Here is a 144,179-nt window from a genome sequence, read left to right as displayed (position 1 = left end):
GGGCACAGGTTGAATAGTGAAGGAGTTGCCTGGTTGTGTAGTGGAATAATCTGCTGGAGATGGGAAGTGTATGTTTGAGCTGGATGGGCAGTCTTTGAGTAGCTTTTGGATGGTAGCGATGAAGTGGGTATTAAAATCTTGGGAGATTTCTTGCGGGCTCTTTCCTGGTGCAGGGGATGGGTTTTGGATGGTGCCTGGGTTAAACAGAGAGGAGACAGACTTCCAAATGTTTTGGGAATTGTTATATGAGGTGGATAGTTTGGCAGAGAAATTATCTTTTTTATCTTGTATTTTACTAGTTTTTTTATTTTACTTTTTGATTTACTTTTTTGGAGAATGTCTACATCATGTATGGTGAGAGTAACTATTATTGTCTGTAGTGATTTAACTGTATAGAATTTTCTAGATGTGTAGTAATATATTTCAACATCTTGTAGCCGTTTGTTGTTTCAACTTTTTTTGTATAGTATTTCTAATGTAATTTGTATTGTACTGGATTATACTGTATTTGTATTGTACTGTATGCAGAGCTTTTCTCCCCGGGCCTCTGCTGAAAATGGGTTCTGCAGACCCAGTCAGGCCACCCCGGTAAATAAATAAATAAATAAATAAATAAACAAAGTTTGCTACATAGCTATACATTACTTCAAAGTTTCCTGCTGATACTAAAGCCAGTCTCATGGATATCCTTAGCATTGGTGGTTACTCTGAGTTTATAGCTAGCCTTGCCATCTCTGGTAGTATGCTTAAGGGTTGTACTTGCCATTTTAGATCTGTTCTAAATTAGAGACGAGATGATTTGTTGTTGAAGGCTAACAGCTTCTTTTTGTTGCAAAGCTGATGTGGGAATGTCAGCATACAAGTTTATTCTTGAATTTACTCACTGTTTATGGTGGGTGGGTATGGCTTCTTCAATACATCTTTCTGTAAGGAAATAGAATTATGTGGACTATGCTAGAACATATTTATTTATTTATTTATTGGCATTTGATTACTGGGAAAGTCTACTGGGCCAAGAGTGGAGGCCCAGTGAGAAAAGCTCTAAGAACATGTTACAAACTAGAACAATTGAATAAAATATAACACTATACATACTAGCAAAGTTAAAGAAAAACATAAATTAAAACATAGCGATAGCATAAGCAAAATAACATATACCATAACAACAAAGACAAAAGATGTACAGTTGAAAACATAACTGTACATATTAGAGCACTTTCAATAGAATAGCATATAACATATCTACAAGCAGATTGGGCAGTTGCCATGAACACTTTTACATTATATCTAAGATATAGAAGAGGAAAGAGAGTGGGTGTGGTTTGAGAGAGGAGGCTGAGTGTAGTTTGAGAGGGGAGGTCAGGTTTTGTGAGAGGAGGATATGGAACAGTTACAGTTCCAACTGGAGGATGGGTAGTTATGTAAGGAGGATTTAAAGGTGATGAAGTTTTGATATGATCTGAGAGTTATAGAACGAGAGTCCCATTTTTTCACCATAATGTGGAAATATAGAAGTTGGCCAGCTGGGCATTTCGGTTATGAAAATGCAGCACATGTTGATTTTCAGATCTCAGGGGTCTGTTGGGTATGTAGTTAGTGAAAATGTAGGAGAGGGCAGGACATAATGAAATATATACATATACAATTTTGTGTACTGTCATTAGCTGAATATAGGAAAGGTGGTGTGGTAGTTCTAACCAATTTAGAGACCATAATGCTGTACAATGGTGTGTAGAACAGGAGGCATTTGTTGCAAATTGAGCAATTTTGTTGTAGCAGGTTTCTAGTACAGACTTTAGATTGGAGGCTAGGTTTGTAAGTAGTGGAGCACCATACATTAAAGAGGGTAATAGAGAGGTGATGGCTAGGGGAATTTTGGAGGGGGGATAAGGAATTGCTTATGCCTGTAAAGCAGGCCCGGTTTTTGGTGTTTATTTATTTATTTTGAGGTTATGATGGACATGAAGATCGAATTTGAGGTGTTCATCAATTATAACACCTAGTAGTTTGGTATGGGAGACTATTTATATTGCTGTTTTATTGTGGGAGAGTATGGAGAGTTGTTTTTTTGTCTACTGGAGTGTGAGAGTGAGATTTTGGAGTAAAAACAAGTAACTTGATTTGTTAGGATTGAGCAGCAGGTGATGTTTGGTAAGCCGGTTTTCAATGGAAGGGAATGCTAGTTGAGTGATGAGCTGGAGCTTGGGAATAGATTCGGCAGTGCAAACGATTGTAGAATCATTCACCTATTGAATAAGGGAGCCATGACTATAGAGCTAAGTAAAGCTTATTAATGAAGATACTAAAGAGTAAGGACCCTAAAATGGAGCCTTGTGGGACCCTGTGGGATTTGGGAGAGAGGAGGAGAGGGAAGATTTCCAATTAGCAGCTTGTTGTCTATTATATAGATAGCTTGTGAACCAGTTAAGAGAAGGGGTAGATAGACCTGCTTGTGAGAGCTGGTTAAGAAGAAGGGGATGGGAAACAGTATCAAAAGTTTTAAAAAGGTTGAGGAAGGTGGATGAGACATACTTACAAGAGTCCCTAGCTTTATTGATTGTGTCTGTGAAGGAGATGATGGCTGTCATAGTGCTGAGACCTGGCCTGAATCCATGTTGCGCAGGAGACATGCTTTGATTGATAGTTAAGAATTCAAGGAGTTGAGTCTGAACACATTTTCAAGAATCTTGGAAAGAGGAGAGAAAATAACGATTGTACGGTAGTTGGAGAGATCTGTGGGGTCACCGGCTTTGTGAAGGGGGTATAATATCTGCCAGTTTCCAAGTAGTAGGGACAACTGATTTAAGAATGGATCTATTTATAAGAATACTAATAGGGTAGGCAATATCATCTTCAGCAAGTCTTAGGAAGTTTGAGGGTAGGTTGTCTGCTGCACTGGAACATATAAATACGTTTAATAATTGAAAGACCTCTTACCGAAAGATGACTTTACTGAGACGGCAACACCAAAATGTTACTTTACCGAACGATCACAGTACCGAATGTTTTAACAGGGTAAGTATGCACTTGGCTAACATGGGGAAATTTGTCCTTTTCCCCACTCTAGTGAGATCCCAGAATTGGTATATTTATTTAGGGGGGGTGGGGGCTGTTGGGGGCTAAGTCCTCCACCTGGGTGGGTTTGACATACTATGCTGTGTTTTTTAATTGTTTGTTGGCCAAGTGCATACAAGTTAAAACATCCGGTAGTATGATCATTCAGTAAAGTAACAGTTCGGTGTTATCATCTCATAAAATCATCTTCAAGAAAGTGGTCTTTTGATTATTAGAAGTAGACCCTTCAGGTAATACTAGAAGTAGACCCAATGTGTATGTGTATTATATATATATTTATATATTTATATATATATATATATATATATATATATATATATATATATATATATGGGTTCCCTTCAAAACATCTAAAACTCATAACATCTAATTTCATAACATTGAGACTAGAACAGATGTTATGGGTTTTAGATGTTTCAAAGTAAACCTGTATATTTTCCTGACCCCATTTGACTGAAATTTCATTTGCCTGACTCTTCATTTGCCCGACACTTCATTTGCCCGACAAGTATTATTAGCAAGAAAATGGAATATGCCCCCTTCCCCACTGTAGTGCGACCCTGGAGTTAGACTGTATAGTTGGGGGGGGCACAGCCCCCCACAACAGGGGGTGTGGGGGGCAAAGCCCCCCATTTCATTTCATATGATATTGCTAACTTTTGATGTAATATTACTTAGTAAAAGAAAAGTAAGTGGGGGGCTGTGCCCCCCACCCCCCCTAACTATATATTCTAACTCCAGGGTCACACTACAGTGGGGAAGGGGGCATATTCCATTTTCTTGCTAATAATACTTGTCGGGCAAATGAAGTGTCGGGCAAATGAAGTGTCGGGCAAATGAAGTGTCGGGCAAATGAAATTTCAGTCATTTGGTCTCGGGCAAATGGGTGTCGTGCAAATGGGAGTTAGGTCAAAAGAAGTAGACCTATATATATATATATATATATATATATATATATATATATATATATATGTGTGTGTGTGTGTACGGGTCTACTTCATTTGATCGAAAGACCATTTGACCTAAACCCATTTGATCAAATTTTCATTTGATCAAAAACCAGTATTCAAGACATAAAACTGGCATTTGTCCCCCTCCCCAATGTTGTGTGACCCTGGAGTTGGAGTTGGTATATATAGTTAGGGGGTGTGGGGGATGCAGCCCCCTACATTGGGGGGTGTAGGGGCGAAGCACCCCATCTACTTTACTTTAAAAGAAGAAAATAAAATAAAAAGTACAGATTTTAAATGAAAATAGGTAGGGGGCCCCCCACACCCCCCCAATATGGGGGGCTGCACCCCCTCACACACCCCTAACTATATATACCAACTCCAGGGTCGCTTGACATTGGGGAGGGTGACAAATCCCTTATATTTGCCTTGAATACTGGTTTTCGATCAAATGAAATTTTGATCAAATGGGTTTAGGTCAAATGGTCTTTCGATCAAATGAAGTAGACCCATATATCCACACACACACACACACACACACACACATATATATATATATATATATATATATATATATATATATATATATATATATATATATATATATATATATATGTATATCTATATGTATTTTTTTTTTTTTTTATCAAGAATGTCAGTCAGTAGTAAGTAACTGGTTTTGGAGAAGTCTGAAAATACAGTAGGATGTTTTGCCAGGTATGTCTTGCTTGTTTGATAAATTTAACTAAGGTAGCAGCATTGGGGAAGTGTACACCAAGTAGAACAATTGGAAAAGACAAGATCGAGAAGTTTGGTGTCTGTAGTACGTAGAAGGATAATTTGATTAAGGAAATCTGTTGATGTATTTGTTGGTACCTATATAGTTGTCCAGTTAATGGATGGATAGTTGAAGTCTCCCAATTAAATTAACTAAATTTAGTGGACAGCTGTTTGAACTGGCTAAGATAATTTGTGTGATCTGATGGACATAGGAAGGACCTGCTGTTAGCAACTGTGTGGAAAGTGACCTCACTAAAAGGCACTAAGATCTCAACAAGTTCCAGCTTTTAATATTATGAGATTTGGTAGAAAATTATGACATGAGTAACCAATACATACATACATACCCCTTTAGTGCCTGAAGGATACAAATATATGGTAGACACTGCAACCAAGCATAGAGGCAGTTGCATAGCTGCTTTGGAACCAAGTTCTGTGGATATCTTCATGGGTGAGGAAGGCCTCAAGCTTAACCATTTTGTTATTTACACTAGAAGTATTGAGCAGTACTATGTTTGTGCAATTTAAATAAAAAAATGCTAATCAGGTACGTCAGTGAGTTGAACTTTGCCAAAGACCAGAACTATGAAGGCAGCAAATGTTTTAGTCATCACCCAAAAGCCTTGAAATGAGAGTTGGAGTCCATCTCTAAGAAAGGAGAATGGCCTGTTGACCATCTGATTCCAGGAGGACACATGCTGAATGACACTAGTTAGCTAGTTAAGTGTTGTATCCAGTTATTTTGTTTTTGAAATTAGACATCATTTTTGGTGAATATATTGTTCAGTACAAGTGCTTGGTAGAGTACCTGAGGTCATGCACCCCTACATGGGCAACTATATGCAGTCAGGCTTGGAGACAAGCATATGGGTCTGGTAGCCTGGGGGAGACCCAGACAGACCACACAATTGCAGCCAGAACTGGTGAGGTGGTTACTTCAGGGAGGGAGCTACAATGTAGCAGTGAGAATGAAGGTGAGCCACAACTGCTTGTGGGTACTGATGTTACCTTGGACAGGGTGACTGCGAGTGCAAAGGTGAAAGTAGTAGTACCCAGGCTGACAGTGAGGCACTGCTGTCAGAGGATGCTAGACTTCCTGTGGAAGGTGAGCTGGGAAGGGTTACTAAGAGAGGATTGAGACAGGCTCAACTCTCAGACCCTACATTACAAGACTTGAGGGAGATAGCTAGTGAGGCACCTGATTCTCAAGGGAAGGGGGAATCTGTGTACTGGGACAAAGGGTTACTGTATAGACAGTGGACCCCTCAGGCAGGGGTAGGGGGTGATGGAGTACAGCAGTTTGTAGTGCCCAGAGTTTACTGTCTGGCACTTCTAGCCATAGTCCATGATAATCCCTTTGCAGGTCATATGGGGATAAAACGTACTAAGAGACATATTATGCAGAACTTTTATTGGCCTGGGATTTCCAGAGATTTAACAGGGTACTACAGGACCTGTGGGCAGTGCCAAAAGGTAGGCAAGACAGGAGACAAGGTAAAAGCTCCTTTGATGCCTTTGCCTGTGATTTAGTAGCCATTTTAGAGGGTAGCTATGGATATTGTGGGGTCTCTGAGTACCCCAAGTTCCACAGGGAAAAAGTGATCCTAGTGGTAGTAGATTATGCTGCTAGATACCCTAAGGCTGTGGATCTGTCCTCCATTAAGACAGAAAAGGTGGCAAATGGTTTGTTAGAGATTTTCAGCAGGGTAGGTTTTCCAAAAGAAATACTGACTGACAGAGATACCATTTTCACATCAGACCTGCTATCTTGTATGTTGAAGCACTGTGGGGTGAAGCACCTTAAGACCACCCCTACCATCCCCAGACAAATGGTCTTGTTGAGAGGTTAAACTCTACACTCAAGTCCATGCTACTGGTGTTTGCAGACCAGTTTAAGAGGGAGTGGGACAAATATTTTCCCCATCTGCTGTTTGCTTACAGAGAGATGCCCCAGGAATCCACAGGTTTTTCACCCTTTCAGTTATTGTATGGGCATAGGTGAGGGGACCTCTAGATTTGACTTGAGGTGAGTGGGAAGGTCAGTGTGAATCCCACAAGGAGTTTTTTGTGGTATATGCCGTAAACCTCAGGACAAGGCTTGGAAACTCATAGGTTCATAGGTTTATACTAGGCTATCTGCCCTAAGGCATTTATAAGCCTAGCCCAAAGTTTTGTGGCTTACGCCACCCCTTATGTTAAAAAATATTGTGCCCATTAGTTTGTTGTGCCTCTGTCCAGCAGTGACACAGAGATGATTCCCGGGGTAAACCTACGATCTCCCATCCACCGGTCAAGATTTCTCTTGAACAGAGCCAGCGAGGTGCTCTGCCTCACATGGACCGGGATTTTATTCCACAGCATAGGGAGTCTCTGAGTGACAAATCTATCCCTCCAGCATGTCTTATTTATATCCGTGCTAAGGTTTAAGTCACTTGCTCTAGTGGATCTGGTAGATTTGGATTTTTTGAGGTGGAGCATGTCCATTAATTCAGGGTTGGACATGGCCTTGTATGTCAGGCACAGGTCACCTCTGAGCAGGCGGTATGTGACTGAATAGAGCTGGAGTTTCTTCAGTCTGGCAGCATATGACAGATTTTGGAATCCCTTTATCCTTTTGGTGAGGAACTTTTGGGGTCTCTCCAATTGCTGCAGGTGTCGGGTGAGATACATCCCGAATGGGGCATTGTACTCGATCATTGGTCTGATAAGTGAAGAGTACAGGGAACAATGACCTCACTTGATCTGGATGTGAATCCCTTCATGATCAGGTGGGCAATGTAGAAGGTCTTTCTAACCACTTTAGCAATGTGAGTGTCAAAAGAAAGGCCACTGTCAACCTGGGTCCCCAGGTCCCTGATAACCTCTTCTGTGCTTAGTGGATTGCCACCTATATGGTAGCTTGGGGTTACCTTGTTTTTCCCGAAGGGTATGACTATACTTTTTTGGCATTTAACTTCAGGCCATGGCTCTGGCACCAGCTATCAGTTTCCGTGAGACCCCTCTGAAGGATATCTGTGTCCGATGTACTTTCCACTATGGCACCCAGTTTGCAGTCATCTGCAAACTTTGTCAGCCATAGTCCTCCTATGTTTGCCTGTACTTCTGAGAAGTAGATGCCGAACAACAGGGGCCAAGGACTGAGCCCTGTGGGACACCACTTGTGACCGGCTTGGAGTCTGACATGGTGCCAGCAACTCTGACCCTGTGGGTTCTGTCCTTTAGCCAGTTTGCAACCCATCTTGTGACATATGGGTTTACATTTAAGCTGGTAAGTTTCTCTATAATACCTGAGTGGGGTATTGTGTCGAAAGCTTTGCAAGGTCAAGGTAGGCTGTATGGACTGCCTTTCCCTCATCAATGGCCTTGGTGACTGTTTCAAAGAAGTCGACCAAGTTCAAAAGGCATGATCTGCCCTTGACAAAGCCAAACTGGGTCGAGTCCAATGTCTGCAAGTCCCCTATGTCTTTGTTTATGAGTTCCATTATGATCCTCTCCATAGCTTTGCAGACCAGGCTTGTTAAGCTTATGGGGCGGTAATTACCAGGGTCCGTAGAGGCACCGCCTTTGTGGAGTGGGACCACAGTTGCCGTACGCCACTCCTTGGGCACGTATCCTGTGGTAAGGCTAAGATTAAACAGCTGCCTTATGTGCGGGTTTAGTTCCTCATTGAGTTCGTGTAGCACACAGCCGGGGACACCATCTGGTCCCATTGATGCTGTGTTTTTAGCTTTAGAGGGAGCAGCTTTTACCTGCGCATTTGAGATGTCTGGGAGGCTACACACCGCTGGGATAGTTATCTCTCCTTTTGGGGGGGAGAGGGGGGTGAAGTTTGCACTGAACCTGTCCGCCAGTATGTTGGCAATGTCTGTGGGTTCAGTGATTTTTGTATCATTTTGGACTAATTCTGAGCATATCAGGGAGATTCCACCCAGGTTTCTTACATAGCTGAAGAAGGCCTTATGATTGTCTTTTGAATCTATGGCAATTTTTCTCTCAAAGTTGGCCTTGGATGATTTTATGAGTGCTCGTATTTTTTAACTAATAATGATCAAGGGTGTCTTCTCTTTTATGGATTTTGCTCTATCATGTAACAGCTTTCTCCTCTTATTGTAAAGTTTTTTATGGCTGGGGTCCACCAGACTGGACGTTTGCCCTTGGTAGAAAGAGTCTTGGTTTTATTAGGGATTGCCTGATCCATGCAGTCCTGGAGGTGTTCGTAGAAGGCATTTGTAAGGGCTTCCGCAGCTTGGGTTGTGGTTTCCACTGGCTCGGGGCCTTGAAGGATACCACACCAGTCTTGAGTAGTGTGAAGTTTGCTTTAGAGAAGTTCTTCACTGTGGTCTTTTTTGTTTGGGGTGGGGGCGGGATGTGAATTTCCAGTGAGATTAGTTTATGATCTGATCTCACCAATGAGGGATATACTTTCGGTGTGGAGCATTTTGTCCCCATGTTTATGATGATGAGATCTAGTATATTTTCTCCTCTTGTGGGAACGGTGACTAGTTGTTCCATGGCATTTGAATTTATGAACTCCAGGAACCTTTGGGCTAAAAAGTTGGGGCTTGAGTAATGTTCCCAGTCTATATTCGGGTAGTTGAAGTCACCCAATATAATCGTGTTTGGAGATACATTTATACCCTCCAGTGTCTTCAGGAAGGCTGTGTGGGGTTCCTGAGTTTGAGAGGGTGGTCTGTAGCATGCTACAAATTGTAGAGCAGTTTTGCCTATGGTTAATTGCACCTGGATGGTTTCCGATGCTTTGTGCGTTGCCACCAACCTGGAGGTGTGGGTATCCTTGATGAATATGGATACACCCCCTCCTTTTGTGGTGTGGTCCGGGTTTTGGGGCCGGAACACATGACATGAGGTAAAACCTGATAGTGCCGGGGTGCTCTCAGGAGCCTTGAACCAGGTTTCAGTTACAGCACAGACATCGATGTTCTCCATACTGAGAAGGGCCTTTTGAGATTTAGACTTCTGGCGTTGAGCAGCATTACCCTTAGTTTCTTTCCATTTTTGTTTTCTAGGGTGGTAGGTTTAGAATTTGAGCCTTGCCTAAAAAAGGCACTATGGGGGGGGGGCAAGACCCTTAGCCAATATCCGGAATCCCAGGGGTGACAGGTGCAAGACGTCCCTTGCGAAGCAGAGTGGCTTGTCAAGCATGTCATCCCAGGCAGACAGACACTGGATCCCCTTTGAATGACACCAGAAATTAAGCCAATTGTTAAAGCTGATCATCTTGTCTCTATGTTGTGGCATCATTCTTGGTGAAGGAAGGATACTGCTCAGGGTCAGGGTCATACCTGCCTGGGCTACATAATCAGAGAGCTCCTCTATGTCTCTTTTCATGTAGTCCAGGGAGGTACGTCTCAGGTCGTTCACACCAGCATGGACAATGACTGTGTCATATTTGTACTTGCTGTGGAGTGACCCGAGTGCTTGTGTTATGTGGTGGATTCTAGCACCCGATAGGGAGCTTACTGTGACCCTCTCCTTATTCAACCTGGTGAGTGGGACGTCAGTGTGTCTGACTATGGAATCACCTATGACAAGTATGTTTGGTGTTGTATTTGGCCTTAAGGGCTGTGACTGCTTTACACACTGATTTTGTGGTTTATGTGTTGCCTGTGGTGTGTCATGAGGTGGCAGTTGCTTGGGTGTCTGCTTTGGAGGCCTCTGCTGTTTAGGTAAATTTTTGCTCAGAGCCTCCTTGTATGTCTTTGTGTGTTTATGTGTTTGATTCATTGTTGTGATAGCTTTATGTGAGACTGGTTTTGTGGTGTTTGTAGTTGCCTTCTCCTCCTGTCTGGTCTTGCCAGTCCTGAGTTGAGAGAGCTCAGCCTCCAGTTTGGCCAAATAGCTGCATCTCTCGCAAGTATTTGTGTTATGTGGGAGGAGGAGAGGGTTGTCTGTGTACATGAGGCAATTGTAACATTGCCTCAATATTCCCAGATTCACCAACTGGACAGGGGAGGACGCCAGCATCTGGCCCTTCGACATGCTAGAGAAATTAAGAAGTTAGGGGTGTAACTGAATAAGAGAGGACTTAGTAAGGAAGTGGGTACTCCTGGGGGGGGGGGGTTCGCTAGTGAGGGACTTTGTATAATACAGAAATGCTAAACCTGAAAAGAAGATGCTTTTAAGACAAGTGCTGAGCTTTTTTTTTTTTTTTTTTTTTTTTTTTTTGGTGAAAAAAAAAAAAAGCTTTTAGGAACAAGTGCTGCACATTTTAGTTAAGGGATATACTGTTAGATTACTAGTAGAGCAGTTCTAAGGGAAAAAATGAAGAACAGACTTTATGGAGCCAGAAAAAGTTTAACCTTGTTAAACCAGCGCTGCCCGATGCTGCTCTAGTGGCAACTCCACGCTAAAGCGTGCTTGATAGCAGGGGCTGGAAAGAGCCAGGAATTGACCCAAAACGGCCAATAAAACTACAGTTTCAAGTCAGTAACCACTCCCAAGGGGGGCAGGGAAGCTGCTCAATGTTTTTCACTGCCACTGATCAACAGAGAGACGTTCCTTTAGCCCAAGCAAAAATGGCCTCACAGAAACTTACAAACAGTTCAAGAACAGCAAGCCTGTAACTGAACTTTTTTAAATCTCAGAAAAGTGGGAAAAAAACAAGATTTTTTTTTGTTTTTGTTTTTTCAGAGATAGCAAAGGTACACAAGTAATATCAAGTTATAACAGTACAGTAAATGACCCCACATAAGAGTGCTAGGCCAAAGACAGAAAATATGCAAGTTTTGAGAAAAAAACGATTTTAAAATTAAGTGCAAACAGGAAATTCAGTAAACAGCTTTTGGTTGTGCTCTAAATACAGCTACTAATGCAGAAATCAAGTTGCTTGGCCCAGAAGAACCTGGCAGAAGTCCAACAGCAGAAAAATGTCTGGTATGACAGAAATGCTCAGGACAGAGAGTATGCCGTGGGACGGCAGGTAATGGTTCTCATTCCTGTCAGACACAACAAGCTGCAGGCAGCTTGGGAGGGAACCTATCAGGTGCTAAGGAAAGTCAGTGATGTTAACTACATGGTAGAACTGCTAGGCAGGAGGCAGGGGCATAAATTGTAGCGTGTTAACATGATGAAACCTTACCATGATTGGGAGGCCCTTGTACTGAGTATGTGCAGTGGATGATAGGAGGAGTCTGAGGAGGATCTGGTGACTGATCTCTTCAGTGAGGCTTGGACTGACACCTCAGTGGAAGAGATAGCAATGTCCCAGCAGCTATCTCCTACCCAGGTTTGAGAAATCTGAGCAGTGCTACAGGAGTTTGGCGACATGGTCAATGGGAAACCAGGATACACCCACCTGGTGCAGCACCATGTGGATACAGGAACCCAAAGGCCTATTAAGCAGGCCCCATATAGGATGCCTGAGAGAGTCAAACAGACTCTGATAGAGGAGATACAGGAAATGTTTCAACTAGGGGTAATTCAGGAGTCCATCATCCCTCGGCCTCCCCAGTGGAGCTGGTACCAAAGAAGGATGGCAGCACCAAGTTCTGTGTGGACTACAGGAAATTAAATAGTCTCACCGAGTCAGATGCTTACCCCATGCCTAGGAGAGGTGAGGCCCTAGAGCAGCTGGGTGCGGCTAAGTATCTTACCACTGTTGATCTTACCAAGGGTTACTGGCAGGTGTCATTGACTCCCAGTGCTAGAGAGAGAGAGGTCAGCCTTTGTGACTCCTTTCAACTTGTATGAGTTCACAAAAATGCCCTTTAGGATGTAAAATGCCTCAGTGACTTTCCATAGGCTGGTAGATCATATCCTAGCAAGAGCAGGAGTGTTTGCCCTTGCTTACCTTGATGATACTGCCATCTGCAGCCATTCCTGGCAAGAGCAAATTCAGCATGTCAGTGAGGTGCTGGGCAGACTACAGAGGGTAGGGTTGACCATTAAGCCCAGCAAATGGGTGGGTATGGCAGAGGTCTCCTACCTGGGACATAGAGAAGGGAGTGGTAAGATCAGACCATAACCTGCCAAAGTGGAAGCCATTCAGGCATGGCCTGCCCCTGTTGCCAAAAAAAAACAGGTGAAAGCATTCTTAGGGACAGCAGGGTACTACAGAAAGTTTGTCCCCAGTTATAGTACCATAGTTGCTTCCCTCACTTATCTGACAAGGAAAAACAGGCCAAATAAGGTAGTGTGGACCCCAGCATGTCAGCAAGCATTCCAGAAGCTTAAAAGAGCTTTGGGAGGACCCCCTGTGTTAGCCAGTCCAGATTACAGCAAATAACTTGTCGTGCAGGTAGATGCTTCAAACCATGTGTTGGGGGCTGTACTTAGCCAGGTTGCCTCAGAAGGAGAAGAGTTCCCACTGGTTTATCTCAGTTGTATGCTCCAACCCAGGGAGGAATGCCATACAGCTGTAGAAAAGGAATCCCTGGCCATAGTATGGACACTGCAGAAACTTCAACCTTATTTGTATGGAAGGAAATTCACTATAGTTACAGACTACAAACCCTTAACATGGCTACATTGAGCGAGCCAGCCAGCAAAAGGCCAAGTTACTAAGGTTGAGCCTAGGGTTGCAAGCATATGATATGACAGTGCAGCCCCGAAGTGGGGTTAGTAATGCCAATGCAGATGGGCTCTCAAGACAGGGAGTGGGGTAAGGTATTCCCAGATAGGTCCAACCCTCTCAAGCAATGTTTCTCAAGGGTCACTGGAAAAACTAGCTTGAGTTTTCAGGGAAGGGAGAAATGTGACACTGCCAGCCGAGCTATCTGGAATTTTGTAAATAATTCTATGTCATTTGTCAGTATTGATATGATTTATACAGAACTGTATATTATGTACTGAGCTTCAAGAATATAACCACAGCATACCCTGCTGGAACACAGAAGTTTAATTTAGAAAACTTCAAGAAAATAACTTGAAATTAAGTGCTTTATGATGTGCTATAAAAGTTAGTTTCAATGCAGCAATAAGACAGGATGTCTAGAGCTAGAAGTTTTTTCGATTGTCCTGGAGAGAAATAATTACTAGGTTTCAAATGTAAAAGCATTTTATTGCTTTACGACTTCCAAGTTCTGCAAACCTCTGAGATATATGTGCTTTTCACATAGCGATATTAAAATTATGTTCATTTTTGTTAGCCTGGGAACTGAAGGCAGCTGACAAAGAGTGATGTCATCTGTCAGAAAAATATGTATTAATGTATTAGTAATATGCTTAGTGCATTTAGAGCTTGAAAAGGGTTAACACATTTATTCTATTTCATACTGCATAAATCTGTACAAACTGCAGATGCTTTCTGACCTTGTATTGTTAGCTAAAATCCTGCTTGTGCCTTGGAAATTTGCTGAGAAGCAGATGATTTCTGCTTATGTTAGGAAAATAACGAATAGAACAATACTACTTTTATGAAGCTTAGACAAGAAGTTCCGTTTGTGCTGTGAGAAAATACACAGCTGTAGAAGCTATAGATAATTAGGACAAAGCCTGTTTGAAAATATGAACTGCAATCAGCATTTGCTTGTATCTGAGTTAGAAGAGTACCTTGAAATGTAACACTGTACAATGGAAGCTTGTAAACGAATTAGTGCCCACCAAGGCCAGGTTGTTTTTCTCAAAAGTTTCTCACAAATCTAGTCATGTCAGCAGAAAATCTGAGTAACATCTGCTGCAGAACAATACTGAAAGTTGTGTTTGATTATGTCAGCCATAAAAGGCCATGTCTTGTAAAATAGTATAAGAATAAGCATACTTCCTGTCAGTAGTTAGACAAATCCTTGTATTTGCATGTTTTTGTCTCCTTGCGGCAAGTAAATAAATATGGCTTAACTGAACCTTACGTGTATTGGTCTTTGAAGTTTTTTCCTTTGACAGATTGGTCCTACGGACCGGAAACCCTCACTTCGCCTCGGATCAGACAGGCCAGGTGGCTTGAAACCGTACGAGGAAGAAACCACATCAGTTCTTCTTAGTTGAAAAGCCCTCCGACTGAATTGTCATACAAAAGAGGCCAGCCACTTTCTGATCTGCGACTGAAGGACGGGTTTACTCGAACCAGATGATCAATCACGAAGGCTCAGGTAAGGTGAATCTACCTTTTTTTTCTGTTTTAGATCAGGGACTAGATTTGTATTTATTTTGTTAAGACTTTGTTTATACAAATCAGGGACGAAAAGATTACTGTCTTGTCATAGATCAGGGAAACAGAGCAGGTAGGCAGTTATTCTGAAGAGACTATAACAAAATCTGTGATACCACGTTAAAAAATAAGGAGTTACGTAATGATTAAAAGGGTAGAACAAAATGGGTAATAATTGTACAAAAAGATCCCTAAGTCTGCCATTAACTGAAGACGCGAAATACACGCAGTCACAGTGTGCTGATAATATTAAATAAAACTCAAAATGGGTTAATAAGTATGAATTTGATGGTAAACTAGAAAAATCCTCACTTGTCAAACAGCTTAAAACTGATTCTAAAGGTCGGGTAAAAAAGCAACGTCAATTAGGAATTCCTCAGGCACACAGGTGGATTGAGGAAGTAAACCGAAGGGAACAAAAGAATAATAATTCAAAAGCAATGTTTTTAGATAAGGAGGACAATAACTTAGTAATAGCATCAGCCCCTCCACCTCCCTTACCAGAATATGAGGCAAGTGAACAAGTTAGTCCACCCCCATGATATCCTGCTGTCAGTGTATGTAGAGACACTACAAAAGCGAAACTGTTTATTAGAGATCCCGTCGAGACCAGGTCTCGAACACGGGCAGGTAACTCAAAAGGGGACATTGAGTTATATCAAATGGGTAGAAATTCACGATTTATGAGTGAAGAAGACATATGCCCACTTATAGAAGTGCCTAATCCTCAGGCAGGGAAAGAAGGTCAGGACCCAGCTATTCTAGTGTATAGACCCTGGAATCCGGAAGACATCCGGAAAGCCACTGAGGGAATTCCCCATCCAAAAGTTAATTTTAGAAAGTTCTTAGAAGATTTGCAAGGAATGAGGCTAAGTTATAATTTAAACGGAGAAGAGGTAGAAAAAGTAGTCAGACAAATTGTGGGACCAGATTGGCACATGATTAGTGCCGACTGGAATCCCTGTGACGCTGCACTCAGGCCCCTCCCACATAGCAGCACAGAATTAGACAACAGAGTGAAAGGTCTTACAGACTGCATTTCTGAGAAATTGAAGCCTAGGGCAGACTAGGCTTGCATTAATCAATGCATCCAACAGGAAGGTGAAACTATTGACAGATATTATGCCAGACTATTAGAATGTTTTAATAACCATTGTGGAATGCAGGTTCCTGAAGATCAGACACATTATTCCCCATATGAGCAGCAGTTAAAGAATGCATTTTTGAAAGGCAGTATTGCACCCATAAGCAGCTTTATTACAAAGCACATGGTAGATCATTGTACAAGCAGGTTACAGTCATTGCTTGAATATGCTAGGCATGCCGAAAGGCATTTTAATAGCAAAAAGAAAAAGAAAGCCCAAGTATTTTCTGTAGAAGACAGAGCAGAAGTTTATGTAGTACAGTCCAGGAAAAAGGGCAAGAGAAATGCCCAGGCAAACAAACAATCTGATCAGCGATCGCAGGACTTTGAAGGGCGAAAGAAAAGGGGTGAATGTTTTAAATGCGGTAAGAAAGGACACTTGCCAAGGGATTGCAAGAAAAACAAGAAAGTAATCACAGAAGATAAGGAGGGTGAGGACTGACTATATGGTAGTCAGGAATCACTAGAAGGGGATAGCAGAGAAAGGACAAATGAGTATGTGATAGAGGGAGTAGAGAATGTGACAGAGGAAATAGAGGAAGTGCAAGAAGTCACGGATAGTGAAGAAAATGAAATATTACATTTGGCTTTATTGAGCTTAGAGCTCTATTTAGCAGACACAAAACCAGAAGTTACACCCCTGGGAGAGGGGAGGGAAGTCAGATTCTTGTGTGACTCAGGGGCATCACGGACCCTGATACATCCCTCCAAACTGACAGAGAACTCAGAGTCACCTGATTACATATTAGTGAAAGCAGCTAATGGACAGCTGTACTGGGAGCCCCTCTCCCATAATATTGTGATAACTGATCCTGTTTCGGGATTGACCCAGAAAAGCAAAATTGTTGTTTCTGCAAAATGCCCAGTAAACCTTTTGGGCAGAGACCTTATGCAGCTATTTGGTATAGCAGTAGTTCCGACTATGCAGGGTATGGAAGCACAGTGACAAATTGATACCTTTGCAGTGCAAACTGAGGGTAAAATGTTTTATTGGTACAGCCAGGACTTGGTTACGACTGGTCCTGGGGCAGTGACCGAAGAGTTGATGAATGTAGCCATCAGCAAATTCCCCTCCCTTGACATTTATAAATAGCATTTGTTGCACTGTACTCTGTATTATTGTAACACACCAGGGCCTGATAAAGAATATGAGCAAGAATTGTTTAGAAATCGTACAAACAGATTGATATTACGTAATCTGTACTGGGACACAGAAGGGAACAGTGTAGCCAGCTGTTCATTGCCCCAGGAGTTCTTTGCACTCTATAAATCTAATCGATTATCACACGTTAGCTTAACTAAGGATAAGAATGTAAAATGGGTAGACTTAGGAGAAAAAGTCACGAGATGGGAAAAACAGACAGAGTTAGAACTGTCAGAACAGGGAATACAAATGCAGAAGTTGAATTGGATAACTCAGACCCACCCAGCTGTACACTTGCAATCTAACAAGGACAGCTGATTAGCACTCCTATTGAAGGAGGAAGAGAATGCCTTACAGAATATACCAGAAACTCTCTGGTCAACAGGAAAATCAGATGTAGGACTTATTCGTACAGCAGGACCAGTTACTATAACACCAGAGTCAGCATTTAGACCACAGAAAAGACAGTATCCCTTAAGAAAAGATGCAGAGGTAGGAATCAAACCTATTATAGCAGCTTTACTTAAGGAAGGGGTGCTGGTGGAATCTCCTGATTCACCATGTAACACACCCTTATTTCCTGTTAAGAAAGCGAATGGAGAGTGGCGTATGGTCCAAGATTTACAAGCTGTGAATGACACAGTAATATCAAGGGCACCTACAGTGCCAGACCCACATACCCTGTTGAAGGATTTAAAACCTCAACAGAAATATTTTTCTGTGGTAGATATCAGCAATGCGTTCTTTTCAATACCGATACACCCGGACAGCCAGTATTGGTTTGCATTCACATTTCAGGGGAAAAGGTACACATATACGCAACTACCACAGGGGTATTGTGAATGTCCAACAATATTCTCACAAGAAATAGACAAAGAAATCCAAAATTAGGATCAAAACTCAAACAAAATCCAATAGCCACGACCACTGTGTGAGGCAGGAAGGCACAGGCACCAAAACAATGAAGGTATAAAAATTTAATACACCAAACAGTTTGACTGAGCGCTTTCACCAGTAACCTGGTTTCATCAGAGTCATAAATGACATTGCAACACAACACATATATATACCCACTACCCCTAAAGAATAAGTTAATAATTAAGCCCAATTAGCAAATATTACCTAATTTATAATATAATAATTAATAAATACCAATGAGCACTAGCAAAAAAAAAAAAAAAAAAAAAAAAAAAGTAACAAATATATCAAATATATGACCAATAATTATTGAACATCTATAACATCATGTAGAAAAATTTTCAAATAGTAATACATATTACAGTTGTAGTTCTATGAATTTGTTAAAAAACAAAATAACATAAAGTAAATTAAAATAAAAATAATATCAAACCCACTATTAAAATACCCTAAGCGATGAACACTCAATTAAACTCACTACCAAGGCATGTAAAGTAATTACATTAATTCATACTAGCCAAATGTTTCAGCTGAGGCTTTAAAGAAATGTATTCATTGAGCCCTGGATGCCTCATGGCATTTAATCTTAACTGCCACTCCATTTCAAGCATCGCTACTCTATTACTAATATCACATCTTGTATTAGGTTTAACCCTGTCAATAACAAAAAATAAAAATTTGTTAAAACCAACACAATTTCTAGCATGTAAGTAAAGTGCATTATGCTCATCCTTCCTCTTGATGGAACTAATGTGTTCCCTAATCCTATCCTTCAAACTTCGTGTAGTCATGCCAACATAAAAAGATTCACAAGACATACACGAAGCGAGGTAGACACAATTCCTCATGTTACAATTACATAGCCCTGGACTTGGAATTGTACGCCTATAACCTACCACACATACATAAGTCCCTACTGCAATGTACCTACATCCCGAACATGCACCCCATTTACTCATATATGACCTGACGTACCCTTTACTATCCTTTTCCAGAATGTTTTTAAGATTTTGACCCCTGCCAAAAACAATAACTGGGGCATTACCCAAAATCATTTTAGTTTCCCTACACAGACAATGTTCCCATAAATTCCTTAAACTTGTACAAAGCTCATTTGCCTTACCATTATATTTAAGTACAAACTTCGGTCCATCAAACCTAGCATCAGAACTACTATCCGAGCTTGACACAGTTACCTTCCTGTCACTCTCCTTTAATATCGGGATATACATGTTCCTTCTTTTTTTGTAAACTTCTTTCTTAATTTTAACTAGCAATGTTATTGGATAACCCCTTTCAAGAAACATCCCAATCAACTTATACATTTCTTTTTTAAAAAGCTCATCACTACTGATAAGTCTGGACATACGAACCATCTGACCTTTAACCACCCCTTTCCTCTGATGGAAAGGGTGGCAACTCATGTAATGTAGCATGGAATTTGAATAACTTGGTTTTCTATATATTGTACTGACTAAGCCCTCCTCCGTTTTGAATATAGAAATATCCAAATAGTTAGCAACTGTCCTATTCCAGGTAAAGGTGAATTTGAGAAACTCTGTGGTACCATTAATATATGACATGAAGTCAACCACACTCTCCTCATCCCCTTTCCATAAAATAAGCACATCATCTAAAAATCTATTGTACATCACAATGTTGTCCTTAAACCTTGATTCAAAAATGTACAGTCTTTCCCATGCCAAAAGTACTAAATTGGCATAGACTGGGGCACAACGTGCACCCATAGCCACACCAGTCAATTGTTGAAACGTTTCACCTTCAAATAGAATATAATTATTATTCAAGGTGAGTTCCATCAAATCATGACAAATATCTAACCTTTCTCTATCAAAACTAGGGCTAGCCAACAAACTACTATAAAACAAATCCAATCCCTCCTTATGCGGAATCACTGAAAACAAGTTTATCACATCGATGGTTAAAAAACCAAACGTGTCCATATCCACATTTTGAATAACTCTAAGCCTCTCCAGGCAATGCCAAGAATCTTTAAGAATATGTGCAGCATCATTAAGAGCTTTTTTACAAAAATGATCTACAAAGGCCACTAGAGATTCTGTTTTTGACCCTTGAGCTGACACTATGGGTCTAAATTGCAAGTGATCAATTCCTTTGTGCACCTTGGGTATCCCAAACATCCGAGGGATTTTGGGAAATTTGACAGAAAGATAATCAAATTCACTCTCATTGATTGTCCCCTGATACAGTGCATCCAATAGGAATATATCAATCTTAGCATACGCTCTGTTGACCTCATTCAAAGAAACTCTAATATATATATTTTCATCACCTAGCAACTCCATAATATGACCACTGTAGTCAATTCTGCTCATAATAACCATGCCCACTCCCTTATCCGGTCTCATACATCTATACTGATTCGATGTTACTAACTCATGTAACACCCTTCTCTCACCCTCAGTTAGATTATCCTCCAGTTGAGACCTTTGTGAGCAAATTCTCCTAAAATCGTATTCAACCAACTGCTCAAATACATTTATTTCGGGGGGGGGGGCATGAACGTACTCTTTCTTTTTAAAACAGCTGCACCTGTGTTTTCACTAGTAACGTCTACCCCAGGCCTAATAGCTGAAAAATACAATTGGAGATTAAGTTTCCTCATATAAAATTTTAAGTTGATTAAGACCTGAGCAATGTCCAAACTAAAATTAGGTAAAAAACTGATACCTTTAGTGAACAACTCAAAATGTGTCTTACTCATGACCAATTCAGTATAATTGTAAATAATAAAACCTCTGCTTCTTGAAATTTGATACCTCGCAGCAGGCATCATAACATCAAACTCATTTATAGACACTTCAACATCAATTTCATTGGTAGTTACTTCTCTATCACACATCATGATAGATTCATGATTACTCCTATCACATCCTAATGTACAATCACCATTAAAAATGTCTACTGTCTCATTAGAAAAACAATCTGACTTATCGACACCTAATGCATTACATCCTAGATGTTCCTCAAATTCAGACAAAACATTGTCATTACTGTCGAACTCACTACATGACATATCATAACGAACTAGATGCTTATTGGTTAAAATTCTATTATTCCCTTTACCTTCATTTGAAATAAATGTATTAACATTACAATCAATCGTCTCGTCATTCCCATTACATAACAACTCAATTCCAATATTGAAACATACATTTAAGTCCACATCAAAGTCACTATTTGTTTTCGTCAATGACGATTCATTCCCCTCCTCGCTGGATATTGGTTTGGGGAATACCTTGTTTGTGGTCTTTTGTTCATAAGTCTTTCCGACCTGCGCGGATAGACTTGTGGGTCTAAAAAAACATCCTCCTCCTCAGGAAATGGCTCCAAGCAAACCTCCGGAACACTATCAGAGGCCCTGCTAACAACTGTATGCACCGCTGAGTTATTACTCTTCCTACCCGGAGGGTAGGCTAATTTATTCGCATAATCAGCTGTCTCTGGCTAATTTTTAATGGTTTTTTAGACCCACAAGTCTATCCGCGCAGATCGGAAAGACTTATGAACAAAAGACCACAAACAAGGTATTCCCCACACCAATATCCAGCGAGGAGGGGAATGAATCGTCATTGACGAAAACAAATAGTGTTTGATTGAGGCTCCTTGATTACTGGGCCAGTGCAGGGGCATCACATGTATAACAAAAAGTAATAGCCTTAGACAACTATTTTGAAATAGCCAGTACTGTCACAGGTTATCCCTTTTTCTTACTTTCAAAAGAAATGAACAACTGATCTAAAGATCTAAAAGATTTAGTTCTGTCAAGAAAGTACCTGACTTGGCAGTGGGCATCCAAGCTACAGAGTATCTTTTCTCGCTCATTTTTTTTTTTTTGAGAAAATTAGTTCTCAGACAAACTCTGTGTCTTTGAAAACTGAAATAGGATTAACTCACCATAAGAACTTGTATCTGAGATACCCCTCTTGCAGGGGTCAGAGCAATCACTAAAACTGTTTTCCATGTTAAGTACCTCAGGTCAGCCAGATTAGCTGGTTATTTTCTCTAACACAAAATTAATAACCCAAATAAGGGCCAAGTGTTTACTTGGAGGCTTGTTAAGCAAAAACATTTTGACATGAGACTGCATTAATAGATTGTGATCCATGGGTAGCCATGCTGAAATGGCCAGTAAATTAACCTTAATGGAGGAATAAGAAAAGCCATAGGGAAGTAACTCACACAAATATTGTAAAACCAGAGAACAACTAGTCCTGAATGGGTTCTGGTTATGTTTTTGGCACTAACAAGAAAACCTTTTCCATTTGCTATTATATGATTTCCTAGTAGCGGGGGTTCATGCTCCATTAGTACCTGCTACTCATTCTCAATAAACAGGTGCCTAAAGGGAATCAAGACCCTATAATCCAGGCAGTCAGGTGAAGTTGAGTGGAGCTGGGAAGCAGCAAACACCCCTGATCTTGTGTGACTAGATCCAGTCTATGAGTAGGCTTGTGGTAATTGTCCATAGCCATTTCCAAAAGAAGGGAGAACCACTGTTGCCTGGTCCAGAAGGGAGTCACCACAATGATCTTGGAGGATTCTTTCTGAATCTTACTAACTACTATGAATGTTAATGGAAAGGGTGGAAAAGCATACAGGAATATTCCTTTCTAAGGAAAAGAAAAAGGCATCAGTCTTACAGACTTGTTGATGGGTCCTAGAGCAGAGTCTTGCCAGCTGATTATTTAGAGAGGAGGTGACTGGATCTTTTAGAGGAACTCCCCAGAGATGGATCAAATCTTGGAAGACACTCTGATGTAGTTTGCATACATAAGGATCTGCCCTGTCTTGTTCAGCTTGTCTGCCACACAATATTTCTCTGACAGAATGAAGAATTCCTGTAGAGTTTATCTGTACTGTAAAACTATATCCCAAGCTAACATGGCTGGTCAGCAAAGAGGGTACAATCTGGTTCCCCTGTGCTTGTTGATGTACCACATGACTGTGGTATTGTCTGAAAAAAGTTATAGAGGGCCTGGGAACAAAAGATGATTCAGAGAGTGGAATGCCTTCTCCAGGGCAAGCGTCTTTTATATTTATGAGCTTGTGGCTGTCCTTGGTGTCCTCATTCTGTGCATTTTTATCCCTCTTGAAAATGCTCTCCAAGCAAAGTCCAAGGTGCCTGTGATGACTGTTTAATTTGAAACACAGAAGGAGAAGGGAAGACACAAATTTAGAGATATTTGCCATCGCCACCAAGTAATTTGTCATCTGACAAACTCCAGCACTAGAATTTGAAAAGACAAAGGATGTTGGCACTGTAATCAAACACACTTCAAATACCCTTGTATGTTTTTCACTTGGAGTGTTGCCAGGGTTATCATAGAAGCCACAAGACCCAAAATCCTAAAGTATTTCCTCTCAGTGACCAAAGTCTGAGTGGAAAACCTTAGAAATAGATCTAGATAAGGATATACCTTTTCCTGTAGGAGAGAGGCTCTTTGAACTGAGGTGTGTAGCTGACATCTTAGGAACACAATCCTGTGTGAAGCAGTCAAAAAAGACTTTTGAATGTTCTTCTGGAATCCAAACTTGTACAAGAGATCTCTCACACAAGTGATAGATTCCTGACACTGAAAAAAAAAAACTTCAAAGATAAGCAAATTATCTAAATATGGAAAATAATTGGATACCCTGTAGCCTGCAATTAACTATCCTGCAGTGAGCTATAACTGGAGCTAGACACTTTGTGAACACTCTTGGTGCAATGGATAGTCCAAAGGTTAAGGCAGAGAACTCATAATGTGATCCAGACACAGAAAATCATATTAAACAACCAAGTCCAGATAAACTGGAATGTGGTGATAAGCATCTTTTAAATCTAGTGATATCAAGAAAACTGAATAAGGAAGAACAGGTAACAGATTGTAAAGCAACATAATTTTGAACCTAGGCACTATCGCACATAAATCTAAAAAAGAAAGATCAAGAATTATTCTCCGAGCATCTTCTTTTGTTTGCACTAAAAAACATCCTTGAATAAAAACCTTTCCCAACTTGGGAAATAAGAACTGGTTTTATCACTCACTGGAATATCATGTGATGGTGGACAGGTGGAATGACACTGTGGAAATGAGGAATTTCTCCCATGGCCATCTGTAACCTTGATGAGTGATCTTCAGATCTCATTTGTCTGAAACTCTTTTTTACCGAAGAGAAAAGCTGAGATTCATATTTTATGGAAGGGAAAAGGGAATGCCAGGGTTGGAGGGGGAACAAAGTCCCTTAAATAGTCAACTGACTTAATGGACTGTCCTTGGTTTTGAAAGTTGCTAAATTCTTTGGAATTGATGCTTCACACCTATGGTCAGACCCTCGTTGGACAGGTTTAACGATAAGTTAATCACCCTTGACATCCACATCCCTCCACCACCCCCAGTAAGGAAACCTCCATAAAAAACTTGTCCAAAGCCAACCTCATGCTACTCAAGTCAGAAGTAACAAACTTCATGATACCCATGCAGACGGGAACTGAAAGTTCAACTGCTGTGCACCACTCATTGGGCATGAAGCCTGAGGTGAGGCTATGATTAAACATGACACTTAGGTGAGGTGCCATTTCATTTTATAGTTCATGTAGTACACTGCCCAGGATGTCGTCTGGTCCCAAGGATGCTGTATTCCTAGCTTTGGAGAGTGTGGCTTTGACCTGTGTGGCTGTTATTACCAGAATTTGGCAATATTTTGGTATTGAGATGGGCTCTTTAGGGTGCAAGAGGGGGGTGAAGTTGGCACTGAATCGATCTGCCAGGATATTGGCAATATCCTTGGGATCAGTATATTTAACGCCATTCTGTTGTAGCTCAGAGGAGATCTGAACATTGCCATTTAGACTCTTGACATAGCTATAGAATGCCTTGAGGTTGTCTTTGGAATCTTTGGCAATTTTATTTTCTTAACTAGCTTTGGAAGATTTTAAGAAGGATCCCAGTTTCTTACTGAGGCTGGTAAGGGAGTTTTTTGCATCATGGGATTTTCCTCTTTTCTGCAACAGTTTCTTCCTTTTGTTGTAAAGTTTGTTTATGGCAGGGGACCACCAGATTGGCTTCCTTTTTTTGGAGGAGACCATCTTGGTTCTATTCGGGATTGCATGATTCATGCATGAGTGGATGTGCTCGTACAGTGCTTTAGTAGGGATTCATATATAGTTGAACGGTAATATGTTTCTGTATGTACTTGTGTGGGAATATAGTGAGTGTTGGTATCCTGTGTGTTTTCAGGATTTTGAGTTTTCAGTATTTTGAACTTTCAGGATTTTGGTCTCAGGATTCTGATCTTCAGGATTTTGGGCTTTCAGGATTCTGTAGCGCTCCCATATATATATATATATATATATATATATATATATATATATATATATATATAAAACTTAAAGAGATTATAAGGACACAAACTATGCAGGATGGATGGAATGAGTTTCTGTTGACTGGATATGAAGGCATTACAGTAGAGAGAAAGGACAGGAGTACAGCCTAAATGGAGTACAAAAGTAGAAGAGAGAAACTTAGGTTCTAGGAAAACGTATTAAATCAGCAAAGAATTCTAACATGAAAAAAAAATACAAGAGCATTTCAAACTACAGCAAGTGGAGTGGATACTGGTGCAAGGATTGAGGGGTGAATAATTAATTAGTATAGACTTATTTGTGGAAACTGGATATGAAAACACTTCAAACCATGGGATATGTTGAAGGGCATATAAAGCACTACTGAAAAGTATACCACAGGGGGAGAACTTAAAGGAACAATGGAACAGGCAGTTAGGTTTGAATATATCTGAGTAGCAATGGGGAGAGATTTGTTTGCTACCAATATTAGCAACTAAAGAGAAAAAAAAGTGCAAATTTGGATGGGAGTGCTTGTACAAATATTTTTCACTACATCCCACCTAAGTAAAATAAAGGTCAGCTACAGCCTAACATGTTGGAGATGCTTGAAGGAACAATGGGGCATCTGGGACCACTTTTTCTAGGATTGTGATGTACTTTCAGAATTCAGGGAGGACTTTATATACATACTTCAAAAAGTAGGAAATTAAGAAGAGTGGGAGATTAGGGCAGCTGTATTTCTTAACTGAGACCCTGACCTTAAATTAAGGGAGACTCAACACATTTACTGACCCTACTAATCACTGTGGCTATGAAAGATGGTACAAAGAAGTGAAAGAGGAAATAAACACCACATTTACAATAAGTGAAAGAAGAAACGTATTTGGTTGTACCTCCATATCAACAAACTGTACAATAAGAGGAAGAAACTCTTAACCCATGAAAGCAAACTTAATACCCCCTCAGCTACAGAAGAGCTCAAAATAATAAACAAAGAGCTTAGAATGAAAATCAGATCTTGAAAGAGCAAGTATTAATTGCAAATTACCACCCATGATAAGGATAGCATAGATCCTTCTTCAGATATGTCAGGAACCTAAGAAATAATAACCATTAATGCTCAGAGTTAATACAAAATAACATCACATACTCAACCCATGAGGACATTGTCGACATACTAGCAGATAAATTCAGCTCAAGCTTTACCTCCTATCCCCCAAATTATTCACAGCATACTTATGCTATTGCCATAATTCACCTCTCAGCAAGTCCTAATTGCTCTCTCCAAGGCAAAATCACTAGCTCCATGGACTCTGACAATGTATTAGGCTGTCTTCTTGTCAGCACTACACACTGCTTGGTTGTCTCTATATTACACCTTTTCAGTCTTAGCATCTCTAATGGATTTGTACCAAAAATTTGGAAAACTGCTGTAGTCACACCACTCCATAAAAGCACACCCATGACTGACCTGGGCAACTCTAGACCTATTAGCCTCACCAGCCTTACCTGTAAGGCAATGGAATGCATCATCATGGACCTCATAAATAAGGACATAAGCAGCTTCAAACTGGATCCCAATCAGTTTGGGCTTCTTGTATGTAGATCCTGCCTCTTTAAAATGGTGGACTTTTTTAAACAAGTGGGTCTCAAGAAGTACCTTTCACTTTAGACGTAATTAAGGTATGCGACTATATTAAAAAAGAAAAGAAAACTTGATGTTTTTAATCACCACCAGGTTTTGAGTTTTAGGTTATCTTCAGCGCATCCTCCCTAGATGTCTGTTGCCTTTATCAATCTCATGAGGACTGTGTTCCGATTCCTGCGTTTCTAACCCTTTAAACAACTTAGCTTCAGCACTGGTTTGTGGTTTACCAACTCGTTATACTGTAGTGTATCTGTTTATATTTTTTCGTTATGGTACTGATTGCAGAGCTAATGAACAAAGATAGAAAATGGCTTTATAGTTTTTGTATAAAGTAGCCTCAGCTAGCATTCAAATGTGCAGCACTCCTCAGCATGGCTAAAAAATCTGTAAAGATTTGTATATTTCAGTGATACTTTATTTGCTCGGTTACTTTTGAATGCTGTCCCTGGCCACTTTTTCACAAGCAGACAGGGAAAACATAGCAGGATGCTGCTTCAAAAGGATTCTTGACATCCGTTGCTGCAGACCGCCCCAGAAAAGCAATTAGGAAGAACTGAGCCAGTAATTACGATGGAACCAGTACTACCAAGGTGCAAGAGTATGGCTGTTGTTATTAGCTTAATGCATGCATATTTTTATTTATTTATGGTGGTGGAAAAACTTTTTAACGCTTGGTGGCGGGGGGGGGGGCTGTAATGAATTCTCTGTGGTGTAGCTTGGAGATTACCGGTTATGTGCAGGTGGCTATATTTGCACTGTATGAAATATAAACATTGGACTATGTAATGCCATTATACGTTGCTTGTCTTCGCCATATATTTTAGCTTTATTGTCTTCTTATCCATATTTTGCTTAACTAGGTCGGAAACAGACAAACTGTTTTTTTTTTTTTAATGTGACCGGGACTTGGGCTCATTGTCCCTGATTTATGAAAATACGCTGAGTGATGCAGTAGTCCACAGCTGTAAGGAAGAGTGCATCTACAGCCTTTCTTCCATCCAGGAAGTGAAATGTGTTTATAGTATTGTGTAATGCTTGTTTTCCTCTACTTGTTAGTATGATGGGAAATAATTTCAGCCCTATTGTCATATGAAGTATAAAAGTGTGGAAACGTTTTATTATTGTGCACTGTGAGGTTACCAGATTTCCTGCTTAGTCCGAACAGTCATGAACTGAAGCAACAAGCTTTTGCAGAGACCTTCTGCCAGTGGATAATGACAATGAAAAACTAGCTGCATGGAAAATGACCACACCATCTTGTAAACACCTAAATGTTGCAGTAAAATATGTGGTGTGTTTGTGTTTTGTTTGTTGCTGGTACGAATCATTATCAAGAACAGCCTCTTGTTCGGCATTTATTTTTCTGAAGTGCAGGCAAACATAGGGGGATTGTGGCTGACAAAATTTGCAGATGACTGCAAACTGGGCACCATAATTGACACTCCATCAGACACAGACATCCTCCAGAAAGGTCTCCTAGAAATGGATAACTGGTGCCAGAGCCATGGCCTTAAGCTAAATGCCAAAAAATGTATAGTCATACCCTTTGGGAAAAACAAGGTAACCCCTAATTACCACATAGGTGGTAATCCATTAAACACAGAAGAAGTTATCAGGGACCTGGGGACCCAAGTTGACAGTAACCTCTCTTTTGACACTCACATTGCCAAAGTGGTTAGGAAGACCTTCTACATTGCCCACCTGATCATGAAGGATTAACATCCAGATCAGGAGAGGTCATTGTACCCTGTACTCTTCACTTATCAGACCAATGATTGAGTACAACGCCCCATTCGAATGTACCTTACCCGACACCTGCAGCAGTTGGAAAGACCCCAAAAGTTCCTCACCAAAAGGATAAAGGGGCTCAAACATATGTCATACGATGCCCGACTGAAGAAACTCCAGCTCTATTCAGTCGCATACCGTCTGCTCAGAGGTGATCTGTGCCTGACATACAAGGCCATGTCCAACCCGGAATTAATGGACATGCTCCACCTCAAAAAATCCAAATCCACCAGAGCCACGAGAGCAAGAGACTTAAACCTCAACACGGATATAAATAGGACGTGCTGGAGGGACAGATTCATCACCCAGAGACTCCCTACACTATGGAACAGAATCCCAGTCCATGTGAGGCAGAGCCCCTCACTGACTCTGTTCAAGAGAAATCTTGACGAGTGGATGGGTGATCGTAGGTTTACCCCGGGAATCATATCTGTATCACTGCTGGACAGAGGCACAGCAAACTAATGGGTATAGTATTCTCATCCTAAGGGGTGGTGAAAGCCACACACACTCTGGCTAGGCTTATAAATGCCCTAGGGCAGATAGCCTAGTATGAACCTATGAACCTATGAACCTATGAACCTATGTATTAGACTCAGGTAAATTGGTTTATACAGCATACCTGGACTTGGCCAAAGCCTTCAATAACATTCCACAGACAGGCAACATTAATAAATTAACCTGCTGAATAGTAAACTGTCTCAGTGACAGAACCCATTCTGTTAGTGTTGTAAGCACTAGGTACCAGTGGTGCTCCTCAAAGTTGGGTCTTGGGAACACTCCTCTTTGGTATTTGTTCACTGACATTAAAGCAGACACTAAAGGCCTTGTTTCTGACAAAAATGCCAATGACTACAAACTTAGAGCTGTCATAAATACCCAAGATGACGTACATGCTCTTCAGGAGGGTCTAATGCATACTAACAAATTCTGCTTGGACCACTGCCTCAAACTAAATGCCAAAACGTATGGCATTGCATCTTTTGGCAAACCTGGACTCTCCTATTTCTATCACATAGATGACCTCCCCTCCCCCAAAAGTCAGCTTGGTCATTAGGAGCTTGGGCACCTTCATTGTCAATGAGCTTTTGTTTGGTAAGCATGTGACCAATGTGGTAAGAAAATCCATTGATAATGGCTGTACTTATCATCAGGGGCATATGTTCTAGATCCAAGGAAATGTATTGCCCCTCTCTATTCTTCCTTTTTAGACCAAACACCCATGTCAGAATATAACTTCCTCTTTGGTATATACTTCACTAGGTATAGGATCCAACGAGAGGATCTGCAACATTTTCTTACCAAAAAACCAAGAGCTTGTCCTCCATGAATGACCCTGACCATCTTAATGTTCGCTCACTTCCTCTTTTTTGTGCTTCCTACTGACTGTTCATAGGAGATCTCTGCCTTGCTGAAGGTGCTGACTGTTCATAGGAGATCTCTGACTTGCTGCAGATGCTGACTGTTCATAGGAGATCTCTGCCTTGCTGAAGGTGCTGACTGTTCATGGGAGATCTCTGACTTGCTGCAGATGCTGACTGTTCATAGGAGATCTCTGCCTTGCTGCAGATGCTGACTGTTCATAGGAGATCTCTGCCTTGCTGCAGATGCTGACTGTTCATAGGAGATCTCTGCCTTGCTGCAGATGCTGACTGTTCATAGGAGATCTCTGCCTTGCTGCAGATGCTGACTGTTCATAGGAGATCTCTGCCTTGCTGCAGATGCTGACTGTTCATAGGAGATCTCTGCCTTGCTGCAGATGCTGACTGTTCATAGGAGATCTCTGCATTGCTGCAGATGCTGACTGTTCATAGGAGATCTCTGCCTTGCTGCAGATGCTGACTGTTCATAGGAGATCTCTGCCTTGCTGCAGATGCTGACTGTTCATAGGAGATCTCTGCCTTGCTGCAGATGCTGACTGTTCATAGGAGATCTCTGCCTTGCTGCAGATGCTGACTGTTCATAGGAGATCTCTGCCTTGCTGCAGATGCTGACTGTTCATAGGAGATCTCTGCCTTGCTGCAGATGCTGACTGTTCATAGGAGATCTCTGACTTGCTGCAGATGCTGACTGTGCATAGGAGATCTCTGCCTTGCTGCAGATGCTGACTGTTCATAGGAGATCTCTGCCTTGCTGCAGATGCTGACTGTTCATAGGAGATCTCTGCCTTGCTGCAGATGCTGACTGTTCATAGGAGATCTCTGCCTTGCTGCAGATGCTGACTGTTCATAGGAGATCTCTGCCTTGCTGCAGATGCTGACTGTTCATAGGAGATCTCTGCCTTGCTGCAGATGCTGACTGTTCATAGGAGATCTCTGCCTTGCTGCAGATGCTGACTGTTCATAGGAGATCTCTGCCTTGCTGCAGATGCTGACTGTTCATAGGAGATCTCTGCCTTGCTGCAGATGCTGACTGTTCATAGGAGATCTCTGCCTTGCTGCAGATGCTGACTGTTCATAGGAGATCTCTGCCTTGCTGCAGATGCTGACTGTTCATAGGAGATCTCTGCCTTGCTGCAGATGCTGACTGTTCATAGGAGATCTCTGCCTTGCTGCAGATGCTGACTGTTCATAGGAGATCTCTGCCTTGCTGCAGATGCTGACTGTTCATAGGAGATCTCTGCCTTGCTGCAGATGCTGACTGTTCATAGGAGATCTCTGCCTTGCTGCAGATGCTGACTGTTCATAGGAGATCTCTGCCTTGCTGCAGATGCTGACTGTTCATAGGAGATCTCTGCCTTGCTGCAGATGCTGACTGTTCATAGGAGATCTCTGCCTTGCTGCAGATGCTGACTGTTCATAGGAGATCTCTGCCTTGCTGCAGATGCTGACTGTTCATAGGAGATCTCTGCCTTGCTGCAGATGCTGACTGTTCATAGGAGATCTCTGCCTTGCTGCAGATGCTGACTGTTCATAGGAGATCTCTGCCTTGCTGCAGATGCTGACTGTTCATAGGAGATCTCTGCCTTGCTGCAGATGCTGACTGTTCATAGGAGATCTCTGCCTTGCTGCAGATGCTGACTGTTCATAGGAGATCTCTGCCTTGCTGCAGATGCTGACTGTTCATAGGAGATCTCTGCCTTGCTGCAGAGCCTTAAAAAACATGGTTCTATGTCACCACCTACACAGCCACAAAACTAATACCACCTTAAACATCTCCTTTAGACCTACGCTACCTCCAAAGCATAAATAGGAGCTCTTGGTAGGAAAGATATCTCTCACAGAGAATACCACTTTTATGGAATTGACTCTCCTGGGAGGTTCACCAAAGTAACTCCAAGACCCTTTTTAATTTGGACAGTCATAAGTACACCCCTAGATTGACACCTGTAGCCCTTAGTGAAAGGGTCTGAAACTAAGTTATGTCTGCTATTGAGTCATGTTTTGGTAAATTGGTGGGATCAATGGTTAAGCAGCAAATGGTCCACTCAATCAATACCCCTAGTATGAACCTATAAACAGGGCCGAAAAAATGAACATTCAAACTGTGTGTGTGTGTGTGTGTGTGTGTGTGTGTGTGTGTGTGTGTGTGTGTGTGTGTGTGTGTGTGTGTGTGTGTGTGTGTGTGTGCTGGAATAGGTGAGTGTAAGTGTTTACTTGTGTGTGTGTGTGTGTGTGTGTGTGTGTGTGTGTGTGTGTGTGTGTGTACACGAATCCAAGCAAATGAGTGCATGTTTGTTTATTTGTTTGGGGAGGGGTAATTTATAAAGGTAACACCGAGAGAGTGAATGCATTCAGAGCTTCATTGCCTCTAAGAGTACACAGGATGGTATATGGGTAAAATGTAAAATTGTTTATTAATACTTTTTTATTCAGGAAAGTAATTTTAAAGCTAGGAGTTTGTGTTTTATTGGACTGTCATGAGATTGTGTTGTTCTTTTAAAAGAGAGCACACTTTTTTATCAGTTCATAATTGTTTATTGCTGCTTGTTTTTCCCAAGAAAGAAGCATCATTTTTGGCTTGACTGTGGCACATTCTGAGAGTTAGTCCTTCTCCAGCCACAAAGCAGAAGTTAACAGCTTTTGCTACCTCAGCAGGCTAGTAATTTCCTTCAGCCACAGGTGGGTGACTCCGATGTTGCCATTTGTATCTCAGGCCACTCATCTTTTACCCAGGATCCCTATGGTGAAACACCTAGAACCACTATGGGCCAGGGGTTAGTCATGTCATCTGTGGCTGTTGGTGTCCCCTTAGTGGGCAAGGAAGAGCCACTCTTGTTGGTCCTGGGATAGGGAACAAGGAAGGCTTCCCTGTTTTATCAGAATGTTGTGTCCGTCCCTGGGGAAAACTGTCAAAAAGAAACAAAAAATGAAACATATATCTAATCCTCCTCGAATGTCCGTAGCCAGGAGTAACCTACTCTGTCTGGCTCAGGCTTTTATTCAGGTTATTGATCATTCTTAGTAATTGTTTCTAGTACAATTAAAAAGATTGCCTTTTTCCCTGAAGAGATTCAAGATTCTGAATATGAACAGGAAGATGAAGGAACAGATACAATGTTTTCTTCTCAGTTTTCTGGTTCAGACTCAGATAGAGCACAGTTTCTGATTCTCCCTTTAGGGGCTCTCTGAGGACATGTCCCAGGCAGGTATGCCCCTAGCCTTGAGCAGCATACTACTTTCACCTAGAATGATGCCACAGTATAAACAAAAAATGATTTATTTCAATAATTGAATTAGTTTTTGGTGTTATTCAAAGGGGATCCAGTTCCTGTCAGCTTGGGAAGCCATGGTCAACAAACCTTGCTGCTTCGTCAGAGATGGTTTGCTCCTGGCACCTCTAGGCTTTCAGCTGCTGGAAAAGGCTCTTGCCTCCTCCATAGTGCATATTTAGGTAAAATCTCAAAAACAAACTTACTGATGTGAAATTTGCCAATCATAGAAAAAATAAGGGTCATACTGCTAAATGCTAGGAGCTTAAACCAAAAACTACACACCCTGGAAACACTTCTATCACTGGAAGATGTAGATGTCTGTGCACTCACAAAAACCTGGTTCAAGTCCTCAGAGAGTGCTCCAACCTTGCAAGGCTATAATGCCTTTCACACCTTCAGACCACAAAATGAACATGTGAGAACCAAAGGAGACAGTGTTTCTATCTATATTACAGATACATTTACCTCCCTTCTAGTTAGACTGGACAACTCCATGGAGTTACTCCAAATTCAGGTTATGGTGGGTAAGACCCCCATTCAAGTCATAGCCAGTTATAGATCCCCCTCCATGGGTCATGACGCGCATGAAGCCTACTTGACTAAACTGGAGACAATCCAGATATTACTCAACACCCTGTTTACAGGGGATTTCCATTATCGCACCATCAATTGGGAAACCTATGCCAGCCCTAACTCACTAGCTCAAAAGTTCCTTGACTTTGTTAACTCAAATACCCTGGAACAAATTGTTCATAATCCAACAAGAGGAACAAACATACTAGATCTGATTCTCACTAGCATGTCAAACGGTTGCACTACAGAAACTGCTGGATCCTTAATAGTTAAATCTGACCACAAATCAGTCACCTTTAAGTTGATACTAACACCAGAACTCACAAAGGGTGAAATCAGACAAAAATATTTCACCAAGGCAAATTATACCTTCCTAGGTGAAAGTATAAATGCATTCTGAGCTCCACCCCCAGCTGGAAGTGATAACTACACATGAAGTTTACACTAAAGCCCTGTACACTCACTTGCATAAGTGTATAGACTCAACTGTACAAGAAAGAAACAAAGCCAAAGCCCCAGGTAAAAACAAACTGCCATGGTGGACATCCAGTATTAACAAACTTTACAATAAATGCAAAACATTGCTGTCCATGAAAACAAAGGCAAGATCCCAACAATGGAAAATCACCCTTCTCAGTCTCAATGGGCAAATAAGACAACTTGTGAAATCCTTTAAGGGTAACTTTGAGAAAAACTTAGCTAGCACAGCCAAGGATAACCATAAGGCCTTTTACAGCTACATATATAGCCTAAAAGGTAGGAGCCAAGCATATGCAAAACTAGTGAACAATGGTAACACATACACTGACTCCACAGAGATAGCAACCCTGCTAGTGCATAGGTTTGACAAAAATTTCACCCCATCCCTCCAAAGCTATCACAAACCTTGACTCAAGCTTTCTCCCCACCCTACGTATCTGAAGAACAGGTCAAAATAGCCTTGTTCAAGGCAAACAACACAGCCTTTATGGGATCAGACATCATACCAGGTTGTGTTTTAAACAGGCTAAAACATGAACTAACATCACCATTATGTACCCTTTTCAATCATGGTATAACCACAGGCTTTGTCCCTGTGAAATAGAGAACATCAACAGTTATTCGCCTCCACAAAGGTGGCCAAGCAGCAGACCAAGAGAATTACAGATCCATAAGCCTGACCAGCCTCATCTATAAGGCCAGGAAATGTATCACTCTGGACCTCTTAAATAAAGACATAGGCAACCTCCAAACCCTGGATCCTACTCAATTTGGCTTCATCAAGGGCAGATCCTGCCTGTAAAATCTTGTGGATTTTTATGAAAATGTGACCAGGGCCATTCATCATCATCATCATCATCAGCCCCCTTTTTCCCATTTTTTTCTACATGGGGTCGGGGCATTGTGTTAACTGGTGCCATCTCTCTCAATTCAGTGCCGCACTCCTGCCTTCTTCAACACTCATGCCTGACTGTTGCAGATCTTCTTTCACACAATCCATCCACTTCTTTGCCGGATGTCCTCACTTCCCCTTACCTTCTTCCTGTCTGTCCCAAATCTTCCTCGCCAGATTGTCTTCTGCTTTTCTACACATGCCCAAACCACTGTGATCTGTTCTCTTTGATCTTTTCTGCAATTGAAGGTACTTTGGCTTCTGCTCTTATGTCCTCATTTCTCCGTCTGTCCCACAGTGTGCATCCTACCACCTCTCTCAAGCACTTCATTTCCATGTTTGACCTTGCTGATTTTTGCATCATTTAAATTCACTTATCTATTGTCTTTTGTTTCATTTTATTCCTAAATCTTGTTGTGTTGCAAGTTGTATCTTTTTATTGCCAATGTCTATAATGTAGCGATTCTTGTAAACAGTGTAGCTATCTTGTTGCCACCTCTGTACTGTGATTACCTTCTTGTATCTGTGCATTGGTGCTTTTCTGCCTGGACATCCACTGAAAATGTGTTCTGTTTAGCCCAGTGGTCTTTCCCGGTAAACACATCTCAAGAAATAAATAAAAATGTTCATACAATCCCACACTCAGGCATTACCAACAAACTTAACAAACTGAATGTAAACCCCTTTATTGTATGATTGGTTGCTAACTGGCTTACAGACCAGACAGACACTATCAAAGTGGGCAACTCCACGTCAACCAGCAGACCTGTTACCAGCAGGGTGCCACAGGGGTTGGTGCTGGGCCTACTGTTTGGTATATACTTCTCAAAAGTTCAGGTCAAAACTAAGAGGTAGTGGCTGACCAAGTTTGCAGACAAATACAAAATGGATGCAATTACTGAATCCCCAAATGATGTCAGTATACTTCAGGACAGTCTTATGCAGACCAACAACTGATGTCTTAGCCATGGTCTCAAAGTGAATGCAACAAAATGCATCATCATTCCCTTCAGCTCAAACAATATCCCTTTATACTATCAAATAAACAACAATACCCTAAGTACCCATGAAGTTGTAATGGGCTTGTGTTCACAAGTTCACAGTGACCTTAACTTCGACCACCATGTGTCTACTGTAGTAAGGACTTGATTAGTAAATGCATCACCTCCACAGCAAAAAAGGTTATAACCCCTTTATACTAGGCACTAATATGGCCCACAGTTGAGTATAACACCATGTTTGGCATGTACTGTACAAAGCACCTGCAGCAATTGGAGAGACCTCAGAGGTTTCTAACAAAGAAGATAAAGGGACTCCAGCTAATGCCATACACAGACCGACTTAAGTCCCTTTCACTTTATCCTGTATCATATAGACTTCTTAGGGCAGACTTATGTCTGGCTTACAGACCAATCTCAGACCCAAACCTAATGAACTTGCTGCACATCCATAAATCAAACATGACTATTTCCACCAATTCCAGGGACCTAAATATGGCCTGTGACTTAAATACAGCATGCTTGAGAGACAGATTTATCTCCCGGTGACTGCTGCAGCTTTGGAAAATGCTACCTATTTATGTGAAGCAGTGCATCTCTGTGACACTGTTCAAAATGAACCTGGATGTGTGGATAGAGCACCATAAATTCTTACCAGGAATAGCACCTACAACCCTCCTGGATATGGGCAATTTTTTCTAAATGCAATTTTGGATATTAACTAACATTTCTATGGCATTACATTGGGATGAAATGGCTAGGAGTGAAATGACCTCCAGGTCAATAGCCTAGTAATCTCCTATGATCCTATGATCCTATAATGTGGTACCATGATAAAAACACTGTATCCAGTATGTTTGAGAGGGCTCAGATTAGTGCAAAAATGGTTGCAGTAATAGCTGCCATAAAAAAAAAAAAAATGAAAATTACTTTCAAGTTTATTTCGTTACACCTAGTTAAATTCTCTGACAGTTCAGCATATTATAGCTATAGGACTGAAAATGGAATATAGATGACGGCTAGGAAAAAACAGACATACATGGACATATGAACATGAGCACAGATGAACAGACACATGCATATGCTCTCACAGACAAATACACACACACATCCACACACCTACACCCACATACAGGCGCACCCACCCCACATACACATACACACACCCACACTCACGCGTGCGTGCACACACACACACACACACACACACACACACACACACACACACACACACACACACACATACACACACGGACACACTTCCCCCAACACACACACACACACGCGCGCGCACACACGCACACACACATGCACACACACGTGCACACACACCCACACACACACGCACACACACGCACACACACGTGCACACACATACGCACACACATACACACGGACATGCACACAGACGGACACACAGACGGACACACTCCCCCAACACACACACACACATACACATACCCCCCCACACACACACACACACACACACACACACACACACACACACACACACACACACACACTCTCTCACACACACACACCCAAACTAATGCCTAAGACATGGATACATTGCATTCTTAAAATCAGACTAATTCAACAACTTCTTGTTTATGGTTGTAGGGTATAACAGCTGAAAATGATGCACACTTTCATTGTAAAAATGTAGAGCGATAACATTTGCAAAGGTGTACATTTTTGACAAAGTTGGATGTGATATAAGGCTATGAATGGAGGATGGAAAGTCTGACTGGAAGCCTGGTGGAAATTTTGCATTAGGAAGAACATCTGGAGGCAGGATCAAGCTGGATTATCCATACTACTTCCTGACCAACTGCAAACAAGCCTGTTGTTGAAAGATCTGGAAAACATACCAGTGGTGCTAAAGCGACAGCTGTTCTAAAGGGGAATTATTTTAAATTCATTGTATTATTTGGCATTGGTAAAACCTTTTGATGCAATCCAAGTACAGTAGAAACCTTTCCTTTTAAGCTGTTTCTCACGTTAATGAAAATACATTTAAGTTCAGTTTTATTAACATGGTAAACTCAAAGTATAATGCAATAAAGTATAATAAATTAATAAACACATACAAACATAAAACAGCACTAATGTAAGTTTATAAATCAGGAATAAATATCAAATCATAGAAACTACATACACTATTACAAAGATGAGTTGAAAGGAGAATTTTAAAGCTGACCATAGCGACTGAGGCAGGAAACTCCTAAGGTGTGACACCTGGAATGAAAAAGAGCAAAGGTCAAAGAAATAGAGTTACATTCAAAGATGGTGCCAGAGTAAATGGGTGCAGAGTTCTGACCTGTCTATAAGAAATCAGGATTTATTTCAAATATTAAGAACTCATGTCACCCAGGGTTAAATATACTAACAGTAAAATGCTAAAAGTATTCCATGACTAACTGTCAGCCAGATCAGACTTTGCTGAACTAGCATAATACATTGGCAATATGAAGTGACATTAAACAGTAGAATTATATGCCAGCTGCATATAGTCTATTTGAAATTTGGAGGGGATAAGTCAATAAGTACAGCTCCAAAAAATATCGGCTAATCTTCTGGGTACAGGAACAGAAAGTTTAACATGGAATTTAGGTTCACTTGTTCTACCGTTTAAATGTTTTATTTACTGGGTAAAGGTAACCACCATGTTTGTGACTGATAATAGATAATAACTTCTGTGGTTGGAGTGATAGTTTGAAATTAGAAAAGTGTGGCAACTGTCAGTGACTCTCATTTTTTTACTAGGCTCTTAGGTTCATACATAAGTACTGGGCAATCAGTCTGCAGACCATTACAAGCCTAGCTACAAACTCATATTCAGGAGATCTCCCAGCCTCATGCAGGGCAAAACAAGATAGACCAGGGTAGAATTAGTGGCTGCCCATCTAATTATCTAGGCTTATCCTGAAGGTAACAAGGATGCTACTTTGCTTGGCATAAAGCGTAATTTAATTCCGGAGAACAGGGATATGTTAGGATATCACTCTCTCATGCTAATGTATCTTATTAATCTGTTAATGAAGGTTTAATTCCTTTACCCGGGTATTTGAGGTCTGAAAGGCTAGACACAGATCTTCATGAAGGAGTCTATAAGTGACTGAGTACAGAGATGGCTGCCAGTCTGCCCTGATAACCAAGATTTTTGAGATCATTGATATTTTTAATTTTTAATTTTTGAGGTCTAAAAAATTGGCTGATCTGTTTAGACAAATAGACGGCAAAAGGTACATTATATTCACTACTGAGTCTGATGAGATATGAGTAAAGGGGAATTAAGACTTTTTACATCTAGTGGAGATGACTTTAGAAATTAGATGAGCCAGATAAAAGGCTGTCAAAACTACTATGATAATCAAGCAATAAATAATTATCAAATGTAATGCTGATATCTCTTACCATGGTGTCTAAATGGAGAGGCATGTCACTTATATGGTATGTGAAAAGTGTTTTACTTACCAAAATGAACTATACAACATTTTTTTACATTTAGTTTGAGACTATTGTCCTTGAATCAGTTCTCAAAATGTTCTAACCTAAGCTGGAGTAATTGTGAATCAGAGGAAGTCAGAACCATTTACAGACATCTCCAAACTTTAATAACCACAGACAAAAAATTGTTGGCCTGAAGGTCTGAGAAAGAGATGCCAAATAAGTTTGTGCCTATCACTGACCCTGTGGTACACCGCTGGTAACTTATTTGTGTCAGAACAGGGACCTGAGACTATAACCACATTGGTTCTGTCAGACAACCAGTTAGCTGTCCACCACACAACATAAGGATTTCTGGAGCATTTCTCCCTGGGCCTCCGCTGAAAACAGGATCTGTGGAACCTAGTCAGACTTTCCCAGTCAACAAATGTTAAATAAATAAAAAATAAAAATAAATATTCAGATGTACAAGTCTATCAATAATGCCTACATGGGGAATAATGTCAAAGGCCTTGGCCAGGTCCTGATATACTATATATCCCGCCATTATCTTTGGCTTTGTCCAGATTGTTTGTGCCAAGAGGTTGAGAGCTATTATTTCATTTGCCTTGCAGAATATGGTATTGATAAAATTAGGCTAACTAAATTGATTAGAATATCTCGTGTGCATGGTAACAGGTCAGTTATTTAAGAACTCTTTCCTTGTGTAAGAGGGGACATGAATCATGCTTACATTCACCTTCTCAACCAAAGTTAACTTCTGCTAGAGTCTTCCTGTGATCGGCTGCCTTCTGTTTCATTGGGTATTGCCTAGATTTCTGTGTACCAATTCATAGCAGGGCACATTTTCTTTGTGGTGAAAAACACACCCCAGTACAGTATAAGAAATACCCTTCTGTTTTTGTCTAGTATGGCTTGTCCTTGAAATCAGGTAATCCCTTTATTTAGATGACATCTACCACCCTTCAGCTGTGCAAGTGTCTTGAGGTAAGGCTACTTTTACTCCTCTTACACTTGTTTTTTCTCCTGTAATACTTTCATGTGGTATTGAGACAAGGCTGCTTTTGTTCCCACTATACCTTCATGAAGTACAGAGGTAAGGGTATTTTTGTTCTAGTTACACTTTTGTGTAATAAATGCTACTTCATGTTTTTTAACCTACAAAGTAGTTGTTGCTCCGGTACTCAAAACTGCTTGTTATGCGCTGTTCCACTGCGATTACTTTCTTTGTTTATTGACATTTGATTACAGGGAAAGTACAACTGGATAGAAATGCATTTTCAGTGGAGGCCCGAGGAGAAAAGTTCCAAATTATTAAAAAATATTTTAAAAACAAAAATTTTACAATCTTCAAAAATAAAACAAAAAATATATATACAGTTTAAATAATTATAACACATTAGTGATAATATATAAGCATTGGTTAAGAATCAATACAAGTTATTTCATAGGTTCATAGGTTTGTACTAGGCTATCGGCCCTAGGGCCTGTACAAGCCTAATCATAGCCATGATGTGACAATCATTTAATATTTATAGGAATTTTAGGCAGTTTCTAGAGAAATTAAAGGTAAGTTAGTCTAATACAAACAGGAATTGTAATATGAAGTGAGGGAAAAACAGGATTATGGTATATTTAGAGAGAAAGTCATGGAAAAGAATTTGAGAGAAGTAAGGAAGTACTTATTCACATTAAGGGAAATAGGTTATCTTGGCTTTGAGCAAGAACAGAGCTGGATTTTAATTTACAGTCTTTTAGAGAGGTTTTGAATGATGGGATTGTGGGTATTGACCTGAGGGATACAGGTAAGGAGTTCCAGGCCTTAGCAATCTTGTATGAGTACAGACAATGCCCAGCAAATTTGATAGGTTTGTAGATAGACAGGAGTTTTTGGTCCCTGCATCTCAATGACCAACTGGGAACATACATGTGTAGAATGATTGTTTAGTGCTGGACAGGAAGACGGATACTGGATATTTTTGTAGGTGGCAAAAAGCTGTGTATATGTTAGTTGATGAGACAGTTCTAACCAATTTAGGCTTTTTAGTGCTACACAGTGATGGGTCCTGAAAGGGGCATTTAATCTAAATTTAGTGACTTTGTTAAAGCATTGTTCAAGTTTTGATTTTTGTGATACCTGGAGGTTATTAAAGGTGGGAGCATCATAAAGAAGTGTGGAGAGGAGATAAGTAGTGACAAGTGTAGTTTTAGTTGTGTCTGTCAGAAAGCATCCTTAGTTTTTGACAATTTTTTCTTATGCAATTCTGTATATGCAAGTCAAATGTAAGATTATTATCCACTATCAAACCTAATAATTTGCAAGTGAGTTTAATGATTGTATTATCAAGAAAGAGGACTATAAATTTTGTTTTTATCATGAAAGACAGATTTGGGGACCAAAGTAGTAGTTTGGTCCTTTTTGGTTTGAGCATGAGCTATGAGTTATGAAGCCATGTTTCAGTGGCTGTTAAAGTTTCCTGAGTAATTTTTTGGAGGTATACCATGTTGTCAGATGGGAAAATGAGAGCAGAATCATCTACGTATTGTATTAGGGTTGTCTGTTGTGTAGATGTATAGAGGGTGTTGGTGAAAGTTTTAAGGAGGAGGGGACCAAGGATAGAGTTTTGTGGTACACCGGTGATGAGTGGGAGCTAAGGAGAGAGCATGGAGTGCCATTTTACTGACTGATACCTATTGGACAGGTAGCTTTTGAACCACAGAAGGGCAGGCTGACAGAGACCTAGTGAGAACATTTGAAGTAGAAGTTTACTGTTACAAACCATACTGAAGGCTTTAGACAAGTCTAGAAATAAGAAAGTGACTAGTTTGTCATTATCTCTAGATTTATTAACAGTATTCATATAAATTAGAATGGCACTGCTAGTACTATGGGAAGGCCGGAAGCCATGTTGTGTAGGGGATAGAAGCTCTTCCTTCAGGAGGTAGTCTAGCAATTGTTTATGAATACATTTTTCAAGTATTTTGGCAAGAAGAGATGAGATTGCTATGGGTCTGAAGTTATTAATGTCTGTTGAATTTCCTCCTTTGTGCAGAGGGATAATGTGCGATTTTTTCAGAGAGAAGGAACTTGGGATTCCTGTATTGACCTATTTATAAGGATTGAGACAGTTTAAGGAAATGCTATTGGCTAATATTTTTAGGTACTCAATTGGAAGGTCATCAGCTGAAGAAGAGCATGATTTCAGTTTGTTTAAGAATAGTCTTACATAGGATGTGGGCACAGGTTTGAAGGTGAAAGTGGATGTGGTGATATGTAGATACTGGGCAAGGATGGGATTAGATGTTGTGGAATCCTTGGTTAGGGATGCGATACTATATTTAAAATAAGAGTTGAACTTTATTGCAGTTTTGGGTGGGGAATTATTGGGAAAGGGGTCTTTGGTGAATTTTTGGCCAGGATGTAAGATTTCTGTAATGGATACCCAAATTTTTTAGGGTTGTGTTTAGTATTATTCTGGAAGTTATTATAGCATGTTTTTTTTTTTGTTTATTTGCTTTTTAGTAAGATTGCAAAATATTCTAAAGTTTTCAAGATATTGTAGTTTTTTATATTGTTGCCGTTCTTTACATGCTTTTTCTCTATCCTGCATTAGCATTTTACTCTTTTGGATAGCCAAATTGCATCATTTCTTTTTAGTGTCTTCCTTTTAGCAGGTGCAATGCTATTTAGGATATTTAGAAAAGTTGTACTGAATTCATTTACAGTATCATCTAAGGGGAGGATTTTTAGTAAGTTCCAGTTAATAGATGATAGTGCAGTAATGAACATTTCTATGTTAAACTTGGAAGGGTTGTGTGTTGTTTTATAAATATGCTGTTTAACTGGATGTGTGAGATGTCTGGTTGTATAGATTGAGAGATGATCAGTGACAGAGTCTGACATTGTACCGATGGTGGTATATTTTCTAGGGTCTGGTACTCGGATCCAGTCTAATAGTGAATTTGATGTCTTGTTACAATGTGTGGGGCTATTAATTTGTTGTGTGAAACCATATAAATTCATGCTAAATGTAGGGGAATTGTGTCCAGCCAATTAATATTCACATCACCAAATAGTATTTTTTCTTGTGGAAATGCTATGGGCGTCCAATGTAGGATGTCTTCCAGTATAGCTGTATTGTTACCAGTAGGGATATAAAGGACAGTAATACATATGTGTTTATAATTGCTTATTTTGAAGAAAGCAGTAAGAACCTGTGCTGAACTGAATTTCGGTATTGGTTTGCTGCAAAGGGAAATGTGGCAGGTGTTGGGAAATATTAAAGCAATTCCACCACCTTTCCTCTTTATACAGTCATAATGGATAATATTTTAGTCAGGAGGTATAACCACGGTGTTGTCTATGCTGGGTTTAACCCAAGTTTCAGTTACAGCGAGAATGTCAGGCTTACGTTGGGTAATCCAGGCATGTTGTTCAGCAGTTTTAATTCTTATGCTTCTAACATTTATTGCAAAAAAAATTAGATCACCGGGGCTGGGGATTGGTGGTTGTTGGGTTACAGAAGTGTGTGGGAGAGAATTATTTTTGTGTTCATTGTGATAGGTGGGGTCAGGGTTAGGCTGTATACCTCCTCCTAGAAGGATTTTAATATATTAGGGAATTATGCGTACTTGTTTTTTTGATGAGGATTCTTGCACTTAAATTTGTTTTGGTTTGAGTTGAACCACAATTAATCAGACTATATTTGGAATAAAAGTGAGGGGCGATATTAAATAAGTTTGGTGCAATGTGTGGGGAGAGTGTAAAGAGGAAGTATTGAGAAGTGGATGGGAGAGAGATGGGGACACTGTGAGATATTTCTGAGTCATGGTAGGATGAACGTTGGCACAATAGGAAGAGAAGAATATAGACTAAGCTGAAGAGTCGCATGATTAAGTGCAGGAATCGGTATTTTATGGATGTCAGGTTGTGGGGACGTAGCACTGAAGAAGGAAACAAGAAGGTGCAGGGCAGTTGGAGAGTCACTGATGGTGGGGTCTGAAAGCTGGTAGACGACAGGTGAGGAGGGAAGTATTTTATATAAAAGAAGAGAGTTAGATTGTCCTGGTATCTCATCTGGAATGTAAGGAATAGGGGTATGAAAGGCTAGGGTATAATGATGCAGTTAAAATAAGAAGAAATGAGGGTTTATTTGGAAAAGAAAAAGATACAGTGTAGAACAGACAGGTACTATTAGGGAGGGTTGTGATTATGAATGAATAGTGTGCAAAGCAGTATGGGAGGGAGAAAGCTGAGAATGTGACTAAAAATTAAATAGAGATAGGGAAGCATGGAAGTAGTAAGGTCATTTGGGGAGGGTTTCCATTGATTACATCATAATTCTGAAGCACTGCTCTATAAGTGTGTTTCTGTTACACTGAATATGTCACCATTCTTATTTACTGGTATAAGGCTGTTGGACTGCTTGTATCTGGCTGTGCTGCTTGCATGCTTGTGACAACTCCTTGCACTAGTTGTAGCTACTATTAGTACTCTACTGCTGTCCTGTGTGCTGCTTTTAGTTGTTTTCACTTTCCTGCTATACTTACTGCTGCATTGAATACATTGTCATGGCCAAGCACTGTTTTAAGACTGCTGTACTATTCATATATTACTCATGTTCGCTCATGTTACTTGTTTGTGAAGTTCATTTTACTGATACTAGACCTAGTGGTTCTAGTTATGAAGTTACTTTTAGTGGTACTTACTATGTAGTGGTTCTACTTACTACTCGTTAATAAGGGTGGCTATTTACTGTACTGGTTTCTGTTAACGTAGGGGACCATTCTGCTGGAGGGGAATGTCAGTCATGGTTAAAGCTTTGTAAGCTCCTCGCCCAGATTTGAAACAGGTTGCAAAGATCATTTACTATGTGGCATAGAGGGTAGGCTTCACTGTTATTTAAACTACTCTCCTGGATAGTGGTGATTCTGTAGTCAGGTACACAGACTGTCCTTTCACCAGGCTGGACAAGGATCGGTGACAGCTGCCTCTCTGTCCTTGACGTGACAAATGCCCTTGGATCTTTCCATTCCTCAAAATATTATTACATTGTAAGCTTGTCAGATTCATTTAGTGTGAGGTATTGACTGCATGCTTAAGCGTGTTTTGCACATCTACGTTCATTGTCAGTCATGTCTGAAGTTCTAAACTGAATTTTTAGTTTTCACTTCAACATGAGATTAGTCCCTTTAACCAACAAAAAAAAAAACAACCTCTCCACAGAGCACAGAAAGATTAAGCATCATAAGCATAACTTTTTTTCTGCCAACATATAAGCGATTCAAAAGTTCAAAAAACTCTTAGATGCTGTTTGTATAAATGTATGAACATCTTCAAGCACAAAACCAAAAGTTACAACAATTTTGTGTCACACAAAGAACCTGTCAATTGGCTCACTAGTGCGTTTTATTCATTACTAACTACTGGCCTCTGTTTATTAGATAATGCTCTCCTAACATTTTTTAAGTAGTGCTGATATTTGCAAAGCAGCAGCATATTTTTAGTTACCGTCTGCACATTGTCTCGTTTTTCTGTACTGCTCATACTCCTCTTATGGCTTCAGTTGTAGAATCGTCGTCCTGCTGTGCCTTCTCTGCTATTAAAATATCTTCCTCCTCTGTACTGCCAATGTCGATCACAGGAAAATACCCTTGAACAATATTTGACCACAAAATCACACTGTCATCTGAAGGTTCCTCTTCACCAGTCATTTTACATAACGTAGAAGTATCCAGACCGCCTTCCCGTAAATGGGTCACAAGCATATGTGGTACACCACCATCCACACAATTTATAACCACATTTTCTGATTCTTTTCCTGAAACATCTACCGTACATTTTGCTTCTCAGTCACTTTTTACAACATCTACTCTTGCCTCCTTCTCTTCCTCATCCATGATTGCCTCTTCTGGCAGCCCTATAAAATGAGTAACTGCAAAAGAGTAGGAGGATTAACCTGGTGCCCTGGTCAAATTTGTCCTAGTCAGTATAAATACAACCTTGGGTCTTCCCTGAAAAAAGGCTATTGGCTTAGAGGCACTAAATTGGTCAACAAATTGTAAACGAAATAAAATAAAATAAAATTATGCAACCCTCAAACCATACAGGAAAAATTCTTAAAAATAATCCATATTGAAACCTGAACCACAATAGAGCAGGCATTCACATTAAAGAAGGGGTGCTTCTGGTGAGTAGACATCTCAGACAGATGCTGCAATATAGTCTGGACATATTCAGCAAGATATTTCTTACACATGCCATGCTCCAGGTCATGCTATTGCATAAATAAATAGAGCAGCATAAGAACATTATGGTAGGACCCATCACAAAGTTGCATCAGCAGTAGAAAGGTGGGCAGAGAGTCAGGTGAGGAGCATATGATAACAGCAGAGCTACAGCCAATGCAGATACAGGCACTGAATATTGTATTACCGGCAAAGAGGTGGAGTCTGGTCCACAACTCTGGGCCGTGACATAAACAACACAGAATAAAATTATGTAAGCATCATCACATCTGTACTATGCTGGGCAGTGTGTGGACTGATTACAGTGTGCATTAGATTTACCTTCATGGGTTAGGTGGTGAGAGGATCTTCATCACTTATGCAAGTGGGGGACACAGTGACAAATGACCGCAACATAATATGAGGTTGGGTCACCCACAGTGAACTTTATCTGAATTCCCAAAGGGGTATAGGGAGTGAGGGGATCACTTTCCACTAGTAGTGGGGTTGGGGTGCCATGACATGACATGACTGCTGATGCTGTCCACTGTGTTGGCTTATGGTGTTCAGTCTTGATCCAGTCCATTTCAAGGAAGTGGTTAAACTATGGGAACATGTAGGTGCATACTAAGGAGGCATTGCATATGTTGACCCTGATAAGCTTTTCTCCCCAGGCCTCTGCTGAAAATGGACCTATGTCCAGTTGGACACTCCAGGTCAACAAATGTAAATAAATAAATAAGACACACCATCCATAACATGTGATATGCCCATGACTAGGGATGGCATTCCACACACCCACAACTGACACTGATGTTCTGTCTAGTCTGATATCAGATAGGCTATTGCCAACCACCTCACTGGACAGCATGGCCTGCAAAGGCAGGCCATATGGCAGTTGCAGTGTGCTTTGTGAATACACATATGGAGGTTACATTTGCACTAGTGACCTCAGCAGCACTCTTGTCAATGTATAGCTACACTTCAGATCGATGTGTAGCTGGTTTATGCCTTTCTGCAAACCACAAATTACATTCACCATCTCTACAATGGTGTGTGTAGTAGCCATGTCCGGATCACTGACCTGTAGATCCCCTGGTTTATTCCAAGTGGCACACTCACACCTCACACATATAAAGGACAGCAGTGATGTTATGTTGGTGTTACACCCCTCCTGTGTCACTCCACTCTGGTGAATATGCCCATCTCAGAGGCAGTGCGCATGTCAGATGGTGAGTGGGCTAGGGACAAATGTAGAAGCTGTGTAGTCAGACATTATCTCTACCAGGACCTCTCTAATGTAGAATGTGGGGGATCCATCACCCTCTAGTGTTACTACAAGTGCCACTGTGCCATCAGACAATGCCACTTGTATACCTCCACCATCATCAGTCACAGGTGCCCTGTTTGTATCATGCCTGTATTGTACTGTTGTGTGGATGGACCTCCACTGATAGAACTTGTGAAAACATGAAAACACATAACACCATTGTCAGCCCAGACAAATATGCCTCTATATCCATCTCTGGAATGTATTCTGATCCACATGGAAATGGTGTCATACAATATGTTGGATGATATACCTTGTTCAGCATGTGCTTGCAGACCTATGGTGTCGGGAAGGATAGATAGGCCGATGGACTTTGGTCAATCTCTCTCTAGTCATGCAGTAGTATAAGTTCTGGCCTATTATAATAGACATTACTAACTTGGTGCTTCCCTTACTGACACATGGATGGTTAGCACCAGTCTTGTCACCAGAATAAGGGGTCCATGCTGCTGCCAGGTGAGTAAGAACAACAACTTCTCCAATTCTACTTGTCTGTAACACCTTTGTCCAGGAGGCACATACTATGTCTATGGTAGAGCACTTCATTCTCCTGGCTACTTTCTAGGAGTTGCCCCCTTCCGATGACCATGCTGTACCTGTAATTCTAAGCATGACACATGTCATAGTTTCATAGTATAGCACTAGGCTATCTGCCCTGGGGCATTTGTAAGCCTAGCCATAGTGATGTGGCTTTTGCCACCCCATGAAATGGTAAAAAAATGTACAGAATAAATTTAGAATACTGTGCCTCTGTCTAGTAGTGACACAGTGAAGGTCCCCTTATATAATAGAATTAGTTTACTGTGCCCCTGTCTAGCAGTGACACAGATGTGACCCCTGGGGTAAACCTGCGATCTCCCATCCACTCAACAAGATTTCCCTTGAAGAGAGTCAGTGAGGGGCTCTGCCTAATACGAACTGGGATCTTGTTCCAAAGCATGGGAAGCCTCTGGGTTATGACTCTATCCCTCCAGCATGTCCTATTCATACTTGTGCCAAGGTTTAAGTCTTTAGCTCTCTTGGTCCTAATGGATTTGGATTTTTTGAGGTGGAGCATGTCCATCAGATCCTGATTGGACATGGCCTTGTACGTCAGGCAGAGATCACCTCGAAGCAGGCGGTATGCTACTGAATAGAGCTGAAATTTCTTTAGTCTGGCAGAATAAGACATATGTTGGAGACCCTTGATCCTCTTGGTGAGGTACTTTTGTGGTCTCTCCAGCTGTTGCAAATGCCGGGTGAGGTACATACCAAATGGGGCATTGTACTCAATCATGGGTCTGATGAGGGAGGAGTAAAGGGGTACAATGACATCCCTGAATCTGGATGTGAATCCCTTCATGATGAGGTGTGCAAGGTAGAATGTTTTTCTAACCACTTTGGCAACGTGGGTGTCAAATGAGAGGTCGCTGTCGACTTGGGTCCCTAGGTCACTGATTACTTTTTCTGTACTCAGTGGGTTGCTGTCTATGTGATAATTTGTGGGTACTTTGTTTTTCCCAAAGGGGATGACTATACATTTTTTGGCATTTAGTTTAAGGCTGTGACTCCGGCACCAGTTGTCCGTTTCTGTGAGGCCTTTTTGTAGGATGTATGTGTCCGCTGGTGTATCGACTATGGCACCTAGTTTGCAGTCATCTGCAAACTTTGTCAGCCACAACCCTCCCATGTTTGCTTTAACATCTGAGAAATAAATGCCGAACAAGAGGGGTCCCAGGACAGATCCCTGTGGGACACCACTTGTGACTGGCTTTGAGTCTGACATTGCTCCAGCGATTTTAACTTCATGGGTTCTGTCCTTTAGCCAGTTTGCAACCCATCTAGTGACATAAGGGTTTAAGTTTAAGCTGTTGAGCTTATCTATGATGCCTGAGTGGGGTATTGTGTCGAAGGCCTTAGCCAAGTCCAGGTAGGCTGTATGGACTGCTTTGCCCTCATCAATAGCTCTACTGACTGTTTTGAAAAAGTCAACCAGGTTCAAAAGGCAGGATCTGCCCTTTACAAAGCCGAACTGGGTGGGGTCAAGTGTCTGTAGGTCCCCTATGTCTCTGTTTATGAGTTTCATAATGATTCTTTCCATAGCTTTGCAGACCAGGCTGGTTAAGCTTATGGGGCGGTAGTTCCCAGGGTCTGTAGAGGTGCCCCCTTTGTGGAGTGGGACCACTGTTGCTGTACGCCAGTGTTCAGGTACATATCCTGAAGTAAGGCTAAGGTTAAATAGCATTTTTATGTGTGGGTTTAGCTCCTCTTGGAGTTCACGTAACACGCGACCTGGGATACTGTCAGGTCCCATTGATGCTGTGTTTTTACCTTTGTTTAGGGCGGTTCTCACTTGGACATCTGAGATGACAGGGAGATTACATTCAGCTGGGATAAGTATTTCTTCTTTTGTGGGTGAGGGAGGGGAGAAATTTGCACTGAACCTGTCAGCCAGAATGTTGGCAATATCTGTGGGTTCAGTGTATTTTTTGTTGTTGTGAACTAACTCTGAGCATATCTGAGGGTTTCTGCCCAGGTTTCTAACATAGCTGAAGAAGGCTTTGTGGTTATCTTTAGTGTCCTTAGCGATTTTTCTCTCAAAGAGTAAGTGTATATGCTATACCTTGCCATGCACATGCTTATGAGCACAGCCTTCCCCATATGGACATAGGCTCATAGGTTCATAGGTGTGTACTAGGTTAATGACCCTGGAGCTTTTACAAGCCTAGCCCATAGAAGTGCCCTGGCATTGTACCACCCATCATTAGTTCCCAGTACCTCTATCAAGTAGAGCCACTGGGTGATCCCCGGGGTGAACTTTCTATTTCCCATCCACTCATCAAGATTTCTCTTGAAGAGGGCTAGTGATTTTCTCTGCTTGACATGTATGGGAAGTCTATTCCAGAGCATGGACAGTCTCTGGGTTATGAACCTATCCCTCCAGCATGTTCTGCTGATTGTAGTAAGGAGGTTGAGGTATCTGAAGTGTGTGGTGTTTAGGGATTGTGATTTCTTTAGATGTAACATTTCTAACAGAGCTGGATCAGACATGGCTTTGTAAGTCAAGCAGGGATCGCCTCTTAGTAGACAATATGAAACAGAGAATAGCTGGAGTTATTTGAGTCTGTCCATGTAGGACATGTGTTTAAGGCCTAGGATCCTCTTTGTGAGGTACTTTTGTTGCCTCTCCAGTTGTTGCAGGTGTCTAGTGAGATACATGCCAAATGGGGCATTGTACTCAATGATTGGCCTAATGAGGGAAGAGTAGAGGGAGACAATGACATCGTTCTTCCTAGATGCAAAACCCTTAGTAATGAGATGTGCCATATAGAAGGACTTCTGACCACAGTGGCAATGTGGTGGTTGAAGGAGAGGTTGCTGTCAACCTGTGTCCCCAGATCTCTTCAGTGTTCAGTCATAGTCTAACACAGCATTCACATCCCCCCACGTGGCACTGCACCAATAGCTGAACTTATTGTCATGTATTCCTCCATCACATATGCCACATGGATGCTCTGCTTTGTGCTCCTCCCCACCAACAAATATTCTTGTGACATGCAAGTGTCAGGTGGTCCAGGTTACACATACATCAAGACATGTGTCTCACCCATCTTAACAGAACAGTGGCCATACCTGTGGATTAGCTACTTTACTATTCAGGATGCCTGCTTTATTTCCATAATGCTCCTCATCCGCAAAACTTGTACTCAAATTCCTCTATATCTTAGTCATAAAGTTATAAACAGCTTTGCCCAAGATGGTGGTGGCACTCCATAGTGTGTTAAAAGAAATGAGTTAGCATGACAGATATACAAATGAAGTCAGAAAGTTCTAGTGTATATGAATTGCTTTCTGTGTGCAGTGCATTTCCTACAGATATCACTGCAAGCCATACATATACTGTTTAGCACAAGGCATGTGTTCTCTGTGCTTGTGTACATGGCATGTGTGCAAGTGTAATGCCACAATGGAGCTACCATATTGATTCTCAAGTGGACTTACTCAGTGGCCATGGCTGTTTTTAGGAATGGAAAAAAGAAGGGTGGCTGCATAGTGTGCCAAGGGGCACAGGATTGTTACAGTTTGTCCTGTCCATGGATTTTAGAGAGCACCCCACTACAATGGCCCTTTTAAGAAGGATGATGCTTGATATGAGCTGGCCCAGGTATTTAGCAATACCAGTGGCATCACCTATTCTGTATGTCATCATACCTATGATGACCTGAAATGGTATCACCTGCTCTGCTAAGCTGAGACTGAAGTTCAGGAGAGTAAGCTAAACTGTACTGTAAATATATATTTATTTATCACTTAGTATCATTGTCTTGTAGTATGTACACTGTTGTAACATATGGTTAATGATATGACTTTTGTTTTTAAAGATGCTGAGAAGCATTGTCTTAACATAGCTGGGTAGTGCAGAAACCACAAGGACCTCCAGTTAGCAGAATGCAAATGTGTCTTATGTGACACCACTGCACAAATCAAATATGTCTTATGTGACACCGCTACACAAATACAGGATGTTTGTGTCAATATTATTTGTAATTTTAACATACTTCTGACAATCTAGTTGTGGAAGAGAAGGACAGGCCATGCTCACTTTGATTTCCACCAGCCACTGCATTTGGTTATGGGATGTCAGTGCCCACCGTCTCTCTCTCAGGACGGGGGGTGATGATCTCTCTGCTAGAGGTCACCAAGATGGATCAATATCACCCTCCATATCTAATCTTAAAAGAAGTGATAGTTCTTCTGAGGTGGAGTCCCTAGTGGTACTGTGGCATGAAGTGTGGATGCTGCTCACTGATGCAGGCCCTAGTGGTACTGTGGCATGAAGTGTGGATGCTGGTCACTGATAAAGTCTGCTGGCAGTTACATAACTGACTTAGTATCTTGAATCCTCATACATGACTGGGACAGACCTTACCCTTCAGGCCTCCAGAGGAACAACTGGCCCACAGCATCAGTTACCCTAGGGAGTGATTCCAGGGTTTGTTTTCATCATCTGGTCTGGCCTACCAGATAACCAGGTAAAGAACCCACCTCATCCCTTTCCCTGTGTGTTCCTTTCCTTCTGCATTATTCGGCTTTCTTTCTTGATTGCTCAACCCTCTACATCAACAGTTGACCACCATCTGTATTTATTTTTTTCATTTGCTGTGTGCTTTCCTGTGCCATTGCTTTGTGTTCATCTGTCCTGGCTACCTCCTCTTTCTCCTCTATCCCACCCACAGTCATCCCTTAGTAACTTCCCTAACTACCTGTCCCATTTGTAAAATGAAAACAGGTTTTGTTTTCCACAAAATATATTCTTGCCTCCCCCAACCATTTTTCTTTTACAATTAGGTCTGCCTGCTGTTCTTCCCTTTCTTACTTTCCTATCCCCATTTATAACATTTATGTGACAAGTTTTCCCACTTTGTTAGTCACGCACCATCACCTTGGTCTCTTTGTTGGCCCCTGTGCTAAACTGCACTGCTTTTCTTGTGGCTACTTATCACTACCTGTGGCTATGTGATATGGAATTGTACAAAGTATCATACACTGTCTCTGACATGGCAGCATGCATTAGCCCTGACATCACGTATGTTGCTCAGGTGTGCTGTTGTAATGTGGCCATTGTCAAATGTTACCATAGCACTGTTCCTCATATTTTTGATACAGTTATGCTTTGTTATGCAATATTTATTTATTTAGTTTTTTTACTAGGGTAGTCCACTGATATCAATGGACCATTTCACGCACATCCTGGGTGAAGAGGATCACATAAGAAGAGAACAAAACAGATTTGCAGATGCAAGAATATGCTACAAGATTTAGTTTAAGAAGCAGTTTACAATGTTAAAACATGGATGGAAAAATGGAATTATGCTTAGCAGAGCTTTTTGGATAAGATGTAGCCATAATTACTGAGATGGCTTATGTTACAGGGATAGGTTCATAGGTCCATAGGGGTTTACTAGGCTAATGGCCCTAGGGCCCTTTGTTAGATGGTCATTATTCACAGAGCGAGTTTATGATCAGCACTGACTACCCCTGTCCATGAGGGGCATAAGTGCCACCCCCACAGTGAATTTGCAGTCTCCCATCAAATTGTTTAGGTTACACTTAAATAGGGTAATTGAAGAGCTCTGCTTCACGTGAACTGAGAGTTTATTCCAGAGCAGCAGCAATCTCTGGGAGATATATTTGCCTCTCCAGCATGTTCTGTTAATATCACAGGCTAGGTTGAGATCCCTGAAGTGAGTGACTCTTTGTCCCATTTGATTTCCGAATGTGCAGTATTTCCATTAGGGCAGGGTCAGAGACTGCTCTGAAGGCCTGGCACAAGTTGCCTCTCAGCAGCCTGTGGGATACAAAGTACAGTGACAGGGTTTTCAATTGTTCCATGTAGATCATATTTTGGAGGCCCTGAATTTTTGGTTCCCTATTAGAAGACCGAAGACGCATTCTTTTGAATGCATCTTGGTTGAACTCAAAAGCCTAAAAAAGCAATATATCGAAGTGGCTCTTAAGCAAATTCTTTCCCTGGGAAAGAATTTGTTTGGCCATTTCATTACTTTGCCATTTTGGGCATTGTAGTGCAGTCTTGGAGTTGGTTTATTTACGTAGGGGGTGTGGGGGGCAAAGCCCCCCACTTAATGTAGCGTTTAAAGTGTTTTATTTTTATTTTTTTGTTGGAACAGTGATTTTTTTTCCCTAGGAAACAAATTGCTGTTCTGACAGTTTGAAATTGTAAACTTTCACTTACATTGGGTCGGTTAATCACCGTTTGCTTTTTTAAGCATTCGGTGATGTAATAATAGACCAAATTTTCTTGGTGAGAAACCTCTGTGTTTTCTCTAGCTGCTGCAGTAGTCTGATGAGGGAAATGCAAAAGGAAGTGTTGTACTCTATTAGGGGTCTGATGAGAGTTGAGTATAGAGGAGTTATAACATCATTAGTCTTGGATGTGATGCTAATACTTAAGAGTTGCTCAGCATTGAAGGCTTTCCTTACCAGTGTGGATGTATGATGATTGATGTTTAGATTGCTATCAACCTATGTTCCCAAATCTCACACCACTGGGTTTGAGCTTAGGGGTTGCTGTCAATATTGTAATTTGCAGGGAGTTTCTCTTTGCCAAAGGGGACAATAATGCACTTTTTTGCGTTTAGTTTTAGTGCATGACTTTGGCAGCAATCGTCTGTCTGTTTTAGCCTCTTTTGTAATATGTTAACATTGTTTCGGGACTCAGTGATTGCAGTTTGCAATCATCAGTGAACTTGGTAAGCCACAGAGCATCTACTTTTGCCTGGACTCCCGATAAATAAATTCCAAACAGTAGAGGGCCCAGCACAAATCCTTGTAATATGCCACTGATAACTGGTTTACTGGTACAGGTGGAATCCCCAGCTTTGATAGTATGTGTTCTGTTGGTGAGCCAGTTGGCTACCCATCAAGTGACATAATGGGTTAATCCCTAGCTGGGAGAGTTTCTCAATGATACCCAAGTAGGGGATTGTGTGAAAAGCCTTGGCTAGGTCAAGACAGGTGGTATGTACTGTATTGCCTTCATCCAGGGCTATGGTGACATTCTTGAAGATGTCCACCAGGTGCAATAGGCATGATCTACCCTTAACAAAACCAAACTGGGTCGGGTCAGGAGTTTGAAGGTCAGCTATGTCCTTGTTGGTAAGGTCCATTGATGATTTTTTTTCTATGGCCTTGCAGATAAGGCTGGTTAGGCTTATGGGTCTATAGTTTCCAGGGTCAGTTAATGGACTCCCTTTGTGCAAGAGGAATACAGTTGCTGTTCTCCATTCTGTTGGAAGAAATACAGTGCTCGGGCTTAGGTTAAAGAGAGTGCCAAGTGGTTCCACTAGGTCTTGTTTTAGATTGTTTATTAAGCAGTCTGCTCTGTTATCCTGTCCCATAGAGGCCATGTTTTTGGCTTTGGAGAGTGCTGATATGACCTGCTTTTTGGAGATACTAGGTAGAGGACTGGTGGCAGGTATGTTTTGGGCTATGCTGGTAGGAACAGGGGAGTGAACTTTGTGCCAAATCTGTCAGCTAGTAGGTTGGCAATTTCCTCAGTTTCAGTATGAGAGGTACCGTTCATGGCTGGTGGGGACAGGGGAGTGAAGTTTGTGCCAAATCTGTCAGTTAGTAGGTTGGTAATGTCCTCAGTTTCAGTATTAGAGGTACCATCCACTAGAAGTTTGGCATATAGTTGGACTTCCCTTTTAGATTTCAGATGTAGTGAAAGAATGCCTTATGATTACCCTTAGCTAGGGATGCTAATTTAGCTTCATAACTAACTTTAGAGGACTTTACAAGATATCTGATTTGCTTGTTCAAGCTGTGGAGGGTGTTCTTCTTCTGCTGAGCAAGTTCCCTCTTGTTCTTATACATGAGTTTCTTCCTTTTGTTATATAACCTATTTATAGTTGAGGTCCACCAGGGCTGCTTGGTTTTTCAGGAGGACCTGGTTTTGATACAGTTAGGTACAGCTGAGTCTATACAGTTGTTTATGAGGTTATAGAGGGCATTTGTGTACTCCTCTGCATAGGAATCATTGTTGGCTGTGTTAGCAGGGGGGTTGAAACTTTTTATACCATAACCTAGAAGGCTGTAGTTTGGTTTGGAGAAATTTTTCAGATTTTCTGCTCCTGTCAGGGTGTCAAATCTGACTGCTGCTTCAAATGAGACAGATTTATGGTCTGACCTTACAAGGGAGGGCAACACACAGGAGGTAGTGCAGTGATCTCCCCATGTTGGTGAGTACGAAGCCTAGGACATTTGAGCCTCTTGTGGGCATGCAGACTAGCTGTTCCAGGGCATTTGTATTGACAAAGTCCAGGAACCTCAGGGCGAGCATGCTTGTGCTCAAATATGTCACCCAATTGATAGAAGGATAGTTGAAATCTCCCATGGCCATAGTGTTTGGCTGTATAGGGAGTGACTCTAGTAAGTTTAGGTAGGTAATGTCCTTCTTATGGTTCATGATGGAGGACTTGTAGCTAGCAGTGATGTGGTAAGGTGTTTTATTTATAGTCAGTTGGACCTGGAGTAGCTCAAGAGAGTCATACTGTTCTACCAGTCTTGAGGTGGATTTGGCTTCAATGAAGATGGATATACCTTCACCTTTGGTTCTTTCATGCTTGTTTTGGGGTCTGGACATGTGGAAGGCATTGTAGTATTGCACAGCCAGAGTGCTCTCTGCAGCCTTGAACAATGTCTTAGTGACTGTACAGACATCAGCATCTTACAAGGTGAGGAGTGCTTCCAGGGAGTGCAGTTTCCAATTTAGGCTCCAGCATAACCTTGAGTTTGTATCAAGTGGATTTTTTACATGGGAAATTTTGTTGTTTTGACGTTGCCTAAAAAGGCACTATGGGGCAGGCAAGCACCTTTTCCAGTATCTGAAAGCCTAGAGGAGACAGGTGAATACCATCTCTGGCAAAGAAGTGTGTTCTGTCGACCATGTCTTCTCAGGCTGACACACACTGTATCACCTTTTTCCGCAACAGTTTCTTCCTTCTGTTGTAGAGTTTATTAATGGCAGGGGACGACCAGATTGGTTTCCTTTTTTTGGAGGAGAGCATCTTGGTTCTGTTGGGTATGGCTAGTTCCATGCATTTATGTACGTATTTGTACAGTGTATTGGTGTATGATTCAGCAGTCATACATCTATTTTGCATTGACATGGGTGCCGTGAAGTTAGCCACCTCTGTTTTAGGAGCCCAAAGTCAGCTTTGGAGAAGTTTTTCATGGTGGTTACCTTTGTGGGGGGTGAGATGTGGATTTCCATGGTGATTACTTTGTGGTCGGATCTAACCCGGGAGGAATTGACTATTGTTGTAGAGCAACGGTTGCCCATGTTAGTAATAACCAGGTCAAGGATGTTGCTTCCTCTAGTGGGGATAAGAATAAGCTGGTCCAGAGGATTGGAACTGATGAATTCCAGTAAGCATTGGGCCAGTGTATTGGTAGATGAGTAATTTTCCCAGTTGATGGAGGGGTAGTTGAAGTCACCTAGTATGAGAGTGTTGGGTTGGACCCTAATAGTTTCCAGGGTGCTTAGGAACATGGAGTGAGAGTCTTGAGACATGATTGGGGACCTATAACAGGCTATAATCTGAATCGCCTTCTTACCCAATGTTAGTTGTACCTGAAGTATATCAGATGCGTTATACTGGGCTACTAGTCTGGAGGTGTGCATATCCTTTATGAATATGGAGACACCACTGTCTTTGGAGCTTCGGTCCATGTTCTGGGACCGAAAGGTGTGGAATGAGTTATAGCCTGGTAGTGCAGAGGTGCCTCCTGCTGCTTTAAACCAGGTCTCAATTACAGCACAAATGTTGATGTTCTTCATTTTGAGTAGTGCTTCAAGCAAATGTATCTTGAGATTTACACTTACACTACAGTGTTGAGCAGCATGACCCTCAGATTGCATTTATTTATAGCTGTTATGGTGGTAATTGGTCTTTGGAACATTGCCTAAAAAAGGCACTATAGGGGTGGCAAGAACTTTAGCCAGTATCCGGAAACCCTAAGGGTGACAGATGCAGGACATTTCTGGCAAAGCATTGAGGTCTGTCAGTCATGTCATCCCAAGCAGACAGATACTGGATCCCCTTAGAATGACACCAGAAACTTAGCCAATTGCTGAAGTCAATAATTTTCTGCTTGTACTGCGGTATAATTCTGGGTGACAGTAGGATGCTGCTCAAGGCTAGGGTCATACCTGCCTGAGCCACATAATCCAATAACTCCTCCATGTCTCTTTTCATATAGTCCAGGGAGGTGCATCTCATGTCATTCACACCCACATGGACAGTGACAGAGTCATACTTGTACTTGTTGTGGAGTGACCAGAGTGCGTGTGTTATTTGTCAGATTCTGGCATCTTATAGACAGCTGACTGTTACCTTGTCCTTATTCAGCCTAGTCAGTGGGGCATTAGTGTGCCTCACTATTGAGTCACCTATGATTAGTTTATTGGGCAAGCTGTTTTGCCTTAGGGTCTTACGTTGAGGGGCACACTGTGTAGGTGAGCTATGTGTCTTGTGGTTTGTGCTGTGTTGTGGTGGGCGAGTGCGTTTCTGCCTTGGATGTCTCTGCTGTTAGGGTAGATTTCTATTGACAGCCTCTGCAAAGGTGAGTGTGGTTTGTGTTTTTATTTGAGAGCTGTGATGGTGGGTATTCTGGAGGGCTATGTGTTGCATGTGGTGTAGTGCAGATGTTGACCTTCTCATCTTGACCTGCTTGGCTTGAGAGTGTAGGGCTTCCAGTTTGGATATATAAGTACATCTCTGGCAAGTCTGTGTTGGAAGGTAAGAAAAGAGGGTTGTCTGTGTACATGAGGCAGTTGCTACATTGCCTCAGAATGCCCAAGTTCACCAGGTTAATAGGAGAAAGCACAGGGAACTGACCTTTAGACATACCAGGAGGAATGGTCATTATTGCTAAGTACTGGAGCTGTTTCCTTATATATTCCTTTTACAGGAAAAATGTCACTCAAGGTGTCTGAGACTGTACAGAGCACTGCCAAACACTTGAGGGGAAGCTAATACATAGACCCTGAAAATTTAAGGATGAAGTATTTAGGCAGATATTCTGAAGTTAGGAAGAAATCAAGCAGTACTTACTAAAACAAAGAATTAGCTTGTCAAGAATGATGAAAAGAGGGGAGTCGCATGAATGGCTACTGCCTGGCTACTACTAGTGCAGGTCTCAGCACAGCATCACTCTGTTGGGATACAATACTCCATTGCTTCTTCTCTCACCAGAAGCAAAATGTTAGCACCAATCACAAGAAGAGAAGCAGGCCACAGCCTGTTTGGCGATCCACAGTCTTGTCCCAGATGATGTAAGGGTCTGCAGGCTTGTAGCCTTTTTCTGGTAGATGCCTCAGATAGCAACCAGACCAATCAGGTACATTAAGCACAGACACAGGCTCTAACCAGAAAGGGTCAAGAATCAATGCACTCTGCTCCTACTCTCACCTGGATCAGAATCTTTCCCCTCTAGGCTTTTAAATACTGGCAAAGATGCTCGCCTCTCCCATAGTGCCGTTTTAGGTGATAGCAAAACAGCAAACCTTCTGATGTAAAAAAATCCACTACAGACAAATTCAAGGTTATGTTGCTTAATGTTAGGCATCTAAACAAGAAACTGCACTTACTGGAAGCTCTCCTTGCCTTTGAAGATTCCAATGTCTGTGCAGTCACCAGGACTTGGTTCAAGGCCACAGAGAATACCCTGGCTATACAAGGCTACAATGCCTTTCACACTTTCAAACCTCAAAACCTATGAACCAACCTATGAACACTTTCAAACCTCAAAATAAGCGTGAAAGAACCAAAGGTGGACCTGCATCCATTTTCACTAAATGCAAATACACCTCAAAACTGGTTAAACAATATAATTGTCTTTAGCTACTCCAGGTCCAAATAACTATAGGCAAAACCTCCTACCACATAATTGGTCCCCACCATGAACCACATGAAACACACTTCCTACCTGAACTTGCTTGAGGCACTCATTATACAGCCAAACTCTGTTCATGGGAGATTTCAGCCATCCTTCTATCAACTGGGTGACATACATGAGCACAAGCTTGATCACTCTGAAGCTCCTGGATTTTGTTAATACAAATGTTCTGGAACAGTTAGTCTGCACCCCCACAAGGGGCTCAAATGTTCTGGACTTAGTATTCACCAATATGGGGGTTCACTGCATTATCCCCCTGTGTTCTGCCCTACCTAGTAAGGTCAGACCATAAATCTGTCGCCTCTACAGCAGCAATACAAATGAGAAACTTCTCCAAAACAAACTATAACCTACAAAACAATAGTTTCAAACTCCCCTGCTAACACAACTAACAATGACTCCTATGCAGAGGAGTACACAAACACATTGTATAATCACTTAGACAACTGTATTGACTCTGCTGTACCTGATAGGGTCAAAACCAAGTCCTCCTACAAAAACAAGCCACCCTGGTGGACCTTGAGTATGAACAGGTTATATAACAAATGGAAGAAATTGATATCTAAGAACAGGAGACTTATTCAGCAAAGAAAGAACACCCTCCATAACCTGAGCAAGCAAATCGGATACCTGGTAAAGTCCTCTAAAGCTAGTTATGAGGCTAAATTAGCTTCTCCAGCTAAAGACAATCATAAGGCATTTTTTAGCTACATCCTAAATCTAAAAGGGGATACCCAGCTATGTGCTCAATTCATAGTGGATGGTACCACTTCCACTAACCCTGAGGAAACTTCCAGCCTGTTAGCTGACAAATTTGGTGCAAACATCACCCCCACCACTCCTACCCCAAAGTATACCTGACACCTGTCCTCTCTCCAATATCTCCATTGAGCAGGTCATATCTACACTCTTCAATGCCAAAAACATAACCTCTATAGAACCAGATAACATCCAAGGCTGCTTATTAAACAACCTAAAACATGACCAAGTGGATTCATTTGGCACTCTCTTTAACCAACACCTGAGCACTGGCTTTGTTTCAGCAGAGTGGAAAACAGTAATTGTAATCCCCTTGCACAGTGGGGGTCCATCAACCGACCCTGGGAGCTATAGACCCATAAGCTTAACCAGCCTTATCTGCAAGAGCATGGAAAGAATCATCACAGACTTTATTCACAAGGACTTAGGCAACCTTCAAATTCTCAGTCTGACCCAGTTTGGCTTTGTTAAAGGTACAGCATGCTTACTAAATGTGGTGGACGTCTTCAAGAATGTCAGCAAAGTCCTGGACTAAGGCAAAATAGTATATACTGCCTGTCTTGACTTAGCCAAGGCTTTTGACATACGCCACCACTCAGGTATTACTGAGAAATTCTCACAGCTGGGAGCAATGGGTATTCTAAAAAAAGAAACTACAGTCATATTTAGATATGTTACTAATACATGTAACTTCATACGAATTGCAGAAGGAGTCATTACTGGGCACATTGTGGGTGTTGCGAAGAGCACTTCTGACTGACATTAAAGACTGAAACAATACTAATTTCATGAACTTTAATTGTACTTTGACTTAGGAATGGGGTCCCGTCATGGTATTAGATACCTAAAAGATTTAGAGAAATTAATAGGGATTAACACATATGTCATTAGATGGATAGCCAACTGGCTTACCGAAAGAACCCATACTGTCCACCTCCACCAGTAAAGCAGTTACCATTGGGGTGCCACAAGGTTCTGTGCTGGGCCCTCTACTGGTTGGAATCTATTTCTCGGAGGTCCAAGTGAAAGTAGATGGCCTCTGGTTTACCACGTTTGCAGATGACTGCAAACCTGGGTGCAATCGAGCCCCCTAATGCAAAAAAATGCATAATTGTCCCTTTGGCAAAGAGTTAGCCCCTGCAAATTATAGTATAGGCAGTACACCCTCAAACTCTAACACAGTGGTGTGTGAATTCAAAGCACATGTTAATAGCAATCTAAACTTTGATAACCCTGTGTCCACAGTGTTAAGAAAAGCCTTTTACATTTTACACCTTATAAGTAAGAGCATTCCATCCTGTGCCTGGCCTACAGAGCAGTCTCTGACCCTCTGACCCTGCCCTAATGGCAATGCTGCACGTCTGCAAATCAAATAGGACAAGAAAGAGCCACTCACTCCAGGGATCCCAACCCAGCCTTTGACTTAAACAAAACATGCTGGAGAGACAGATACGTCTCCTAGAGACTGCTGCTACTCTGGAATAAACTCCCTATACATGTTAAGTACAGCTCCTCAATGACCCTATTGAAGTGCAATCTGGACAACTGGATGGGAGACCATAAATTCACCCTTGGGGTGGCACCTGTGTCCCTCATGAGCAGGGGCAGCTGGTGCTGATCATAGATTAGCTCTGCAAACAATCAAACCTTGTACCAATGGTCAGTTAGGGAACATGAATATTACATGGACCTATATGAACATTAATGCTACTCAGGCATGCAGCATTTGGCTGTGAATCCCAGTGTTCATCTCTTTCATTTTAATCAGCCTGACTTAGTGTATTTTTTTTTTTTACTAACACTCATTGCACTTGTAAACTCCCCTGCATCTCTCTCAATCTTTGCATTATTAATGTTAACATGGAAAATATTTCATATTTCTTAATAACGTTTTGCAAATACATTCAACATCTGAAGCCTCACAGTGATCATGTCACAGCACAGACTTAAGAAATCATGCAAGTTTACAGATGTTACTTTGCTTCCTACTGCATGATATACCATTTCTGAGACATCAGTCTTAATATTAAACATGGATAATGTTACTGACATACATCTCAGCCTTAGATGTGCTTAACCTACCTACATTCTTTCTTTTGCTGTTGTTTTTTTTTTTTTTTTTTTGAACATCATCTGTTTCCATAACCCTAAAAAGGCAGCATCACCCTTCCAGTTTGCCTTATTAATGAAAATTTGGCACATGTTTTATGTTTTCGGGACTTTTCTCAGAAAGTTTTCAATCAGAGGTATCATAGTAAGGTTAAGGGTACTGAGTCATGTGACCATTACACCTTGACAGTTCCCACCTAGACTCTACCTCTGTTTTTGAGAACTTCTATGCATCTGGTGCCCAGGGTGACTTTATGAATACCCATCCAATTACCCAGGCCCCATTTGAAGAAAGTGTATTATATGTCTTTATCTGCGAGGGGGGATTTTATTCCAGAAATGAGGGAGACCGTGAGTAACAAATCTGCCTCTACACATTAACTCAAGGATTCTAATTGCAAAATGATGACTTGACAGAACATGCATACCAGATCATCTCAGCTTGAAGAAGCTGTCTTGATCCCTAATGCATGATCTACCATTCCAGCTTTAATAATCAAGTAATACTGATGTCATTAATTTGTACTGCAAAAAATATATATATATACCTATGCATTAGTCTAGCATACCCAACATATTGTATTCTTATTTTTTTTTCTTACTAACACCCGCTGCTAGCATAGGCCTCTGATAACATGAGTGTATAATTTAAGCTGCATTTTTGCATTATTATAAGAAATATGGAACTTGTCCTAGTTTCATAATTCTTTGCAATGTTCTGTAACTCAAGTCTGTAGATCCCATCCTGACTGTTTCACTGCCCACATTTAGAAATGTCAGCTTGCAGATGACACCTTCTCCTCAAGCACCTTTTACTGTTCATACAATCACCTGCACCACAAATGAACAGTTAGTTACCTCTCTGGATGTGCTTATCTTACCCAGTGTCTTTCACAATACCCACTGCTTGCACAGATTGCCCTTTACAATACAGTATTTTACTCAGGTTTGCATTATTATTCATGCTTCAGAAAGATGACAAATGTTGACAATATCAGTCTTTTTCTATCTGCAGAGAAAAAATCATTTTGAATATTTTTAAACAGGATGCTGTCTTTGTTTGACACAGTGTATACTGGAATGCCAGGATGTATTTGATATAAGAAAATGAGACAGAGTAGGAATTAATTGCTGTAATATATTTAAAAAATAATGTAATGCCACAATTCAACCAATAGGTAATAACATATTTCATGATGTATACTGACTTGCGGCAGAAACATTTATTACAGCTTTCCTGTTTACTTTAATATTCACAATGCACTGGCAGATTACCCAGAAGTAAATGAAGCAAGGCTGAATGCAGACAAAGAATACAATTCACAATTTAAGTACACTGAAAACTGAAGTCCACTTGTGCTGTGTACAATAACTTGCAGTTGAAGTTTGTGTTTATCATAGCTCTTAACCTCACAAGAAATCTGGATAAAGCCTAAAATAACTGGGGGACAAAGGCTCAAAAACAGAGACAGATTTTAAACAATCTTCTTATAAACTTAGAATGTTAGTTACAATCACAGGTTTTGTGTTAGAATGCAATTTCCAAATAATATAAATTCTGAAACTCAAATGTGTTTCATTATAGAATGACTGCATTCCTCAGTTATGAGCCAGAAAATATCAGTTTTTTTGAGAAGTAGACCAAAAATATGAGGCAAAAATATGGACATTCTGCAAAAATCTGGACATTTGAAATGTATGTCAAATAAGAATACATCACCTACCAGGTGTGTGCTCCATAACAATCAAAACAAATTAATAAAATGAAGACCAGCAAACTAACAGGTTGATAAAACCCAAACATTTAATAAAATCTCTTCATTCGCGCTTTCGGGATACTCCCTTCTTCAGATGAACACACATAATCACTAACAATTGCCAACATTTAAATATGTTACAAATCCTATGAACCAATCAAAATTCAATATTTTACCCTCTGTTTTTTTAAGAGCAGGTTTTAAAGGAACATAACCATTTATGCCTGGGGACCGATCAGCTTCCAGTTATAAAATCCATCTCATTTCATTGCATTCAGTCTTATTTATTACATCCCCACCCCTTATATTCAAAGTAATCTTTTTTATAACCATAAAAGAAAAATTATGTCCAGCATTAGCTTCAATATGTTGATACAAAGCATTATATACATCACTGTTACAGAAGACATATGTTTCGGAATTCTATCCTTTAATTTACAGTTGGTCTTGCCAACATAAAATTTGTACAATTTCTGCACAAGGCTAAATAAACAATATTTGATGTCTGACAATCTCCATATAAATCAAAAACATACACCTTCTTGCATAAATTTATTTAGACTATTGATTAATGAGCAAGCTTTACAGCACCTAGAAGGAAAATTTCCCTGTCTGTTTGTTACTAACTTCACCCCACATAAGGGTGATTTCTCATGGCAGAGCATATCCTTGAGATTTCTAAACGTAAAGCGAGATTTGTTCTCTATAATCTCATTCAATTTATCATGTGATAAAAGTATCTTCCAATTGCGATGAATTATATCACAGATTCCATTTATATTTTTATTATATTTTAATACCATGCATACTGGATCATTCTGTTTTTTAATATCATTGTGTCCAATCTGAATAATTTCATTTCTATTAGAATAGCAAGGTTTTGCTCTATTCTGTCTCCTCTTTATACTAGTGCTAATATTGTGCTGTATCACTTCTTTCTTATAACCCCTCAGTCGGGTTTTCTCCTAATCTTTCCAGCTCAAGTTTAAAATCTTTTTCATTAGTACATAGCCGTGATATCCTATGTGTCTGCCCCTTAATTATATTGCCAAAAGTGCAACTAGGATGCATACTATTAAAAGTTAATAGGGCATTTTTCCAACAATCTTTCATATTTAATGTGGTACGTAAAGTACCATCCTGTTGTTTAATTAAACGAACATCAAGGAAATCTATACTGATCTCTGAATGATGAACAGTAAACCTTAAAAAATTATTAGTACTTTCTATGTAATTTACGAATAGTTGTAGCACTTCTTTGCTGCCCTTCCACAATAAAAACACATGATCTACCAATCTTAGATATTGTATTATTTTAGTTTGCCATATATGATCTTTCTTGAAAATATTCTCATCCTCCCAAAATGTGAGAACTAAATTTGCATATGAATTGACACAGGGTGTGCCCATGGCAACACCCTGTGTCTGTCAATATATAGTATCTTGATATAAAAAAATGTTATTTTCTAATATAATATTCAATAATTTACAAATTTTAGTAGTGGTTGCGATATCAAATGTGTTAGTTTGCATTAAAATGGTCTTGATGGCTTGGATGCTGCATTAATTCGATATCACTGTAAATAAACTGTTTACATCTAACGTGACCAACAAGTGGTCAAAACAGCTAATCCCTTGTAAAAATTCATATAAAGTTGACAAAAACTGTGATGTGTCCTTCAAAATCCATAGAAACTGAGTAAGAACTTTTTTAATCTTGTTTATACGCAAATTGACATATGCTCTGTCATCCACCATCTCCCTGAGACAATAGATCTCAGGGAAGGTGCAATTAGATCTTTATGTATTTTGGGTAAGGCCTTAAAAGTAGGAACCATAGGGTATTCTATCCATGCAAATTCTAAAGTTGCTGAATCGAACGGGCCATTGTCCAGCATGGCCATCAGCTGTCTTTTAATTTTCTGTATCATATTGTTAACTAATAATGGAGATAGCTCAATATAAGTGGTTGTATCAGATAATAGGGCTCTCATTTTATTGTCATAATTTCAGGTATCCATAAAGTACAGTTTTGTACCTACCATAAATGTAGATGTTCGAGTGTAAACACTGCTGCAGTCATTACACTAGGGTTATCCTGCCATCAGGCGGTTCCCCAGTCGGCCTGAGTTCCAAAGTCTTGGTCCGGCGTCAGTTGCTGTCACCTCCTCCCTGACGTCAGTGCGACAGGGGTATATAAGATGCAGCCGACGCCATTTTCTTCAGTTTTTCTTGCCCCAGATGTCAGGTGCCCCCAAATAGGTAGGCAATTCAAATTGTTAGTAAAAAATACAAAAGAAAAGCAAACAACCATTTTTAGTTACCAGCAAATACTCCCCACAGGTAATAAAGGGCAGATGACCTAGGTAAGTACCAGAAAGTAAGAGGGGAAGGAGGGAGGGTAACCTGGACTGCAGCAGTGTTTACACTCGAACATCTACATTTATGGTAGGTACAAAACTGTACTATGTTCATCGTGTTACACTGCTGCAGTCATTACACTTGGGTGGAATCCCAAAGCAGAGGTAGGGAGGCTGGATCTATAAGGCATTAGGGGTGGCTATAAGGCCCTGCAGTACAGCAGTGGCGAAGCCAGCTCTGGATTTGGAGTATAAAGGCAAATGGTAATGTTTGGTTAAGGTATGCACAGAACTCCATGTTGCTGCTTCCAAAATATCCTTGATAGGTACTCCTCTGAGGTAGGCAGTTGAAGTGGCTGTTGCCCTGGTGGAGTGAGATCTAATGCTGCTAGGTACATGTTTCCTATGGTGGGTATAGCAGAAACGTATACAGTGTCCTATCCATTTTGAAATAGTCTGCTTTGAAATGGCTTTTCCCTGTGCTCCTGCAGCATATGCTACCAATAATTGCTCAGATTTTCCGAAAGCTTTGGTTTTGTCCAAGTAGAAGTGTAACTGTCTGTGAGTGTCCAAAGAAAGTAGCAGTCTCTCCCCTTTGTTCTGTGGTTTTGGATAAAAAGTTGGCAAATGAATAATTTGGTTTAGAGCCACACTTGATACCACCTTTGGCATAAACGTAGGGTTAGTTCTTAAAGACACCCTGTCCTGGTGGAAGATTAGGAAAGGTTCCACTGCCATTAGTGCCTGTAATTCTGAAACTCTTCGTGCTGATGTTATTGCCAGTAGCAGAGCAGCTTTCCAAGAGATGTATTTTAATTCTGCTGTGTTAGCTGGCTCAAAAGTAGGTAAAGTTAATTTTTCCAAAACAACGTTGAGGTCCCAAGTTGGTGTAGGTGCTCTACGGGGCGGTATTATGTTTTTAGCCCCTCTGAGGTACTGTTTGAGCAAAGGATTAGAAAAAATTGGTGGATCCGTGTTGTAATGAGCAGAAATAGTTGAGGCGTGGATCTTGATGGATGAAAAGGAGAGGCCCTTGTCCAGCATCTCAGTTAAGTATTGCAGTATCTGAGGAATGTTTGGGACTAGAGGGTCAAGGGTGTGAGCCTGGTTCCAGGCAGAGAATCTCTTCCATTTGTCTGAGTATGCTTTCCTGGTGCTAGGCCTTCTGGCCACAAGAATGACATCCATAACAGCTTCGGAGAGAGGCATTGCTTGCTTGACTAAGGAATTTTACATGCAGCTAGATTTAAGGTCTTTAGCTGGCTGTGAAGTATCTGATTGTTGTGCTGTGTCAGCAACTGTGGGATTTGAGGCAAAATCCAGCATGGTTCTTGTGCTAAATTCTTTAAGATTGGGTACCAGTGCTGGCGTGGCCAGTCTGGTGCAATCAGAATCATCTTTGGCTCTTCCTGCCTGGCTTTTATGAGTACCTTTGGAAGGAGAGGTAAAGGAGGGAAAGTGTATACTTGCAGTTTTTTCCAGCTGAATGAGAGAGCATCCACTTTCCATGCTTGTGTATGGCAGCTCCTTGTGCAGAATTTCCATAATTGGCAGTTCATTGGGGAAGCAAACAGATCTATGTCTGGGCTCCACCATTTTTGTGTTATCATTCTGAATATTTCTGGGTTCAATTCCCATTTGTGGGGATCCATGATGTTTCTGCTTAGGTCGTCTGCCAGTGTGTTTTTCTCTCCTGGCAGGAATTGTGCTTGCAGATGAACTTGGTAGTTTAGAGCTGTGTTCCACAAGGTCATGGCTTGTCTGCAGAGGGGGTAGGAGTGTGTGCCCCCTTGCTTGTTTATGTACCACATAACTGTGGTGTTGTTTGTCATTAGTAGTAACTGTCCTGGATGCAGCAGGTCCTTGAAAGCTATAATAGCATTTTGTACAGCTAGCATCTCTTTTTGATTGATGTGGAGATGTATTTGCTCTGTGGCCACTCGCCCTGGATACATTTTCCTGCCATGTGTGCTCCCCAGGCATAATCTGATGCATCTGTTGTCAGTGTTTGCCTGGCTGTGGGTTGAGTGAAAGGCTGTCCCTTGTTGAGGTGACAAGCTTGTGCCCACCATCGAAACTCCTGTTGTAGGTAAGGAATAAGTGGTATAACTGTTTCCAAACTTTGACAGTGTTGAGACCATACACTCTTTAGGTACCATTGTAGTTTCCTCATATGCAGTCTGGCATATGGAATTAGTAGTATGCAAGATGCCATGTAGCCCAAGGCCTGCAGAATTTTTCTTGCAGGGAGTTGGGTCTTTGTTGCCATTAAATGAAAATATTGAGTCAGTTGTCTTTGCTTGTCTGGCGTGAGATAAGCCATCTGGGCCATTGTGTTCAAGCTGGCACCCAGGAATATTATCTGTTGTGAGGGCACTAGTTTTGATTTCTTTTAATTTACTGTGTACTCCAGGCAACTTAATAACTTTTTTACGCATGCCAGATGTTTTAGTAGAATGTCCTTGCTCTCTGCTTGAATCAGGCAGTCGTCCAGGTATGGATAAATTTGAATTCCTTTTTGCCTGCAAAATGCAATTACTGGTGCCAGGCACTTTGTGAAGACCCTGGACGCAGTAGATAAGCCAAAGAGAAGTGCAGAGAATTGATAGTGCATTGAACCAGCTAGAAATCTGAGGTATCTTCTGCAGTTTTGTCTAATAGGGACATGCTGGTATGCCTCTTTGAGGTCCAAAGTCGCGAGCCAAGCTTTCTTGCCCAGCATGGGAAGAAGCAGCTGTAGTGTTAACATCTTGAATTTCAGAACATCCAGGTAAGTGTTTAGTGAAGAAAGGTCCAGAATGGGTCTCCAGGCTTTGTCCCCTCTGGGAACCAGAAAGAGTCTTGAGTAAAATCCTTGTCCTTGTTCCTGTGGTGGTACCTTTTGAATAGCTCTCATGTCCATGAGTGCTGTAATTTGTTTCTGAGCCTCTGCCCATTGATTTGGTGGTAAATTTGGCATTCCTTTTAACCTTGGCAGAGTGTGAAAGTGGAACCTGTAACCTTGAGATACAATGTTGAGAACCCATTTGTCTTTGGTGATGCAATGCCAGTTGTGATAGAAAAGTGTCAGTTTTCCTCCTAAGGGGGCTGCCAAGGGAGAGCTGTTTGGCAGCTGTAGTGGAAAGTCATTGAGGCTGCTTTTTATAAGGTTGAGGCCTGTCTTCCCCTTCTTTCTGGCCTGGTGTACCCCATTGTTGAGGCATGTAAGGGCCTTGTGTCTGACCTCTACCTCTTGGGCGTCTGTATCTGCCCCTTTGAGGTCTATCTATGACTGGAAAGGACCAATTCTTTGTTGGCCAATTTCTGCTAAAAAGAGGAGGCTGAACCTGTAAGAAATCCTTCACCGTTTGCATAGATTTTGCCTTATCCTCCATCTTCTTTAATACCTCCTCTGCCTTAACTCCAAACAGCACACCCCGCTGCAAAGGTGCATCCAATAATTTGACCTTAACATGATCTGGTAACGTATGTTCTTTTAACCAAGCATGCCTTCTAATGACAGAGCCTGTAACTGCTGCTCTACAGGAGGCCTCTAAGGAATCAAACCCACATTGTAAAGTATGTTTTCCCACTTGTTCAGCTGCATGCAATAAATCCTGCATTTCTTTAAAATTAGAAGGATCTGAATCTGGAAGCATCGTTTGTTTCAACTGAGACATCAAAAATTGCTGATATTTTAACATGTGAAACTGGCAATTCAAGGCTCTCGTTGCTAAAGTTGCAGACGTATATACCTTCTTTCCCCATCTGTCTAATGCTCTGGAATCTCTGTCAGAGGAAACTGCATTTTTTGCTGATGAAAAAAATTAATCCCTTTGGGTCCCTGAGAAATAGTCTCAGGGTCAGCAACAGGACTTTTGTACAGAAATTTGTGAAAGTCGGGGACTCTGTAATATCTGCCAGGTTTAACTGGGGCTGGGGGTAAGGAGTCAGGGTTTAAACTGGATTCAGTGTACACATCATCCACAATATCTAAAACTTGCGGGATAGCAAGGGGTCTGTGTTGAGGCAATAAAAGGAAGTCTCTGAGCCTTTTCTTGGATTCTGAATAATCCTGGCCTTCCCAATTGGAAAGTTCCCTCATGGTATGTAAGGTTTCCCCAAAGGAGTAATCCACAGGCGGAGAGGCTGATGGAATTGATTTCTCAGCATCAGAATCCTCATAAGGGGGTAAAGAATATCCTAGGTCCGAGGAAGAGTCTGAGGAAATGGACACCTGGTTGGAAGATTCATAGTCTGCATCCTGTCTGGGCCTTTTATCAGGAGGGGGATGGGACCCCCTGATCAGGGTGATTAGGTCCTCAGCCATTTTTAACATTTGTTTCTTAGGCATGGAAGCCTGTCCTGGAGAGAGTTGTGTCTGTTTCTTTGCTTTTAAGGGGGGCTGAGACTTAGCAGAGGGTTAAATGGTTAACTGGGTAGGTCTGAAAACACCCTCTGTAGCTGTGGATTGCTCAGCTACTTCAGTTCCCTCTGTAGGGTTAGGATCGGAAAGCTGAAAACCTAGTGCATCCGAAGGCCCAGCCAGCTCCACGTGGGAGTCGGAGGCGGTCTGTGGTTCTGTGGAAGCAGTAGTCAGGGGCTGCGTAGGCACCTCGCTGAAAACTGGAGAACCGGCGACCGGCCTAGAAGAGGCCTCGTCGTCAGTTTTGGGGCTCGGATGCCTGTCCTTGTCCTTGCGCTTTTTATGCATTGCGGTCATCGGAAGTTTCGATGGCATGGTGTAACTGAATTTTCTGCCAAAATAATGTCGGGCGAAATCAAACCGACGTTTAATAGTGCACTTGTTTAGCACAAAACCAACAACCTAGCACAAAACCAACAACCAGTGATGTCGTGGTCAGGGCCTAGGCATGGAATACAATAGGAGTGGAAATCCTTATGAGGTATTTGCTTTCCACAAGAAATACAGTTATTAACTTTTACTGACATCGGTCTGAGGCAAGAAAAAGTTTCCCCAATGGGGTACTTAGCTTTTTAGAAGACTTCGGTTCCGGATTTGGAAAGAAAATTTCAGGAGTCGGCCGACCGGCACTTGAAAACTGCTTCGGGCACCACGTGGCAAGAAAAACTGAAGAAAATGGCGTTGGCTGCATCTTATATACCCCTGTCGCACTGACAACACGGAGGAGGGGACAGCAACTGATGCCGGACCACGACTTTGGAACTCAGGCTGATGGGCAACCGCCTGACAGCAGGATAACCCTAGTGTAATGAATGCAGCAGCATAACACGATGAACATTTACTACTAATGGCCACTCCTGTATCGGCCATTTTCACTACAATCCATTTATGCTGAGCTAACACATTCAAAGATACTTTCTGTCTGTGTGTTAAATTAAAATATTGCTGGCATTCATTGTTATCTAAATATTGACGTATCTCTGTTTTACAAATGCATAAAAAAGTTTTTACTGTAGGCTGCATAGATGGTGTAAATGTGCTAGGTTGCCTTAGTATGTTAACATCAGTACCCAAACCTTCATCATTATTATTATTATTGACATACGTACTTTTAATGTAAGATTTCTACCAAATAACATGAAATCTAGCAAGACTTCATGACATACTGAGCTTCTGCTAGGTATAAAATGGAAATCTTTAATTAAAACAAATATCTGTTGAGAAGAAAGCTGAACAGTAGGCAAATTATAAATAATAAAGTCACCATTCTCAGTCAAGTTGGTAGTTTGCATCTCTTGTTGTCCCTGGGTCATGAACAACTCCTTCTTCTGTCGATTTTCTTCCTCACTGGAACCAGTAAAGTTGGAAAAGGTGATAATGTTGTAGATTGTACAACTCCCATTTCACATTCAGTTCCACACTGTATTTTCAGTCTGGCCCCAAGGCACAAATCATCAGAACACTCTATGGAGGCGGAGGAGGTGCCATTCAATACCTTCTCTGCCTCTTGATTGGTCAAAGGCATTACTCTGACAATCCCTGTAACAATTGCATTACCTTCATTGTTCAGAAGGTCTAAAGTTGTTCCATTTCTTATTTCTTGTGTTCTTTAGCTTTTAAGATGATTTTTAGCATTAATGACCATTGCTAGCCTCATCATAGGTTCATAAGTTCATAGGTTTATACTAGGCTATCTGCGCTAGGGCATTTATAAGCCTAGCCAGAGTGTGTGTGGCTTTCGCCACCCCTTGGGATTAGAATACTAAGCCCATTTAGGGTTTAGTTTACTGTGCCTCTGTCTAGTAGTGACACAGAGATGACCCCCGGGGTAAACCTATGATCTCCCATCCATTCGTCAAGATTTCTCTTGAAGAGAGTCAGTGAGGGGCTCTGCCTAACATGGACTGGGATTCTGTTCCAGAGTGTAGGGAGCCTCTGGGTTATGAATCTGTCTCTCCAGCACGTCCTATTTATTTCTGTGTTGAGGTTCAAATCTCTCGCTCTCGTGGCTCTGATGGATTTGGATTTTCTGAGGTGGAGCATGTCCATTAATTTGGGATTAGACATGGCCTTGTACGTCAGGCATAGATTGCCTCTGAGTAGGCGGTATGCGACTGAATAGAGCTGGGGTTTCTCCAGCCGGGCAGCATATGGCATATGTTTGAGACCCTTTATCCTCTTGGTGAGGAACTTTTGGGGTCTTTCTAACTGCTGCAGGTGTCGGGTAAGATACATCCTGAATGGGGCATTGTACTCAATCATGGGCCTGATAAGAGAAGAGTACAGGGGCACAATGACCTCTCTTGATCTAGATGTGAATCCCTTCATGATAAGGTGGGCAATATAGAAGGTCTTCCTAACCACCTTGGCAATATGAGTGTCAAATGAGAGGTTACTGTCAACTTGGGTCCCTAGGTCCCTGATTACCTCCTCCGTACTTAATGGATTACCACCTATGTGGTAATTTGTGGGTACCTTGTTTTTCCCAAAGGGTATGACTATACATTTCTTGGCGTTCAGTTTAAGGCCATGGCCCTGGCACCAATTATCCATTTCTATGAGGCCTTTCTGAAGGATGCTTGTGTCTGCTGGAGTATCAATTATGGCGCCCAGTTTGCAGTCATCTGCGAACTTTGTCAGCCACAATCCTCCAATATTTGCTTGCACCTCCGAAAAATAAATGCCGAACAAGAGGGGTCCCAGGACTTAGCCCTGTGGGACACCGCTTGTGACTGGCTTAGAGTCTGACATGGCTCCAGCAATTCTGACCTTGTGGGTTCTGTCCTTGAGCCAGTTTGCAACCCATCTTGTGACATACGGGTTTACATTTAAGCTGGTGAGCTTGTCTATGATGCCCGAGTGCGGTATTGTGTCAAAGGCTTTTGCAAGGTCAAGGTAGGCTGTGTGAACTGCCTTACCCTCATCAACGGCCTTAGTGACTGTTTCAAAAAAGTCGACCAGGTTCAAAAGGCAGGATCTGCCCTTGACAAAGCCGAACTGGTAGGGTCCAGTGTCTGTAGGTCCCCAATGTCTTTGTTTATGAGTTCCATAATGATCCTTTCCATAGCTTTGCAGACCAAGCTCATCAAGCTTATGGGACAGTAATTTCCAGGCTCCGTAGAAGCACCTCCTTTGTGGAGTGGGACCACTGTTGCTGTACGCCACTCTTTGGGTACGTATCCTGTAGTAAGGCTAAGATTAAACAGCAGCCTTATGTGCGGGTTTAGTTCCTCTTGGAATTCATGTAGCACACAGCCCGGGACACCGTCCGGTTCCATTGATGCTGTGTTTTTAGCTTTGGAGAGGGCGGCTCTCACCTGGGCATCTGAGATGTTAGGGAGGCTACACTCTGCTGGGATAGATATTTCTCCTTTTGGGGGGGGGCAGAGAAATTTGCACTGAACCTTTCTGCCAGAATGTTTGCAATATCTGTGGGTTCAGTGTATTTTGTGTCATTTTGGACTAACTCTGAGCATATCTGGGAGTTTCCACCCAGGTTTCTAACATAGCTGAAGAAAGCCCTGTGATTGTCTTTTGTGTCTTTTGCGATTTTTCTCTCAAAGTCTCACTGTTCTCAATGCTGATAGAATGGGATCTCCGACTGTTAGTACATTCATGAATATTCCCTTCACGCGGCCATGCAAATATGCAACCCCGAGTGAATTCCTGATAGTCTCTTTGTCATTTGTTGGTCTTAATATGCTGTAAGCATATTTAATAACTATTGATGGAAAATATGACATCATCCACCCGGTTCATAAACCATTTATTTTTAAACTATTTAAACAAATTTGCCTAAATGGTCTGAATATCATCTCTAAGTTTCTCTTCTTCTGAAGAGAAAAAAAAAATATAATGAGCTTCATACAGGAGGAGCCTGTCTCAATGTTGAGGTGCTGCCATAATGCTAGTAAATCAGGATAGGCTTCTCCTTGTGTCGGCATGCACAAAACTCGTAGTCCCCTCGGCACAACTTTATGTTGAACGCATGCCTCAAAGTAGAACCTCTGCCATTGTAGTTGTTTAAATTTGCACAGAGATTTCTCAAAGGTCATTAACAGTTCATTAAATGCATTCTCTTCATAATCATTAGAAGTACCAGATGTTACATCATCTTTGGTAGATAAAATACATGTACTCAATAACGGATTATGATCAGAAGACATATATTTCTTCATTCTGTCTGTCAGTATCTGATCAACTCTTTTATCAGGAACATAGTCCAATCCAATAGCCTCACCAGCTCCCTTGGCCATGTGTGAGGATATAATATAAAAGCTCAAAAGAGTCAAAGAAGAATATATCACCCACCAGGTGTGTGAGTGATATACAATCAAAACATATCCAGTACATATGGTATTAAAATATAGTAACAATATAAATGGAATCTGTGATATAATTCATTGCAATTGGAAGATACTTTCATCACATGATAAACTGAATGAGATTATAGGGAACAAACACCGCTTTACATTTAGGCGCAATAGAAATCTCAAGGATATGCTCTGCCATGAGAAATGACCCTGATGTGGAGTGAAGTTAGTCACAAATAGACAGGGAACTTTTCCTTGTAGGCACTGTAAAGCTTGCTCATTAATCAATAGTCTAAATAAATTTATACATCCTATTAGCAAGAAGGTGTATGTTTTTGATTTATATGCAGATTGTCAGACATCAAATATTGTATATTTAGCCTTGTGCAAAAATTGTACAAGTTTTTATGTTGGCAAGACCAACTGTAAATTAAAGGATAGAATTCTGAAACATATGTCACAAGATGGATCACAAACTGGCTCTCAGACAGATCCCGTAAAGTAAGAGTAGTGGGATCTATGTCCGAATTCAGATCGGTAATGAGTGGTGTGCCTCAGGGCTCTGTCCTGGGGCCCCTCCTGTTTGGCATATACTTCTCAGAAGTACAGGCAAGCACAGAAGGGCTGTGGCTGACTACGTTTGCAGACGACTGCAAACTGGGTGCTATAATAGAGTCTCCAGCCAACATGGAGATCCTCCAGAAGGGCCTAAATGAGACTGATGCATGGTGTCAAAGCCATGGTCTCAAGCTAAATGCAAGAAAATGCATAGTAATCCCCTTTGGAAAAAACAGAGTACCCGCAAACTACAACATAGGAGGTAATCCCCTGAAATCTGAAGAAGAAATAAGAGATCTAGAAACCTAAGTAGATAGCCAGCTTTCCTTTGATAACCATGTTGCCAAAGTGGTTAGAAAATCCTTCTATGTGACCCATCTGATCACGAAAGGGTTCACATCAAGATCTAAGGATGTAATGGTGCCCCTCTACTTTTCCCTCATCAGACCCATTATTGAGTACAATGCACCAATTGGAATGCACCTGGCTAGACATCTCCAGCAGCTGGAGAGAACACAGAGGTACCTAACCAAGAGGATTACTGGCCTCAAACAGTTGCCCTATGCAGCACGATTGAAAAAGCTAAGACTGTTCTCTGTTGCATACCACTTTCTCAGAGGCGATCACTGTCTAACGTACAGAGCCATGTCCAACCCAGAATTGTTGAACATGCTCCATCTTAGCAAAACCCAATCTACTCGAGCTACACGCTCTAGGGATATAAACCTCAACACAACAATGAAAAGAACATGCTGGAGGGATAGATTCCCTTCGTAGAGACTTCCCTTACTATGGAACAGGGTCCCGATCTAAATAAGACAGAGCCCCTCACTATCACTCTTCAGGAGGAACCTTGATGAGAGGATGGGTAACAGAAAGTTCACACCGGGGATCACACCAACAGCACTACTAGATAGGGGCCAAGGTTACTAGCTGCTAGTACAAGGGTCTAGGGAACTACTAAAGGGGTGGTTAATACCACACAACATGGCTGGGCTAATATATGCCTTCGGGCAGATAGCCCAGTACCAACCTATGAACCTATGTCTTCTGCATGTAACAATGATGTACATAATGCTTTGTATCAACATATTGAAGCTAATGCCGGACATAATTTTTCTTTTTTGGTTATAAAAAAGATTACTTTGAATATAAGGGGTGGGAATGTAATAAATAAGACTGAATGCAGTGAAATGAGATAGATTTTAGAACTGAGAACTGGTCGGCCCCCAGGTATAAATAGTTGTGTTCCTTTAAAACCTGTTCTTAAAAAACAGAGGGTAAAATATTGAATTTTGATTGGTTCATAGGATGTTTAACAACTTTAAATGCTGGAAATTGTTAGTGATTATGTGTGTTCATCTGAAGAAGGGAGTATCCCGAAAGCACTTATGAAGAGATTTTATTAAATGTTTGGATTTTATCGGCCTGTTAGTTTGCTGGTCTTCACTTTATTCATTTGAATTGACATGCCTGCTATGAATATGAACATGCTTTATGTAAAACCATATCACAACTATTGCGGAGAGTTATCAAATCCACTGTGATATTATATAGAAAAAACAAGGGTATAACAGTATGAATGCCTCGAATCCAATTGACCAATAAATTGAATTGTTGTTAAACATTCCATGTTTTCATAACTTTCCAGTTTTCAGTAACTCGATGATTCAATATCTCATAATGATGGTTCCATTGTGCAGGTGCTTCTATTAGCCACCTTCCTGACATATAACTGTTAGTATGCAGACTTGTATAAAACACATCATCACAAGATGAATTAGGAAATGTATTTTTTCACAGTGCTTCACAGCTATGCTGGTAGCTGAGCACAGAGCACCATCGCTATAGCTTAATTAATGGTACCACCAGATATTTACCTACATGTCTACCATAGTAATGGTAAAATTGAAGTGCAGCATAAATTATGTAACTCATCCAAGTGTATATCTGACCGGTATGTGTCTTACTTCTTCACACAGATGTACGTGTGATGCAGTGCCATGTTAAGCATATCTGTATATGTGACTGGTATGTGTCTTACTTCTTCACACAGATGTACGTATGATGCAGTGCCATGCTAATCATATCTGTATATCTGACTGGTATGTGTCTTACTTCTTCACACAGATGTACGTATGATGCAGTGCCATGCTAATCATATCTGTATATCTGACTGGTATGTGTCTTACTTCTTCACACAGATGTACGTGTGATGCAGTGCCATGCTAATCATATCTGTATATCTGACTGGTATGTGTCTTACTTCTTCACACAGATGTATGTATGATGCAGTACCATGCTAATCATATCTGTATATCTGACTGGTACATGTCTTACTTCTTCACACAGATGTACGTGTGATGCAGTGCCATGCTAATCATATCTGCATATCTGACTGGTATGTGTCTTACTTCATCACACAGATGTACGTGTGATGCAGTGCCATGCTAATCATATCTGCATATCTGACTGGTATGTGCCTTACTTCTTTACACAGATGTACGTGTGATACAGTGCCATGCTAATCATATCTGCATATCTGACTGGTATGTGTCTTACTTTTTCACACAGATGTACGTGTGATGCAGTGCCATGCTAATCATATCTGCATATCTGACTGGTATGTGTCTTACTTTTTCACACAGATGTACGTGTGATGCAGTGCCCTGCTAATCATATCTGTATATCTGACTGGTATGTGTCGTACTTCTTCAGACAGATGTACGTATGATGCAGTGCCATGCTAATCATATCTGTATATCTGACTGGTATGTGTCTAAATTCTTCACACAGATGTATGTATGATGCAGTGCCATGCTAATCATATTTGTATATCTGACTGGTATGTGCCTTACTTCTTCACACAGATGTACATGTGATGCAGTGCCATGCTAATCATATCTGTATATCTTACTGGTATGTGTCTTACTTCTTCACACAGATGTACGTTTGATGCAGTTCCATGCTAATCATATCTGCATATCTGACTGGTATTTGTCTTACTTCTTCACACAGATGTACGTATGATGCAGTGCCATGCTAATCATATCTATATATCTGACTGGTATGTGTCTTACTTCTTCACACAGATGTACGTATGATGCAGTGCCATGCTAATCATATCTGTATTTCTGACTGGTATGTGTCTTACTTCTTCACACAGATGTACGTGTGATGTAGTGCCATGCTAATCATATCTGTATATCTGACTGTTATGTGTCTTACTTCTTCACACAGATGTATGTATGATGCAGTGCCATGCTAATCATATCTGTATATCTGACTGTTATGTGTCTTACTTCTTCAAACAGATGTACGTATGATGCAGTGCCATGCTAATCATATCTGTATATCTGACTGGTAAGTGTCTTACTTCTTCACACAGATGTACGTGTGATGCAGTGCCATGCTAATCATATCTGTATATCTGACTGGTATGTGTCTTACTTCTTCACATAGATGTACGTGTGATGCAGTGCCATGCTAATCATATCTGTATATCTGACTGGTATGTATCTTACTTCTTCACACAGATGTATGTATGATGCAGTGCCATGCTAATCATATCTGTATATCTGACCGTTATGTGTCTTACTTCTTCACACAGATGTATGTATGATGCAGTGCCATAATAATCATATCTGCATATCTGACTGGTATGTGTCTTACTTCTTCACACAGATGTACATATGATGCAGTGCCATGCTAATCATATCTGTATATCTGACTGGTATGTGTCTTACTTCTTCTCACTGATGTACGTATGATGCAGTGCCATGCTAATCATATCTATATATCTGACTAGTATGTGTCTTACTTCTTCTCACAGATGTACGTATGACGCAGTGCCATGCTAATCATATCTGTATATCTGACTGGAATGTGTCTTACTTTTTCACACAGTTAAACGTATGATGCAGTGCCATGCTAATCATATCTTAGGTTCATAGGTTCATAGGTTCATACTAGGCTATCTGCCCTAGGGCATTTATAAGCCTAGCCAGAGTGTGTTTGGCTTTCGCCACCCATTTTAAATTAATTTTGCTATGCCCTTTTTCGAGGTTAGTATACTTTGCCTCTGTCTAACAGTGACACAGAAGTGATACCTGGGGTAACCTATGATCTACCTTCCACTCATTAAGATTCCTCTTGAAGAGAGTCAATGAGGGACTCTGCATAACCTGGACTGGGATTTTATTCCAGAGTGAAGGGAGCCTCAGTGTTATGAATCTGTCCCTCCAGCATGTCCTATTTATTTCAGTGCTGAGGTTCAAGTCTCTCGAGCGCGTAGCTCGATGGGATTTGGATTTTCTGATGTGCAGCATGTCCATTAATTCCGGGTTGGACATGGCTTTATACGTCAGGCACAGATCGCCTCTGAGCAGGCTGTATGCCACTGAGTAGAGCTGGAGTTTCTTTAACCGGGCAGTATATGGCATCTGTTTGAGCCCTTTGATCCTCTTGGTGAGGTACTTTTGGGGTCTTTCCAGTTGCTGCAGTTGTCTGGTAAGGTGCATCCCAAAAGGGGCATCGTACTCAATTATGGGCCTGATGAGGGATGAGTAAAGAGGCATGATGACCTCCCCTGATCTAGATGTGAATCCCTTCATGATTAGGTGGGCTATATAACATGTTTTTCTAACCACTTTGGCCACGTGGTTGTCAGATGAGAGATTGCTATCAACTTGGGTCCCCAGGTCCCTAATTACTTCTTCTGTACTTAATGGATTACCACCTATGTGGTAATTTGTGGGCACTTTGTTTTTGCCAAAGGGGATGACTATACACTTTTTGGCATTTAGCTTGAGGCCATGGCTCTGGCACCAGTTGTCTGTTTCTATTAGGCCCTTCTGGAGGATGCTTGTGTTGGCTGGAGAGTCGATTATGGCGCCCAATTTGCAGCCATCTGTGAACTTGGTCAGCCACAGTCCTTCCGTGTTGGCCTGTACCTCCGAGAAATATATACCGAACAAGAGAGGTCCCAGGACTGAGCCTAGTGGGATGCCACTTTTAACTGGTTTGGAGTCTGACATGACTCCAGCAATTCTAACCATGTGGGTTCTGTCCTTGAGCCAGTTTGCAACCCATCTAGTGACATAGGGGTTTATATTTAAGTTGGTGAGCTTATCTATAATGCCCGAGTGGGGTATTGTATCGGAGGCTTTTGCAAGGTCCAGGTAGGCTGTTTGGACCACCTTCCCCTCGTCAATGGCCTTGGTGACTGTTTCAAAGAAATCAACCAGTTTTAAGAGGCAGGATCTGCCCTTAACAAAGCCGAACTGGGTAGCATCCAGTGTCTGTAGATCCCCAATATCTTTATTTATGAGGTCCATGATGATCCTTTCCATAGCTTTGCAGACCAAGCTAGTCAGGCTTATGGGGCGATAGTTTCCAGGATCCGTTGAGGCACCACCTTTGTGGAGAGGGACCACTGTTGCTGTACACCACTCTTTGGGTACATATCCTGTAGTAAGGCTGAGATTGAACAGTAATTTTATGTTTGGGTTTAGCTCTTCTGGGAGTTCATATAGGACGCAGCTCGGGACACCGTCTGGTCCCATTGATGCTGTGTTTTTTTGCTTTGGAGAGGGCAGCTCTTACCTGAGCATCTGAGATGTCATGGGGGCAGCACTCTGCTGGGATAGATATTTGCCCTTTTGGTGGGGGCGGGGAGAAGTTTCCACTGAACCTCTCAGCTAAGATGTTGGCAATGTCTGTGGTTTCGGTGTATTTTTTGTCATTTTGGACTAATTCTGAGCATATCTGGGAATTCCCACCCAGGTTCCTAACATAACTAAAGAAAGCCTTGTGATTATCCTTAGTGTCCTGTGCAATGTATTTCTCAAAGCTAGCCCTAGATGATTTTATGAGTGCCTGTAGCTTTTTGCTAATACTGATCAGAGATGCCTTCCCTTTTTGGGATTTTGCTCTATCAGGTAGTAGCTTCCTCCTTCTATTGTATAGTTTGTTTATTGCTGGGGTCCACCAGACAGGATGTCTGCCTTTGGAGGATTGGGTCTTGGTTTTATTTGGGATTGCATGATCCATGCATTCCTGAAGGTGTTCATAGAATGCATTTATAAAGGATTCTGTGGTCTAGGCCGTATTTTCCACAGGCCCGGGGGCTTTGAAGGATTCCACCTTGGTTTTGAGGAGTGTGAAATTTGCTTTAGAGAACTGTGGTTTTCTGGGCAGGGGGTGGGGTCGGGATGTGAATATCCATTGAGATTAGTTTATGGTCTGATCTTACCAGTGAGGGATACACTTCTGGTCTGGAGCATAGAGTCCCCATGTTGGTGATGATCAGGTCCAGTATGTTTTTCCCTCTTGTGGGAGTGGTAACAAGTTGTTCCATAGCATTTGAGTTTATAAATTCTAGGAACCTTTGGGCTAGGGTGTTGGAGCTAGAGTAATGCTCCCAGTCTATGTTTGGGTAGTTGAAGTCGCCCAGTATAATGGTGTTTGGAGAGACCTTCATATTTTCCAGTGTTTTCAGGAAGGCTGAGTGGGGTTCCTGGGTTTGGGAGGGTGGTCTGTAGCAGGCTATAAACTGGAAAGCAGTTTTACCCACTATTAGTTGCACATGGATAGTTTCTGATGCTTGGTGCTGTGCCACCAACCTGGAGGTGTGGGTATCTTTGACGAATATTGATACTCCCCCTCCTTTTGTGGTTCGGTCCAAGTTTTGGGGCCGAAAAGCATGGTATGAGGTATAACCTGGTAGTGCTGGGGTGTTCTTGGGAGCCTTGAACCAGGTTTCTGTTACTGCACAGATATTGATGTTCTCCATGCTAAGGAGAGTTTTGAGTGCGTGCAACTTGAGGTTTAGACTTCTGGCGTTGAGTAGCATTACTCTTAGTTTCTTATCCCTTGTGATACCTATGGAGGTGGGAGCCTTGCCTAAAAAAAGCACTATGGGGGTAGCAAGAGCCTTTGCCAATATCCGAAAGCCCAGGGCTGACAGGTACAAGCTGTCCCTAGCGAAGCATCGTGGCTTGTCGAGCATGTCATCCCAGGCTGACAGGCATTGGATCCCCTTTGAATGACACCAATACTTAAGCCAATTGTTGAAATTGATCATCTTGTCTTCATATTGTGGCATCATTCTTGGTGAGGGTAAGATGCAACTCAAGGTCAGGGTCATACCAGCCTGGGCTACATGCTCAGAGAGCTCCTCAATGTGTCTTTTCATGTAGTCCGGGGAGGTACGTCTCAGGTCTTTCACACCAGCATGGACAATGACTGAGTCATATTTGTACTTGCCTTGGAGTGACCTGAGTGCTTGTGTTATGTGGCGGATCCTAGCGCCCGGCAGGCAGTTCACCGTGACCTTCTCCTTGTTCACCCTTGTGAGCGGGACATCAGTGTGCCTGACGATAGAGTCACCTATTACAAGTGTATCAGGTGTCTTGTTTAGCCTTAAGGGCTGTGACTGTTCAGCACACTGGCTTTGTGAGCTATGTGTTGCACGTGTTTTGTTTTGGGGTAGCGGTTGCTTGGGTGTCTGCTTTGGAGGTCTCTGCTGCTTAGGCAGATTTTTATTTAGAGCCTCCGATTATGTTTTTGTGTGTTTATGTGTTTGGTTTTCTGTCATGGTAGATCTGTGTGAGACTGGAATTGTAGTGAGTGTGGTTTCCTTCTCCTCCTGACTGGTTACGCCAGTACTGAGTTGAGAGAGCTTAGCCTCCAGTTTGACTATATGGTTGCATCTCTCACATGTGTTGGAATTTGTTGGGAGGAGGAGAGGGTTGTCTGTGTACATGAGGCAGTTGTAACATTGCCTCAAGATTCCCAGATTCACCAGCTGGACCAGAAAGGAGGTTGACAACTAACCTTTGGACATGCTAGAATAGTATTGGGAATTCCTTTATAATTGAAAAAAGGGCCAATGGGGAATAAGGTACTCAAAGGGAGTTTGTGAGTGTGTAGTGCTTTTAATTTTTTAGTGCTGACTTAGTAAGCAAGTGCCAGGTAACTTAAATGCAATGTGTTACAGGTAACTTAAATGCAAAAACGACAAACAGTAACGTTCTTTGAAGTGAAACAAGGAAATAAGTACAGTAAGCAATGCAGATATCACTAGGGATCCACAGAAGCGCTGAAAAGCTGCGTTTTGGGTGGAATTAGCATTTCAGGGAAATGACAAGCAAACAAACAACAAGCATACAAACAAAGCTAGATTCAGCAGGGCTGGATCTAGTCTATGCTACAGCAAACAAGGTGTACCAATTTCAGTAAGAAGCAGTTCAAATATGCAGGCACTATAAGCCTTTAACCAGAACTTCCCAGCTCAGAAGGGCAGAGTCCAGCCTCTCCTCCCACAAGAGTGCAGACCACGAACCCTCTTAATGTAAAATAACTGGCCTGAAGCCCAAGTGCTTAAACCAGAATTAATACACTTTTAGAATAACAGACACTGAGCCCTCAGTCAGCAGTTCCCAACTTAGAAGGATGTAAGCTACCTGCTCTGCCACTACAGTGCAGGCCACAAACCGTCTTAATGTAAAACAACTGGTCTGAAGCCCAAGTGCTTAAACTAAAAGGCTTAGAATGAGTTACACCAAGCAGTAATAAATACAAATGAGTACCTTTAAGATGATGCAAAAGCAAAATAAAGTAGGAAGAAACACAAATATAGTAAAAGCAGATACAATTGTTTTTTTTTAGTGGAAAGAGAGAAAGAGTAGCAGAAACTAAGCTGATTGGCCTTCTCAAATGTTCTCCCTGTACTGGGTAGAATGAGGTAATGACACTAGACTGGGAGGAGGGTCCCAGATCAAATTTACACTAGGGGTGGGCAACTGCAAAGCCACCAACTATAAAAACACTATACCAGCAGGGAGGGTGGGAAACAAACTGCAGAAATGTTTCTCGCAGCTGAAAAGCAACAGTAAGCCTTTAAATGAAAGTTTTAAACAGCTAAAGGAGCCTCTAGAAAAAAGAGTTTAACTGCAACAAGTTATCAGAAACAAACAACCCAACAGATGCTTAATAAAAATGGACAATTTCCAGTTAATACCTCACACACAGTGAAACTAGCTAGAAAAATACACAGTACACAAAGTGCTATAAATAACAAAGAAATAAAGAACAAAATAAACAAAAACAGGATACTTAATGTTATATATTATAGCTCCAAGTTTCCTCAGTGTCCTTCCTTCAATCAGCTCAGTGTGAAATGGCAGAACACTCACAACTGAACTTCTTAGGTAACAGAAAGTTGAAACCTGAGACAGCTTTTAAGAAAGAAATCACAAAAGAACCAATGAGGTGCTTAGTCTAAGCTGCAGTCCAGGTGAACTCAGTCAGCCAATGACCTCAAACAATTCTCTCTCACTGAAATGCCTGATGGCTTTGGCTAAACCAAGATGTCCCTGAATATGTGCTCAGACACACAGCCTCCACAAACACTAGGCCCAAATACAAGCCTGAATATGGGAATTATACAAATATCCCCACTACTTAGAACTGCAGAAATGTTTCTCACAGCTGAAAAGCAGCAGTGAGCCTTTAAATGAAAGTCTTAAACAGCTAAAGGAGCCTCTAGAAAAAAGAGTTTAACTACAACAAGTTATCAGAAACAAACAACCCAACAGATGCTTAATAAAAGTGGACTATTTTCAGTTAATACCTCACACACACAGTGAAACTAGCTAGAAAAATACACAGTACACAAAGTGCTTTAAATAACAAAGAAATAAAGAACAAAATAAACAAAAAACAGGATACTTAATGTTATATATTATAGCTCCAAGTTTATTCAGTGTCCTTCCTTCAATCAGCTCAGTGTGAAATGTATATGTATATCTGACTGGTATGTGTCTTACTTCTTCACACAGATGTACGTGTGATGCAGTGCCATGCTAATCATATCTGTATATCTGACTGGTATATGTCTTACTTCTTCACACAGATGTACATGTGATGCAGTGCCATGCTAATCATATCTGTATATCTGACTGGTATGTGTCTTACTTCTTCACACAGATGTACATATGATGCAGTGCCATGCTAATCATATCTATATATCTGACTGGTATGTGTCTTACTTCTTCACACAGATGTATGTATGATGCAGTGCCATGCTAATCATATCTGTATATCTGACTGGTATGTGTCTTACATCTTCATTCAGATGTACGTGTGATGCAGTGCCATGCTAATCATATCTGTATATCTGACTGGTATGTGTCTTACTTCTTCACACAGATGTACGTATGATGCAGTGCCATGCTAATCATATCTGTATATCTGACTGGTATGTGTCTTACTTCTTCATACTGATGTACGTGTGATGCAGTGCTATGCTAATCACATCTGTATATCTGACTGGTATGTGTCTTACTTCTTCACACAAATGTACGTATGATGCAGTGCCATGCTAATCATATCTGTATATCTGACTGGTATGTGTCTTACATCTTCACACAGATGTACATGTGATGCAGTGCCATGCTAATCATATCTGTATATCTGACTGGTATGTGTCATACTTCTTCACACAGATGTACGTATGATGCAGTGCCATGCTAATCATATCTATATATCTGACTGGTATGTGTCTTACTTCTTCACACAGATGTATGTATGATGCAGTGCCATGCTAATCATATCTGTATATCTGACTGGAATGTGTCTTACTTCTTCATTCAGATGTACGTGTGATGCAGTGCCATGCTAATCATATCTGTATATCTGAGTGGTATGTGACTTACTTCTTCACACATATGTACGTATGATGCAGTGCCATGTTAATCATATCTGTATATCTGACTGTTATGTGTCTTACTTCTTCACACAGATGTACGTATGATGCAGTGCAATTCTAATCATATCTGTATATCTAACTGGCATGTGTCTTACTTCTTCACACAGATGTATGTATGATGCAGTGCCATGCTAATCATATCTGTATATCTGACTGGTATGTGTCTTACATCTTCATTCAGATGTACGTGTGATGCAGTGCCATGCTAATCATATCTGTATATCTGACTGGTATGTGTCTTACTTCTTCACACAGATGTACGTATGATGCAGTGCCATGCTAATCATATCTGTATATCTGACGGGTATGTGTCTTACTTCTTCATACTGATGTACGTGTGATGCAGTGCTATGCTAATCACATCTGTATATCTGACTGGTATGTGTCTTACTTCTTCACACAAATGTACGTATGATGCAGTGCCATGCTAATCATATCTGTATATCTGACTGGTATGTGTCTTACATCTTCACACAGATGTACATGTGATGCAGTGCCATGCTAATCATATCTGTATATCTGACTGGTATGTGTCATACTTCTTCACACAGATGTACGTATGATGCAGTGCCATGCTAATCATATCTGTATATCTGACTGGTATGTGTCTTACTTCTTCACACAGATGTACGTATGATGCAGTGCCATGCTAATTATATCTGTATATCTGACTGGTATGTGTCTTACTTCTTCACACAGATGTACGTGTGATGTAGTGCCATGCTAATCATATCTGTATATCTGACTGGTATGTGTCTTACTTCTTCACACAGATGTACATATGATGCAGTGCCATGCTAATCATATCTGTATATCTGACTGTTATGTGTCTTACTTCTTCACACAGATGTACGTATGATGCAGTGCCATGCTAATCATATCTGTATATCTGACTGGTATGTGTCTTACTTCTTCACACAGATGTGTGTGTGATGCAGTGCCATGCTAATCATATCTGTATATCTGACTGTTATGTGTCTTACTTCTTCACACAGATGTACGTATAATGCAGTGCCATGCTAATCATATCTATATATCTGACTGGTATGTGTCTTACTTCTTCACACTGATGTACGTATGATGCAGTGCCATGCTATTTATATCTGTATATCTGACTGGTATGTGTCTTACTTCTTCAAACAGATGTACGTGTGATGCAGTGCCATGCTAATCATATCTGTATATCTGACTGGTATGCGTCTTACTTCTTCACACAGATGTACATATGATGCAGTGCCATGCTAATCATATCTGTATATCTGACTGGTATGTGTCTTACTTCTTCACACAGATGTACGTATGATGCAGTGCCATGCTAATCATATCTGTATATCTGACTGTTATGTGTCTTACTTCTTCACACAAGTGTACGTGTGATGCAGTGCCATGTTAATCTTATCTGTATATCTGACAGTTATGTGTCTTACTTCTTCACACAGATGTACGTATGATGCAGTGCCATGCTAATCATATCTGTGTATCTGACTGGTATGTGTCTTACTTCTTCACACAGATGTACGTGTGATGCAGTGCCATGCGAATCATATCTGTATATCTGACTGTTATGTGTCTTACTTCTTAACACAGATGTACATATGATGTGGTGCCATGCTAATCACATCTGTTTATCTGACTGGTATATGTCTTACTTCTTCACACAGATGTACGTATGATGTGGTGCCATGCTAATCATATCTGTATATCTGACTGGTATGTGTCTTACTTCTTCACACAGATGTACGTATGATGCAGTGCCATGCTAATCATATCTGTATATCTGACTGATATGTGTCTTACTTCTTCACACAGATGTATGTATGATGCAGTGCCATGCTAATCATATCTGTATATCTGACTGGTATGTGCCTTACTTCTTCACACAGATGTACATGAGATGCAGTGCCATGCTAATCATATCTGTATATCTGACTGGTATGTGTCTTACTTCTTCACACAGATGTACTTATGATGCAGTGCCATGCTAATCATGTCTGTATATCTGACTGGTATGTGTCTTACTTCTTCACACAGATGTACGTATGATGCGGTGCCATGCTAATCATATCTGTATATGACTGGTAAGTGTCTTACTTCTTCACACAGATGTACATGTAATGCAGTGCCATGCTAATCATATCTGTATATCTGACTGGTATGTGTCTTACTTCTTCACACAGATGTAAGTATGATGCAGTGCCATGCTAATCATATCTGTATATCTTACTGGTATGTGTCTTACTTCTTCACACAGATGTACGTGTGATGCAGTGCCATGCTAATCATATCTGTATATCTGACTGGTATGTGTCTTACTTCTTCACACAGATGTACGTGTGATGCAGTGCCATGCTAATCATATCTGTATATCTGACTGGTATGTGTCTTACTTCTTCACACAGATGTACGTATGATGCAGTGCCATGCTAATCATATCTGTATATCTGACTGGTATGTGTCTTACTTCTTCACACAGATGTACGTGTGATGCAGTGCCATGCTAATCATATCTGTATATCTGACTGGTATGTGTCTTACTTCTTCACACAGATTTGTGTATGATGCGGTGCCATGCTAATCATATCTGCACCAAAAGACGCAACAAGGCTGCTTATTTTACTACAAATTTATTTTGGGTCTTTTCATTAAGTAGTACCCCTTGAAATTACATCTGTCCACACCAAGTGAACATTTCACCATAAACACAAGATCTCTATGGGAGGTCTATAATCTGCAACTTGAGTTCCCACAGCAGGAATATTGCTGTTCCTCTCCCTCTGTTTCAGAGTATCACACTTGTCACGTTACAGCCCCAATTTGACCTTCTTACTCTGTGTGAAAAATAGCATTGTACTGCATAAGTCTGAGGCTAACCCATCTGACCTTTGCCATCTCTTTGGCTAGCCATAGCTTCCTTGTAGGAAGCTGATGACCCATTAACTGGCATTGAAGTGCTATGAACAAATGTTTGGATCAAAGTTGTGGGAGCCACATATGGAGTTGTGGTCACCTCTTCTCCTGGCAGGACTGTAGAGCTCGCTAATAACATCACATGTGCATGAGTAACATAGCACACAGACCGATGCATTGATCTGTTCTGCACCCCATCGACTATGAAGCCATGGAATTATCATGCTTACAGACTGTACGTATGAACTTACATAGTGGTCAAAACAGAGGGGGAGGACAGTACATAAAACCAGGCCAGTTAGTAAAGGATACACAGCAAAGCCACGCCATTCAGTAAGTGCCACCACAGCAATAGTTTATATAGCAGTATGGTATACCATAGCCACTACTCATTACTACATACGCCTTGTCAACTGGTGTACAGTGTACCATTTTCAGGGTTGGGAAATCACCCAGATTAACAGAATGACCGGTGGGCATCGCTTCTACATAGCATAGCTTTCTGGTCTATGCTTTTGATTACTTGGTAAAAGCAGTACAAATGGCCACTCCCCACCAAAAAAAAAGTGCACTATTCCAGCACTGCACATACACAGACACACTCACACAGACATGCATGGCTAAATTACTATACACAACAAAAATTAATAACTATACCATGTGCCAAGTCATTTACACAACAGAAAAACAGCATTTGTCAGAAGATGCAATAACTAACGGCAGCTACCTCAATGTTCATTAACATGACATCTTATTAGGTGGCAGTCTCTTGATCACAGACTGGAACAGTTCTTTCCAGGGCCATCCATCAGTGTACTGCATTGTCATTCCTAGTATGAACAGTTTTTTCCTATGAAACAAAATAGTCAAGCAAATTGCTTAACTATAGCTTGCATTTGTGCTGCTATACAATGAGACAATACTAAATGTCATAGGTTCATAAGTATATACTAGGCTAGCGACCACTAGGGCCTTTATAAGCCTAACCATGCAACCCATCCCAGTTGTGTCCTTAATGTATCATGCAAGTTTATTGGGGGTTATGATAGGAATTTTCTTAGAGGTTATGTAGGTGGTGGGGTAGGTTACTTTGACCATTACTGTCTGCCTCTGTCTATCAGAGACACAACCTGGGGTGAGTTCCCAATTTCACATCCACTGACCAAGGTTAAATAGCGTTAGCACTGGACTCTGTTTCACATGGATGGTGAGCCTGTTTTAGAGCATGGGGATCCTGTGAGACACACAGGAGACTGGCCTAATGGTTTAGGTGTTTGCCTTACAAACACAAGGTGCAGCATTTGAGTCTCAGAAGGGATAACTGGCTAGGCTTAAAATGGCTCACAAGGTCAGTTATCTTAGTACTAACCTATGAACTTATATCTGTCTGATCAACATATTTTATTATGTTACAAGTCTCAGTAGGGATAACTGGCTAAGCTTAAAATGGCTCACAAGGTCAGTTATCTTTGTACTAACCTATGAACCTATATCTGTCTCATCAACATATTTTATTATGTTACAAGCAAAATTTAAATACTTGGATCTAGTGGCTCTGATGCTGTTAATTTTGTGGATGTGTAAAAGGTCCATTAGACCTGGATCTAAGGATGCCTTGTATGCCAGGCATAGACTGCTTGCAGTAACCTGTAGAAGACAAGGAATAGAGATAGGGCTTTAAGGTCATCCATAGAGAACAATGTGTTTATGCCCTGGATTCTCCTGGTAAGCAACCTTTGTGAGCATTCCAATTGTTACATATGTGAGGTAGGTACATGCTGAAGGAGGCATTGTAGTCACTGATGGGTGTGATAAGGGACAAATAAAGTGGCACTATGACTTAATTGAAACTGGATGCCATGCCCTTATTCATAAGTAGGGTGACAAAGAATGATTTTTTACTACCTTGGCCATATGTTGGTCAAATGCTAGATTACTGTCAGCGTACTGCATGCTCCCAGATTCTGTCTTATAGATAGAGTAATTAGCCTGGGTGGCTGTTTTCCCAAAAGGCACCATAACACATTTCATTGTGTTGTGTTTTAATCCATGAATTTGGCACCAGTCCCAGTCTTTGTTAGACCCTCTTGTAAGATGTTTGTGTCATGGGGGCAGTCTTTGATAGCTTCCAGTCTACAGTTATCTATAGACTTGGTCAGCCAAAGGCCATTGATGTTAGCCTTTATATTATTGACACTGTTGATGCTCAGCCAGGGGCATGGTCATCATATGTGGAGGTACAGCCATGTCTCTTCTTGACCCTGCCACATGCTGTAGTAACAACTGCAGTACCAAGTAGCCTACTGGCCATGGATACTGCATTGATATAGTTCCGGGCTTTTCCTCTGATACAAAATTAGTCAAAACCACCCCACTGAAGAAAAACAGATGGACAGAACACAGTTGTTGATTAGCCAGGTGATCAATTTGAAAATTAATGCAAGCACATGAGCATACACACACATGGCAACACATCACTCTATGACCTACTCAAAAGCACATACACACAGCATACTACAGACACTGGGTCAAGCCCACAAACACCTCCTGCAAGTGGGACAAAACCCCCACCAGCCCAGCACTTAGGCTTGAGGTAAGTGCTGCTTAGGACACAAAGTCACACATTCATCCTGCAGAGCACTGAGCTCTAACACCTTTCTCATAAACTGATCACCTAACACAACTGGCATGCATTTCATAAACTTGCTTCTCACATCTATCATATGCACAAGAAGCACACCACAACTATATAATAAACTGACTACACCATTCAAACCCACCCTGCAGTCCTGCCCCCTGGAATATAGAACTGTAAAGTCTGTAAGACTCACCTTGTGTGGCCCACAGCACAGTTACATGCCGTCTGGTGGCACATAAATTATATCCAAAGTAGGAGAAACAACATGCTAAGAACCACGATTCTGGGGTTGGTAAGATCATGTTATCGACTTGTGGCTCAGTGAATTGCACTATGTTGACAAACTACAAAAGGGCCTCACTGAGACAGATACTTGGTGTCAAAGCCATGGCCTGAAGCTCAATGCCAAAAAGTGTATTGTCATCCCCTTTGGTTAAAACTCTGTACCCATGAACCACCACATAGCTGGAAGTCTACTTAGTGCTGAAAATGTGATAAGAGAGCTTGGGACACAGGTGGACAGTAGTGTCTCCTTTGATAATCACATCGCCACAGTGGTCAGGAAATCCTTCTATGTGGCTCATCTCATCACAAAAGGATTCTCATCCAGAAAAAAAGAGGTCATTGTTCCCCTCTACTCATCACTCATTAGACCCATTATAGAGTACAACACTCGTTTTGGTATGTACCTCACAAGACATCTACAACAACTGGAAAAGCCACAGAAATACCTCACAAAGAGGATTACTGGCCTCAAACAGATGCTCTATGCAGGCTGTCTGAAAAAACTACAGCTTTACTCCATCGCATATCGCCTACTCAGGGGCGATCTCTGCCTAACATACAAAGCTATGTCAAACCCAGAGCTGTTGGACATGCTCCACTTAAAGAAATCCCAATCCCTCCGAGCTACACGCTCTAGGGACCTTAACCTTGTCATCACAATAAACAGAACATGCTGGAGGGATAGATTCATGTCCCAGAGACTTCCCATACTCTGGAACAGACTACCTATCTATGTCAAACAGAGCTCCTCATTAGCACTCTTCAAGAAAAATCTTGATGATTGGATGGGAAATGGGAAATTCACCCCGGGGATCACTTCTGTGGCTCTGCTCGACAGGGGCACAGGAAAATAATTTTCTTGGGTGGTGAAAGCCAGGGTACATTTTTTGGCTAGGCTTGTATGGGCCCTAGGGCCGATAGCCTAGTACCTACCTATGAACCTATGAACATACACACATGTCCAAAATAGGAGAAACAACATGCTAAGAACCATGATTTTGGGTGGGTATCATCACACTATCGACTCGTGGCTCAATGAATTGCACTATGTTCACTAACATACACATTTATATCCAGAGTAGGAGAAACAACATGCTAAGGAACCATGATACTGGGTGGGTATCATCACATTACCGACTTGTGGCTCAGTGAATTGCACTATGTTCACTAACATGCACTGTACATGACCTGTTTAACACAAGTAAGGGCAATACAGGCAAAGCAATATCCATTGCACCACTGACATAATCCTGGCCCTAATATAGGCAATAATTCTGAGCATTATGCTGGGCTTGCTACAATGATAAAACATGTTGCTTTATTACATGATGCAGTGGCCAATACACATACAAGCTGACAATGCTGATCAGATATGGGGTGCTTCCCTATGTATTGACCTAATTAACATATGTGCCCACTGAAACAAAAAAGGACAACCTTTTGGAAGTCTGAGAGTCAATACTGTGAATCTTGAAACTATGAAAATTAGTTGTGATTCATCTAAATAACAGTTAAGTTCAAAATTCAGTTAAGTATTAAAATCACTTTTTTGCAGGGGGATATTGTCTACACTCCCTGTGGGGATCTTATCTCCTCATACCTCTGCTATTTTTATGTGTTAGCTCCAAGAATGATGTATGCTGGAGAAAAGGGAATTCTCTGAGATATAATACATCCCTGCCTAACTGCACTTGCATTTTCACAGTTATGAGGAGTGCTTTCACTGTTCTTGAACTTAAAAGAAAACCTACAAAAATGATCTGTCTTTCTGTCTGTTCATGCAAACATACAGCTACAGCAATTAGATTTCAGTCTGTAATGTAAATAGTAAATTAAGTATGGACCATTCATTCATGCAACACAAAAAGAAGCTGGTGCCAACCAATGCAAAAACCCAGGCAACAAAGTGTGTGTGGTCATTCCCGTGGCGTCTTTAAGCTGCGCTTACTGGAATCACACTGGAAATTTCATATTCAGGGTGCTGCACTTTCCTTAAACAACATTCCCTGAACATTCCTTCACACAGGTATAACATGAAAGGTAACAACAAAGCAAAGGTGATCACTTGCTAACACTGATGTACTGTGCATTAATTAAGGAACAATTTATTCTGAAATACCTTTTTACTTTTGCTTATGCTGTGGAACACTGTTGTCATTATGTTTGCCAGAGCAGTATCTTTGTATCCTTACTGACATTGGTTGGAGTATTGTTCTCATGAGGCACAGAATGCAAAAAGGTCAACAAACAAATTGTGTTATCTGGAGAGTGGATGCAACACAATTGCCTTTCTGATGAATTCGACACGGAAAGAGTCAAATAATATATATTAACTAGCATGGGTGATGTAACACAATGTGCAGTGTTTATGGACACAATGCACAGCATTTATGGCAAGCAGTGCACTGAGAATACCTCAAGGATTTTTTGATGGCTGGTGGAGGACAGGTGGCTCAACGGTCTTTATGGCAATCATTACCTGGAAGTCAGTGAATGGATATTTATTGGCAGGAATGGTACATGTGACTCAGCTACCATGCTCATGGTGAGAACTATGAAGACATTTACTCAAGACGTTTTGCTACCTAGTACACGAGGCACAGCATGACAGACTGTGCTCATCTCGATCACTACAGTAAAAATCAGTGAAAGACTTGGTTGGCTGGGCAGGACACATAGTTCAACCAAGTATCTTTGTGGCAAGTGCTATGCTGAAAGTGAATGACAGTTTTTTTGATTGCTGATGCAGGACGTCATTCAACTGTCATTGTGAAGACTACAACATCAAACCTCAGTTGGTCATTTCCTGTTTGCTGGTGCAGGACACGTGACTCAACTAATAAAGCTTATGGCAAGCATTATACTGAAAAGCAATGAAGGATTTTTTTGGCTGGTGTTGGGTATGTGTCTCAACCAACATCTTTGTAGTGAGTACTACATCAGGTTAGTAAATCAACAGATGTAGGACATGTGACTCAACCAAAATTGTCTGTGGTGAGTGTTACACTACAAATCAATGAAGGATTGTTTCTTATCTGGTGCAGAGCACTCAACTCAACTGATCCTTGTGATGAGTGCTATTCTGAAAGTGAATGACACACATTTTGCACATGTTTAGACCATTTACTGAGCAGAAGGGGAAAAAAGGTGGAGGTGTATCAGTGTACATTCTGAACAGGCTCACATCAAGGCTGGTAAAGCAGCCTGAGGCACTAGAGCTTCGTCATGCCCAAATGACCATCAAAAAGGTCCTTCACCATATATTAGCTAGCTACAGAATTCCCTCTATGTCAAAAGAAGGCCATATTGTCTATCTACAGGAACTAGAGTCACTTGATATTAAACGCAATACCATTTTCCTAGGTGACCTAAACTATCCATCTATAGACTGAGAAACCTACATCACCATTAGTACACAAGCATTAGGGGGGATAACATCTTGGAGCTTGGATGGCACAGTGGTGCAGCAATAGCATTGACACCTGACAGCAAAAGGTTCTCTGGTTTGATTCTCAGCTGGAGTGCCTTCTATGTGAACCAATCACAATAACAGTAGATTGCCAAGCACCTAGTATTACTGCTGTACAGATTAAAACAGTACTGTCCAAGACCAAGAATACAGCTTCTATGGGACCTGACAATATCCCTGGCTGTATTCTACATGAACTACAAAGTGAACTGGCACCTTACCTGTGTGCCATGTTCAATCACAGCCTCACATCAGGCTTTGTCCCCAACGAATGGTGCACTGCTACAGTCATCCTTCTCACCATTAAACTCCAACTTAATAAATCTAAATCTATTTATATAATCTGCACCTATATCCCTCCAGGAAATAATATTAACACTCTCGAAAAGATTCTCAGTAGCCTTTCCACCCTACTACCTCAAGAAACTATTGTACTAGGTGATTTTAACATTGACTGGACTACCTGTAACTCTCCTAATCCTAACTCCCACATAAATCTTTATGGCTTCACTCATATAATAAACACCCCCAGAAGAATCCACAAACCTAATAATAAAGAAGCTACTCTTGACTGGATACTTATAAATAGTCATCCTGAAACCTATACTTCAGGAACACTTCCAGATGACCTTAGTGACCATGTTCTTACCTATATAACAAAATATAAGGCTCATACACCTATTAATAACATATTTATAACCTATCGTTCCAAAAAACACTTCAAAGCAGAGAGCTTTCAGAACAAACTAAAGGCCTGTAACTGGTCACCTCTGAAACAACTCTATCTAGATGAAGCAGTTTCTTACTTTAATACCAAGTTCCTACAAATCCTAGATCTCCATGCCCCCCTTCACTCTTCCCGAGTTAGGACTAAAACAGCCCCATGGCTCACAAAACAAACAAAGGACAAAATACTCCTACGGAACAAAATATGGGCAGATGGAGAGCCACTAAGAGCTCTGCTGACCACCTATATTTTAAACAGCTAAGAAATGCTACCAAGAATGACATTATCTTAGACAAGAAAAACTACTATCTCCACCTTCAACAATCACACCCAAATAACCCTAAAAAGTTTCGGTCAGGCATTAATAAAGTTCTCCATCCAGGACATACCAAAACTCCAGCCCCATCTTCAGTTCCCCATAATAACCCTTTGCAAATAGCAGGTGCCTTTAATAATTACTTCACAGAAACTATACAAACTCTTGCAAACACAATATCTCCCATTTCCCCCAGCACTTTACAAAACACAGACAGTTCAGTGCCTCCCTTCCATATACAACCTGTGCCAACATCCTTTATCTGCAAACTCCTTCAAAAACTCAAACCTTGCACCCCTTCTGCCGACCACCTACCAGCAGAATACCTTCAAATAGCTTCCAAAGTCATAGCATATCCCATATCCATCCTTATAAACCAAACAATCATAGAAGGTAGCATCCTATCCATATGGAAAGTCTCCCATATAATCCCCTTACATAAAGGAGGCAAATCCACAGATATCTCCAACTTCCGACCAATTGCATTACTCTCTCCACTAGCCAAAATAATGGAAAAATGTATTCACCATCAATTATTCCAACATCTGCTCCACAATAACTTACTTGCCAACTGTCAGCATGGCTTTAGGCCCTTTCATTGTACAACTACCGCCCTTCTATCTTTTACAGACTGCATTAACAAGAATCGAAATAATAACTCTCTATCTTCTGCACTATTCATTGACCTATCAAAAGCCTTTGATATGGTTAACCATGACTTACTAATCAATGTCCTAAAAGCCCAATCTCTTGACCCACAAGCAATACTCTGGTTTACATCCTATCTAAAAAATAGACAACAAGCAGTGCTCTGGGACAATCTCTCCCACACCCCTCACTGTAAACATCGGAGTCCTTCAAGGCTCTATCCTTGGCCCTCTTCTATTTTCCATCTTTATTAATGATCTAAATACTGCTGTTCCTCAAGCCACATGCATACAATACGCTGATGATTCTACCTTAATCCGTACTGCTAAGTCATCTATCTCTCTTCAGACCCTTACTCAAGCAGTTTTTAACACCGTTGAAAATTGGTTCACCCATCACTACCTCCTCCTTAACCCTAAAAAAACAAAATTATTACTTTTTGCCCCCACTCAAAAGTCACCAGAGCACCACTTCACAATTATCTCTAACAATGGAACTACTATTTCCCCTGACACTACTACTCGTCTACTGGGTATAACCTTAGATAATAACCTCAGCTTCGATGAACATATCAACAATACTATACAGACTGTCAATAAAAACTAGGCTCCTGTATAGAATCAAACCCTTCCTCACACCACTAGCTAAAACCTCCATTGCCCAAACTCACTAACTTCTATTCTATGCTTCGCCATATACATCAATCTATCAAAACACAATCTAAGCAGAAACTAGCTATAATAACATAGCTAGATTTGTCACTGCCACCCCTTTCAGAATCCACCACTGTCACAACCTTAAACAACTTGGATGGTCAGAACTACAAAACCATCTACTGTATAAGCAACTGCTTATCTCACATAATATTCTTCATCACCCAAACAATACCCCAATCCTCTCTAACCTGATCTCCCCATATAGAAATCTTGCAACACTTCGCTCAGCAAATAAGCTATTAATCTCCAATATTAAATCAAACAATAAATCTGGGGACTCACTTTTTACTAACATTGTGGGCAAAATCTGGAACAATCTTTCTAGTACACTCACATCTCTCTCATCCACACCACTCTTCAAGAAACATCTCAAAGAGCATCTGAAATTTCATTGGCTTTGTCCATATTCTAAACCAGACTAAACCCTACTTTTTCCCCCTTAATGCTCTTTTTTTCTATACCCCTTCCTTCCAGCCTTTGTCCTCTCTACAGCTTTAATCAATAGAATCTAACCTTATTCTAGCCCTTGTGATTCTTGCCTTCTTCTGCTCTCTCTCTTTCTCTTTCTCAGACCTACTAATCATTATTTTCAGAATACTGCATGTCCTTGTACTCAATTGTATTTTAAACCTTGCAAGCTATTATTCACAGAAACAATTTTTGATTCTCTTAAATCTTTTTTTAATTTCTTTGTATTTGAATTTAGTCATTTTTTAACTATTGTAATCTTTTTTGTAATTTACTAATGCTTGGAGCTTATCTCCCTGGGCCTCTACTGAAAATGGACATGTATCCAGCTAGACTAGCCCAGCCAACAAATGTAAAATAAATAATAAATAAGTAAATAAATAAATAAATAAATAAATAAATAAATAAAGGAGAAGTGACTACAGACCCTGGGAACTATTGCCCCATTAGCCTGATGAGTCTGATATGCAAAGTTATGAAACGCATCATCATGGACCTAATAAACAAGGATATAGGGAATCTCCAGACTCTGGATCCCATACAGCTTGGTTTTGTGAAGGCTAGATCATTCCTGCTCAACTTGGTCAACTTCTTTGAGTCAGTCACCAGAGCTGTGGATGAAGGCAAGGTGGTTCATACAGTCTACCTCAATCTGGCCAAGGCCTTTGATACCATTCCCCATTCAGGAATCATAGAAAAACTCACTAAGCTAGGCATCAACCCCTATATCACTAGGTGGGTTGCAAACTGGGTCACAGATAGAACCCACAGTGTGAAGGTAGTTAACTCCAAGTCAGACTGCTGACTAGTCATAAGTGGAGACGCACAGGGTTCGGACCTGGATCCTCTCCTGTTTGGTATTTACTTCTCTGAAGTCCAGGCCAACAAAAAGAGACTTTGGCTGACACATTTTGCAGATGTTTGCAAGTTGGGAACTATTATTAACTCCCCAAGTGATGTTGGCATCCTACAGAATGGCCTCATTGAGAAAAACAACTGGTGTGAGAACCATGGCCTTAAGCTCAATGCCAAAAAATGTGTTGTCATCCCCTTTGGGAACAACCCGGTTCCCATGAATTACCACATCAATGGTAGACCAGTGAACACAGAAGGCATTATAAGAGATCTGAAAAGACAGGTTGACAGCAACCTCTCTTTTGATCATCACATTGCCACTGTGGTCAGAAAGTCCTTGTATGTGGCACATCTCATTACTAAGGGTTTTGCATCCAGGAAGAAAGGAGGTCATTCTCTCCCTCTACTCTTCCCTCATTAGGCCAATCATCAAGTACAATGCCCCATTTGGCATGTACCTCACTAGACACCTGCAACAATTAGTGAGGCCACAAAAGTACCTCACAAAGAGGATCCTAGGCCTTAAACACTTGTCCTATATGGACAGACCTAAAAAAAATCCAACTATTCTCTGTCTCATATCACCTACTTAGAGACGATCTCTGCTTGACTTACAAAGCCATGCTTACCCAGTTCTGTTAGAAATGCTGCATCTAAAGAAATCCCAATCCTTCCGCACCACACGCTCCAGCGACCTCAACCTCATTACCACAATCAACAGAATGTACTGGAGGGACAGGTTCATAACCCAGAGACTGGCCACGCTATGGAATAGACTTCCCATACATGTCAAGCAGAGCACCTCGCTGACCCTCTTCAATAGAAATCTTGATGAGTGGATGGGAAATAGAAAATTCACCCCAGGGTTAACTCCAGTGGCTCTACTCCACAGAGGCACTGGGAACTAAGGTCGGGTGGCACCATGCCAGGGTAATCCTATGGCTAGCCTTGTAAAGGCACCAGAGCCATTAGCCTAGTACCCACCTGTGAACATATGAACGTATGAACATATGAGTGAGCATTTCCTCCTTGCATTCATGTGGGTTTCCTCCCACATTTCAAAGACATGTGTTTGGAGAGCTTATGCCCAGGCCTCTGCTGAAAATTGGCTTTGTTCCAAGTCAGACTTTCCCAGTAAACAAATAAAAAATAAATAAATAAATATGGGATCAGCTTATACCATCTTTCATGTATTTTCATTACTTGTTAGGTCTGACCATAAAGCAGTCTCCTTCGAAATAAAACTGAAACCAAAGATCCTTTCCACCCAAAGTACCTTTAGAAATTTCAAGACAAACTACATATTCTTAAGTGATACATTAGCAAGTGTCAAATCCCCACTAAACCTAGTTAGCTCCACTGAGTATACAGAAAAGTTCACCACCTCATTATAGCAGCATGTAACAGCTGCATAGATGCAGTGGTACTCCATATAAACAAGTGCAGGGCAAACCCCAGAAACAAACCCACATGGTGGAACCATAATATCAACAGGCTTTGTAATAAAAGGATAAGAAATTTGAACAAAAGCCAAAAAGGGTAATTCCCAGAATGTTAGCGCCCTTGTTACTGAAATAAACAAATCAGCTTAATAATATCGCCAAAACCAAGGTTGAGGCTAAAATAGGTTCCCAGTCCAAAGACAATTGCAAGGCATTTTTTGTTATGTTTGTAATCTCAAAAGCATAATGTAGCAATGTGCTGAGCTGATTGTGAATGAAGTTACCTACACTGAGGCTGAAGATATCACTAACCTATTGTCTGATAAATTTAGCTGTAATTATACCCCCTCACCCCTCCATCTGTTCCTCAAGATATAACTGAAACTGGCTCGCCTCCAGCTATTACACAAAATCTAAAAATACTGCATCAGTGGGTCCTCACAATATACCTCAATGCATCTTAAATAGCATGAATCACGATTCAGCCACACCCCTAACAGCAATGTTCAAACTCAGCCTCCATACAGGTTTTGTACCAAGTGAGTGGAGAACAGCTACAGTCATTCCCCTGTATAATGGATGCCCTTCCACAGACCCAGGAAATTACAGACCCATAAGTCTAACCAACCTCATATGCAAAGCCATGGAAAAACTTTTCATAGAATTAATCAATCAGAACAGGGAGCCTCCGAACGCTAGACCCATCTCAGTCTGGATTCATCAAGGCCAAGTCATGCTTACTCAATGTAGCTGATTTTTTTGAAAAGGTCACCAAAACAATGGATGAAGGTGAAATGGTGCACCCTGCGTACCTCAGTCTGGTCAAACCTTTTGACACAGTGCACAACTCAGGCATAGCAGGAAAGCTAAATAAACTGGGAATAAATTCCTGTGTCACCTGCTGTATTGCCAACTGACTCACAGATAGGATGCAAATAATGAAAACAGGGGAAGTTAGCTGTATAATGAGTCATTCACCAGTGAAGCCCCCCAGGGTCCTGTGCTGCCACTGCTTATTTATAGCATCTACTTTCCTGAAGTAAAAGCCAAAATACCAAAAGGCTGTGGCTCACTCAGTTTGCAGATGACTGCAAGCTAGGAGCCGTTACTGAATCTTCAAATTACTTTAGCCATCCTGCAGGAAGGTTTGCCTAAAATAAATAACTATTGTCAAAACCATGGTCTGAAACTAAATGCCAAAAAATGCATTATTGTATCCTTTGGGAAGTCATCTACTTCAGGGAACTACTGAGAGATGACGCAGTTGTTCAGGATTTGGGAACTTACGTGGACAGTGACGTAACATTTGACTAACATGAGTCTATTGTTGTAAGAAAGTCCTTCTATACTGCACAGCTTGTAAACAAAGGGATTGTGTCTAGATCTAGGGGTGTCATTGTCCCCCTTTACTCAGCCCTCATTACACCAGTCACTGAATATAATTCCTCCTTTGGTATGTATCTGTCCAGATACATGCAACAACTGAAATGCCCACAGAGATACCTTACTAAAAGGATACAAAACCTAAACAACATATATTACATGGACTGACCCAAAGCCCTGTCACTATACGTGGTATCCTGTAGACTGCTAAGAGGTGACCTGTGTCTGGCATAAAAGGCATCTTCTAACCCATTACTGATGGATTTGCAAGTCAAATGCATCAGAAATACTCAGTGTAAGAAACTAAACCTCTTCTGCAACACTGGCAGAATGGTTTGGAGGGAAGGGTATATTTCTCAGAGGATACCGCTGCTTTGGAACAGGGTCTCCAGTCACATAAAACAAAGTCCAACCTCATCCATTTTCAAGTGCAACTTAGATCTATGGTTGCAAAATAGAAAATTTACACCAGAACTGCCCCAGGTATTACTAGTGGACAGATGCAGATCCTAAATGCTTTATCCCATGTATCGATCCCCTCAAATGGTATGATCCCAGTTATTCTCATTTGGGGCAATATATAATTATTGACCATGGGATGGATAAGGCCAGTCTATAACCAAATGGGCTGCATTATTTTGATCACAAAAAGGGAAATTGGCTAGGCTTAAAATGGCCTGCAAGGGCAACTAATCTAGTATATACCTATAAGGATTTTTTGCTGGCTGGTACAGGGCACATGATGCAGTCACATTTTCATTGTTCTACAACAGTATAGTGGATGTATGATGACAAGAGACCACAGAGTGTGGTAGTGACTTAGCCTCTGGAATGGGGTGGCTGTGGTACTAAATTAAGCATTCTGCACAGAGATGCATCTTTGATTCTATGCATTGATACTGTGTTTCTGCTTGTATCCATTTCATGCATAGTTGCAGCACCGTCATTCTCGGCTCACATCTGGTTGTGCACACCCAAATCTGTTGCTTGGTTTGTAGTTATACATGTGCTGCCACGGTGCTGATAAGCAGACTGGGGACAGCTCTTATGGGTCTCATGACAACTGATAAACTACCTTAGAAGTACTTTTTGAAATGTTGTCTGTAGTGCGGGTGTCACTAGTCCAATACATGACACAAGTGCATGGTGTTGTAATAAATAGACAAGGCTCAGAATTTAGCAAAGCAGAAAGTTTATTTATGCATGTCTGTGGGAGACCAAGAAATGTAACTTGTATATACCTAGATAAGGTGAAAGCATCAGTATTAATAAGGAAACGTGTACCCTGTAAACAGACTAATATCATGAGGCTATGACTCATTAACCAGTAGAGAAAATGAAATATTTTTACAGTTTGTGTAACAGCACATGATCTTTCATTCTTACCATGTCCTGGACGATGTTCAATGGTAAATTTCTTCTTTGCACAGATGAGCACATTATTAACAAAAAATGTTATGTCAGAAGAAATTAAGCTTGTTTCAGTCACATGCTACAGACTCCATCTTAAATAAAGATGGATTCTCCCTCTAACTTGATTTTGTACATTTTCTTATGTCAATGGTTTACAGTCTCATGAAGCAAAAGGAAAGTACTGACAAAATTAATATGGTATTGGAACCAAAACGTAATGTCCAGCACTATCCTTCCTTTCATGCTAATGGATACTGTACTAAAAGCTGGCTTGTTACATCAGTACGATTCATGTTCATATTATGCTTCCACACAACTGCTTGTCACGGAATGCTGAGTATGTGCAGTCAACACAGCAGCAACATAATGGCTGTTCTGTGTGAGGTGGGGTCCAGACTGGTTGACAATACAAAGAATGGCTTCTAATCCTTCCAACCTTTAGAAAGTGAGGGACTACACTGTAGCTAGGTATGTTTTTCATGCTTATACCTTCATACCCCATTTTGTTTAGGTCACTTGACCACCTAGAACAGCTTTTTCATGCTGTGATGCAAAAGTTTCCTTCCTTTGGATGACACGTTAAACCAAGATCACATCTTATTAAGTTGTTGGTAGATCAGAGAATGTAAAAGATCCCACAGTATTTATAAACATAGAGGGCAGGATTCACGAAGGCTTGCACGGAGTGTAAGAGACGTGTAAGACTCCATGCAAGCCTTGTGATCCAGGAACAGCCCGAAACTCCGTGTAAGAGACCAGCTAAAATGTCTCTTACACGGACTGGGCGTGGATATGCTAAATACCTCACTTGCAGCCGAAAGGCATGCAAATGAGGTAGAGTAGCGATCCACGAAGCAGAAAGCAGCCCGTGTAAGAGCCGTTTTAGCTGCAGAAATGTACTCAGTTGACAACTGAGTAAGTTTCTGCAAAAATCACAAAGGAGCCATGCCAGCTCCAAATAAAGGGTGCATATGTGTCAGGCAGCATGCCAATGGCCAAATATGTGGCCACTGGCAAGGTACCTCGATGCAAATATGAAAAATATATATTTTTTTTTGGCGATCGCCGATGTTTAAATGCAACGCAGCCCCGCGCAAACGGGTTGCGCTGTATAACACATAAAAATGAAGGTTATAAACCCACAAATGTGGGTTTTATGCAATACATGGATTTAGAATACAGGGACCAGCAGGCCAAAAACAACATGGCCACCGTTTAGTGGTTGCTAAGGGGGGAAGCTGAGTTTAAGAGATGTAACTAAGCATTAGTAGGCAATCTGATGTAAATGAGTGTTAGGATACTGAATTCCACTGTCACATAGCAAATGAGCACATTCTGAGTAGTGTAAGAGATACATAAGGGGGAGGAATAGAGTAGGAGATAGGTGACATCACAGGGGGGAACAGTAGAAAGAAATGCAGTTCATTGGAGGTCAGTGTTACATGACAGATGTCAGACACATATCATGGAAAGAGGAGTGCCACAAGATAAGCATGGGAAAGTCAGGAAATGGAAGGTGTACACTGTTACTTATACACAGATCAGGGAAAGAGGAGTGCCACAAGATAAGCATGGGAAAGTCAAGAAATGGAAGGTGTACACTGTTACTTATACACAGATCAGGGAAAGAGGAGTGCCGCAAGATAAGCATGGGAAAGTCAAGAAATGGAAGGTGTACATTGTTACTTATACACAGATCAGGGAAAGAGGAGTGCTGCAAGATAAGCATGGGAAAGTCAAGAAATGGAAGGTGTACACTGTTACTTATACACAGATCAGGGAAAGAGTGCATAAGATAAGCATGGGAAAGTCAGGAAATGGAAGGTGTACACTGTTACTTATACACAGATCAGGGAAAGAGGAGTGCATAAAGATAAGCATGGGAAAGTCAGGAAATGGAAGGTGTACACTGTTACTTATACACAGATCAGGGAAAGAGGAGTGCTGCAAGATAAGCATGGGAAAGTCAAGAAATGGAAGGTGTACACTGTTACTTATACACAGATCAGGGAAAGAGGAGTGCTTTAAGATAAGCATGGGAAAGTCAAGAAATGGAAGGTGTACACTGTTACTTATACACAGATCAGGGAAAGAGGAGTGCCGCAAGATAAGCATGGGAAAGTCAAGAAATGGAAGGTGTACACTGCTACTTATACACAGATCAGGGAAAGAGGAGTGCCGCAAGATAAGCATGGGAAAGTCAAGAAATGGAAGGTGTACACTGTTACTTATACACGGATCAGGGAAAGAGGAGTGCCGCAAGATAAGCATGGGAAAGTCAAGAAATGGAAGGTGTACACTGTTACTTGCACCAAAGTTTCTTGTTGGGCGTGCATGCACACGTGTGCACACCATGAGGCGCGGGTAGGACAGCGTGCATGCGTGTAGGGCAGACTGAGCATGTGGGAGCCTGCTGGCAGACTTGTAAGGCTGTTTGCGCTAGTGTGCGTGCGTGTAGGACAGACTGAGCATGTGAGAGCCTGTTGGCAGACTTGTAAGGCTGTTTGCGCTAGTGTGCGCGCAAGTAGGGCAGACTGAGCATGTGGGAGCCTGTTGGCAGACTTGTAAGGCTGTTTGCGCTGGTGTGCGCGCGTTTTAACCCGAATAAGCAGATTCTGAACCATGTAAGCATGTGTGCGCGCATGTAAGCCACTGTGAGCATATTTCTGCTGGTATGCACGTTGCTCCCCCCTGAGGAAACAGAAAGGACAAAGGAAGCAACAGAATTAGTAGGAAGCTAGCAGGGAATACTGCTGGAGCTAGCAGGTGAAAACAATTATAAGCAGGCAACTACACAGGCAAAATAGTAGCTCAGCCAAGCACTTAAAACACTGCAAAAAGCAGTGCAGGATGTTTCTCTCAAAAGACACTGCAAGACAGGAGTAAGCTATTAGAAGTGAAAACTGAAAAAGCTGAACTCAGAGCAGAAATGCTAGGGGCTGCCATAGCTGTCATATTGAGACATAGGCAACTTGCTGAGGGTGGTGACAATGCAGATGGTGCCAGACAACCCACAGAGAGGAGACGGTGAAGAGTGTACAGGCCCAGGGTCACCTACCATGGGTTACATGAGCTGGAGATAGTAGAGCACTATAGAGTGGACAGAGACCTCCTGCATCAAATTGTCGAGCTGTGTAGGCCACACACCTCACACACAGAATCAACAGAGGGGAACCCATCCCAGTGGAAACCAAGGTATGTGTTGGCCTAAGAATACTAGCAACAGGTACCTTCCAGAGACCAACTGGTGATATGATGGGGATATCACACGCATCAGCCTCCAGGGTACTGCACCAGTTCCTGGATGCCATGTCAGCACATGTCAGTAATCATGTATATTTCCCCAATGCTCGTGAGGTATTGGCCAGCAATATGCGTCTCTTCCAGCAAATAGCGGAATACCCTGAGGTAGTGGGTGCAATAGACTGCACGCACATACGCATCAAAGCACCAGCGGGTGAGTGGGGTAGGGCCTACATTAACCGCAAGGGCTTCCCCTCCATCAACTGCCAGGTCATGTCTGATGCCCAGGGCATAATAATGAATGTGTGTGCTGGCTGCCCTGGGAGCTACCATGATTCCCATATCTGGCATTTGACGCAGCTGTACCAGACATTTGCCAATGGGGACATCCCACACGGACACCTAGTGGGGGATGCAGGTTATGCACTGGAGCCGTGGCTGATGACACCCATCAGAAACGCACACACACCTGAACAGGAATGCCATAATGAGGCACATGCACAAACACGTAAAGTAATAGAGCGTGTGTTTGGGCTGCTCAAGTCACGGTTCCGGTGTCTGGACACATCTGGCGGAGCCTTGCAGTACTCACCAACTACATGTACCCAAATTGTCATGGTATGTGCTATGCTACATTATATGATCTTGTGAAAACAGCTGCAGCAGGACCAGCATAGGGCCGGGCCAAACAGCCCCCCACCATTGCCAAGGCCATCACAGGCAGAGCGTGACTCAGAGGAGGAACAACCTGAGCTTGCCCCAGTAGGCAGAAGGAGGCGTGCCCAGTATGCCCTGGCCTTGGCAAAGAGGCAACACATAGCACATACACTGGCTCAGTAGGAACCCTGGGAATGATATCCCTCTCTGACTCACTCATATAATAACATGGATGCCTAAAATGGCATAACCTGCTCTCAAACATGTGCAAGGAGTGTAATATGTGCATCCGACAGAGGCAGCCCTGCAGCACCACCTGACACATGAATGCCATGTGTTAAGTAATGTAACACCATGTAGTATATGCACACTTGAGGACCCTGACTAACATCCTACCCTCACCAAGCATGATGCCACAATATGATAATGGGATGATCTATTGCAATAATTGGCTGAAGTAATGCAGTTAGTCAAAGGGGAGCCAATGTGTGCCAGCCTGGGATGACATGCTGAGCATGACATGATGCTCCACCTGCTAGGGATGGTGTGCACCTATCAGTCCAGGCTTCATGGATACTGGCAATGGCTGTCATTACCCACAGCATGCCCTGAATAGGTAAGGCTCAAAACACAAACCCACCTCCATAGGTACCACAAGGGATAAGAACCCAGATGTAATGCTACCCAATGCCAGAAGTCTAAACAGCAAGATGCGTGCAGTGTAAATGCACCCAGTATGGAGAATGTTGTTATCTGTCCTGTAACAGAAAACTGTGTCAAAGCTCACAACAACACCCTAACACTACCAGGTTACACCTCATACTGTGCTGTACAGTCTCAAAACATGGAGCAAGCTACAAAAGGAGGGTGACTAGCAATAATTGTCAAGGATAACCACACCCCCATGTTGGAACCACAACAAGAAGCAGCATGGACTAGCCATGGTCAAGTAACAGTGGCTAAAACTGCTTCCCAGTTTATAGCCTGCTACAGACTACCGTGCTAACACGAGGAACTGCACCTGGCCTATGTTGGAATACATGAATATATCAAGCCCCCCAAACCACATTATATTGGTTGACTGACAATACCCAGACATAGACTGGGAGCATTATACTAGCTCCAACACTGTAGGAGAAAAGTTCCTAGAATCCATAAACCAAAATGCCCAGGAACAACGTACCACTCCCACAAGAGGGGTAAGCATACTGGATGTGATAATCAGCGACATGGGTACTGGATGGCAAGATGAGAAGTGTATCCCTCACTGGTAAGACCAGATCATAGAGTAATCACACTGGATATACACATCCTGACCACAGTCCCTGTCCAAAAAACCACAGTGAAAAACATGTGTAAAGCATAAGTTGCACCCCTCCAAACTGATGTGGAATCCATTAAAGGCCCTGTGCAGGTGCAAAATATGGGCCACACCGCAGAACCTGTTATACAGGTATTCCATGAACACAGCCAGGAATGATTGGATTATGCAATCACAAATAACAACAAGACACAATTCCATACACACAGGCATCTGGCATGCTGGACCCCAGCCATTACCAAACCATGCAAGAGAATGAGGAAGCTACTACATGATATGGCAAACATAAAAAGGGAAGTAATCACTGATCAGTAGTATGGCAATAAAATATGTCCACACATACAATCCACTAAGGCCAGCTACAACAAGTAGAATCTGTGAATCCTGAGGCAATGTTACACCTGCCCCAAGTACACAGACAACCCTCAGCTCCCCCCAAGAAATACAAATATATGTGAGAGATGCAACCATTTATCCAAACCGGAGGCTGAGCTCCCTCAACTCAGTACTGTCAAAACTAGTCAGGAGGAGAAGGTAACCCCACACACCACAAACCCAGTCCCACATAGACCTATCACAACTGCAAATCAAACACATAAACACAGAAAAACATTCCTGGAGGCCCTAATTACAAACACACCACACCAACAGAGGCCTCCAAAGCAGACCCCCAAGCAACCACAACCTCCAAACATAGCACATGCAACACATAGTACACAAAGCTGGTGTGCCAAATAGTCACAGGCCAGAAGGAGAAACAACATGCCTGATACAGTTGTAATAGGTGACTTTATAGGCAGACACACTGATGTCCCACTCATCAGACTGAACAAGGGAAATGGTACAGTAAGCTGCCTGTAGGCTGCTACAATACGCCACATAACACAAGTATGCAGGTCACCCCATAGCAAGTAGAAATATGATGCAGTCATTGTCCATGCTGGTGTGAATGACCTGAGATGTACCTCCCTGGACTACATGAAAAGAGACATGGATGAGCTCTCTGAGTATGTACTCCAGGCCGGTATGACACTGGCCATTTGCAGCATCCTACCCTCACCAAGAATGATGCCACAGTACAAACACAGAATGATCAGCTTTAACAGGTGGCACAATTACTGCTGTCATTCCAAGAGGATCTAATGTCTGTCTGCTTGGGATGTTATGCATGACAAGCCATGCTGCTGCTCCAGGGATGTCTTGCACCTGTTACCCCTGGGTGTCTGGATATTGGATAAGGCTTTTGCCACCTCCATAGATCCATACGTAGGCAAGGCTGAAAAGACTAACCCACCACCCTAGAAAACATAAGTGGTAAGAAACATAAGGGTCATGCTGACCAATGCCAGACGTGTAAACCGCAATATGTATGCTCCTGAGGCCCTCCCCAGTATGGAGAACATCGATGTCTGTGCAGTGACAGAAACCTGCTGCAAGCTTACTGACAGCACACCAGCACTACCAGGTTATACCTCATATCATGCGTTATGGCCCAAAACCTGGACCAAAACATAAAAGGAGGGGGAGTATCCATATTCAGCACAGACACCCATACGTTCAGGTAACTGACAATGCATGAAGCATTGGAGACCACCCATGTGCACCTAACCATAGGCAAAACTGCTGTACAGTCTGTAGCATGCTACAGACCACACTCTCACACACAGGAACCCCACCCAGACGTCCTGAAGACACTGGACAGTATAAATGTCCCACCAAATACCAAACAAGGTACTCACAAATTACCACATAGGTGGTAAACCATTATGTATGGAAGGAGTAATCAGGGAGCTAGGGACACAAGTGGACAGTAACCTGTTATGTGACACTCACATTGCCAATGTGGCTAGGAAGACTGTCTATATTGGACACCGTATCATGGAAGGATTCACATCTACGTCAGCAGAGGTCACTGTGCCCCTGTACTGTTCTCTTATCAGACCCATAATCTAGTACAATGCCTCATTTGGGATGTACCTTACCTGATACCTGCAGCAGTTAGAAACACCTCAAAGGTACCTCACCAAGAGGATAAAGGGTCTCAAATATATGTCATATGCTGCCTGGCTGTAGACACCCCAGCTGAATGCAGTCACATACTGCCTACACAGAGGCACTGTTGTACAAGGCCATGTCCAACACAGGAGTAATAGACATGATCCACCCCAGAAAAATCAAAGCCATTGGAGCTGTGAGAGTGACAGATGTCAACCTCAACACATAATGAAATAGGATGTGCTGGAGGGACAGATACATAACCCAGAGGCTCCCCACACCCTGGAACAGAAGACCACTCCATGTTAGGCAGAGCCCCTCACTGACACTCTTCAACAGGAATATTGCCAAGTGGATGGATGATCGTAGATGTACACTGGGGGTTTTCACTGTGTCACGTCCAGACAGAGGCACAGTAAAGTAAATCATAAATGGCCATAATATTCACATAGCAAGGGGCGGCGAAAGACACACACACTCTGGCTAGGCTTACAAATGCCCTAGGGTGGATAGCCTAGTATGAACCTATGAACCTATGAAGATACAAATTGTACAGGACACTGAGGAAAATCCCAAGGCTTACTCAACTGATGTTAGGAACCGTGGTGGGAATTCACAGATATGTTCTGAATCACACAAATATTACAAACAACATACCAAACACACGCACATATTGCCAACATACAACCTGACAGGTGCAGTGCAACCCCCCCCCCCCAGAATGCAAAATATCTATGCCAGCAGACTGCTGGCCCCCTGACATTGCAGATGCTGAGGTAACAGCCAGCATCTACAAAGCAAAACACACAGCAGCAATGGTATGAGATGGTGTCCTCGGCTGAGTCCAACATGGACTCCAAGAAGAATGGAATGCCAAATCACACTACTGCTAAATGTCAGCCTTACCACAGGATATGTACCCAAAGAGCAGTGTACAACAACAGTGGCCCTTCTCAACAAAGGTGTTGCCTGAATGGATACTGCAAACTACCACACCAGAATCCTGACAAGCTTGGTCTGCACAGCTATGGAAAGGATCAGCATGTACCGCAGACATAAGGATATTGGGGACCTACTGACACTGGACCCTACCCAGTGTGGCTTTCTTAAGTGCAGATCCTGCCCCTAAACATGTCTGACTCAATTGAAACAGTCATTAAGGTCATTGATGAGGGCAATGTGGTCCACACAGCGTAGCTGGACCTTGCAAATGCTTCCATACAATACCCTACATGTTCATTATAGATATGCTCACCAGCTTAAATATAAACCCCTATGTCAGTAGAGGGGTTGCAAACCAGACCAAGGACAGAACTGACATGGTCAGACATGCTGCAGCCATGTCAGACTACAAACCAGATATAAGTGGCATCCCACAAGGCTTGGTCCTGGGACCTCCCTCGTTTGGTATATATGTCCCATAGGTACAGGCCAACATGGAAGGACTGTGTCTGAACACGTATGCAGAGGACTACAAACTGCCCACCATATCTGACCCTCCAGCTGACACAAGCATCCCACAAAAGGGCCACATAGAAACAGACAACTGGTGCCATAGCCATGTCAGCAAGCTAATTGCAGAAAAGTGTATAGTCAACCCCCATGGATATACAGTAAGTGTCCACCAATTACCACATAGATGTTAACCCATTACGTACCTAACATGTAATGAGAGACCTGGGGACACAAGGTAATAGATATCCTGCATTGGACAAACATGTGGCTGTAGTGTTCACAGAAACATACCATATACCCACCTAATCATGAAGGTTGTCAGATCTAGATAAGGGGAGGTCATTGTGGCTCTGCAGTCATCCTTCATCAGCATTGCAATTGACTACAATAGCCCCTGTGGGATGTACCTCAGCAGACACCTCCATCAACTGTAAAGTCCCCAACAGTACCTCACCAGGAGTATCAAAGAGCTTGAAAAGATGTGATGTGTTGCCTAATTAAACAAACTGCAACTCCACACACTGCCATACTGCCCACCCAGAGGCAAGCTGTGCCTGATGTATAAAGCCATGTCCAAGCTGGAATCAATGAACATGCTGCACCTTGTACAATCTGAATGGCAGTGAGCTATGCACATGAGAGACCTGAACCCCAGCACTGACATACATAGGACAAGCTGTACTGCATGATCCATAACACAGAAGCCACCCCCACTCATGAGTAAACTCCCAGTACAGGTTATCCATAGAGTCACTCATCGATTCACCGCAAGAGGAATCGTGATGAGTGGATGGGAGATGGTAGGTTTACCCTGGGTATCACTGTTATGTCACAGGTAGATGGAAGCACAGTATACTAACCATGACTTATGTTATGGCAAACTCCACTTACAATGTGTGTCGAAGGACAAACACACTCTCCGACTAGCATTAGAAATGGCCTAGGGCACATCGCTACTGTTTGCCAATGTACACCTATGTTGTGGAATACACTACCAATGTTGGACAAGCCTGGTATAAGTAGTTCATATCTGAACATAATGCAACATGGTCAGATGTGCACAGCTGGCCCCTAACCAGGCTGTTGTGCTCACTATGGAAATGTAAAGCTGTGATAGGACTAAAGCCCAGTATACTGTCCACCACAGTGAAAGTACTGAACCAGTACACTATATGGTACTACAGTGTTAGGTCAGTATGAAAGGATGTTGACAACTGTATGCAAAGTATCCCATGCAAACCCTGCAGGCACAGTATAATCCCTGCTGTGTTCACACACAAAGCAGTTGGACAGTAACCACACAACATGACACACAACACACAACCATAAACGGGAGATATTGTTGAAGTTCATACACATCCACAAATGTGGTGGGCTGCAGAGTTCAACATATGGAAAGCACACACTGGGCATGCTCCTACACTTTGATAAATGAGACATACATGCCATGGGAAGGCTGAACTGGGCATGCTCACACAATTAGGCCAAATCACAGTTTAGCAGTTGGCCACACATATCTAGTATGTGTACGTGTTATTCCAGGAACCAACCACATTACATCAATCTGCCCAGTGCACACAGTTAAATGACTACAGAGACATACGTGATATAGTGGATCCCTCCCATATGCAAGCATCTTCCACAGATACACACATTGTTCATACAAACAGGGAATGCTATGGCAATAAAGACCTGCAAACAGTCTATCAGCAACAAATAATGTGCATCTGACAATTAAAAATATGGGTGTAGAGGTCAACACTAGGCTGTTTGCCCTAGGGAATGACAGCTTAGCCAGAGTGTGCTTGGCGTCTGCCTCCCCAGTACAGTAGGCTACTGTGCCACTGTAAAGTAGGTCAAATAAGGCATTGTGTGAGGCTAGTGTGCTGTGCCTCTGTCAAGCAGGGACACAGTGGAGATCCCAGGGTTTGAATGTGCTAAGCCACATCCATGTTGTTGGTGTGTGCTGGAAGAGGGTTGCTGAGGACCTCTAACAGTAAGTGGGTGTCAATAACAGATTGAGGGGAGCCTTATCTGCATTGTCTGGACAATGTGACTGTCAACACTTTGTCGTGATGATTATGTGGGATTGAAGTGTCATGCTGGTACTGTTCAGAGATGTCCTCCCTCTGTGGGCTACTGCTCTGCAATGTGTTAGCTCACTCTGTCTGTTGGACAGCTCATATATGGCTGGTGTACACCTGACAGGTGTGAGCAGTCATGGGTATATTTGGGATAGCATGACCAATGCAAACCTTCCACATGCTCATAGAATGCAATTGTCAAGGATTATGCAGAGTAGTCAGTATACTCCCCCAGCATGGGTCCTGTGAAGTCTTCCACCCCAGTCTTCACAAGTGTAAAGTCTGCTTGTGATAAATACAGTTTGTTTGCAGTGACAACCTTGCCTGGGGGTGGGGATGGGATATGGATGTCCAGGGAAAGGTGGGTATGGTCAGATATCAACAATGGTGGTCTACCTCTGGTGTGGAACGGTGAGTACCCATGTTGCAGATGGTCAGGTGCAATATGTATTCCCCCATGTGGCTGTGGTGAGTGGTTCTGCCATAGCACATGGACTCACAAATTGTAGTGGCTGTAGGGTAATGTTGTAGAGGCCTGAGTAGTTCCCACACACAATATGCCTGTACCTGATGTTAACAACTGGAATGGTGTATGTGAACACCTGCATATCCTGGCACTGTTCCCAGGGAAGCAAAGTGTGTGTCCTGGATGTGGGAGGGGTGTTCTGGACTAGTTGTGTTGTGTGTTACAGGTCCTGTGGTCACGAAGCATGGTATAGAACATAACCTGCCAGTGCAATGTGCATATCTGACCCTGAAGTAGGTGGCTGCAAATGCATATATATGCTATCCCCCACCTGACAGGTAGTACTAGATGTACATACCTCTGTAGAAATAATGATGTCAGCACCCTATAAATACTGCAGGTGCAGAACAGATGCCCAGTAATTCGGATAGCGTGCTCTGCTAATGCGTCTCCCTCAAGTGTCATAATATAGTTAGGTAGGGGTTTGAACCCTGCAAATGCTCAGTGTGGGTGGGTGAGCAGGTTTGGTGTGTGTGCAAGTCTGCGTGAGGGAAATGTCCCTTTTGGCAACTGAGAAAACACACTACAGGATGCACATTCCCCTTTCTAAACACTGATGATGTCAGCACCCTATAAGTACAGCAGGGGAAGTGAAACCTCCCAGTAATGCAAATAGCACGCTCTGCTAATGTGTCCGTTTTGAGTGTCATAACATAGGTAGGGATTTGAATCCTGCAAATGCCCAGTGTGTGTGGAGGGGGGGGGGTAGTGTGTGTATAAGTCTGTATAAAAGAAATGTCCCTTTTGGCAACTAGAACACACTACAGGATGCACATTCCCCTTTCTAAACACTGATGATGTCAGCACCCTATAAGTAAAGCAGGAGAAGGGAAACCTCCCAGTAATGCGAATAGCGCACTCTGCTAATGCATCTGTCTCGCGTGTCCTAACATAGTTAGGTAGGGATTTGAATCCTGCAAATGCCCAGTGTGTGAGGATGGGAGTTAGAGTGTGTTTAAGTCTGTGTGAAAGAAATGTCCCTTTTGGCAACTAGGAGAACACACTACAGGATGCACATTCCCCTTTCTAAACACTGATGATGTCAGCACCCTATAAGTACAGCCGGAGAAGGGGAACCTCCCAGTAATTCAAATAGCGCGCTGTGCTAATGCGTCCGTTTCGAGTGTCATAACATAGGTAGGGATTTAAATCCTGCAAATGCTCAGTGTGTGTGGAAGGGGGTTAGTGTGTGTACAAGTCTGTATGAAAGAAATGTCCCTTTTGGCAACTAGAACACACTACAGGATGCACATTCCCCTTTCTAAACACTGATGATGTCAGCACCCTATAAGTAAAGCAGGAGAAGGGAAACCTCCCAGTAATGCGAATAGTGCACTCTGCTACTGCGTCTGTCTCGAGTGTCATAACATAGTTAGGTAGGGGTTTGAATCTTGCAAATGCCCAGTGTGTGGGGAGGGGAATTAGTGTGTGTGTAAGTCTGTATGAAAGAAATGTCCCTTTTGGCAACTAGGAGAACACACTACAGGATGCACATTCCCCTTTCTAAACACTGATGATGTCAGCACCCTATAAGTACAGCCGGAGAAGGGAAACCTCCCAGTAATTCAAATAGCGTGCTCTGCTAATGTGTCTCTCTCAAGTGTCATAACATAGCTAGGTAGGAATTTGAATTCTGCAAATGGCAAGTGTGGATGAGGAGATTTTGTGTGTTTGCAAGTCTGTATGAAAAATATGTGCTTTTTGGCAATTAGGAGAACACACTACATGATGAACATTACCCTTTCCTAACACTGATGATGTCAGCACCCTATAGGTACAGCTGGAGAAGGGAACCCTCCCAGTAATTTGAATAGCGCGCTCTGCTAATGTGTCTCTCTCAAGTGTCATAACATAGTTAATTAGGGGTTTGAATCCGGCAAGTATGTGTGTTTGGATGAGGGGAGTTTGTGTGTGTGCAATTCTGTATGAAAAATATGTGCTTTTTGGCAATCAGGAGAACATACTACATGATGCACATTACCCTTTCCAAACACTGATGATGTCAGCACCCTATAAGTATAGCCAGAGATGAGGAGCCTCCCAGTAATTCAAATAGTACACTTCGCTAATGCGTCTCTCTCACGTGTCATAACATAGTTAGGGAGAGGTATGAATCCTGCAAATGGCAAGTGTGTATGTGTGTGTGTGGGGGGGTAGTAGGGTGTGTGTAATTGCAAGTGTGAGAAAACAGTTCCTTTTGGCAACTACTACAATACACCAGATGCTGCATATTCCCCCAGTAAACACAGGTGATGTCACCACACTATCAGTACAGCCAAACAGGGCTAATCGCCCAGTAATGCCAATAGTGCGCTCCGCTACTGGATCTATTACTACTGTCAGAGCACAGATAGGTATGTTTTGGAAACCCACAACTGCCACGTGTGTTTGTGTCACACAAAATGCCCATGTGTGGGTTGTTGTTCATAACAATGCATGACATTGCTTAAACCAGCAATGGCAATGCACACATGATGTATGTGTGTGACACATATACATATATACCTGTGACCTTCAATAGTTACCATGTCTGACATGTGCCTCAAGTGAATAAATGGTATTTGCACTGCATAACATTATGACTCTGTCTTACTGTGCAGGGGCTGCATGCGGTATGTGTATATACAGTGTGAGTTGTATATGGTATCATCCTAACAGCGGGGGATACACATCTGGTCTGGGCCATATAGTCTACATGTAGTCGATGAACAGGTGCTGCATGTTCCCACCTGTTGTGGGAGTGGTAACATGTTGTTCCACTGCAATTCAGTGACTACATGCTGGGAACCTTTCAGCTAGTGTGTTGTAGCTACAGTAATGCACACACACAATGTTCGGCTGGATGCAGTCCAGCCATAGAAAGACATATCTAGAGACCATCATATTCCCAGTGTTGTTAGGGAGGACAGGTGGGTTTCCTGTGTATGGGAGGGTTGTGTGTGCCAGGCTATGAACCAGAAGGCAGTCCAACACACTGTTAGCTGCACATGGATAGGCCCTGATGCTTTGTGCTGTGCCAACAACCTGGAGGTGTGTGTATATGTGGTGCCTTGAGATACCTTCCCCCTGTTCATGTGTGGTACATATGTAGGGGACGACAGGCATGGTATGAGGTATAACCTGGCAGTGATGGGTTGCACCTGTGAGCCGTGAATCAGGAATCTGTTACTGCACAAATATTGCAGTTTACTGTGCAGAGGACAGTGTTCAGTGCATGCATCTTGCGGTGTACACTGCTGGTGTTGTGTAGCATTACTGTTAGTGTCCTATCCCGTGTGATACCCGCGGAGGTGGCTATGTAATCTGTGCCCTGCAGCAAAAGGCACTATGTGTGTATCAAGAGGCTTCGCCAATATACAATGGCCCATGGGTGACACGTGCAAGCTGCCCCTCACAAATCATTGTGGCTTCCCTAGCATGTAAGCACATGCTGACAGCCATTGGAAACCCTATGAATGACATTGGAGATTGAGCAGAATGTAGACATAGAACACCCTTCCTACATATTGTGGTAGCATACCTGGTGAGGGTATGATGACAACCAAGGTCAGGCTCATACCAGCCCGTGCCATATGCTGAGAGAGCCCTTCTATGTTCCCTATCATATAGTAAAGGGAGGTACGTCTCAGGTCATCCATAGTGGCATGGACAATGACCGAGTCATATGTGCCCATGCCTCTGACTGACCTGTATGCATGTGTTATGTGGTGAACCATAGTGCCCCACGGGCATATCACTGTGACCTTCACCATGTACAGCCTGTTGAGTGGGACCCCACTGCACCGGACAAGAGAGGTACCTGACACATCTGTAGCAGGTGTGTTGTGTAGCCCTACAGGCTGTGAGTGTTTGGCACACGGGATGTGTGTGCCATGTGTGGCATGTGCTCTGTTCCAACTTAACGTATGCCTGTGTGCCAGCTGCGGAGTTGTGTGATGCTCAGGCAGGATGCTATTCTGAGGCTCCAAGTATGCCCCAGTGTGTTCGGATTGCTGTCAGTGCAGGTCTATGTCAGACTGGTATTGTAGTCACTGTAGTATGTCATGCCACTTGACAGGGTATGGCAGTACTGGGTTCAGAATTCTCAGTCCCCAGATTGGCTATGTGGTTGCATCTCACACATATGTTGTACGTTCCTGGCCAGGGGAGAGGGTTGACTGCATACGTGTGGCAGCTGTGACATTGCCACATGACTCACATATACCACAACTGGACCATAGAGGTGATTCACAGGTTACCTTTGCACATGCTGCCATAGTAGTGTGATTGCCATGGTGATTACCAACACATAGGGCCAATAGGGAACAACATACTGAAGGTGAGTATGTGTGGGTGTACTGCTACTGATTTCATAGCGCTGGCATTTATGACTGCACACGTTGGTAAATGCCAGGTAAGTCATATGCAATGTGTTACAGGCAACGTACATGCGAACAGGACAGACAGTGATGTTCTGTCAAGTGAGACATTGACATACGTATAGTACGCTATGCAGATGTCACTAGGAATCCACAGAAGCTATGTAAATCTGCATTGCAGGTGGAATCAGTGTTCCAGGGAACCTCAGGCAAACATGCATGCAAACAAAGCTACAGTAAGCAGGGCTGGAAGTAGTCCATTGTACAACAAAGAAGGGGTACCACTTCCAGTATGTAACAGTGCAAATATGCAGGCACTATAAACATGTACCCAGGAATGCACAGCTCAGATGTCCATGGTAAAACTGATATTATTTAATATTTAATTTAATTTAAATTAAATTGGTACTGCACACATATCAACATGCGCAAACATCCACATTGCATAGTTGTTGTGGGCAACATGCCACCATTAGTGTACATGTCCATCATTGCGTATTACTACTTGCATTACCTTCTCCCCTGTGCTACCTATGTATGTGACTATCTGTTGACATCCTTACCACTGGTATGAATAATGTGCAGCTGTTACACTATGGTACTTACTATGGGTGTAGATAACAATTCAGGACAGTCATACAGTTACTGCATCAGGCATGCTGGGATATACATACAATCATATCAGCACACTGTACTGTTACCAACATGATACTAGTAATACACTTCTATGTAGTCACCCTGTGCATCAGCAACATGTTAACCTGTTCCTGCACTGATGTTGGAGATTGCAGGAAGTGGCACAGTTTCATCATATGCACAGTGTGTGAACTAGGTATAAAAACACAAATCCAAGCGCTTTTTACCAGTGTTTCTTTTTTCCATTATTAGCTCTCAATCTGGTACCTCGGCCTTTCGCCTTCAAGGATCCTTGAAGGCGAAAGGATGCGGTACCAGATCGAGAGCTAATAAAGGAAAGAAAGAAACACTGATAAAAAGCGCTTGGATTTGTGTTTTTGTGCTTAATTCGTGGTTTAAAAAGGTGTGTGGAACTGAATTAGTTTTCTGTGAGCTAGGTATGCCTGAGTCTGCCACTGATACCACCAATTGACATGTATGTGTATGTGTGTTGGTGAGGGACAGCAATACAGGGTGGGGCACTGTTGGTGCAGTGTGTGCGTGTATGTGGTAGCCCTAGGTGTTAACATTTCACATGTGTGTATGCATGCACACAGTTCCACCTCATGGCTGCCATATACTGGAGTTTGTGGACAGCAACAGACTGTACCTCGCAAGTCATATCAGTGTCTGTGGCCACGGACATGGTACCTGTGCCTGGCAGGGGTGCTACGGACCGTATCCGGTACTAAGCCAGACTGGGTACTGTCATCAGAAGCGGGTGTTCATTGACAGGACACAGGTCCCTTTTGGGACTGTCCAGAGCCATGTGCACATGGTCTCCTGGGGCGGTCTGATGACAGCACAGACCCAGCATTGCTGGGGCTGCTGCTGGCACTATGGGGCCATCTGTTGTCGTCCTCGCTGACTGCCAGCTGCTGCTGTTGCTGGCATACGGCCACGTCGATGCTGCAACCGTCCACCATTGCCCTGGCTCATGGACATGTAGTTGTGGAACTGCTGTAATATGTCCCCACAACGTCTGTCTATGACATCGGTGAAATTACAGATAGCATCCGCGATGTCACACATACTGTCAGTCATGGATGTGCGACATGCTCTCAGCTCCCTCAGACTTTGCCTGGTGTACCTTTCCATACGTGACTGTGCCTGCATGACAGCCCGAAACATAGCTGAGGTTGACAGACCTCTTTGGGCACGTGTGCCAGAGGCAGTATGCCCACGGATGCTCCCACGAGAACCCATGGGCAACTGTCTGTGTAGTACCATCTCAGGACCCTGCCCGTGGCTGCTGTGTGGGGAAGCATGTGCCACAGATACCACATTACCCTGGTCAATGCCCACTGTATCCTGTCCATCACCTAGGGACATTGGTGACATAGGATGTACTGGCAGGATGACTGTGCGCAATGATGGGGTTGACAGCTGTGTACTGTCAATTGGCTGACCAATGACTGACCCTGACACACCTTCCTGTGCCATTACACAGATATCATCATTATCAGTACCTGTGGCACCAGATTCAGGTTCCCTGCTGCAGGACACCAGAGCAGCACCAGAACCTGTGGGAGGAAGACAGGAAACACAGTTTACAATGTCTACACAATGTTGCCAGTGATGCACACATGGACACATGCACACGTGCACACGTGGACATGTGCACATGTGCACACGTGCACACGTGGACACACGCACACATGCACACATGCACACATGCACACCTCGCAGTATACACACAGAGCACTACTGAGGTACACTATTATTACTAGCACTATCAGGACTATTATAGGTATTTTTAAAACACACTCACCAGTATGGCTGGGCTGCCTTGCTGTAACACCAGAGGGACCTGCAGAAATGAGGGGATTAGTGTCAGTGGGCACAACTGTGCCATTGATACTGCGTATGATACAGTTCAGTAGTACAACAGTTGCCTTTCACATGTCAGCTGCTGATATTGGCAATATCACATCTGCACAATTACATACTATGTTGACAGCTACATACCAAGGACACACCTTACACGTGCATAAACTAACAGTGTACAGAACAGTCAAGTGTACATATGGCATATTACCTGCACGCTCCATGTCGTGTTGCTGTGTGGCTCCAGCCTCCATCACAATGCAGGTGTGTTGCTGTTGATGTTCCTGGGCTGGAGCCACAACACTTAGGAGTAGCCCCTCCAGTCTGGTGAGGGGGGGATGTGTGGCCACCACACCTCCTGTGGTGACCTGTTGCCTGTGGATATCCAACACACGCTGACGGACATTTCTGATTAAATCACTGCAGTGATGTCGTACCTGCTCATATGTCCTATTATGCGTGCCAATGTCATTTACCCTATGGACAAGGTCTTGCCACAGTGCAGCCCTCTCCTGCTGATTCTGGCTGGTGCGGGAAAACAGTATGTCATAATCCCGCACTAGGTTCTGGTGTATCTCTTCATCTTCTGCAGCAGAGTAGGCAGGATTTTGCTGATGCGCCATGTCCCTGAAAGAGAACACAAACAGGATATCAGCAAACTATGTCAGCAAAATATGGCACACATACTATACATGATACTCAACTGTAGTGATATACTACTACTCCCATATGTAGCACGTGTGTGTCTCTTGGTGGATACACATGTACATGGCCAGATATCAGTGCTCAGCCGACATCTGTGCAACAATAACTGCCACATTCCATACAACATAGTACCAAGCCCCATCAGTCAGCACACTGAGACAGGTCCAATGCACCACCTCACTCTGGGGGTTCATAACAAGGTACTGTATGTGGAACGTCATCCACTAGTGTGATCTGGACACAAAATAATCGGCCTGGATATACATATCCCACCACCACCACCAGCACAGTAGACTACTTTGAAATATATGTGAATAGACAGAGTTTCACTTGTTAGGACTGAAATGATATCCATGCAGCCCACTGGGCCAGTGGAAGCCACAACCCACAATGCTGACCCCTTTGCAAATGCTTCCCACGGACATCCCCAAGAATGCATGGAACATGCACACACAATTCTAACCCAGACCCTATGCACAAAGGTTAAGCATCCTGTCTGGTGGACCCCAGCCAAAGACAAATTGTATAATGATAGAAGGAGGCTACTGCAGGACAGAGCAGAATCACATAAAGGGAAGGCATCTGTGGTCGGCACTAGTAATAAGCTAAGTTCTCTCATAACAACATCCAAGGCCAAATCTGAGAGAGAAATGGCCAAGGACACTAAAAATAACCACAAGGCCTTCTTCAGTTTTGTTAGAAACATGGACCAAAAGCCTCAGATATGCTCAGAGTTAGTACACAACTACATAAAATTCACTAAACCCACAGATATTGGCAACATTCTGGCAGACAGGTTCAGTGCAAATATCCCCCCTCCCTCTCCCCCAAAAGAAGAAATACTTATCACAGCTGAATGTAACCTCCCTGTCATCTCAGATGTCCAGGTGAGGGCCGCCCTCAGCAAAGCAGAACACACAGCATCAATGTGACCTGATGGTATCCCTGGATGTGTGCTACGTGAACTCCAAGAGGAGCTACAACCGCATATAATACTGATATTTAACCTTAGCCTTACTACGGGATATGTACCTGAACCTTGGTGTACAGCAACAGTGGTCCCACTCCATAAAGGAGGCACCTCTACTGACCCTGGGAACTACCGCCCCATACGCTTAACCAGCCTGGTCTGCAAAGCTATGGAAAGATTCATTATGGAACTCATATACAGCGATATTGGGGACCTACAGACACTTGATCCCACCCAGATTGGCTTTGTGAAGGTCTGATCCTGCCTTTTGAACCTGGTTGACTTTTTCAAAACAGTCACTACAGCCATTGATGAGGGCAAAGCAGTCCATACAGCCTACCTGGACTTGACTAAGGCCTTCAACACAATACTCCACTCAGGCATCATAGACAAGCTCATCAGCTTAAATGTTAATACATATGTCACATGATGGGTTGCAAACTGGTCGAACAGAATCCATAAAGTCAACATTGCGGGAGCCATGTCAGACTCAAAGGCAGTCACAAGTGGTATCCCACAGGGCTCTGTCCTAGGACCCCTCTTGTTTGGCATTTACTTCTCAGCTGTGAAAGCAAACATGGGCGGGTTGTGGATGACAAAATTCCCAGATGACTGCAAACTAGGCACCGTAGTCGATACACCAGCTGACACACACATCCTACAGACAGGCCTCACTGAAACAAACAACTGGTGCCAGAATCATGGCCTAACACTGAATGGCATGAAATGTATAGTCATCCCCTTTGGGTAAAACAACATACACACAACTTATCACATAGACATACATATAGATACAGACCAATAACACATATGGAGGGTTCACAGTATGTAGACTATTAAATTGTTACTTTACATTACCTGTGTTTGTCACAGCTGGTTGCGTTACCGTTAGTATAGGTTCCTGCTGCTGCTAGCCCAGCTTGATACTGTCACTGATGACAGCTTCAACTTAGTTTTTCTTAAGTGTAGTTTTTGTTTGTGTTTTTATTTCCTTTTTTTCTTTCTTTCTCTCTCTCTCTCTCTCTCTGCTTCCAGACAGTGCAATGAAAGTATTGCATGCGTGGACTGGGAGTACAGGATGCTTTTGTAGGTATCTGCATATGTCCATGTGATAGCCTCTGTACCAAATGGTAGCCAGCATTTGCTGATTGCATGCAGCCAGTTGTGTACTGATTGCAGTTCTCACTGTGATTTCAGGACAGTGCTATAAAAGGGTATGTGAGATAGGCGTTGCCCTTTCAGATTGTAAGGACGGGGACCATGCTGGTGTCCTGTGGACACTGTTCTGTGAGTGTAAAGGTTAGTATCTCTCTCATAATTCAGGCTGTGCTGTAGATTAACATTTCTCCATTCATCTCTCCTGTTTCCTGTACTAAGTGTGTATGTACACTGACACCTACAACTATATAAATATATATATCTATATATATATATATATATATATATATATATATATATATATACACATTTATATATATATATAATAACTGACATTATTACTCACTAGCTACCAACTAGCATGGCTGTTTCTGTTCACACACTACTATTATAGAAATCCACTAGATTTGACAGTAAATATACATGACATGCTTTGTGTACTACACATCCTACATTCCCTTTACATTCATTCCTACTATTACATGATATATTTATTGTAGCACAATGTTCTTATATAACAGTCATGGCTTAGTGGTAAGTCATGCAGACTACTGTTTCCAAGGTCCTGATTTCGGGACTGACAGTGGGATTTTATTTTGCTTTTGAACTGACTACAGGACCTGTCATTCAGAGTGACTAAGGCACTTTTAAGCAGTTGTAACCGGGTTAGCGCTGGTTTGCACAGAGCTCCCGCATGCGCACTTGCGTTCAGCTCCGCACACACCCGCTTACAACCGCTTAAAAGTGCTTACTCATGCACACCAGCTATTTTCTTTGAAAGAAATGAAAATGGGGAGACAGGAAAGTGGTGAAAAGGGGTCACAAAGAGGGTAAGACAGTAGGGAAACAAGCTTGGGTTTTGCAGGAGGGATGTAGGTAAGGCCCATAGCTGCCCATTTCTTCATCAGCAACAGCTGTGCATATGTTTGTAATTTGGTGTGACATTTGATACCTTCCACCCCTGAGAGAGGTGTAAGGACAACAATAATACTTGTTGTACAGCCAATTGTAATTGACAGTTTCCATGTCCAGCAGACATGTGTGCGAAATGGGCAACTATGTATGGGGCGTAATTTTTTTGTGGGTACAGAGTGCCCTTTTTTTTTTTTTCAGGTGAGAGTGGTATGTCAGGTAAAGGAAGTTGGTATAGCTGGGGAGGTAGGCTGGGTAGGTCAACAGACAAGACAAACAAGACGCATACAGGGGCGGTGTATGACACGTGTCAGGGGGGTTACACAATTGACGGGGATGGATGTTTGGATATCCAGAGCCCATGAGCCCACAGATGGCAACAGTGGAACTGATATCCCCACCCATGGGCAGTTGCCACTGTACCTTCACTGCTCAGGACGGGGCTGTGCTGGGGGCTGTGTAGGCCAGGCAACAGGCATGCCCGTTAGTTGTGCCACCTGTGCCTCAAGCTGGCATAGGGGCCCAAGAACAGATTCCTGGATCTCCCTACGCACCACAGTCCGGACGCTATAGAGGGTGAGTGGTGGTTCTCCTCCGGCCACACTTGCAGAGGGGGGATGAGCCCCATCCCCTGCAGTGCTTCCACCCACAGGTGGCACAGGGCCACCGGAGGAGGGTCCGGACTGGGCACTACTGCCAGGTGCACTCACCAGCTGAGGTGGGAGAGGTGGGTCCGCTGGAACCCGCCTTCCCTGTTGTCCTATGTTTTGCATTATGTCATGACAGTTTGGGTTAGTAACATACAATACCATGTGCAATTAGTTGTAACAGCATGCATTAGTATTCCCATTAACCAAACACCCAGATATTTACACCATTGAACAGCGAGCATAACACATGCATAATTTGAACAGCGATACACAGTCCATCAACATGCAGGGTTGATTGATGTCAACAGGCCATCAGGTTTGGATGTATGAACAGGGCAGATGCATCAACGTACATGCAAATATGTATGACCCAACAGGACAAATGTCCAGGGGTGTTAAGTATCTTTGCTGTTTTTTTACTTGGAATAGCTTCTGTAGCTTAACCTGAACAAGCTTAAACTGTTTTTTAGCTGTTTGCTGCATTATTTTAAAATCTGCACTTAAAGTTACTTTATAGTCGAATTTGATAGAAAGTTTGTTTGTTTATTTGTTTAATTTAACTGTTGAGGCTGCCCACTAAAGTGTGCCAGCCTGTGTAACTGATTTATCATTGTTTCTTCATTTTCTGTGTGTTTCTATCAAAAAAACAAAAAAAATAATCCTTGTTTTCCCACCTCTCCTCCACTAGTTTAGACCAGTTTACAGGCATTGCTGTATTCTGGGCTGTGGTGTAGTTCCTGTGTTGTCCATTACCTTACCTGGATAGAAGGAAGTTTCTTTGTTCACCAGTGGGAGTGGGGAACCTTGAGCAGCCTACCTGTCCCTGTAGGAAGTGACCTCAGCACAAGAGCTGTAGTAATTGGTTGTTTTGGACCATTTCTAGCTCTTTTGTAGTTCCCTGTTTAAAATCCACATTTGCACGGCTTTGCGCGGTTGTGCGCATAGCGCAGCACTGCTTAAACAAGGTTAAACTTCTTCTGGCTCCACCAAGTCTGGTCTTCAAATTTTCCCTTAAGGAAGCTCTACTCTTTGTATAATCAGACTACTCGCTATACTATAAGCCTAGCACTTGTTCTCAAAACTTCTCTACTAAGTAAGCACTCTCATAGCAAGTAAAGCACTACATCCACCTACCACCCCTGTGAATATCCACTTCCCTTAAAGGCACAGCACTCCCTTATACTGTTCTAGCATGTCGAGTGGTAGATTACTGGCGTCCTCTCCAGTTCAGCTGGTTAATCTGGGTATCTTGAGACAGTGCTACAATTGTCTTATGTACACAGACAACCCTCTCCTCCTCCCAACAAACACAAATGCATGTGAGAGATGCAACTTTATAGCCAAACTGGAGGCTGAACTCTCTCAACTCAGGGCTGACATGACCAGACAGGAGGAGATGGTAACTACACACACAACAAATCCAGTCCCACATAGACCTACCACAACTGCAAACCAAACACATAAAAACACAAAGACATATGCGGAGGCTCTAATAAAAAACTTACCAAAACAACAGAGGCTCCCAAAGCAGACATCCAAATATCCACCACCTCAAAACAAAACACATGCAACACATACTTCAATAAATCAGTGTGTCAACCAATCACAGCCCTTAAGGCCAAACACCATGCCTGATACACTAGTAATAGGTGACTCTATAGACAGACACACTGATGTCCCGCTTACCAGGCTGAAAAAGGAGAGAGTGACTGTGAGCTGCCTATCGGGAGCTAGGATCTGCAACATAACACGCACTCAGGTCACTCCAAAGCAAGTACAAATATGACTCTGTCATTGTCCATGCTGGCGTGAATGACCTGAGACGTACCTCCCTGGACTACATGAAAAGAGACATAGAGGAGCTCTCTGATTATGTAGCCCAGGCTGGTATGACCCTAACCCTGAGCAGCATCTTGCCCTCACCAAGAATGATGCCACAATACAAAAACAAGATGATCAGCTTTAACAATTGGCTTAAGAACTGGTGTCATTCTAAGGGGATCCAATGTATGTCTGCCTAGGATGACATGTTGGACAAGCCACACTGCTTCACAAGGGATGGCTTACACCTGTCACCACTGGGCTTCTGGATATTGGCTAAGGCTCTTGCCACCCCCATAGTGCCTTTTTTAGGCAAGGCTCAAAAGACAAACCCACCTCCTTAGAAAACAAAAATGGAAAAAAACTAAGGGTAATGCTGCTCAACGCCAGAAGTCTAAATCTCAAGATGCAGGCACTCGATGCACTCCTCAGCATGGAGAACATTGACGTCTGTGCAGTAACTGAAACCTAGTTCAAGGCTCCTGAGAGCACCCCAGCGCTACCAGGCTATACCTCGTATCATGCTTTTCGACCACAAAACCCGGGCCGAGCCACAAAGGGAGGGGGAGTGTCCATATTCATCAAGGACACCCACACCTCCAGGTTAGTAGCAACACATGAAGCATCAGAGACCATACAGGTGCAACTAACCATAGGCAAAACTGATATACAATATACAACTGGCAGCATGTTACAGACCACCCTCCCAATCTCAGTAACCCCACTCAGCCTTCCTGAAGACATTGGAGGATATGAATGTATCACAAAATACCATCATACTGGGAGATTTCAACTACCCAAACATAGATTGGGTACATTATTCTAGCCCTAACACCCTAGCCCAAAGGTTCCTGGAATTCATAAATTCAAATGCACTGGAACAACTAGTCACCTCTCCCACTAGGGGAGATAATATACTAGACCTGATCATCACAAACATGGGGACAAAATGCTCCACACTGGAGGTATACCCCTCACTAGTGAGATCTGACCACAAGCTAATCACCCTGAATATACATATCCCACCTCCACCCCCAGCACAAAAGACCACAGTGAAAAACTTCTCAAAAGCAGACTTCACTCTTCTTAAGACTGAGATGGTATCCTTTAAGCCCACTGGGCCAGTGGATACCACATCCCACAATGCCGAATCCTTCACAAATTCTTTCTATGGACATCTCCAAGAATGCATGGATCATGCAATCCCAAATAAATCCAAGTCCCTCTCCACCAAAGGCAAGCGTCCTGTCTGGTGGACCTCAGCCATTAACAAATTGTATAACAAAAGAAGGAAGCTACTGCACGTCAGAGCAAAATCCCATAAAGGGAAGACATCTCTGATCAACATTAGCAGAAAACTACGTTCTCTCATAAAAACATCCAAGGCCAACTTTCAGAGAAAAATCGCTAAGGACACTAAAGATAACCACAAAGCCTTCTTCAGCTATGTTAGAAACCTGGGCGGAAACCCTCAGATATGCTCAGAGTTAGTTCCCAACAACAAAAAATACACTGAATCCACAGATATTGCCAACATTCTGGCTGACAGGTTCAGTGCAAATTTCTCCCCTCCCTCACCTCCAAAAGAAGAAATACTTATCCCAGCTAATTTAATATCCCTGTCATCTCAGATGTCCAAGTGAGAACCGCCCTCAACAAAGCTAAAAACACAGCATCAATGGGACCTGACGGTATCCCGGGTTGCGTGCTACGTGAACTCCAAGAGGAGCTAAACCCGCACATAAAAATACTTTTTAACCTTAGCCTTACTACAGGATATGTACCTGAACACTGGCGTACAGCAACAGTGGTACCACTCCACAAAGGGGGTACCTCTACAGACCCTGGGAACTACCACCCCATAAGCTTAACCAGCCTGGTCTGCAAAGTTATGGAAAGAATCATTATGGAACTCATAAACAGAGACATAGGGGACCTACAAACACTTGACCCCACCCAGTTTGGCTTTGTAAAAGGCAGATCCTGCCTTTTGAACCTGGTTGACTTTTTCGAAACAGTCACTAGAGCCATTGATGAGGGCAAAGCAGTCCATACAGCCTACCTGGACTTGGCTAAGGCCTTCGACACAATACCCCACTCAGGCATCATAGATAAGCTCAACAGCTTAAACGTAAACTCTTATGTCACTAGATGGGTTTCAAACTGGCTAAAGGACAGAACCTATGAAGTGAAAATCACTGGAGCAATGTCAGACTCAAAGCCAGTCACAAGTGGTTTCTCACAGGGATCTGTCCTGGGACCCCTCTTGTTTGGCATTTATTTCTCAGATGTTAAAGCAAACATGGGAGAGTTGTGGCTGACAAAGTTCGCAGATGACTGCAAACTAGGCGCCATAGTCGATACACCAGCAGACACATACATCCTACAAAAAGGCCTCACAGAAACGGACAACTGGTGCCAGAGTCACGGCCTTAAACTAAATGCCAAAAAATGTATAGTCATCCCCTTTGGGGAAAAACAAAGTACCCACAAAGTATCACACAGACAGCCACCCACTGAGTATGGAAAAAGTAATCAGAAACATAGGGACCCAAGTCGACAGCGACCTCTCATTTGACACCCACGTTGCCAAAGTGGTTAGAGAAACATTCTACCTTGCACACCTCATCATGAAGGGATTCACATCCAGGTCCAAGGATGTCATTGTACCCCTATACTCCTCCCTCATCAGACCCATGATTGAGTACAATGCCCCATTTGGTATGTACCTCACCCGGCATTTGCAACAGCTGGAGAGACCACAAAAGTACCTCACCAAGAGGATCAAGGGTCTCCAACATATGTCTTATTCTGCCAGACTAAAGAAACTTCAGCTCTATTCAGTAGCATACCGCCTGCTCAGAGGTGATCTCTGCCTGACGTACAAGGCCATGTCCAATCAGGATCTGATGGACATGCTCCATCTCAAAATATCCAAATCCATCAGGACCACGAGAGCTAAAGACTTAAACCTCAGCACAAGTATGAATAGGACATGCTGGAGGGATAGATTCATAACCCAGAGGCTTCCCATGCTTTGGAACAAGATCCCAGTTCATATTAGGCAGAGCCCCTCACTGACTCTCTTCAAGAGAAATCTTGATGAGTGGATGGGAGATCGTAAGTTTACTCAGGGGTCACATCTGTGTCACTGCTAGACAGGGGCACAGTAAACTAATTCTATTATATAAGGGGACCTTCATTGTGTCACTACTAGACAGAGGCACAGTATTCTAAATTTATTCTGTACATTTTTGTACCATTTCATGGGGTGGCAAAAGCCACATCACTATGGGTAGGCTTACAAATGCCCCAGGGCAGATAGCCTAGTACTAAACTATGAAACTATGAAACTATATCTGGCTTTGTTCAGCTACATCATCCTGCTACATTTGCTTTATATAGCTATAGACAACTGTGGATGTTTTGTATTTCAGACAATCATACTATCTGCATATTGCAGACTGAGAGCAACATATCCAGATTTTGGGATACACATTCCAGCTGCAGGAACATTTTGAACACATTTCACAGTTTGGTTCTGCTTGTCACATTCATTTCATTCTGTACTAACTGCAGTATACTTTATTCAGGAGTTATTACTACTTTATTGGTGGATTTATAAATCTTTCTCACACTCTCTCACTTGTTTTAATTTTACAATTCAGGATGGTACTTACTTCTAGGCTTTACTGACATGTTTTACCTGTAGTTATTACAATCCTTCCCAGCAGTCTCACTTCTGTCATGTTTCAGTATTTCAACAGGGATATATTTCACACATGTGATTTGCTCATCTTCTGCAGCTGTACTTTTCAGCCTGCTGCAGGTTGTGTACTATTATATTACAGGTGTGGCATCTTTATTTCAGACTTTATTTCAACCATTTTCATTTTTCTGTTTGGACTACAGACTGCAACACACTTTTGTAATCAAGCAATACTTGCAAAAACTCTTACACTGTTACTTGCACATTTTATTACTTGGTGACTACACTACACTCTTTTGCTAACTGTCATACTTTTATATTTATTTACAGTTACAGGGAGAGGATTACTGACCTGCCTGGTGGCACAACCGCACCAGCCTATCGCCATAGGCTCTGCGGTTCACAGAATGGACACCTGCAGCTGTAATATAAATAAAGTAATATTGGAATACACATCTCCATAATATCAGCTAGGTTAATTTCTTACATACATACTTAAATGTAACTTACTCAGTAGTGGGGCGTTGGGCATTTGCCGGGCCTCCTGGATCCAAAGGTTCAGTTGGTCCTGCTTATGTCTCTTCAGGTCCGCATGGTGGTGACGGACCTGCTCACCAGTCCTTGGAATCCCTGTGGCACTGGTGAGATCATGAGCCAACCGGTCCCATGCCTCAGCTCTATATGCTCCCCACAGGACCTGGCCCTGCATGAGTTGGGCCTCATGATTGTGGACAAGGAGCCAGACCATAGATCTGGACTCCTCAATGCCCCACCTCTGTGCTCGGAAGCAACTACCCTCACCTACTCCTGACTTTCTGGCTGCAAGTTAGTTCTACAATCGGTTATGCTGTGTATTCCCACCTATGGGGCTTATATATGCCGTTTTTCCTGCACTTATCTGTGATTGGCCATTTTGGAATTGTATCAGCTTCAAAAAAACTGCTTTGTCATGCTCCTCTTTCTATTCATTCCTATATATTTGCTATTACTGCATTTCTAAGTACAGCTGTCATGGCTTAGTGGTTCAGTACCTTGACTATGGTGCATGGTATCCTGGGTTCGAATCTGGCCACTGCTTTTTATATTTTATGACTGTCTAGACAGGCTAGGGGGTGTGTCTGTGTAAAGGCAGTTTTGTTACAGCTTGCTCAACGTTGCCCGTCGGTTAGCTTGTTGGCGTGGTGCGCAGCTCCGCGCAAACGGGTTACACTGGTTTATGCTTCATTTGGTTGTCAGCACGCATATTACGCTCAGCTCAGCTAGGGGCACACAGTTTCAGCATGTTAAACCACTGCTCACCTACGGGCACTCATTTTGCACCTGTTGAACCACTGCTCACCTACAGGCACTCATTTTGCACCTGTTAAACCACTGCTCACCTACGGGCAGATGCACTCACCTTGTTAAACTGTAGCTCAGCTATAGGCACATCTGGCATTTTTTATTATTTTGTTATCTCACATTTCTTCAAAATAAATGGCCTATTTCATTACATTTTACATAAAATATAATTTTATATGTGTACATATATGTCAGGGACTTGTTTTGTGCTTATTTCACTAAAAATAAAAACTGATGTTGTGGGGGCTCGAACCATGACTGCCGGCTTTTCAGCCGATGTCTCTACTGCTACGCTATTGCTTTTTGGCTTACTTTGCATAGTTAGTTCTTATATGCTTTTCCACTTACTTCTAACTGTGGCTGAGCTACGGGCACGCCCGCGCAAACGAGCGGACTCACGGGCAAACATCTTTACAATTAAAAAAAATATAACATGTTCATTTATATAATTTTATGTTCATAGTCTGTGGGGGCATGTGTTGTGTTGTGTTTATTCACATTTCCATGTACTCTGTCTTGGGGGTTTACTTTGGGCACTTTTACTCTTCTGGGGGTGTGTCCGTTTGCAGGGCTCGGCCTACGGACACGCCCCCTACTGTCTTCCATGGACCGTGTAAGCCTTAGGTGTGATTCAGCATGCCCTCATGCATATGCATGACATGCTGACATCACACCGTTTAACTGCAGCCTCCGTGTAAGCCTTGTAACTCTTACACAGAGGCTTCGTGAATCCTGGACAGTGTTGCAAGTACTCCAGTGCCCTTGACAAATTTCCCTGTAAACATTCCACTAGTATAGTGGGTCTAACCTGGACAGTGAAGGACAGATACATATTACTCTGAGGAAATTCTGTTAAATTCAAGAATGAAAGTGCTTAGTTTTTAATAATAAAAGAAGTTATGGACGTTTTTTAGAGCAACATTTGTTATTTTTAGATAGATAGATAGATAGATAGATAGATAGATAGATAGAAAGTTGGATTAATTAACATACAATACAGTCCTTTGTCCAACAAGTGCTAATCTACAGTGGCAGATAAGGAAATAGTTATCAAGTAAATATGGGATTGTCTTCTTTGCAGGACAGTAATTTAAATGCAAGCATGTATTTCACACAATGCACCAGACATTCCTGCCTGCCAGTACCAGAAGGAGCATGGGTAACACCGGAAATGTCTAAATGAAAGAGTCTGACTCCTCAAACATGCTGACCACTGTCAACAAACATGCATGGCTGACCGGTGTCAACAGACATGCTGACCGGTGTCAACAGACATGCACTTGAGAATACTGCTGTGAAACTAACATTCCCCCATCACATACAAACTGACAGACCTCAGGCAAAGCAGAGTGTCTCAAATTCTGAGTACATATGATATGACTCCAGGACAACTAAAAACTGACCAGTAATCTATATGCGCCCATGTCCACAATCACCAATGCCAACATGTATAAGACACTCAGCTTATCAGTGCTGCAAGTGTGACACCAGACCCGTCCAAGTGAGATAACAGCAACCACCCATGACCCACCACATGCTGGCCATTGACTGTGGCCTCTGTAAATGTATATAGAAGTTCATAGATTAGTACTAAGCTAACTGCCCTTGTGAGCCATTTTAAGCCTAGGCATTAATTTCTTGTGAGACTCAAACCCTGCACCTTGTGTTTGTAAGGCAAACACCTTAACCATTAGGCCACCCTCCCAGCCCTAAAAATTATAGAAGTTCATGACAGAAGAACCCAATACTGCACATTCAGATAAACACCAGGCAGAGTTCTAGAAAGGGTTCATAGGTAGGTACTAGGCTATTGGCCCTAGGGCATGATTAAGCCTAGCCAACATGTTACGGCTTTCGCCTCCCATGTGGTTTAGTTACCTGCACCCCTGTCGAGCAGGGCCACAGAAGTGTTTCACATTCACTGGGCACACTCACTAGTCGTAACAATCTCAGTTTGTATGGCTCACCAAATGTAGCAAAATGAAACCTGATAAAAATTACAACATTTTTTTTTTCCAATCGAATCACATAATTATACAAAAATAATACCATCACAGTCCATGGTCAGTGATAAACGACAGTGTAAGCTCTGACTGATGTGCATCAAAGTCTAAAAGGAATATTCTGTAACTCAGCAAACTCTAAAGATTTTCTCTTTTTTAGTACAAGAAAATAATTTTATCAGTTTTCAATCACATTGATTGGACTAATTATTGCATACAGTGCTGTGTTTTGTAGCATTTATACAAGCTATATGAAAAAAACTTTAAAAAATATGATTCCTCATTGTCATCTAATCTGCATGTCTACAAATCACAGTTAACTACTGCAAAGTGCAGATCAACATTTTCTACACACATGCACAAAAGCACACATGCATACACACACACACACACACACACACACACACAAACACACACAACATTGCAATTTTATTACTTGAAATCTCACCATCATTAATAAGCATAATTCCAATCATTTCTATGAAAATGGAATATCATTATTTAAAAATCCTTAAAACAGTGGCCTTGCTGAAGAGTGATCACAGTGCAATGAAAATATGTGGAAGTGACAGGACAAGGTATAAAGTTGAACCATTACAAATTTCTGCACAGTCTGCAGTTGTGCAGGACATTCTGGTGGAAGGGGATCAGTTTAAGTGAGTATAATGTTAGAAATCAGTATGACAAGTGTTCTTCTGGCTACCAAACAGTAAGACAAGGTAGTTACACAGTGATAGCAGGTGCCGTTCTAGCATAAAAGTCACACACGACTGCAAAGCATAACAAATTCACTACACAGGCTAAACACAATGTCACCTAGTGTTTTCTATAACTTGGAAAGGACAACAGTGCTTATCCATTTAATGCTAAAAATGATGCCTTAACAGGTCACAAAGTATTTAATTGGGGCTCACCAGGTCAGTGCTTCAGCCAGATGAAGGAAACCAGCTGAAGCGCCAATGGATAGACGAAACAAAAAAAAAAAACATTTTAAAGGGATCCAGTCCCCCTGCCACCTCCAATGTCTGCCTCTTGACCACATTACTTATACAGTGTCACACCTAGACCGCTTTACTTATACATATTTTTTCCAGTGTTACATCTGGGCCACTTTGCTTACGTATATTTTCTCCAGTGTCACATGATCACAGACCAAAAGTAAAAAACAAAAACTATGAAACAACAATTGTAGACCCAGAAAATGCACAGGCAGTGACTTTCTCTCCAAAAGAGTGAGCAGAGGATTTTACATGTGGGGCATGCCCCCAGAAATGTAAAACTTTGTCCATGTTAAACTCGACAAAAAGGAGGGGAGGAGGATCTGCATCATCTTCCAGGTACAACAACAATTAAACATGCAGTTTAAGTTCAAAGCTAAATACTAGATAATCAGTCTGCAGATTATTACATGCTTAAGCAATAACAAGATCGTGACCAAAGATGAGAATGAAACCTTACACTTTGTGAATGGGAGGTACATACCTTAACAGTTAAGCCAGCCTTCAACCTCTTAGGTGGTTGATCAGCATATCTGTGTTCCACTCTCTGAAAACCATTGTGCAATATCTGCAAACTAGAGTCTTTGCTGCTGAAAATTATCCGTATAAAACACACATGCTTAAGAGCTTGCTGATAATGTACTTTGAAACATTATATATAACAGGCAGTAGTAGCTTTCTCTTAGAAATAAGGGTCCAAGGAAGAAGAATAAAGGCTAGTCCAAATAATCTGACAGCAACTATGCAATGTCCTCTTTTTTGCACATGATAGAACTCTACACACTGGTTTGCTGTTGACTTAGACAAAATGTAGGCAAATCATAAAAACAAGCAAACAAGCAAAAAAATGCTTTTCTTAACATCCTTTACAGGTAGGGAAGAAGGCTTGTTCCTGCTGCCGTACACCCCTGGAGTTTTGATGCAATGATATTTCAGAACTGCTGTCTGCCTTCTTAATTCTCCATCAAGGATGAAAGTTCTGCCTGTTTCCATAGTCCTGTCACAATCTTCTGTCATGTGCTCTGTGCTAGACTACAGATCATTTAGCAAATAAATAATTTCCATGTGCATTTCTCAAGAGTGAAGAACAAATGCTCCAAGGCCTTCCTTATATGACAGATAAATCGACTTGATGAGAACAAGAGTTGCACACCTTTGTTGCACCTAATGACTTGTATTTACTTACAGGATTGGCCTGCACAGGTATGATTAGACAGTAACAATAGGGTATGTCTCCATTGCTACAAATACTGTATTCACCAGACTAAGTTAGCATTTGGGATCAACGAATGAAGAAGTCTAGGTCTCTCACTCATTTACTTTAGTGTGCCTGTCTTTGTACTCACATAATAAGCAGTTAATTAAAAACAAAGCTCAACACTAAATGACAGAATGCAACAAATCAGACTGTATTGTTACTTCTCTGCCCTCACATGAGTCACCTGTGCTGTTTCTTAGGAATTTGCAGTAGAATCACTTCTTGGACTCTTCTTTAGTGATAGTAGGAAAATGGACTGACAATATTTTCCAAGACTGAGTACAAAAAATAGACATCTGACATGGCAGTAATGACCTGGCAAAAGCTACCTAAATTATGATTACAAACTAAATATTTCATCATTATGGATCTAGGACAATAGCCAACAAAAGTTTAAATTTTGATCAGAGTGTGTGTGTTTCTGCTAAACCTATAAAACCATACTCTGTAGCTGCTCTAATTCAAAGGGTATGCTTAGTCATTGCATGGAGAACATTATACCACTTTATACCTCAGATATCAGGTGCATTGCTGAATACAAGCTACATTTTTCTAAGATGGCAGCAGCTGTTATGGCAGCGGCCTTTCTGGCTCGCAATGCACTTTTGTGTTTTTTATGTTGATTTTTCTTTTTTTGTAAAGTTTTTTGTAAGTTGTAGTTCACTGAGTGATCCGTTTAACCTGGCGAGTGCTATGATGTCCGTGGTGTTGTGTCATGTTCAGTTTATGATGTTGCTGAACTGAATGCAACAAAAAAGGAAGCTTTCAGCCTCAGTGGTGAAGTGTGGGAGTGCATACTGAGGAGGACGGAAAGCGGTGACCAGACTTTGGTGCCAGGTTTGATTTAGGGGACCAGATTTGTTGTTGTCTGAGAGATCCGGGTTTGATTGTAGGCTGCTGATGGTGTCTGTGGTAGAGTGATGACTGTGGTGGTGTGGATGGTTGGTCTGTTGGAAGATCGCTGTTCTGGCTGTGGATATTCAGGCCTTCAAGTAGTGGCAGTTGCTCCAAATACAGTAGCAGATGCCTCATTTTTGTCTGCCAGGCTTCTGCTTGTATCACACATTGGTCTGTGATGTGGATTGGGACCAGATTGGACTTGGGATATGCTGGTGTTGGAGAGGGAGTTGGCAGCGATGTTTATGGACTAGACTGTTGGCGATTGTGGTTGATGGAGCTTTGTGCTTTCTGTGCTTTCACTTGTAACTATTGCCACTGATGTTTGTGTATGTGTTTTTGTTTCTGTGTTGATGTGGTTTTCTGATTTGTACATGTGCTTGGAGAAACGGAATTTTTGTTCAGCTGTGCGTTCTGTATAGTCTGAATGACAATAAAGTTGGTTTTTGAACTTTTGAACTTTGAACTTTGATTTTGTAGGCGATTTTGTGTCACTGAAAAGATTCCGCAAACCAACGCAGTGACCAGGTGAAAAATGTAAAATAAAAAAAAGAAAGAAAATAAATCTATAAAACTTACATACTACATGACTTGCGTATTAAGTCAGTTGTTTTAAATGTAATGAAGATGATCTTTTCTTCCAGGTTAAGAAGTCCTGTTTGGCCCGGAGTTCCAACTTTTTTTCTACAGTCATTCATGCCTCTGTATGTTATGATGGTATATTGATAATGAGCTATAAATGCATAACAAAAAACATACCAGCCACAATTCATAGTCACATACTTTGCACTAAATATCGTACACCCTTGTAGTGTGACGTAATCCATAGCTGCTGAAATATGTGTCAGTGCTTGCAGAGTCCCAGTACCCCGAGTAAAGGATGGCACAGTAAATCAGTGGAGAAATGCTATGGAGACAGGTACCATTAGGCAAAGAAGTAATGTTAGCAAAGAATGCATGATCAACATATCTGACATCAGAGGAAAAGCAAGTCATCATGCCTGAGCCCATGTATGCTCATGCATGCAAAGTACCAACACATTGCTGGCACATGTGCAGTGTCAGGCAGCCCCAAAAGGGTCACCATAGCAAGTGTCAACCAAGTTCATCATTTAAGTAATGACAAAAGGGAGAATAGGACAGTTAGAAAAGTGGGGAATAGAAAGCAGAGGAAAACTCACAAGGATAACTGATAAGGAATGACAGGCTGGGGGAAAGGGACTACTGTTTTTATGGGAAAGACTCACATTTTACATATAAGAAGATGAGGGCCAGCTGGCAATGGTATGGGGAGGAATGGCTTTAAACTTGATAGAGGGATGAAGGAAGGCTACAGGGGAGAGGTAAATAAACAAAAACTGCAACCACAAGGGAAAAATCATGTACCCATGAATTACCACATACGTGGCAGTACACTAAACACCAAAAGTGTGATAAGAGACTTAGGGACATAGGTGGACAGTGGTCTCACCTTCGATAACCACATCACAACAACAGTCAGGAAATCCTTCTATGTGGCGCACTTCATCACTAAGGGCTTTTCATCCAAAAAAGAGGAGGTCATTGTCCCACTGTACTCATCCCTTATTAGACCCATTATAGAATACAATGCCCCGTTTGGTATGTACCTCTCAAGACATCTGCAACAACTGGAAAGGCCGCAGAAATACCTCACTAAAAGAATCACAGGCCTAAAGCGGATGCCCTATGCTGACTGTCTAAAAAAACTCCAGCTATACTCTGTCACATATCATCTGCTCAGAGATGATCTGTGCTTAACATACAAGTCCATGTCAAACCCAGAGCTGTTGGACATGCTACACTTAAAGAAATTACAATCCCTCAAAGCCACATGCCCCAGGGATTTAAACCTTGTCATCACAATGAGCAAAACATGCTGTAGGGATAGGTTCCTGACCCAGAAACTCCCCAGACTCTGGAATAGACTGTCCATACATGTCAAGCAGAGCGCCTCTTTGGACCTCTTCAAAAGGAACCTTGAGGATTGGATGGGAGATAGGAAATTCACACCGGGGAACACGTCAGTTGCCCTGCTAGACAGGGGTCCAGGGAAGTAAATATTGTGGGAAGAAAGAGCCAGGCAATTGTTATGGCTAGGCTTGTATAGGCCTTAGGCTGATAGCCTACTACCAACCTATGAACCTATGAACCTATGACCCTATGAACCTATGAGGAGTAGTGAAAAAAGATGAGAACAGCAATGGATAGATACAGACAGGGATGGATACTTGATGAAGGGTGGATAACAAGCAGGGTATGTGGAATGACACAAAAGAAAGGGGAACACATGGATGTAGGATAGGGCAGGTTCATGGTAGATGTCAGAATGGCCCGAAGGCCATTTCATTCAGACAATATCATGAGGCGGGTGCTGCTGTGTTGGCTGAGTGATCGGGCCCTGCAGGTCTTGTGATTTTGCCAGCCATGACAGGAGGCACTCCATGATAGTGAGGCAGGTGATGAGCTGCTGGCATACTTCAGACAGTGTCAGCTTATGTAGCTGAGGCTGGGGGATCACAGCAGATCCCCTCCAGGCCTCTATTAGAAGATAAGCCTCTGTTCTCCTCCCTAATTGTTGCCATAGAGGCCACCAATGAGTCCTCAAGGTCTTCTTCACCAGGATGATCACATCTACATGGTGAAAGGTTGTTCTGGTAATGACTGGTGACCCAACACCAGAGGCAATAGTTGTTGCATTCTGAGGCCACCATCACAACTAGACCTACAGAAAGTATAGAAAACAAACAAGCAAATAAAAAACACATAATGCTCACATATGTGATGCTCTCAAGTCCTTGCACCAGAAATACACACATGACACAGTCACAGCACACATGGGTGTGAATGATCTGAGGCATACCTCCCTAGACTATATGAAGGGAGACATAACGGAGCTCTCAGATTATGTGTATGAGTCTAGTAAGAAACTGACCTTGAGCAGAATGTTACCATCAATAAGAGTGATGTTACAGTACAAACAAAAGATCATTGACTTCCATAATGGATTCAGCTTCTGGTATCATTCCAGTGCTTTACCAGGGATGGCCTGCACCTTCCCTCCATATTTCTGGATATTGGTTAATTAATTGTTGACCTCCACAGTGCCTTTTCAGGCAACATCAGTCTTTAAAAGTTTCCAACATAACAAAACAAAATCTGGATAACATAAAAATATAAGTGCTGAATGTTGGGAGCCTAAACAAAAAGTAACACTCCTTAAAAGCCCTCCATATCCTGGAGAACATTGATATGGCTCGAGACCGATGAGCTGTCTACCAGTGTAGGGTTACTTTGCCTACCATACATTCAGCCCACTGGAGTAGATGAAGGTACTAAAGGAGGAAGCACTTCCATCTGACTTGAAACAAAATGTCACCTCTAGACTCATTAGACAAGATAAGAACCTGGAATGTCTCCCTGTCCAAATTACTATTAACAATCCCCCTTTATCATATCATAGCTAACTACAGAACCCCCCATCTACAGCCCCCTCAGCCCACACCTCTTACCTAACTAGTATGGAGTCACTATGCAGTAAGCCAAACACCATCCTCCTAGGGGGCTTCAACTACCTCTCCATTAACTGGGAGACTTATAAATCTGCAAACCTGTATGCCCATCATTTTCTGGACTTCATCAATGCAAACTCTATGGACCAGTTAGTCCACAAATCAATCAGATAAAATCCATAACTGGGTCCTTATCAATATGGGGCAGCTTTGCCCCCCACCAGTTGTAACTTCCTCCATAAATCAGTCATATTCACCTTAAGATTGAATTCTGAAGCATCTTCCAGTACTTCTAAACCCCTTCCATCTTGACAATCCCATTGCTTATGTGGAGTCCTTTATCACCAGATTCTATGCACATGTAAATAGCTGCCTAGATGCATCTGTCCCCAACAGAAGTATATACAATGCCACATTTAAAAATAAAGCCCTTATGGTAGAAACCTAATATCAACAGACTGGATAATAAAAGAAAAACTCATTGCATGCAAAAATAAATTTAACTCTCAAGATGACAATAACACTCAGTCTAAGCTTACTGAGAAATTCTGGACCATGATCAAATCAACCAAAGCCAGATATTAGGTAAAAATGGCCACTCAGGTGAAGGATAACCACAAAGCCTTCTTTAACTTTGTTAGAAATGACAGAAACAATACCCAGCATTGAGGAGAACAAACAGCAAGGGACAACACGTAGTCAGACCCAGAGGGCATGGCCAATCTACTAGCCAATACATTTAGCTCCAACGTCACTTTCATCTCCCTCTCCCCAGCACACATACCTGCATCTGTACC

The sequence above is a fragment of the Protopterus annectens genome, chromosome 4.part0 (genome assembly GCF_019279795.1).
Source record: "Protopterus annectens isolate FY-2018-M chromosome 4.part0, PAN1.0, whole genome shotgun sequence".
Taxonomy (NCBI): Eukaryota; Metazoa; Chordata; order Ceratodontiformes; family Protopteridae; genus Protopterus; species Protopterus annectens.
Note: the sequence above shows the minus strand (reverse complement) of the source record.